The sequence below is a fragment of the Mercenaria mercenaria genome, chromosome 1 (assembly GCF_021730395.1).
Source record: "Mercenaria mercenaria strain notata chromosome 1, MADL_Memer_1, whole genome shotgun sequence".
Lineage (NCBI taxonomy): Eukaryota > Metazoa > Mollusca > Bivalvia > Venerida > Veneridae > Mercenaria > Mercenaria mercenaria.
Window position 1 is genome coordinate 4,954,810 of NC_069361.1, and position 121,480 is coordinate 5,076,289.

The window sequence follows — 121,480 nt, forward strand, 5'->3', positions numbered from 1 at the left end:
TTTGTAGAGGTCCACTAGGCAATGCTACATGTCAAATATCTAAGCTCTAGGCCTTCTGGTTTATTCTTTAAAAAAAATTGAAGATTTTCCTATAGAAATCTATGTAAAATCAAGTGACCCCTGGGGCGGGGTCAATTTTGACCCCGGGGTCATGATTTGAACAACTTTAGTAGAGGTCCACTAGGCAATGCTACATGTCAAATATCTAAGCTCTAGGCTTCTGGTTTTTGAGAAGAAGATTTTTTAAGATTTTCCTATGTAAAATCAAGTGACCCCTGGGGCGGGGTCAATTTTGACCCCGGGGTCATTTGAACAAACTTGGTAGAGGTCCACTAGGCAATGCTTCATACCAAATATCTAAGCTCTAGGGCTTCTGGTTTTTGAGAAGAAGATTTTTAAAGTTTTTCCTTTCGGTTGCCATGGCAACCAGAGTTCTGCATAGAATTCAATTCTTTGAACAATTTTTAAAGAAGACCATCCAAGGAACATCCCTGTGAAGTTTCATCAAAATTGGCCTTTTGGTTTAGGAGGAGATGTTGTTTAAAGGAAAGTGTGGCCGGACGCCGGACGGTGAGCGATCACAATACCTCACCCCGAGCACTTTGTGCTCAGGTGAGCTAAGAAATCATAGTACTGTCAGATAAATTATGGGCAAATTATGTCAACACTAAACAGAATTATATATTTTACTGAAAAGTGCGATATTTGAAGCCGAGAAATGCCATTAAAATGTACAGTTTACGGAGTGTTATATAATAATAAGCTATAATGACATCAAGACTGTGGTTTTCTCCCAGAGTTCTGTAATACGAACTTGCTTCTGGTCCATTCGTTTTCAAAGTAAGTCATGTAAGAAAGGCAAAACTTTTTATTGCCTGAATGTCTTAGTGAATCACAGTACTTCTAAAACTAATTCTTCTTTGTAGGACTACTATATTGATGAAGAAGGATCCTGTGGATAATGGTAGAAATGAAAACAACAACGTTTCCAAGCAATTTTTATCAATCATTTTCAGTACATCGATACATTAATCAAATAACAAATAAAGTGTACAGGATAATAACTTACAGGGTTATGACCATTTACTTACACAGAGCTTCGTAAATATACAATTCAAAATAACAAATAAATCATTAATATACAGCCTGGTAATGTAATAAAACATGAGGTGTAATGCCTATACAGTAAGGACTGAAGAAGTGAACTATAAATTCAGATATCACATGCTCAACCAAATATATAGTGGAAGCAGAAGCCAAGGTTCTTTTTCCAGTAAAATAGTTTAAAAGGTAACAGTGTCAGAGATTCAACACTACCTTAAAAATATATATACTGAACAGCAAAAGAAACTATCCAGACGTATAACTGGTATATTTTGAAATAAAATTAATTTCTCAAATTTGAATTGTTTCTTCATACCAACATTACACTTGAAGATCTTCAGGTGATAAATTTTTTAAAATCAATCAACCGTGAAGTCAGTAGTCCCACAATAGCCATTTGAAAGGCTATATCTTTTGCGCATCAGTTGCATTGTAACATCCCAATTGGGAGCTCGTGCTAAATTTGATTCAGTCGTGCGGTGCAACCAACAACATTTTTAAAAGTTTATGCTATTTTTCGAGTTAGCCAATTATCAATATTTACAATGACAATAAAATTTCACAAAGAAAATTGTAAATTACAGGTGGTGAGAATTTCGTGCAAAACGGCTATTGTTAGACTGCTGACTTCACGGTTGATTGATTTTTTAAAATTTTACACGTGAAGTTCTACAAGTGTAATGCGATATGAAAAACACAAGTGATTTATAAATTAAAATTTTTGAATAAAAAATACCCCAGTTATAAAACTGGATAGTTTCTTTTGCTCTTCAGTAAATATACAATTAGATGAAATGATTTTGCTGGTTTATTAATGTTACTGAAAACACATTTTTCATGTTTTAAACCGTTTAACTCGTAATTAACTTTTATGAATTAATTTCTATGTTTTAGTATAACAGAGGGTCATGATGACCCTGAATCGCTCACCTGAGTATATTGAACCACAAGTTTCAAATGGCAAACTGATGCTAAAATATTAGAAAGTAGATCAGTAGGTCACATTTATGGTCACTGAAAGACAGTTTAAAGATTGGTGTGCAAAACTGTACATGTCATCCAAATTTCAAGGCTGGATCTTAAACTAGAGTGGTCACAAGCAAAAGTTTACACACGGACGACGTAGACCTACTGACCTAGTTTCTGACTGCATCTGACCCAGTTTCGAACTTGACCTAGATATCATCAAGATGAATATTCAGACCAACTTTCATACAGATCCCATGAAAAATATCGCCTCTACAGAGGTCACAAGGTTCTTCTATCATTTGACCTACTGACCTAGTTTTTGAAGGCACGTGACCCAGTTTCGAACTTGAACTAGATATCATCAAGGTGAACATTATGACCAATTTTCATGAAGATCCATTGAAAAATATGGCCTCTAGGGAGGTCACAAGGTTTTTCTATTATTTGATGCACTGACCTAGTTTTTGACTGCACGTGACCCAGTTTCGAACTTGACCTAGATATCATCAAGGTGAACATTTTCACCAATTTTCATGAAGATCCATTGAAAAGTATGGTCTCTAGAGAGGTCAAAAGGTTGCTCTATTTTTAGACCTACTGACCTAGTTTTTGACCGCACATGACCCAGTTTTAAAATTAATCTAGATATCATCAAGGTGAACATTCTGACCAATTTTCATGAAGATCCATTGAAAAATGTGGCCTCTAGGAAGGTCACAAGGATTTTCTATTTTTAGACCTACTGACCTAGTTTTGGACCGCACATGGCCCAGTTTCGAACTTGACCTAGATATCATCAAGATGAACATTCTGACCAACTTTTATAAAGATCCCATGAAAAATGTGACCTCTAGAGTGGTCACAAGCAAAAGTTTACGGACGGACATATGGGCGGACGACGGACGCTGCACGATCATAAAAGCTTACCTCGTCACTTTGTGACAGGTGAGCTAAAAATGCATACCAAGTTACCAACTGTGATTTATTCATTCTCCCATATTGAGGTACAGTAATTCAAAGGTGTATATGTATTAAATAAGTTATGCACTGTTAATATTAAATACAGAAATAATTATGAAAAAGGCAGTGAAGATTATATAGAAAAAGATGTTTATAAAGACCACCCTCTGAAGAGTAAAAAAAAGTGGTGTGCATAGGGTCTTTACTCACTGGTAAAAATATACTGCAAATGCTTAAATTAGAACTGAAACAAAGGGTATCTACAGCCAAATGTCTTCTGTTCGTAGCAGTCTTTAAGCAAAGGTTTGACAGTACATCCCTAGGTGTTCTGTCTAATAGAGATAATACAGTGAGCTCTAACAACTAAGCTTCTCCTTGATTTTCAGGTAGCCGATGTAGGCAGTAACCACACAGAAATGCTGCTTCAAATATGTAACAGAAAATATCACTTATTTACTGGACTTTGTTAATTATAAAGTTCAGAAACATGGCTAACTTTATAACAGCACTTCTGTAGCAGGGAAAGGTAATATAGCCAAAGGCTTTGTTCTTACAATACTTAAATAAATGACACCATGAGAAATACATTCATCTAACTTATCACCTAGTAAACAGACACATCCTAAATGAGAGAGAACATGAGAGTACAGCACAAAGTTCAACTATAAATAACAATCCTTGATAAAACAGAACAGGTCATTTCTAAGGATGATTTCATTTCATTATTTACAAGCGGTAAGCTAAAGACTACCTAATTTACAAACAGTCCATTAAGGTACATCTATGCTAACATGGGAAACAAACAGAAAAAGTAGTAAACTGTTAAAATCAAACAAGCTTTTACCTGAAATCCATTTTGATTTTGCATGACATGTTTGCATACAAAGCTGTTCAGTCTACCACAATTACTTGAATTCATTTCTTAAGAAAATCTTACTAAACAAATACTTCTTAAACCAACCTCAGTCTAATCAGCCTGTGACTACCATACATACTTTAACCCATCCCCTGCTAAATGTAAAATGAACTTGTCCATCTTTCAATTTGGACAGTACCATTAACTGTTAAAAGACAACCACCCTATGAAGTCTGACAGCCAGTGTTCCTTTATAACTGAGTGGAAACCGTTTTCAGTTCGGAAATCACTATGACCTTGACCTACCAACCATCGACAGCAATTGTCCTACACATTTAGGTAAAATAAAGACAATAAATGAAAAAAAATAATCTTAATACAAAACTTCTCAGTAACAAAAATATATGAACTATCTGGGCTAATGTAATATGCTTAATATCAAAGGTCAACTGCATATTATTAATTCATAAGATTTGCAATTAATGTGCAGTGTCACAAAAACATCATAGGAACGCATTTACTAGCAGGCTTGTATAACACTGAATGTCAGCTGATACTACTTATGTAATACACAGGATGTTTTAATATCAAACTGGTAAAAGATGCTTCAAAGCTGTAACAACCCCAACAAAATATTCCATTAAATACAATTCAAACTCAACTTTTATTTCATTTTTTCAAGACTTCGTATCATTTTCACTTCTGTATCAAGTTTATTGTTCATCTTTGATAGCTTTCCACCACCTTTAAATAGATCATACATAATTCATTATCAATCTGCCTAACAATCATAGCAATCATATCTGACCTTTTTTTTTTTACATCACTTATATCACACACTCGCCTGTATCGCACACTCGCCTGTATCACACACTCGCCTGTATCACACACACTCGCCTGTATCACACACTCACCTGTATCACACACTCGCCTGTATCACACACTCGCCTGTATCACACTCGCCTGTATCGCACACTCGCCTGTATCACACACACTCGCCTGTATCGCACACTCACCTGTATCACACTCGCCTGTATCACACACACTCGCCTGTATCACACACACTCGCCTGTATCACACACTCGCCTGTATCACACACTCGCCTGTATCACACACTCGCCTGTATCACACACACTCGCCTGTATCACACACTCGCCTGTATCACACACACTCGCCTGTATCACACACTCGCCTGTATCACACACTCGCCTGTATCACACACACTCGCCTGTATCACACACTCGCCTGTATCACACACACTCGCCTGTATCACACACACTCGCCTGTATCACACACACTCGCCTGTATCACACACACTCGCCTGTATCACACACTCGCCTGTATCACACACACTCGCCTGTATCACACACACTCGCCTGTATCACACACACTCGCCTGTATCACACACACTCGCCTGTATCACACACACTCGCCTGTATCACACACACTCGCCTGTATCACACACACTCGCCTGTATCACACACACTCGCCTGTATCACACACACTCGCCTGTAATCACACACTCGCCTGTATCACACACACTCGCCTGTATCACACACACTCGCACTCGCCTGTATCACACACACTCGCCTGTATCACACACACTCGCCTGTATCACACACACTCGCCTGTATCACACACACTCGCCTGTATCACACACACTCGCCTGTATCACACACACTCGCCTGTATCACACACTCGCCTGTATCACACACTCGCCTGTATCACACACACTCGCCTGTATCACACACACTCGCCTGTATCACACACACTCGCCTGTATCACACACACTCGCCTGTATCACACACACTCGCCTGTATCACACACACTCGCCTGTATCACACACACTCGCCTGTATCACACACACTCGCCTGTATCACACACTCGCCTGTATCACACACACTCGCCTGTATCACACACACTCGCCTGTATCACACACACTCGCCTGTATCACACACACTCGCCTGTATCACACACACTCGCCTGTATCACACACACTCGCCTGTATCACACACACTCGCCTGTATCACACACACTCGCCTGTATCACACACACTCGCCTGTATCACACACACTCGCCTGTATCACACACTCACCTGTATCACACACACTCGCCTGTATCACACACACTCGCCTGTATCACACACTCGCCTGTATCACACACACTCGCCTGTATCACACACACTCGCCTGTATCACACACACACTAATATGCTCTTATTCTTCAATTACTACACTTAACAACTTTTACCTTTAATCCTTACTGCTACTGTCACTTCTCAATGGCTATGACAGAATGTAACAGTTTTATTTATCTAAATAAAACGACCACTGAATAACGTGTCAAACTTCAATTGAAATATACCACTATTTGACAATGGTAACAGCTGAGTTGTTAAATACTGGTTTCAAAGCTAGGTCAGCTTCACTTTAAAGAGTCCTGCCTCCTGATGTCTATACACGTTACAACATCAAATTTTTGTAAACCGATAGCAGTCAAAAAATATGTTTATGATAAACAATACATGTACTGCTAATTTTGTTCTTTTTTAACATCAAATCAGCTGCAAGTCTAATTGGTAGAGTACTTTTCAACTTACTTCACATACTTAATGAGTGATATTATGCAAAATTGGATAAAAATTCACTGAATAACTTGATATTTTCCTTCTACTTACAAACCAATAAACTGACATACTTCTGGAGGGATGCCACTTTAATTATGACAGGAATTGTCTGATCATACAGCAAAGGTGAGGGAACATCCTTAATCACAACTTAGGAAATATTCTTCCCTCTATAAATAACAGTTACAGCATTTTTTCCAACCCTACATGCATCTAGCATGAAAATCAAACTGGAGTGTCTATTTCAAGTTGAGCCTGCAAACTGTTGAAGAAGCTGTTCTAGATGCTACAGTATCATAGATGTTGCCAGTCAATGGTGAGTAAAGTTGCATTGGATTCGAGATTGTGAGCAATAGTCTCTGGTATAGCATGTGACATCCATAACTTCTGTAGGTGATCATAACTCTCCTTACACAGGTGTAGTGGATTACCTCGTCTGTAACAACATGTACATGTATGTATATTTTTATGTATATAATTTTATGCACTCAATGCAAAGTTGGTAATGTGCAATGCCAACACTCCCTTTACTACTGGTTTCTCATTATGTCAGGTAAGACAGCCAACTTGCCTATGTTGGCTGGCTCTTTTTTAATATTCAACAAAGTACTGAATATAATTCTCAACAAGCGCTGTCGGAGGACAGCAACGCTTGACTATTCAACAGCCTTCTCAATAGTCGAAAAAGGGGCATAATTTTGTAAAAATGCAAAACAGGGTTATGGAACCTGCACAGTGCTTATCAGCTCATGACAGTGGACAAGGTGTAAAGTTTTAATCCCTTCTCATTAGTGGGTACTGAGATACCAGCTTACATATAAGAATTTAACCATAAACTGCTAAGTCGAAAAAGGGGCATAATTTAAAAAACAAGAAGCTGCGTTCCGTAAACGCTTGATGCCCCCGGTGGCATCCTTGTAGTTACAAAGCGTCCAAAACGAGGTCAAGGTCAAACTGAGGTCAGGTGATGTTGAAAGACGAGGAATGGTCACTGGTTACATCTGCATTAGTATCAAGTCATTATAGTAAGGGTTATTGATGCTAGACGAAACGGTCCCATTTGGTTAACCAAGAGATGGCCCATACAGAGCAACCTAAGTCCAAAGCGAGGTCAAGGTCAAATTGAGGTCAGGTGATGTTTGAAGATAAGGAATGGTCACAGGTTACATCTGCATTAGTATCAAGTCATTCTAGTAAGGGTTATTGATGCTAGACGAAACGGTCCCATTTGGTTAACCAAGAGATGGCCCATACAAAGCAACCTAAGTCCAAAACGAGGTCAAGGTCAAGGTCAAACTGAGGTCAGGTGATGTCTGAAGATGAGGAATGGTCACAGGTTACATCTGCATTAGTATCAAGTCATTCTAGTAAGGGGTATTGATGCTAGACGAAACGGTCCCATTTGGTTAACCTCATACGGACAGCCGGACAGGGCAATCACTATATGCCTCCCGCATCAGTAGATGCCGGGGGCATAAAAAAGAAAGTAGAGTTATGGGACCTGCTTAGTGCATGTCAGATCATGACAGTGAACAAGTGTCTGAAGTTTCAATCCATTCCCATTAGTGGATACTGAGATACCAGCTTACATACAAAAACTTAACCAAAAACTGCTAAGTCAAAACTGGGGCATAATTTAAAAAACAAAAAAAAACAAAGTAGAGTTATGGGACCTGCTTAGTGCATGTCAGATCATGACAGTGAACAAGTGTCTGAAGTTTCAATCCATTCCCATTAGTGGATACTGAGATACCAGCTTACATACAAAAACTTAACCAAAAACTGCTAAGGAAAAAGGGGCATAATTTTGAAAAAAAAAGTAGAGTTATGGGACCTGCTTAGTGCATGTCAGATCATGACAGTGAACAAGTGTGTGAAGTTTCAATCCATTCCCATTAGTGAGTACTGAGATACCAGCTTACATACAAAACCTTAACCAAAAATTTCTAAGTCGAAAAAAGGGGCATAATTTTGTAAAATAGCAAAATAGAGTTATGGAACCTGTGCTATGTAAGTCAGTTTATCACAGTGAATAAGTGTGTGAAGTTTCAATTCATTCCCATTAAGTGGTCACTGAGATACCAGCTTACATACAAAACCTTAACCAAAACTTTCTAAGTCGAAAAAGGGGCATAATTTTGTAAAAAAGCAAAACAGAGTTATGGAAACTGTGCAATGTAAGTCAGTTTATCACAGTGAATAAGTGTGTGAAGTTTCAATCCATTCCCACAAGTGGTTACTGAGATACTAGCTTACATACAAAAACTTAACAAAATCGGGACGCCTATGCCGACGCATGGGCGAGTCCAATAGCTCTACTATTCTATGAATAGTCGAGCTAAAAATATGTTACAACTTTCCAAATTTTATAACAAAGATTTTCCCAACAGTTTAACATTTTGTCACATCAGTCCTAGTGTTGTTTAACTGCATGACTATCAATAGGAAACAATACCCCAAGGTTGAATATTTGAAATGCTTGTTTCATGCATCAACTTAAAATGCAGTCAGATAAAACTTTTCTGCAGTGTAGACAATTATTACTATAATTTACTGGAAGTGTCTACATACCGAAGTCCCTGATCTGTTTCACCATAAGCATCAATATATGGTGGTGGTACGAAACATCCCTTAGTTCTACCTGCCAGCAACAGTATCTGACATTCACGTACTCTGTAAAACAACAATGATAAAAACAAAATAACATAAACATTCAAAGAAACATCTTCCAAATTTCTGAAATAAACAAGTGAATGAAGTATTGCCATGCAATACATAGTCCCTACTGGAAGGCACCTAATTTTCTCTACTGCAGTATAACATAATGAACTGATATCTGTCAATGATGTATAAACAATATTGTACTACATATACAATATGTTATAACAACACACTTGGATTAAAATATGCATATATAAAAACCCACAGTTGTTTTCATATTGAATTTTTTTGGCTGATTATAAAAATATTATCATGTAAGTTATTTACAGTAACAACAAAGGGAAATTAATCTTTAAAAAAAAAAAAAAAAAAAAAAAAAAAATAATAATAATATAAGTCCACAAGAAACTCTTTACCAGGTAGAGATAGGTCAAAATACACCTAAAAATTGGATGTAACATGCATGCTGTACCATATAAAAGTGGTCTCGATTTTTCTCTACCGCCAGTAATAAAAAAGTTACAATAAAATCTATTTATAGTAAAACAAAGGGACGTAATTCTAAAAACAAGGGTGCCTCATGGTGGTGAACATTTGGTCCAAGTTACATCAAAATCCCTCCATGCATGAAGAAGAAATGTTACGTACAAAGTCATTCTTGAATTTGACCTTTGACCTCTAAATATGACCTTGACCTTAGACCTAGGGACCTGGTTCTTGCGCATGACATGTTGTCTCATCCAGGGGAATATTTGTGCCAACTGATATCTGAATCCTGCTTTGCATGACAAAGTTATAGACCGGACAGGAAAAAAATCCTCTTGACCTTTGATCTCAAAGTGTGACCTTGTCCTTTAAGCTAGGGTACTTGGTGTCGTCTCATCATGGGAAACATTTGTGCCAAGTAATGTTATAATCCCTTCATGGATGGCAGAGTTATGGACAGGACAGGAAAAAAACTCTGTTGACCTTTGACCCCCCATTGTGACCTTGACCTTTGAGCTAGGGGTCCGGGATTTGCGCATGACACGTCGTCTCATCATGGGGAACACTGTGCTAAGTGATATTAAAATCCCTTAATGAATGTCAGAGTTATGGACCGGACACGAAACAGACCCTGTTCATGCTATGTTAACCTTTGACTGCTAAGTGTGACCTTGACCTTTGAGCTAGGGGTCTGAAAGTTGTGCATGACACATCGTCTTATTATGAGGTACATTTGTGCCAAGTAATATTAAAATCCCTTCATAGATGGGAGAGTTATGGACCGGACAGGAAAAAAGCCTTGTTGACCTTTGACCTCCAATTGTGACCTTGACCTTTAAGCTAGGGGTCCAGGTTTTGCGCATGACACGTCGTCTCCTCATGGGGAATATTTGTGCCAAGTAATATTAAAATCTCTTCATGGATGGGAGAGTTATGGACCGGACAGGAAAAAAGCCCTGTTGACCTTTGACCTCCAATTGTGACCTTGACCTTTGAGCTAGGGGTCCGGGATTTGCGCATGACACATCATCTCATCATGGGGAACATTTGTGCCAAGTAATACTAAAATTCCTTCAAGGATGGGAGAGTTGTGGACCGGACAGGAAAAAAGCCCTGTTGACCTTTGACCTCCAATTGTGACCTTGACCTTTGAGCTAGGGGTCCGGGTTTTGTGCATGACACGTCGTCTCATCATGGGGAACATTTGTGCCAAGTAATATTAAAATCCCTTCATGGATGACAGAGTTATGGACCGGACACGAAATTGCGGACAGACGGAATGACGGAAAAGTGCATTCCTACAGTCCCCGAAACTGGTTTTCAACCAGTAGGGGAGTAATAATCTAATCATATTTTACTCTAATCATACCATAGTCCACATTAGGCATAACATTTTGAAGTAGAGTCTGTCAAGTTTAAACTAGGCAGTCTGAAAGACAGCTATATCCCCCATCACTGTAAGTTATGAATAGTAAAAGGGTTGGTGGTACTGGGTGGAAGCACTGACGTTGTTAAGTATATTTATTTTGCATTCTATGCTTCCAAAGGATCTCTTTACAGATTTTATTATTTATAGTGACCCTGAATAAAAACAAGAGCACCGCCTTGCGGGTGCTGACACTCATCTGATTTTTTTGTATAACAGAAATATTGTCCTACCCATGATTTTCTAAGTCTAAAAAGTGCCATCATTCTTGCAAAATGCAGGATAGAGCTATGTTTCTTGATGCATAACGTCCGCTTATGATGGTGATAAACTGTTGCAAGTTTTAAAGCAATAGCTTTGATAGTTTATGAAAAAAGTTGACTTAAACATAATACTCAACCAAGAAAATGATTTTCTAAGTCCAAAAGGGGCAAAAATTATTGCAAAATGCAGGATGGAGTTATGTTGCTTGCTGTACAGGGTCAGCTTATGATGGTGAACAAGTGATGCAAGTTTTAAGGCAATAGCTTTGATAGTTTAGGAGAAAAGCTGACCTAAACATAAAACTTAACCAAGAAAACTGATTTTCTAAGTCCAAAAGGGGCAATAATTCTTGCAAAAAGCAGGATGGAGTTATGTTTCTTGCTATACAGGGTCAGCTTATGATGGTGAACAAGTATTCCAAGTTTCAAAGCAATAGCTTTGATAGTTTAGGAGAAAAGCTGACCTAAACATAAAACTTAACCAGGCAATGCCGACGCAGACAACCGCTCAAGTGATGACAATAACTCATCATTTTTTTTCAAAAAATCAGATGAGCTAAAAATCCTTCAAGTGGTTTAGCAGAAAAGGAGGGGACAGGAAACTTAAGGCTCAAACATTTGAGTTGTGACTTTGACCTTGAGCTGGCATGGGTGAATTTTGAGTTCTGCAAATCGTCTTGATAAGGGAATATTACAGCCAAGTCATATTAAAATCCTTCAAGGGATTCAGGAGATACAGAGCGGACACAAAATGGAAGGCTCAAACCTTTGGCCTTGAGTTGTGGCCTTGACCTTGAGCCAACATAGCTGACTCATGAGTTCTGCATATCATCTTGATGAGGTGATCATTTGACCCAAGTTTCATGAAAATACTTCAAGGGGTTTAGGAGATACAGAGCGGACACAAACTTTGACCTGGATTTGTGAGCTTGACCTTGAGTCTACATGGCTAATTCAGGAGTTCTGCATATCGTCTTGATGAGGTAATAATTTGATCCAAGTTTCTTGGAAATCCTTCAAGGGATTTAGGAGATACAGAGCGGACACAAACTTTGACCTGGAGTTGTGAGCTTGACCTTGAGTCTACATGGCTAATTCACGAGTTCTGCATATCGTCTTGATCAGGTAATACTTTGACCCAAGTTTATTGGAAAGCCTTCAAGGGATTTAGGAGATACATCGTGGACAGAAAATGGAAGGCTCAAACTTTTGACCTTGAGTTATAACCTTGACCTTAAACCGACATGGCTGACTCAGGAGTTCTGCACATCACCTTGATGAGGTGATCATTTGACCCAAGTTTTATGAAAATCCTTCAAGGTGTTTAAGTTACATGCAGCGGACACAACTGTTACTGATGGATGGACAGAAGGACAGACGGAGACCATACCTATAACTTCCCACCACTCGTGACATGGGATTTAATAAACACATGTGACTAAGATGATATTCAATCTATTCCAAGCAATAATCAATTATACATAAGAATATCATGTAATCTTCTAGTCAACGGCAGATTCTAATTAATGAATTTTCCATTAGGAATATTATAACAGCTATCCCATAAAACTATATGGTGACAAGTGTCAATAGTAAAATCATTACAAAAACTTATAACATTATTATAATGTGTACTGCTGAAAACATTGTTTGATTATCCAACAATATCTGATTTCGCCAGTTTATTGCAGTCATAGTATTAATTCATTCCTAGCAGTAATAAATAAACATTTAACAATCACAAATAAGTTATAGATCAGTCAATGACTTATCATGATAGAAAACAAGAGGGCCAAGATGGCCCTAGGACGCTCACCTGAGAAACACACCATAACAGTGTAAACATGTTTGACCTAGTGATTTCATGGAAACAAATATTCTGGCCAATTTTCATTAAGATTGAACCAAAAATATGGTCTCTTGAGGTTAAACAAGTATTTTCTTTGATATAACCTAGTGACCCAGTTTTTGAACCCAGATGACCCATATTCAAACTTGACCTAGATTTCATCAAGGCAATCATTCTGACCTAATTTCAGGAAGATCAATAAAAAAAATACAGCCTCTATCGTATACACAAGGTTTTTCTTTGATTTGACCTAGTGGCCTACTTTTTAACCCCAGATGACCCCAATTCAAACTCGACCTAGATTTCATCAAGGCAATCATTCTGACCAAATTTCATGAAGATCAATTGAAAAATGCAGGCTATATCGCATACACAAGGTTTTTCTTTGATTTGACCTTGTGACCTAGTTTTTGATCCCAGATGACCCATTTTCAAACTTGACCTAGATTTTATCAAGGCAAACATTCTGACCAAATCTCATGAAGATCAGTTGAAAAATACAGCCTCTATTGCATACACAAGCTAAATGTTGACAGACGCCAGACGCCGGACATTGAGTGATCACAATAACTCATGAGCTAAAAACATCAGGAAAAAAATTATACACCTTGTAGTAACAGTTGAAATATTTGTCATTAAATGACCACTCATTATCATGTCCTAGACTGTTGCTGACCTGTCTCTAAACTTCCCAATTGTTAATATATAGCTCTTACATGTTCAATATATATGTAATTTTACTGCTATATAGTTTTTTTTTTTCAGGATTCATTCCGTTCATTAATCATCAAGAGTTAAACAAGAGGACCATGATGGTCCTGAATCGCTCACCTGTCTCCACATGATCCAATTTTCATGAAGATCCATTGAAAAATATGGCTTCTAGAGAGGTCACAAGGATTTTCTATTATCTGACCTAATGACCTAGTTTTTGAAGGCACATGACCCAGTTCTGATCTTGACCTAGATATTATCAAGGTGAACATTCTCATAAATTTTCATGAAGATCTCATGAAGAGTATGGCCTCTAGAGAGGTCACAAGGTTTTTCTATTTTTATACCTACTGACCTAATTTTGGCAACATGTGACCCAGTTTCAAATTTTATCTAGATATCATCAAGGTGAACATTCAAATTTTCATGAAGATCCATTGAAAAATATGGCCTCTAGAGTGGTCAAAAGGTTTTTCTATTTTTAGACCTACTGACCTAGTTTTTGACCACAGTTGACCCAGTTTCGAACTTGACCTAGATATCATCAAGATGAATATTCAGACCAATTTCCATACAGATCCCATGAAAAATATGGCCTCTAGAGAGGTCACAAGGTTTTTTTTATTATTTGACCTACTGACCTAGTTTTTGATGGCATGTGACCCAGTTTTGAACTTGACCTAGATATCATCAAGGTGAACATTCTGACCAACTTTCATACAGATCCCATGAAAAATATGGCCTCTAGAGAGGTCACAAGGTTTTTTCATTATTTGACCTACTGACCTATTTTTTGAAAACACGTGACCCACTTTAGAACTTGACCTAGATATAATCAAGGTGAACATTCTGACCAATTTTCATGAAGATCCATTGGAAAGTATGGTCTCTAGAGAGGTCACAAGATTTTTCTATTTTTAGACCTACTAACCTAGTTTTTGACCGCAGTTGACCCAGTTTCAAACCTGACCTAGATATCATCAAGATGATCATTCAAACCAACTTTCATACAGATCCTATGAAAAATATGGCCTCTAGAGAGGTCACAAGGTTTTTTCATTATCTGACCTACTGACCTATTTTTTGAAAACACATGACCCACTTTCGAACTTGACCTAGATATAATCAAGGTGAACATTCTGACCAATTTTTATGAAGATCTATTCATTAGTATGGCCTCTAGAGAGGTCACAAGGTTTTTCTATTTTTAGACCTACTGACCTAGTTTTTGACAGCACGTGACCCAGTTTCGAACTTGACCTAGATATCATCAAGATGAATATTCAGATTAACTTTCATACAGATCCCATGAAAAATATGGCCTTTAGAGAGGTCACAAGGTTTTTCTATTATTTGACCTACTGACCTAGTTTTTGATGGCATGTGACCCACTTTCGAACTTGACCTAGATATCATCAAGGTGAACATTCTGACCAATTTTCATGAAGATCTTATGAAATATATGGCCTCTAGAGAGGTCACAAGGTTTTTCTATTTTTAGACCTACTGACCTAGTTTTTGACTGCACGTGACCCAGTTTCGAACTTGACCTAGAAATCATCAAGCTGAACATTCTGACCCATTTTCATAAAGATCCCATGAAAAATGTGACCTCTAGAGTGGTCACAAGCAAAAGTTTACGCACGCACGCACGACAGACGCTGCGCGATCACAAAAGCTCACCTTGTCACTTTGTGACAGGTGAGCTAAAAAAACAGTTCATAGTGGCACAAGCAAAACCCTTCAAATCTGAAATTGTAAGTTGTTTTCTTTTGGAATTTTGACATTTTTATTCTGGTTTAAAACATTAACACACCAAAATATTAATAAGACATTTTTTTCTACAAATTTCAACTAATAGTATGCTCGAAAATTGTGAACTTGTAGGTACTAGTTCTATTCAGTTTTTCCCCCATGCAAGAAACATTAAAATGTATAAAGCTGCATTTATCAGAACCAGATGGAACAAGATAGTGTAAGCTACCAGCAGTTGCGTATGTGTCACACAATCAATAGAACAAGAGGGTCATGATGACCCTGGATCGCTCACCAGAGTAATATGTTTCAAATGTCAAACTGATGATTTTTAGAAATTTTTTGGAAAATTTTCCAATGTACAATCAAGTAACCCCTGGGGCGGGGCCAATTTTACCCCGGGGGTCATGATTTGAATAAAGTTTGTAGAAGTCGACTAGGCAATATTACACATCGAATATCTAAGATCTAGGCCTTCTGGTTTATTTTAAGCAAATTTATGAAGATTTCCCAATGTACAATAAAGTAAACCTGGGGCTGGGTCAATTTGACCCTGGGGGGTCAAGATTTGAACAAATTTTGTAGAGGTCCACTAGGCAATGCTACATGTCGAATATCTAAGCTCTAGGCCTTCTGGTTTATTTTTAGAAAATATTGAAGATTTTTCTATGTACAATCAAGTAACCCCATGGGGCGGGGCCAATTTGACCCTGGGGGTCATGATTTGAAGAAATTTTGTAGAGGTCCACTAGGCAATGCTACATGTCAAATATCTAAGACCTAGGCCTTTTGGTTTATTTTTAGAAATTTTTTGAAGATTTTCCTATGTAAAATCAAGTGACCCCTGGGGCGGGGTCAATTTTGACCCTGGGGTCATGATTTGAATAAATGTTGTAGAGGTCCACTAGGCAATGCTACATGTGAAATATCTAAGCTCTAGGCCTTCTGGTTTATTTTAAGAAAATTTTTGAAGATTTTCATATGTAAAATCAAGCGACCCCTAGGGCGGGGTCAATTTTGACCCCGGGGGTCATGATTTGAACAACTTTAGTAGAGGTCCACTAGGCAATGCTACATGTCAAATATCTAAGCTCTTGGGCTTCTACTTTTTGAGAAGAAGATTTTTTAAGGTTTTCCTATGTAAAATCAAGTGACCCCTGGGGCGGGGTCAATTTTGACCCCGGGGGTCTGATCTGAACAAATTTTGTAGAGGTCCACTAGGCAATGCTACATGTGAAATATCTAAGACCTAGGCCTTCTGCTTTATTTTTAGAAATTTTTTGAAGATTTTCCTATGTAAAATCAAGTGACCCCTGGGGCGGGGTCAATTTTGACCCCGGGGTCATGATTTGAACAACTTTAGTAGAGGTCCATTAGGCAATGCTACATGTCAAATATCTAAGGTCTAGGGCTTCTGGTTTTCGAGAAGAAGATTTTTTAAGATTTTTCTATGTAAAATCAAGTGACCCCTGGGGCGGGGTCAATTTTGACCCCGGGGTCATGATTTGAACAAACTTGGTAGAGGTCCACTAGGCAATGCTTCACACCAAATATCTAAGCTCTAGGGCTTCTGGTTTTTGAGAAGAAGATTTTTAAAGTTTTTCCTTTCGGTTGCCATGGCAACCAGAGTTCTGCATGGAATTCAATTCTTTGAACAATTTTTAGAGAAGATCATCCAAGGAACATCCCTGTGAAGTTTCATCAAAATTGGCCTGTTGGTTTAGGAGGAGATGTTGTTTAAAGGAAAGTGTGGACGGACGGACGGACGACGGACGGACGGACGACGGACGGACGGACGGACGCCGGACGGTGAGCGATCACAATAGCTCACCCTGAGCACTTTGTGCTCTGGTGAGCTAAAAACAAGGTAATCTGAAATCCCCGTCGCTGTTGTGGATAGTGAAAGGGTTGATGGTATTGGGTGGAAGCATTGAGTTAAGTATATTTTATAGTCCATGTATGAGAGATCACAGGAATAAGTTTGATATAAAAAGAGTCATGAGTATACAATTCATAAATGAAACTCTGGCAAGTAGATTGGTTATTGAATATGACTCAGGGGTTTTGCAAACCATCTTTGTGAACACAAAGTCTCGAGAAAATCCTTCAAGTGGTTTAGCAGAAAAGTAGGGGACAGAAAATTGAAGGCTCAAACATTTGAGTTATGACCTTGACCTTGATCTGGCATGAGTGAATTTTGAGTTCTGCACATCATCTTGATAAAAGGGATATTATAGCCAAGTCATATCAAAATCCTCCAAGGGGTTAAGGAGACACAGAGTGAACAACAAGAGCTGTCTGATGACAGCGCGCTCGACTATTCGAGGAAATTGATTGAAGAATGGTGTCAAAATATTTCCACAGATATTCAGACAAAAGAAATAAATAGATTAGACAAACAATGTTCCTGTATTACTTTGATTTCCATAAGTCTTGCACTAAATGGCAATATATGAGCCAATTTCAAAGTCCAAAAAGGGCCATAATTCAGTCAAAATAGTTATGTACTCTTGCCTACAGATGGAAATCATAATGATAAACAAGTGTTCAAAGTTTAAAAGTCACATGTCAAATAGTTTTGACAAAACATGGACTTGTATGGAAACAGAACCAATTTCAAAGTCCAAAATGGACCATAATTCAGCCAAAATAGATGACAGAGTTATGTTCTCTTTCCTACAGATAGAGACTATTATACTAAACAAGTGATAAAAGTTTCAAAGCCATATGTCAAACACTTTACAAAAAATATGAACTGGTACGAAAAACTTAACCAAGATTTCTCAGTCAAAAAGGGCCATAATTCAGCCAAAATCCTTGATGGAGTTATGTACTCTTGCCTATAACTGGACATGGTGATGGTAAACAGATGTTGAAAGTTTCAAAGCTTTATCTCAAAAGACTTTGTCAAAATATGAACTGGTACGAAATATTAACCCAGATTTCTAAGTCAAAAAGGGCCATAATTCAGCCAAAATCCTTGATGGAGTTATGTACTCTTGCCTTTAACTGGACATGGTGATGGTAACCAAGTGTTGAAAGTTTCAAAGCTTTATCTCAAAAGACTTTGTCAAAATATGAACTGGTACGAAAAACTTAACCATGATTTCTAAGTCAAAAGGGGCCATAATTCAGTCAAAATCCTTGATGGAGTTATGTGCTCTTGCCTATAACTGGACATGGTGATGGTAAACAAGTGTTGAAAGTTTCAAAGCTTTATCTCAAAAGACTTTGTCAAGATGTGGACTGGTACGAAATATTAACCCAGATTTCTAAGTCAAAAAGGGCCATAATTCAGCCAAAATCCTTGATGGAGTTATGTGCTCTTGCCTATAACTGGACATGGTGATGGTAAACAAGTGTTGAAAGTTTCAAAGCTTTATCTCAAAAGACTTTGTCAAAATATGAACTGGTACGAAAAACTTAACCAAGATTTCTAAGTCAAAAGGGGCCATAATTCAGCCAAAATCCTTGATGGAGTTATGTGCTCTTGCCTATAACTGGCCATGATGATGGTAAACAAGTGTTGAAAGTTTCAAAGCTTTATCTCTAAAGACTTTGTCAAAATGTGGACTGGTACGAAAAACTTAACCCAAGGTGTGACGCCGACGCCGTGGTGAGTAGGATAGCTCTACTTATTCTTCGAAAAGTCGAGCTAAAAAATGGAAGGCTCAAAACCTTTGACCTTGCATTGTGACCTTGACCTTGAGCCAACATGGCTGACTCGTCTGCACACCCTCTATCAGGTGATCATTTGACCAAAGTTTCATGAAAATCCTTCAAGAGGTTTAGGAGATATAGAGCAGACACAAAATGGAAGGCTCAAACCTTTGACCTGGAGCTGTGACCTAGACCTTGAACCAACGTCACATGGCTGACTTATGAGTTCTGCATATCATCTTGATAAGGGGACCATTTGACCCAAGTTTCATGTAAAGCCTTCAAGGGGTTCAGGAGAAACAGAGCGGACACAAAATGGAAGGCTCAAACTTTTGACCTTGAGTTGTGACCTTGACCTTGAGACAAAAGGGCTGACTCATGAGTTCTGCACATCATCTTGATGAGGTGATCACTTGACCCAAGTTTCATGAAAATCCTTTAACGGGTTGAAGTTATGTGGAGCGAACACAATTGTTACAGACAGATGGACAGACGGAGACCATTCCTATAACCACCACCATTCGTGGCAGGGGATTACAAAATGAATCTTGAAGCAGTTCTGCATATTTGAAAAACTTAAAAGATGTTGTATCTTCATTTTCCCAGAAAACCTAGGAAAATGCCAATATTTTCAAACTCGTCAAAGAAAAACAATCAAGCAAATGGCTGAATTTTCTTTGGATGCAGTTTAAAAAACTATTGTTGAATAAAATTCTACACTGTCAAACAAAATTTTGTTTCAAACCTGCAGAAATACCTTAAATGATTTACATAATGGTATACTTACATACATATACCAAATATTTCTGAAATGCTTTTATCAGTTTCATTTAGATCTGCCTTAACTCAGTAAGCAGACCACCAGTTTATAAATCGAGATGTCATGACTTAGATTCCAAAGCGAGGCGCATCTTCTATATGAGAATCTGACATGATGTGTCGGAAGGCATTTGTCCTTCACCTCAGTTTCATGTCAGGAAGCTGTCAGTTACTTGTGAACAAAATTCAGCATGATACTGGTTATGCTTATGGACAACTATTACATAAATTAGATTTAAGTATTTTTTAAGTTTCAGCACTTCTCATACCTGAGGAAAATGCCTGCCCCTGACCCACATTTATAAGCATGTTCTGTCGCAGCTCCTACAGTGACTCCTTCAAACTCAGTCTGACAGCAGTAACTCTGTGAACACAACATCTGACCACATACTAGACACATGGTTGGTGCTCGACTATCATCTCCATCAGATTTTGGACATCTGAAATATACATAGTATCCCCAACTGTAGTTATATCTAAAATATAAATATAAGAGGGGACCTTGCCAGGATGCTACAGATAAAGTCTGGCATAAATCTGACCAGTAATTTCAGAAAGAAGATGTTTAAGTAAAATGCTGAAAGTGGATGCAGGACGACAGATGCAAGACAATTCACCTATACTAATAGCTAACCCTGAACCCTTGGTTAAGGTGAGCTAAAAATAAGCACAAAGGCCAATATATTTTATTTTACCATATAATAGACAAAATGTTAATTTACAACAGTGAAAAGTTTCATTAAATCTACAGTGTAACAAAAATCTATTTCGACAAATGTCATCAAAATTATGTTTTACCACATGTGAAATACTTAAGCAAGGTCAATCTTTTTCACATCAACCTAACACAAAACTGTTTTGTTTTTATATATTCTGAAGTTTTGAAAAACTTCAGGTTTTACCAAATTCTAAAAAATAGAAAAAAAATTTGAGCCTAACATGCAGAACTAGCTTTAGTACTTACGTGAAAGCAGACACCCGATTAATGAGTTCACTGTAATCTTCAGGTAGAGATATCAGTTTGTTGATCCTCAGTGGGTACTGAACCAATGGCTGACTAGAGGCAGATAATGTATCCTTCAGTACAGTATTCTTACACCACCTGGAACATTAGAAACAACTTGTGTACAGTATGATCAAAGTCAACAAAATAAAGGTATGCCAAATACATTGTCCCTAAAATAAAGAAGGCCCAAATTAACTTGCTAAGTTTCTATAACCAACAAGCTACTTCAAATGAGCATTATCAATCATCAAGTATGTACCAACTTTATAAAACATTTTGGCAATATTTGTCCACAAAATCTCAACATTTTCAAAATTCATTTATATTTCTAAAAACTTCAAAGTAGTTTCCATTTCAACTTAACATCGTTTTGTTGGGTATCTAAGTCACTCCTATGCAATTAATGTCATATGGCAACTTTCCAGCTACATTATGGACATACACCCAAGGTACCTTTCTAGACTTTATTTTAGGTACAATCAACTAACCTTGTTATCAGACTGTCCATAAGTTCCCCATGGTTATCCACCAATCTTGACATGTGGAAATTAAGTCCAAGATATCTACAGAGAAGGTCAAACTCTTTGTTAAGATACTCTTCAGTTGTCTCTGGAAAAAGAAAACACAACATTTTATTATAACTTCAATGCTGGGCCGCCGCCGTCGATCGCCAATGTCGCCATTTGCGATAATTTTAAGAATTGGGCGCTAAATTTTGCGAAAATTAGTGGCGTATAGTTTTTTTGGGGTCATTCATGATTTTTTCCGTAATGATATTTTAGGTCAAGAATTGGTTCTCGATACACGTGTTTACCTAGGCGCTGGTAGTGAATAAAATCGAAAACCAGTCTAGGCAGTGTATTTGTCAAATCGGCTATTGATGTTGGGTGACACTTTGAGAAAATAATTGCGTAAGTATGTGTGAATTGATAATTAATCAGTTATAAAAACATCTGCCAACTTGTATATTTGAAGTGTGCCAAGGATTCACCAAAATTAACGACAATTACGGCGTACTTATGTGTTTAGATTTTTACAAAAAGACCGACATGTATGTTTGTGACATGCAGTTGTATGACAAATTTTTAATTAGTACGAAAGATATATTAAGTCTACGCACACTATGACAGCCAACTGAGAGAAATAAAAGTGGCTCAGAACTTTGGCTCAAAAGTGGCTCCAACTTTTTTAAATTGGCAAAAAAGATTGGCGACAAGTATAAAAACCTAGAGGAGGCCCTGCAATGTATCTCAGTCTTGCTCTTCACACATTAGTGACTTTAATATGGGACTGAATCCTGGTTCCATCCTCGAGATGACCAAACCATGACACCCAGTTCCCCTTCATTCACTTAGAATGTGGGCCCCATTTGAAACCAAACAGAACGTACTACGAAATTAAGTTGCAGAGCTCAAATATGTTTTAAAGTAGTACCCTTTTCTTAACAGATACAAGACGGGCAAAAAAATGCAAAAACTATATATTATTAAATATATGAAAAGTCAAATTAAGAACTTCATCCTATACCCAGCTCAAGAGAGATTCACTAAGAAAGTCTCTAAATAAGCTACAAAGTATATATTTTCCACTGTAGATGAAAACACTTCAACAATTTAAATGTGTACATGACTATTATGGTGTCATTTCATGACTACTCATAACCAATGTACTGTGTAGTAAAATTTAATACCTGAAAGTTCAGCAGGGGCAGCAACTCCTGTGAGATTATGGTAAAGTAAGGCTGAACATCGTAAAAACGGTAGCATGGCTTTTCTCACATGTACTGACAGTTGCCATGGTAATGGTGGATTTTCCTTCTGAATGCTTTAAATAGAAAATATACATAAAAAGAATGTCACTTTATACTGGCATGAAAAACAGAAAATGAAAAGAGGTGCCAAGCTCGATTTTATCATCCTCACATAGTCTGAATTTTTCAGAAAAAACTGGACTGCACAACCGAAGTAAAAGCCATTACTATTTTATCTAAAATATCAATGTCGCCATAAGAGGGCTTTTATTTAATATTCTTATTTCAAACTCTTTCTGATCCCAAACCTTGCAATCTTCTCATTACAAGTAATCGATAACTTCAACCAGATTTTCCCAGTTTTAAAATATGAAGACTTTTTATCATACTAACTTTGCCAGTGAATGTATTTTATTATAGATGATAAGAAGAGCCTCTCCTTCATAATCTCCATCCACTTCCATACCTGAAATATAAAAGTCTTCCATACAGACTGTGGGGAGACAGGGAAATATTATACTTCTCTTCTCTATCAATTTATTTATTTTGTTGGGTTTAACGTCGCATCAACAAGATTATAGGTCATATGGCAACTTTCAAGCTTTGATAGTGGAGGAAGACCCCAGGTGCCCCTCCGTGCATTATTTCATCACAAGCGGGCACCTGGGTAGATCCAACAACCTTCCGTAAGCCAGCTGGATGGCTTCCTCACATGAAGAATTCAATGCCCTGAGTGAAGCTCGAACCCACATCGATGAGGGGCAAGTGATTTGAAGTCAGCGACCTTAACCACTCTGCCATGGAGGCCCCTGATAAATTTCAAAGTAACACAAAGATCCTTCTAGTATATTCTTGCAATGAGTGTTAACATACCAGAGCTTTCCTGATCAAACAGCAGCAGTATCTGTATAAGGTGTACAGCCATCACTAGGTGTAGGGTATGCAGGTCATTATCACCACCAGAGGGCAGTTGTAGGTAGTTAGTGGGAGCCACAGATGTATCCAGGTGCAGACTGGGTAATGACATCACCAAGGCAACAAGGTAGTGAAACATGTCAACATCTAGGACACACTGCTCTGTCTTCTTATTTTTACATGCATCTGGGAACAGGACTGAAAAATAAATTAAAGCATGTTCATGATTATGAAATTTTGTAATTGGAAACTGGTTAAAGTTTTACCTCTCTTTTAATTATATCCACTATGAACATTTAAATTCCAAGCTGTTGACAACAGCAGTGCATACATACACAGATTACAAATGCCCTTTTCAATTACAGCTTTGCTTATTAACTGTATTTATTTGGCTGTAAGACAAATAAACTTAAAAAATATTTCATGTCTGAAATCATTATTCGTCTAATAAGCAGATCAAGAATATATACCAGTATAAGTCTTACAAAACAATTATTTACAGGACAGTTTTAATACCTGGCATGTTAAAAATTTACAACTTTTCCTTCAGCTGAGTATAAGTTTGAGCTATGTAATTTAAAGCACTCATATAACATACTCATTTAAAACATGTTGATACCAGCACTGTAAAGATTGCTGTGCCAATATCTGCATAATATTTAGCCCAGGATCAAATGTATTTCGATAGTTTATAGATAGATGTAAATTCCAGTTTTTTTCTTCACCCATTTTATAAACTGGCCTTGAAATAAACCAATCATTTTACATGTAAAATTAGATGCAGTAAAAAAACATCTACATAATAGGTGAGTGAACATGATACCACAAAATATTTCCCTTGACAACATGAGATTCATTATTATTGTTGCCTGTCTCTAAGAGCACTTCCAAAAACATATTTCTATCAGATCTCCAACAAAAGTTTCCAAGGATGATTATGACTAGTGTTTACCGAGAGCATTCATCTTCACTCAGTTTTTAATAAACAAAACCACTTACATGACAGAAGTCTTATACAATGTTGTTTGACAATGTCTGTATTAATGGCTGGACTGTAGGCAGCAGCTACCTTGACCAATGACCGCAGGCAGTCACTCTGTCTACTGGACATCTGACCAAACAATGGTTTACACTCATCTCTCAGGATTTGTTCTGTAATAGAAAATCAAAATCATGTCATTAAAACATTACACTACATGCACATTTATGTACAAAAAAAAAATTCTATGAGTCATCACTGCTTCAATTAATTTAAAAGTTGTTCATGTCTATTAATGTTTTAAGTCTAAAAATTTAACTTATATTGCTTTAATATATTTTCTATTGGAGCATGGTAATAGAGAATTGGTTTCTCTCTTTATCCAGATCTATGAGCCAGAGTCATGTCAAAGAAATCTACACATAGCCTGCACATGTTATGTCCTTTAGAATAATAAATTATTTTGTAATGATTATAAATTCACTACCTCTGGACTAAACATGAAGACTTCACAACTAAATCTATGGAATGAAAATTTACTAGTATATTAACAAGAGCTGTCCGTAAGACAGCGCGCTCGACTTTTCTCAGTGCTTGACTCTGAATTAGAGCTTTGCCAGTAAAAGAAATTCCAAGTTAAAAAGGGACATAATTCTGTCAAAATTCAAATCAGAGTTATGGGAATTGTGTCTCCTGATGTAGACTTTGATAGAAAATAACTATTTTGAGTCTCAAGTCAAAAGTTTTAATAGTAACTGAGATATTTGACTTTATCAAAAATTTTAACAAAAAATTCTAAGTTAAAAAGGGGCATAATTCTGTCAAAATTCAAATCAGAGTTATGGGGATTGTTTCTCCTGGTGTAGACTTTGATGGTAAATAAGAATTTTAAGTTTCAAGTCAAAAGCTTTGATAGTAACAGAGATATTTGACTTTATCAAAAATTTTAACAAAAAATTCTAAGTTAAAAAGGGGCATAATTCCGTCAAAATTCAATCAGAGTTGTGGGGCTTGTTTCTTCTGGTGTAGATTTTGATGGTAAATAAGCATTTTAAGTTTCAAGTCAATAGCTTTGACAGTAACAGAGATATTTGACTTTATCAAAAACTTTAACCAAAATTCTTAGTTAAAAAGGGGCATAATTCTGTCAAAATTCAAATCAGAGTTATGGGGATTGTTTCTCCTGGTGTAGACTTTGATAGTAAATAACTGTTTTAAGTTTCAAGTCAATAGCTTTGATAGTAACAGAGATATCTGACTTTATCAAAAACTTTAACCAACGGCGACGCCGACGCTGATGCCAACGCCGGGGCGAGTGCAATAGCTCTACATTTTCTTCGAAAAGTCGAGCTAAAAATAAAAATAAAATTCCATTAAATTATAACTTGAAGGGATATGAATCTATAGTCTCATAATTTAAACTAATTCTTTTTGTCTGACTAGACATGTACAATTGATGAAACAGACAATTAAGATGTCCACTTGTCATATTTCAGACAGTAAAATGCTGTTTTTTTTTCCAAAATATAAATCCCTAGGCGTGTAAGTAATAGAAAGAGCAGTGAAACTAGAGGGTAAACGATTTGTACGAGGGGGCGTAGCCCCCGAGTATAAATTGTTTACCCGAGAGTTTTAATGTTCTTTCTGTTTTGTACCATAGCCATCCATATATGGAAGTTTTAGGCGGTCCACACTGCCATATACAGCAGTTCAGTGAGTACTTAAAATCCTTGCTTTACAAATGTGTAAAGCCCAGGTAAAATAAACCAATACTAGAGCAGAAAATCAATAAAATACACCTTGCTGTCTACTGTTCCAGACACTCTGGCATACTTTCCTATCTAACAGTGCGGTAACTAGCGTGCGGGTGCGGTAACTACCTGCACACTTTTAGTTACCGCACCCTGTACTCAAGTGTATAGAAATTATCTGCACCAAATTTATTAAGAAAAAACACCGAGCTATGATACAATGTCTACATATATATCTCACAATACAGTTTAAACTAGCACCATGTCATTAATTATGAAGACTACAATGAAAGAGATTACCAATGCTCTGTATGGAGAAGGCACAAGTATTCCAAACCATGATAGAGACTCGAGAGTTGTCATCATCTGGATCTACTCCTAGACCAAACTGTAGGTAGAAATAAGTGTGTCAAATTGTAAGCTGACAACTAAAAACTCTGATATAGTGATTTACATTTCTAAAACATTATTTGTAAATTATATATTATACCAGATTTTTATAGTGCCCATTTGATAATAAACACGTTCAAAGGAGTTTTATACATAGCACAAAGGCATCAACTCAGGACGTCAAATTCATCCTCTACTACTACAGACACAGAGCAATTTGACCAGAGGGACAGAGTGAGACAAAGCCCCCAGAACAGAGAGAGTGAGAGCAGTCCTTTTAGTCCTGTCTAGCTAATTTAGCCTTGCTCTATGTGAATAGACAGTCTATTCTTTAACATTCCTGGTGCACCAATATACGCAAAGCCATCTTTCCTGGAAGGCCTCTTAGAAATTTTTCGTGACTGGACCAGGATTCAAACCCCGGACCTCTGGATTAACAGTCAAGCGCTTTACCACTAGACCACTAGGCAACCTACAATACCATGATCTTAAAACTCACTCTCTATTCTTTATTCCTTAAAGAAGGCATGTAGCCCAAACATTGGAATATTAGTAAATTGTAAATTTACTGTGTGTTTGGTTTTTATCTACTACATGACTTACATGTAGTCTCTCTTCACAAGTAATTTATGAAGTTTCATTTAATACACTGTCAATGTATTCCAAACTGTATTAAAGGTGTCAATGGTTCATAAAATTGCTTCACTGAGAAGTAAATACATATTAAAAACAGTAATGAGTAAAAGGTCTGGGTTTATGAATTACAAGAGGGTCATGATGACCCTGGATCGCTCACCTGAGTAATATGAGCTACATGTTTCAAATGTCAAACTGATGATAAAATATTAAGAAAGTCAGCAGGTCACATTCATGGTCAATGAAATTCAGTTTTACGATTTGTATGCAAAACTGTGTATGTCATCAAAATTTCAAGGCTGTATCTTAAAAAACAAGAACGTAGGTCAGCAGGTCAAGGCCACAGTCAAGTGACATCATATTACTTGGGATCATCAGGTAATTATAATTAAACAGTCTTGGAAATAGGGTCAGATGATTTTTAAGTATTTTGTCCTATATAACTCATATAATAACTAAGTGACCCCAGGGCGGGGCCTCTTTCAACCCCAGGGGCATAATTTGAACAATTTTGGTAGAGGACTATTAGACAATGCATCACACCAAATATCTAAAGCCTAGGTCGTATGGTTTCAGACAAGAAAATTTTTAAAGCTTTTTCCTATATAAGTCTATATAAAACTTGGGACCCCCAGGGCAGGGCCTCTTTTCACCCCAAGGGTACAATTTGAACAATTTTGGTTGAGGACCATAAGACAATGCTACAAACCAAATATCAAAGGTCTAAGTGTTGTGGTTTCAGACAAGAAGATTTTTAAACTTTTTTTCCTATATAAGTCTATGTAAAACTTGGGACCCCCGGGGCGGGGCCATATTTGACCGTAGGGGAATAATTTGAACAATCTTGATAGAGGACCACTAGATAATGCTACATACCAAATATCAAAGCCCTAGGCCATGTGGTTTTGTACAAGAAGATTTTCAAAGTTTTCCCTATATAAGTCTATATAAACCATGTGACCCCCGGGGCGGGGCCATATTTGACCCTAGGGGGATAATTTGAACAAATTTGATAGAGGACCACTAGATGATGCTACACACCAGATATCAAAGCCCTAGGCCCTGTGGTTTTGGACAAGAAGATTTTTAAAAAATTTCCTTTGGGTTGCCATGGCAACCAGAGTTCTGCAAGGAATTCAATTCTTTGAACAATTTTGAAAGGGGGCCACCCAAGGATCATTCTTGTGAAGTTTGGTGTAATTCTGCCCAGTGGTTTTCAAGAATAAGATTTTTTTAGAAATTGTTGATGGACAACGCACAACGGACTTCATCCATACAAATAGGTTATAAACCAAGTCTTTCCTTTCAACAGTTTCAGACTTTTTAGACATTGATAGGGCTGTCATTGATTGGGTCTTAGAACGACGATACGATTATCAGAAGACAAATATCGATGATACATCGATATATCATTTAAGTTAGATTACAACTGTTTGTCATAGCATACTAGACCTTCCTGGAAATGCTATTTTTAGTTTTATTGCCTACTTTTCGTATTACTGTTTGATTGTGTTGCATTTGTATTTATGGTAATAAAAGAAACAAATAAAAATTAATAAAATCTTTCATTTTTATTTTGCCTTCACTTCTCTTTTGCATTTATCTAGATTTACAACTTTGTAAGCTTAATTGTTTTTGGGGTCTGAGTGTTTATCTGGATAGTTTTTTCTCTCTGTAAAATATCGATTTTTGAAAATTGGAATCGATAATCGATCGACAAAAAAATATCGTTGATACATCGATATCGTTTCTATTGATGACAGCCCTAGACATTGATGAATGATGACCATGAATACTAATGAAAAAAGTTAGAACAGATAATACCTTTAATCTGACAACAAATATATAACTTACAGAATATGCATCCCTTGAAAACTTCCTTAGCATTTCTCTATGTTCTGATGAAAGCCCCGCACTGGCCCCAGCATCCTGTATGCAGGACCACAGGGCCTGGAATTTCTGTGCTACATTCTCTGCCATCTGTTTGGTGACTGTTGTCAATGGACAGGTCTGATACTCTGTCAAATGGGAATTACAACATCTATAATAAGAGTATTGCCAAACAACAGAAATGCCCTACTTAAAGAGGCTTTTGTCATATTTGCTGCCATAGGAACTACAGCCTTAAGTCATCACAGGATCTTAATTTGCCACTTTTCTGTCATACTTTTGGACTATTTTTGGAACAGCAACCGTGTTTTGCCACAGCAACAAAATAAATTGATGTGAATATCCACCCTACTGTATATTTTATTCAAATATTAAGTTACGTAAGAGAAAAAAATGTACTTTTAATCACAGATCCCAATATGTGTAACGAACAAAGAGACAGGGCAAAATGAATGTCCTGGCTTGTAAAACACCAGTAAGGCACAAACAAAGAAGCCATTACTGGCTTGTTTGACCTGGGTTGAACCCCACCTAACACTATTTCTGTATTAATATGTAAAAGATGTCAGTAAAGATGAACTGTGTGCGTGGATTCTAGAAGCAAACATTGTTGAACTTCCAGGATTCCAGTACTAATTATCCACAGGTAACTGACAACTTCCCCACATGAATCTGAAGTGGACGACACATCCAACTTGCTGCTTTCTGTCTATTATCGAAGAAAATTGTCCTTCATTCAAGGATCCCGCAAATTAGTTACATCTAAAGATACAAAAATGCAAAACAACAGCATTGTTATATCTATTTAGATGACAACACATTCACTCTTATCAAATGTAGATTATATTGGTTTTCTTTTATCCTAAGGCTTAGTGTAAATATAATATTTCACAAAAACTCCCAGTTTCACATGAAGGCTACTTTCTGCAACATACCTGCATCATCAAAGTCTTCTGACTCTTTGACACTGTTGATAACTGTTTTATGTATGCCATCCAACCAGTCATGGAAATGTAGATGATTAGAACTGTCGGGGCTACAGAAAATATAGGTAACAAGTTACAATAACAAAGTAATTGCCTCAAATCCTTTCAACATATTCCTACAAAGTAATTTTAAATTTAAAATTATGAATAATGCAGTCAATAATATGATGTTTATACCAAGTTTAAAGGTAAATTACTTCTATTACCACTGCTGCATGCTCACCTTGGTTGAGTTGAAGGGAATATTGCAGGAAGAACAGGTATCACAGAATTGCTTATACATTCACACAGTGGACATAGAAACTCCATCTTCTCTATATCATAGCTAAAATTATGCCGAAATCTCAGTGGACGTCTTCTCTCACGCGCCAATATTGCATCAAAAAACCTGAAAGAAGACAAAATCATGTTACTGCTGGCTTAGGCTGTAGATTTCTTTTCCACATATAACAAATATCTTTAAACAGAAGTAACTGAATCACTTTAATCATGCTTTTAAAAAGAGTCACAAATATCAACATAAACTTTGACCCTCTTCAACATGATTAAATGAATCATAAGTGGACTAAGCAATAGCTTTTATTACATAATGTTATCGCCAAGTGTTTTAGTAAAAGCATTGGTGAATTCTTTGAGATTTTTTAAATTAAAAACACTTTAAAGCAAAGAATTTTGGCCTTTAATGATATACAGACTGTACAGCTGGTTTGTAACACTGAAATACAGAACTTACGTTTGCCAGCAATCTGCATGCATCATGTGACCACAAGAACTTGTATGTGACCCAGTCCTTAAATCTGATCTCATCAATAATGGATCATGTTCTTCACCATGTAGAAGAGCATTGCCACGAGTCAGTGCAAGAACTGTAGACCTGCAAACAGTAAAGTACATTTTACCAACAGTTAAAGGAATGTCAGCTAAGTCATACAAGAAGATAGTGCTGCAGGTTCAACAAAATTTAAAAATACAAAAAGAAACTTAAAAAAATATTTCTCTAACAACATTTTGCAATGCAAAGGTGCCACTTAGGCAAAGCTGAAAGAGATCCATACAAGTAGAGTGGACAAATTCTAGTGAAAATACATAATTCAGTTCAATTGTGCTTTTCCAGCTATGTTAATTACCTTCAGCTCTAGGGCAGAATTGGCAAGACTTGTCACTAGGGTGACAGGGGTACTACACCATTTTTGAACAAAACATTGGTTATGTACCTGTTTCTCTGCAAGTAATTGACAAAATCAGCAAATAAATCTGTAGTAGAGAACAGAAGACAAATTAATCAACTTATCTTACTTTTGAATGAATGCAGTAAGAACCATTGCTCTATTAGAGAGTGTAAGTTCCTGTTCTTCCTGGCACAGTATACACATGCCACACAGTGACGCTGTCTGTCCAGGGGGAGTCCTGTGCGGACCTACAGCTATTGGGAATGAACTAGTATCTGCCTCACTGGAAAATACACATGCAAAATTTGTATCATAAGAATCTAAATGTTACACAGAAATATAACTAATACACTATCAAATTTTTTTGTATGTAAAGGCTTGCTAATAAGATATTAACAATACTACTCATGGTACAATTCATGATAAGGTGACTGATCTTAATTCTGTGATATAAACTGTGTCACAGGAAATAATGATCATATCTGTCCATCAAAGACAATGATCTCTTTCAACCACTTATCAAATGTCTCAAGTTGGACTACTTGCACAATGATTTTCACAATACACTGTTTCACTGTATACCTAACGAAACAGCACTACAAATATTTATACTAAATCTGTTCTATATCAAAGAAAATCCAAATCATACCTGAGATCCATATCTGAGTCAATCCTGGGGAACAGTTCTGTGCTTGTGTTTTCAAACAGCTCAGCATTGTCTTTTATAAAGTTTTTCTGCATTTGTGACATCTGAGCCATGATTTTTTGCCGTCTTTTTTCAGCTGCAACTCTCTTTTTCTCTCTAGCAGCTTTAGCTTTCTCATCCCTCGGTGAAGACACATTCTCTACTGTTTCCATGGAAACTGGTTCATTCTTCATTTGTCTTACCTCGGATAACGTCTGAAATGTTAAGAGTAAGTATTTTACTCCAAATATTCTTTTTCAGCTAAACCATTTGCATAAAGTATGAAACTTTGACTATAGTATCAGTCTTGCATATTAGAACAGTTTTATATCTATTTTGCTGACTCAAATGTATCAAGTCACAGTGAAAGATAGGGGTTTTCAGTTTGGTGAAGGAACATTCATGTACCTTGCATTTTAGATGTGGAAATTAACTTGTTGGAGTCAATAACCTATGACAAGTTGTACAAATGAAAGTATGGAACTATTATACCTTTGTTAGACCTTCAGTGAGGCCTGAAATATGCCATTACAATCATTGTGACAACAATATAGACAATTCTTACTTTGTTTTGTTAAGCTACTTCAACTGTATTACAGTGATCAGACGAGCTATTCAAAAGTTTGGAGCAACATGTCTGATATCATACCTTGATTGTCCAGGTGACTAAATCTCTAATGCTGTCATGTGTGAAGTTATGACTGTTCACTATACCATCTAGAAGTGACTGTATACACTTGCCATCTGAAACATTTATTACTAATAAGTTAATATATGGTTGTGATTTGGCTTCTGACTGTAATGGCACAATTAGTGCAATAATGGCTACCAAGGGCCATTGTAAAACTATGTGTGCCATTAAGACCAGAAGGAACACGAAAGCTGTTTATTTTATCTGGCACACTATAACAAACTGCTGCAATTCAATTTGTATCTGTATAATGTAAAAGTGTATCTATTAGGTATAAAATAATTTAATTTAACATGCATGTGCAAGACAAAAAATCTTGAACTCTTTTATGCAAACATTTTTTTACCTGAAAAAGCTTCTACTGATTATGATAGGAAATGGAGGCAGGGTAATTATATAAAACTTTGATAACAAAGACTCAACTATGACATATTGCATAAATTAATTCTTCAAAAATAAGTAATTGTATAATGCCATTTGATAATAATATGATAATATCAATGTTTAACCTTTTCTGGCATGTCCACCATCCTTAAGTTGGCCACAGGCCTTGGAAAGGAAGTCGAAACTATTATTTCCATCAGTGATTGCACGTCTCTGTTCATGTAGGGCTAACCCAATCAAGTGCAGAATCTGAAATATAGAGCAAGAGAAAAACTTGTAAGTATATAAAGAAATCACCATTAACAACTGTCCCCTTTTTGCTAAGAATGTTAGGTTAATTTTGTTATACTTTCATTGTATCTTTTTTTGAGAAGGAATACCTATTTGACATCATCACCCGCATTGTATGACACAAGGGCTATAATACTGGCACAAATATAATGAATTGTCCCACTTTTTACTTAAAATTTCCCGTTAATGTTCTGATGCACTTTCCCTTTGTCTCTGTTTTTACCACATAAATTTGAAACAGTCGTTCCACATAGTCACCCACATCATACTGCACGAAAGCCATAAATCTGGAACAAATAGGTCATGAATTATGCCCCCTTTTTACTTAAAATGTTAGGTTGATGATGATGTATTTTCACTATATCTTTGTTGTCAAATCTAAACAGTGCTTAAAGTTGTGTTGCATATATCTTCAAAAACATGTCACTTAGAGTCATGAAACAATGTACAGTGACAGGAAGTGGGGGTACCTGTGTCCTATGAACACTCATCTAGTTTCAGATTAAGAAATCCTAGCTTTGACGCAGAAATTAAAAGAAAAAAGATTTTTCTTAAGAAAATTTTGGTCCCCTCAATCAAGATGATTAAAATGGTTATGTACCATCAGTCAAGATCAAAACTAGATCATATTTATTCAAAATCTTGGTCACTACGTCAAAATATAGATCTTTGTTAACACTCTATAGAGGTCATATTTTGTACCTTTCGGATATGAAACTTTGTCTTTTTGAACTGTAGACTAAATATGAAAAATTTACAGCTACTACACAAGGCCAAGTGATAGAAAATCCATGTTCACACTGTTAAAACTGCAATTTCTATTAGATCTTCTTGAAACTTTCAGAATATTTGTCTATATGACATTTAAATCATGTTTACAACTAGGTTATCTGAAGTAAAAAACTGTGCCACTAGGTTAAAACATAGAAAAATCTTCTGAACTTTCTAAGAGATTATATTAGTAAAACACAGACACAGTGAAAATGCACCAAAACTTTAACTTGAAATTCTAAGTAAAAAGAAGGATAACTCATGAAATATTGGTGTGAGAGATATGGCCATTGTATATAAAGATGTGGGTGTTAAGGTATTAGATCACTAACAGTAATGTTTACAAAATGGCCTTTGCTTGGTATATTCTGAAAGGTAACCGTGTTTTGCACTATTTTGCAATTTTTAAACAACTTTCACCGTGCTGTTTTTTATAAATTTTGTATAACTTATGGTATCTCCTCAAGCTCAAGTAGAGACAAATTTCAAAGTGATAGCCACTATCCAAAACGTTTGCAGAGAACTCATTTTACCATTAATTTTAATAAAAGACACATCAAACTATTGATAAACAACTATAAAACACAAAATAAAAATGTCAATATCATTTTTTCTATGGTGCCTCAAGTAAACAGATTTAATGAGACAGAATTCATACTTCAAGATTGAAAAAATAAGGTCGAATGCTGTGACTCTGTTTTGAATTTTACTTACTCCATTTAAAAATAACCTTAGGGCAGACGTAAAACCTACCTAAATTTCTTCCACAATATATAATCTAAGAGTGAAAGCAAAATAGAGAACTTTCACCGTGTGTAACTCAATATTTTTAAAGATGTGTAACTCTTCCCCTTCTGATTAAATAGTAAATTCACTTTGAACACCAAGAAATCGCTTATAAGATTCATCTTTTTCCATTTTTGTACAAGAAATCAATAATAAGACTTGAAAGAAGTAAAAGCTTACTAGAAAAAAAACAAGAGCACCGCCTTGCGGGTGCTGACGCTCATCTGATTTTTTTTGTATAATAGAAATATTGTCCTACCCATGATTTTCTAAGTCTAAAAAGGGCCATCACTCTTGCAAAAAGCAGGATATAGAACATAAAACTTAACCAAGAAAACTGATTTTCTAAGTCCAAAAGGGGCAATAATTCTTGCAAAAAGCAAGATGGAGTTATGTTTCTTGATGTACAGGGTCTGCTTATGATGGTGAACAAGAGTTGCAAGTTTTAAAGCAATAGCTTTGATAGTTTAAGAGAAAAAGTTGACCTAAACATAAAACTTAACCAAGAAATCTGATATTTTCTAAGTCCGAAAGGGGCCATAAATCTTGCAAAAAGCAGGATGGAGTTATGTTTCTTGCTGTACAGGGTCAGCTAATGATGGTGAACAAGTGTTGCAAGTTTTAAAGGAATAGCTTTGATAGTTTAGGATAAAAGCTGACCTAAACATAAAACTTAACCAAGAAAACTGATTTTCTAAGTCCAAAAGGGGCAATAATTCTTGCAAAAAGCAAGATGGAGTTATGTTTCTTGATGTACAGGGTCTGCTTATGATGGTGAACAAGTATTCCAAGTTTCAAAGCAAAAGCTTTGATAGTTTAGGAGAAAAGTTGACCTAAACATAAAACTTAACCAAGAAATCTGATATTTTCTAAGTACAAAAGGGGCCATAAATCTTGCAAAAAGCAAGATGGGGTTATGTTTCTTGCTATACAGGGTCAGCTTATGATGGTGAACAAGTATTCCAAGTTTCAAAGCAATAGCTTTGATAGTTTAGGAGAAAAGCTGACCTAAACATAAAACTTAACCAGGCAACGCCGACGCAGACGCCGACGCCGACGCCCGCTCAAGTGATGACAATAACTCATCATTTTTTTTCAAAAAATCAGATGAGCTAAAAAAGGAAAATAAGGGGGAAAAAATATGGTCCCAGTAGGGCTTGAACCTACGCCCTCCTAAGAATTGCAGTAAAAGTAGGTTTATGGTAGGAATTGAATACTCTTCAAAAAGGAGGTTCTCTATTAGTGATATAATACCTTAATAAGAAATTTCTATCATAAGTTTGAAGCAAATCCATCTCATATTAAGAGAGATAAAGTGAAACTGCATCAAACTTTCAACAAATGTGTAGACACAGACACAAACACTTTGGTGAGTAGGAAAGCTTTCCATTTACTTAGTTTAGTCAGTCTAAAAAGCATAATCTGTAAATGTTGCATCTACCAGTTACTCACCCTCTCAAGCTGTGTTTCTGACAGTGACCTTGACCTTGAAGCCGCTGCACGGGACAGAATCAATTCCATGAGGTAGATCATGACATCACACTGTAGGAGGTTCACTATGGGGGCAAACTGAGGTTGAAATTTTGGAGGCACTGGAGGGGGTAAAGCCTGGCTCTCATTGTTCTCTTTCTTTCTCTTTACCTGTGCTTCCTCAGACTGTAAAACAAGGACCAAAATACATATACATTTTCAACTGCCCTCTCCTAAGATGAGTATTGGCCTGCTGTAAAAGAAAAACATCAGATAATCTTGACACTTCAATCTTTTATTAGAAAACAAATCTACAGAAACTTGAACACAAATCTAGATGCCCCTAAATTGAAATACTATAAAGCACAACAACAACACATAAATACCTTTGATTTGTCTGTTTTGGTATAATGGTAGAAGTAAGGATTATAGCTGGACAGGAACTCTGGTTTCAACTCGTACTTTCCTTTTCCACCTTGAGATCCCTTTCCTACTGTGACTTTCCTGTATTAACAATTATACAAACTGTTACTGTATACCTGACACAATTCAATATCAATATGAACAGGAGCTCTCCATAAGACAGCCAATCCGTGACTGTTCAAATTGTTGTCCCAGAAGCAGGAATATTACCCTAAATGTTAAAATTTTATCTACAGAGCTTAATCCAGTATCTGCATCAGTTTTGGAGGTAATAACTTGCATGAAAACTTTAACCAGAATTGTCTGAGTCCAAAAGGGGGCATAATTTGGCCAAAATGCAAGTCAAGACTTGACGCTATCACATAGTTTCATAACTCCAAAGACACATGAAGTTTTAATTCAAAATCTGCAATATCTGCATTAGTTTTGGAGATAGTAACTTGCTTGCAAAACTTTAACCAAGATTTTCTAAATCCGAAAGGGGGCATGATTTGCCCAAAATACATGTCAGAGTTATGGGACTTGATCCTGTGAGGTTGGTTATTGACCTAGAAAAAGAAAAAAATAAGTTTCAAAGCTATATGCCTTTAGATGATCTGTTTCTACTGCTTCAAACTATGAAATAATTTCACTTATTTATTAAATGTAAAATGTATGTGTTCAAATTACTAACTTGAAGTTGGCAACATCTTTCACAACATCTTCTAGCCCAGTTTCATGATTGGTCTGAAAGGTAAAACTAACATTAATACACAGCTAAAGATAATCACTACAATATTCACAACTACAGCCAGTAGGGAACTAATAACTATATTTCTTGCCAATCTAGGACAAACACTGAATTAATATATCACACACATCCATATTTCTCACACCACGAAGATTTTGCAATCTATCAACCAGAAATTTATCAACAAACCAACTGGATGATCACTCCTACAACCCCTTCCAAATCTTCATTTTAACAGATATAGAAAATAACACTAACTTTTGGCAAGAAAGCCTCGATACTGGTACAACAGATATTTAATCAGTATGCCAGACAGAGTACAGTTCTAAACTAACATTTTCACAAAGAAAGCCAACAAACATAAACTAGAGCAATCACTAAAGGTGATGAATGTACCCCCCGCATGCACTGACACAGTACATTGCAACTTGACGCACACAAGACTGCATAATTATGTGGACTGTATGTATATAGACTGTATGTATACAGTATAGTAACAAAAAACATAGTCCCATAACTATGCAGAATATTTATCTAAAAAAATATAACATGCACCATGCACAACTAGGGTTGGTACTGATCACTTGTGTGAAATTTCATTAAATTGTGTGCAAGGGTTTGGTAGATTAGGCACGCACAAGATTGCATATGCAGACTGTATGTACATAGTATGTTAACAAGAAACAAAGCCCCATAACTGTGCAATTTTTGTTGCTGAAAGAACCTAACATGCCCAATGCACAACTACTGTTGTTACTGATCACTTGTGTGAAGTTTCATTAAATTGTGTGAAGGGGATGAGGAGAGATGGTGCGCACAAGATTGTGTCTATGTATATAGTATAGTAACAAAAAAACAAAGTCCCATAACTCTGCAATTTTTTTTTCTAAAAGAACCTAACATGCCCCATGCACAACTACTGTTGGTACTGATCACTTGTGTGAAGTTTCATTAAATTCTGTCAAGGGGATAAGGAGAGATGGTGTGCACAAGATTGCGTCTACGGACAGACAGACAGACAGACAAACCTGAAACCAGTATACACCCCCTTACAACTTTGTTGTCGGGGGTACAATAAAATACTTGATTCAACATCACTTTACCAGTTTACCTGGACAGCTAAGTGGTTGGAGTTCAACAAACAACATCTGACTGTAACTGTTTTTAACAACTTTATAATATCTGCATGTCATTTTCTGCATTAGTAGAATAAACTGTTTTACAATAAAAAAAAATATCATATTCACTGTACAGAAGAGTATGAGAAAGATATTTCTATTATAAACAGAGACTGAAAAAAAGTCAACATCAGGACAACTTACATCTTCAGGCAGAGCCTTTGCTAGCTCACTGTGAGCTAGAGGAGATATACATAGCTGATGAATTACCTCCCTTCTAACAATATCTGCACGAGTAACATCCCCAACTCCGATCATATACCGCTCACCTGTAACAAACAAGTGAATGAAGTATTGCCATGCAATACAAAGTCCCCTACTGGAAGGCACCTAATTTTCTCTACTGCAGTATAACATAATGAACTGATATCTGTCAATGATGTATAAACAATATTGTACTATATATACAATATGTTATAACAAAACACTTGGATTAAAATTTATATATATAAAAACCTACAGTTGTTTTCATATTGAATTTTTTTGGCTGATTATAAAAATGTTATCATGTAAATTATTTATAGTAACAACAAAGGGAAATTAATCTTTAAAAAAAAAAAAAAAAAAAAAAAAAAAAAATCTATATAATACAAGTCCACAAGAAACTCTTTACCAGGTAGAGATAGGTCAAAATACACCTAAAAATTGGATGTAACATGCATGCTGTACCACAGAAAAGTGGTCTCGATTTTTCTCTACCGCCAGTAATAAAAAAGTTACAATAAAATCTATTTATAGTAAAACAAAGGGACGTAATTCTAAAAACAAGGGTGCCTCATGGTGGTGAACATTTGGTCCAAGTTACATCAAAATCCCTCCATGCATGAAGAAGAAATGTCCCGTACAAAGTCATTCTTGAATTTGACCTTTGACCTCTAAATATGACCTTGACCTTAGACCTAGGGACCTGGTTCTTGCGCATGACATGTTGTCTCATCCAGGGCAATATTTGTGCCAACTGATATCTAAATCCTGCTTTGCATGACAAAGTTATAGACCGGACAGGAAAAAATCCTCTTGACCTTTGATCTCAAAGTGTGACCTTGACATTTAAGCTAGGGTATTGGGTGTTGCGCATGACATGTCGTCTCATCATGGGAAACATTTATGCCAAGTAATATTGTAATCCCTTGATGGATGACAGAGTTCTGGATCGGACAGGGCAAAAACCTTATTGACCTTTGACCTCCAATTGTGACCTTGACCTTTGAGCTAAGGGTCTGGGCTTTGCGCATGACATGTTGTCTCATCATGGGGAACATTTGTGCCAAGTAATATTAAAATCCCTTCATGGATGGCAGAGTTATGGACGGGACAGGAAAAAAAACTCTGTTGACCTTTGACCCCCAATTGTGACCTTGACCTTTGAGCTAGGGGTCTGGGATTTGTGCATGACACGTCGTCTCATCATGGGGAACACTTGTGCTAAGTGATATTAAAATTCCTTAATGAATGTCAGAGTTATGGACCGGACAGGAAACAGACCCTTTTCATGCTATGTTAACATTTGACTGCTAAGTGTGACCTTGACCTTTGAGCTAGGGGTCTGAAAGTTGTGCATGACACATCGTCTTATTATGAGGTACATTTGTGCCAAGTAATATTAAAATCCCTTCATAGATGGGAAAGTTATGGACCGGACAGGAAAAAAGCCTTGTTGACCTTTGACCTCCAATTGTGACCTTGACCTTTAAGCTAGGGGTCCAGGTTTTGCGCATGACACGTCGTCTCCTCATGGGGAACATTTGTGCCAAGTAATATTAAAATCTCTTCATGGATGGGAGAGTTATGGACCGGACAGGAAAAAAGCCCTGTTGACCTTTGACCTCCAATTGTGACCTTGACCTTTGAGCTAGGGGTCCGGGATTTGCGCATGACACATCATCTCATCATGGGGAACATTTGTGCCAAGTATTACTAAAATCCCTTCAAGGATGGGAGAGTTGTGGACCGGACAGGAAAAAAGCCCTGTTGACCTTTGACCTCCAATTGTGACCTTGACCTTTGAGCTAGAGGTCCGGGTTTTGCGCATGACACGTCGTCTCATCATGGGGAACATTTGTGCCAAGTAATATTAAAATCCCTTCATGGATGGCAGAGTTATGGACCGGACACGAAATTGCGGACGGACAGACGGACGGACGGACGGACGGACGGACGGAATGACGGAAAAGTGCATTCCTATAGTCCCCGAAACTGGTTTTCAACCAGTAGGGGACTAATAAATACATGGTCAGAACAAGAGTGCAAGAATGTCACAATATACGCCCGTCACAGCAAATTTCTTTACTCTAGCACCTGTATTTGCAAATGGAATTTTAATTTTGTGGTTGTTTAGTAATAACTAAGTGTTTTGTTTTTCTAAGTCCACAAAAAAACTCCTTACCAGGTAGAGATACCTTAAAATACACCTAAAATTGGAAAGTAACATCTATGTTGTACCACAGAAAAGTGGTCTTGGTTTTTCCCTACGGTCAATTATAAAAAAGTTACAATATAAGTTATTTATAGTAACAACTAAGGGAAGTTAATCTTAAAAAAAAAAAAAAAAAAAAAAAAAAAAAAAAAAAAATCAAAAAAAAAAATTGTAAGTCCTCACAAAAATCTTTACCAGGTAGAGACTGGTCAAAATACACCTCAAAATTGGATGTAGCATGCATGTTGTACTACAGAAAAGTGGTCTCGATTTTTCCCTATGACTAGTAATGAAAAAGTTACAATATAAGCTATTTATAGTAACAACAAAGGGAAGTAATTCGAAAGAAGGGAACTGCGCATGACACTTCGTCTCATGATGGTGTATAATTGTGTCAAGTTACATCAAAATCCCTCCATGCATGAAGAAGAAATGCTTCGGACAAAGTCATTCTTGTATCTGACCTTTGGCCTCTAAGTGTGACCTTGACCTTAGACCTAGGGACCTGGTTCTTGCGCATGACACTACGTCTCGTGGTGGTGAACATTTGTGCCAAGTTATATCAAAATCCCTCTATGCATGAAGAAGAAATGCTCCGGACAAAGTTTTCATTCATGTATCCTTTGACCTCTAAGTGTGACCTTGACCTTAGACCTAGGGATCTGGTTCTTGCGCATGACACTCCTTCTCATGATGATGAACAATTGTGCCAACTTTCATCAAAATCCCTCTATGCATGAAGAAGATATGGTCCGGACAAAGTCATTCTTGAATTTGACCTTTGACCTCTAAGTGTGACCTTGACCTTAGACCTAGGGACCTGGTTCTTGCGCATGACACTCCGCCTCATGGTGGTGAACATTTGTGCCAAGTTATATCAAAATCCCTCTATGCATGAAGAAGAAATGCTCCGGACAAAGTTTTCATTCTTGTATCCTTTGACCTCTAAGTGTGACCTTGACCTTAGACCTAGGGATCTGGTTCTTGCGCATGACACTCCTTCTCATGATGATGAACAATTGTGCCAACTTTCATCAAAATCCCTCTATGCATGAAGAAGATATGGTCCGGACAAAGTCATTCTTGAATTTGACCTTTGACCTCTAAGTGTGACCTTGACCTTAGACCTAGGGACCTGGTTCTTGCGCATGACACTCCGTCTCATGATGGTGAACAACTGTGCCAAGTTTCATCAAAATCCCTTCATGCATGTAGAAGATATGCTCCGGACAAGGTCTGTGGACGCCGCCCGCCCGCCCGCCCGCCAGGGGCGTTCCCATAATACGTCCCGTTTTTCAAACAAGCGTATAAAAAATGTCTTTACTGTCATATAAATAATCAATTTAGAAACATTTCTGAAGTTATTAACATTACTGACAGGCAGTTATTTTGCACAAAACTAGTCTTTAAACACCTACAAAACATGAAAAAAAATTGCCCTGCCCCCCTGGCAGTCATGCTTTCTTTTTTTATCAAAACATCTCCACTTGAATGAATCTGGTAGATGGTCTCGCATATTACTGTGAGCAAGGTCAATTTTTCCAGAGATGTTCTTCAAAGGAATTGTGAACAACAGACAGACTGACAACATAGATTCAACAACCCTAAAAACACCATAAGCTCTTCATGCCCAGGTCAGCTGAACACCAGTATTGCTGACTCTTGAGAAGGTATGCAGATGTGACCGAAATGTTGTACAAACTAGACCATTCAACCATTACATCAGCCAATCACTAAACATTCTTACAGATGCAAAGATTTTTATTATCTTATATAGAAGCATTTAAACACATACTTAGAACTATCACAACGAGATTAAGGAATTCCTCTGCCAGTAAAACAGTCTGTCTTAGAGAATCATCTTGTCCACTCGGTATATCATACTGCTCTCTGTAACAAACAGATATATTGTTTAGTTTAACCCTTACCCTGCTAAATTTCTATAATGAACTTGTCCATCTCTCAATCTGGACAGTACCATTAACTGTTAATAGGGGTGCTTACCTAAAAGACACTGACTGAATGGTGAACAGTGCAGACTATGGTCAGACTGCATGGATGTGGTCTTGGTCTTCACTGGTCGCAAATCACTTGCCACCAGCAGGCTAAAGATTAAACAGATTTCATTGCCTTTCATCACCAGAATTAGACAAGAGGGTTGACCAACAAGTTCTCACATTAGAAACAGATCTTCCTCAAAATGTGTTTAAATTTTAATGCATAAATATTAAAAATCGGCCCAAATATATAACATAATTATGGAGTCAGAGGGGCTGTCTAGCTTTGCAGCTGGATAATTGTAGGTGCCCAGCTTGTTTACTCTATCAGACACAGTCACACATATGGGTAGAAGTCTCAACATTTCGTAAGCCAGATAGATTTCTTGCTCTCATGATCCAGAGAGACTTGAACCAAGAGCAGACTACTGTAGTCAGTGACCTTATTCACACAGCAGAACTATACTACAATGATAACTTACTTTGCCCAGGCAGTCAGACCAAACTTGTAGAGCAAATGTATCAAAAACTCATTTCCATCTGCCATAGAAGCTCCAATCTAGAACAGATACATAATGCAGGTGAATTGTTATATTTTACAGTTTTCTGAGTCATTAATGAAATATCCTTGAGGGACATATTTTTGAGGACTCATGGTTGTGACCCGCAAGATTATAGCTAAAGAAACAAATAAAATTTCACACATTTTTTTTTTTCAAATTTGAAATATATGAATTTGTATCTCCATGAAACAGCCTTTCAGGCCAAAGCCAGGAATTCTGTCCATGAAATTAAATGATTTCATTATTTATACAGATAAGTTTTAAAAGAAGAACAGTTACTGTTGAAAACTTCTATTTTTACATAAACCCCTCTGTAAGAAGATTAAACCTTACCTGTAGCATGAGAATATCTCTGTCATACATTTCTGTTCTACACTTCACATTATGGTAGAAAAATATCTGAAATTATCAATTCAAAATTATAAGTCACTGGGCTACTATAATACTTGAAAAGGTAGACAAGTTCATGTAAATTCCATGAAGTTACCTGTATGGCAAAAGTGTCTGTCACATTTTTTTTTTAAATCACTTCTGTTAAAGTTAAACTGAAATGACAGACCACATGGTTACATGCAGAGAACACTTTCTGATTCTGAACTAACACATTCGAATACAACATAGTGTGCTATAAGATTACCTGGTTTATTAGAGCGTAGCCGTTTCTTCTCCACATATTGGCATTAGACTGTGCTACCATCACCTCAACTCTCAGAGGTAGTTCTATCAACTCTGCAGGGTCAGGTCTCTGTAATATAAAACACTTTGTTAAGCTCCAACAAAGTCATGCAAGTATACCAAATATCTGACCTGAATGATAGAAACCAGCACCATGAATTAATATCTCAGCAAAAATGAATAATTAATACTATCTTTTCTTTACGCTAATATATGATTAATCCTATCTGTTGTATCCCATGCTAACAGCAGACAGGGCAATTATGTTTCAAGTGAATTAATGAAATATTAAAGAGAAATATATCTGGTAATTTGACACTGAAAACAGAAGAACCTCCAAACTAGCCAGAACATGCCCACACAAGAGGACCATGATGGTCCTGAATCGCTAGCCTGCCCCCACATGAACTGAGTATGACGTCGTTTTTTCTATTATTTGACATAGTGACCTAGTTTTTGAGCTCATGTGACCTACTTCTGAACTTGACCTAGATATCATCAAGATAAAAATTCTGACCAATTTTCATGAAGATCCATTGAAAAATATGGCCTTTACAGAGGTCAAAAGGTCTTTCTATGTTGAGACCTAGTGACCTAGTTTTTGACCGCAGTTGACCTTGTTTCAAACTTGACCTAGATATCATTAAGATGAACATTCAGACCAACTTTCATACAGATCCCATGAAAACTATGGCCTCTAGAGTGGTCACAAGGTTTTTCTATTATTTGACCTACTAACCTTGTTTTTGACATGTGACCTAGTTTCAAACTTGACCTAGATATTATCAAGATGAACATTCTGACCAATTTTCATGCAGATCCCATGAAAAATATGGCCTCTACAGAGGTCACAAGGTTTTTCTATTATTTGACTTACTGACCTAGTTTTTGACCGCACGTGACCCAGTTTTCAACTTGACCTACATATCATCAAGATGAACATTCTGACCAACTTTCATACAGATCCCATGAAAAATATGACCTCCAGAGAGGTCACAAGGCTTTTCTATTATTTGACCTAATGAACTAGTTTTGGACTGCACGTGACCCAGTTTCCAACTTGACTTAGATATCATCAAGGTAAACATTCTGACCAATTTTCATCAAGATCCCATGAAAAATATGGCCTCTAGGGAGGTCACAAGAATTTTCTATTTTTAGACCTACTGACCAAGTTTTGGATCGCAGTTGACCCAATTTCGAACTTGACCTAGATATCATCAAGATGAACATTCTGACCAATTTTCATGCAGATCCCATGAAAAATATGGCCTCTACAGAGGTCACAAGGCTTTTCTATTATTTGACCTACTCACCTAGTTTTGGATCGGACGTTACCCAGTTTCGAACTTGACCTAAATATCATCAAGATGAACATTCTGACCAATTTTCATGCAGATCCCATGAAAAATATGACCTCCAGAGAGGTCACAAGGATTTTCTATTATCTGACCTACTGACCTAGTTTTTGACTGCAGTTGACCCGATTTCGAACCTGAACTAGATATCATCAAGATGAACATTCTGACCAATTTTCATGCAGATCCCATGAAAAATATGGCCTCTACAGAGGTCACAAGGTTTTTCTATTATTTGACCTACTGACCTTGTTTTGGATCGGACGTGACCCAGTTTCGAACTTGACCTAGATATCATCAAGATGAACATTTTGACCAATTTTCATGCAGATCCCATAAAAAATATGACCTCCAGAGAGGTCACAAGGATTTTCTATTATTTGACCTAATGACCTAGTTTTTGATGGCACATGACCCAGTTTCGAACTTGACCTAGATATCATCAAGGTGAACATTCAGACCAACTTTCATGAAGATCTTTGAAAAATATGGCCTCTAGAGAGGTCAAAAGGTTTTTCTATTTTTAGACCTACTGACCTAGTTTTTGGCGGTACGTGACCCACTTTCGAACTTGACCTAGATATCATCAAGGTGAACATTCTGACTAACTTTCATAAAGATCCCATTAAAAATGTGACCTCTAGAGTGGTCACAAGCAAAAGTTTACGGATGGACGACGGACGCAGCGCGATCACAAAAGCTCACCTTGTCACTTTGTGACAGGTGAGCTAAAAACAGCATCTTGTATTCACTCCTTGAAAGATATGTTTATATTAGGTTACAACAAACATCTTCAATGTATGTTTTCCTTTCAAACTTTTAAATCACTCTTTCTAAAACAGACAAAATATAGACATACACCATCTATCACACTGTATATAAATAGACAGACAATGTACATCACTAGACAGATGCTGTATATCACTAAACATACACTGGATATCACTAGAAAGACACTGCATATCACTAGACAGATGCTGTATATCACTAGACAGGCACTACATATCACTAGACAGAAATTGCACATCAATAGATAGATGCTGTATATCACTAGACAGCCACTGCTTATCACTCGATAGGCACTTTATATCACTCGACAGACATTGTGTATCACTAGACAGCCACTGCTTATCACTCGATAGGCACTTTATATCACTCCACAGACACTGTATATCACTAGACAGACACTACATATCACTGGTCAGACATTGTATATCACTAGACAGACACTGTTTATCGCTCCATAGGCACTTTTTATCACTCGACAGACACTGTGTATCTCTAGACAGACACTACTTATCACTGGACAGACACTGTTTATCACCAGACAGAGGCCGTATATCACTAGACAGACACCTTATATCTATAGACACTCGCCATATATTGCTAGACAGACACACTGTATATCGCTAGACATACACTACATATCACTAGATAGACAATGTATATCACTAGACAGACACTGTATATCACAAGATAGACACTGCAGATCACTAGACAGACATTGCATATCACAAGACAGACACTGTGTATCACTAGACAGACGCCGTATATCACTAGACAGAAGCCTTATATCTGCAGTCACTTGCCGTATATAGCTAGACAGACAAATTGTATATCGTTTGACATGCTCTACATAACACTAGACAGATGCTGTATATTACTAGACAGTCACAGACACTGTATATCACTAGACAGACACTGTTTATCACCAGACAGACACTGTTTATTACTAGAAAGATACTGTTTATCACTAGACAGACACCGTTTATCATGAGTCAGCCACTGTTTATCATGATACAGGTATTTGTCAACTGTACCTGTTCAACATTTCATTCTTTCTATATATTTATTTATTTGGGTTTTATGGCGCACCAACACAGTATCGGTTATATGGTGCCAAACATGACTACAAATTTTGGTTTCACATCTCATTTACATCGAAATAATGTCATTATGTTTAATGTTTACATCAAGATGAAGGCGAGTACTTACAACAAGAGAACAGTCAGGAGATTCAAAATACAACCCATGTTGACCAAGAAAGGAATGGAGACCTGAAAGGAACAAAGGATTGTCTCAAATCTTTTTTCTCACAAAAATAACTCCTTAAAAAGTCTTATTAATCACAAGCAAGAATCAACAGAATAAAAGAAACAAGAGTGCAGTTTAAATGCCAAGTAACATCAAAATAAATTCAAAAAATATGGAGCAGACACAAAACATTTGAAGAGGCTATTTCTCTAAGCACAATTATCTTAAGAAATTGAAAAACTGCCTGACATGTGATTTGTGAACAAACAAAACTATCACCGTCTCTAATTATTATGAAAGCAACACATTCAATATCACTAGTTTTTTACCTTTTAACAGATAAACAAATCAACTAACATGTAAATATCCTTTAGAATAACAATGTGTGATAGAGTATACATGTATACTAACCAGCCAATAACCTGGTGACAGGAAGATGTATGGAGATAGGCTGACTGCTTACATCATATTTTATACAACTTGCATTCCATTCACTCACTGAAACATAGATCAAATCAACAGATACATACACCGAGTCCAGTTACCTTTAACATATGAGCCATGCCATGAGAAAACCAACATAGTGGGTTTGCGACCAGCATGGATCCAGACCAGCCTGCGCATCCGCGCAGTCTGATCAGGATCCATGCTGTTCACTTTTAAAGCCTATTAGAATTGGAGAAACTGTTAGCGAACAGCATGGATCCTGACCAGACTGTGCGGATGCGCAGGCTGGTCTGGATCCATGCTGGTCGCAAACCCACTATGTTGGTTTTCTCATGGCACGGCTCATATAATCAATTTATTTAAACTCTAAATACAAGAATAATATAATTCTGACACATTTACTAAGAACTACCGGTCCCACAAGCTGACAGCTTAGGTTAATAAATCTGATACCCGACCCCGGACTGCAAGAGAAATATTCAAGATCAGTTTACAAATCTCGTAAAAATTAGCTACATGTTACCTGAAACTTGACATTTCTTTGATCTGTCAATATCCTTACAGCTATTGAACACCTCAACAGTTCTGTTATAAGCTTCTATTAATACCTGCCTCTGAAATCAAAAGTCAACATTATAAAACATAAATTTCTTGCAGAATTTTATTTTCTCAAGGTGTTTTGAACTGGTCTTTCAGCCAGAATGCAAATATAAATATTACATTTGATTCATTTCATAGTTTTCATCTAGCATAATCCTAAAGTCGTCCTAAATAATCCTTTCAAACAGATATTTTTCATATTTTATTATGCAATTCATCAGAGTTATAGTAAACACTGTCAAATTAGCATTATTCCTGGATATCTTCACAAGTACTCAATTCAACTTCTCCAGATAAGACAAAAGTGGGTGACAAGGATAATAAACTGACCAGAATTTAATCAATCTATCAGGTTTTAACTGCATCTAAATTTGTTTGTTGCTTCTTTTTTTTTTTTTAACGCTGTTTTTCAACAGTATTTCAGTTTAATATGTATTGGCAGGCAGATAACCTAACAAACGTTCCTCGATTCTGTACCAATACAAACTTGTTCTCCACAAGTAACTGCCAACTTCCCCACATGACTCAGAGGTCGAGGACAAATGATTTCAGACTTGGAAAATTGTCAAGGAAAACATGCCCCTTACCCTGAGATCAAACTCACGACCAAGAGATCTGTAGTTCGCTCTCCCTATTGAGCTAATTGGGCTGGCTTGCATGTAAATTTGACAAGACTGGAGTTGATACTTACATCACTACCACACCACTCTAGAAACAACACTATATTATCTTCTAATTTCAGCTGTAAGTTAAATGCCCCTTCCCATTCTGGTTCAAACTCCAGATGTTGTCCTGTCTGTCTCTTGACATGATCCATGCCCTGTAACACATTATATACAGCATTTGTCAACAACTGTAAAAACATGTTTTGATAACATAAAAATTTGTGGTTTACTCTCTTCAACAGATCAATTTCAGAAAAAGAATTTATAGTAAAAAGTAATCAACTATTCTACATAAATGTTAATAAATTTAATGAAGCAAATTTTAACAGAACATTTGTGAAAAAAACAAACAAATAAAACGATAGAAAATTTATGTTTAAGAGCTCAATTAAGATAACAATAAAACATTTTTTGGTCTGTTTTGGGTTTAGCACTTACTTTTAAACAGTACATCAGTAATGTAACAGCAGGGACTTATCCTAATCTGTTTTCTTGTGTATATCTGTTCTCTGAAAGTAACTGCTAACTTCTGATGGATCAGAGGATGAGGACCAATGATTACAGACACAATTAAATCATCATGGAGAACATGTGCTATGCCCATAGACCTGCATTCAACCTATCGAGCCAAGTGGGCAGGCTAACCAAAGATCACGGCAGTTAACTTGGTTTGACAATTAGGTACATACTAACCAGGTATGTTTAAAGTCTAGAAAGAAGGAAAGAACATGATTTCTATTAAAACTTTAACTAAATCACTGACACAGCTCTTACCTCAATCAACTTTAGGAGGTCTAGAAAGCATGCAAAACCTTCTATAAAACTCTTCCGTAAATCATCAGTCCATTCTCCAGGCCCTGGTTTACATATCAATGCATATCTAAAACAAAACAGCAAGAATAAATGTACTACATTTTAGTTTTGCCAGCTTACATCTTTCTGCAAGATGACCAGATTTCATATTGTATCTATAAATAGTGTTATCACAAAAATGTTTTGAAAAATGGTGAAATGCTAAGCTAGGTGTAGAATCTTTAAAAGCTATAACTTATCTGACCACTTCAACTTAAAACCAGAAAATTAAAAACAATCTATTAATCTAAAACTGTTCCACAAGACACATGCAAAACACATATGCCACCAACGATGAAATGGCAAGTGTGTATATAACTTTCTATGCTGTGACCTTGAACTTTGACAGAATGACTACTGGCAATCATTTTATGAAGAATCTTCTTTGATTATTGAGCAGAATCAGTTATTTAGTCTAGCCATCACTTTGACTTTGACCAACTATTTTGTATGTTGTTGCCCTGAGCTTTGACCAATGATCTCAAAAACCATCCTCTACTAACTACAGAAAACCATCCTACTAAGAAGCCTGACAGCTGAAGCTTTTTTCAGATGACTCAGCAGAAACCATTTTCAGTCTAGATGGCACTGTCAATTGGCCTTTGACATATCAACGCTGAAACAATCTAATAAAGCTTGAGGACTGTAGGTTGAATCGGTCTTTAGTTATTGACTGGAAACTGTTTTTCAGTCCCAGGCCCTCTATGACATTGACCTATTGATCCTAAAAATTGACATGGTTCATCTACTGACCACAAGTAATCATAGCATAAAAGCTGATGTCTGTAACCAATATTGTTCTTTAAATACCAAGCAGAAACTGCTTTCAGTGCCAAGGTCACTGTAACCTTGACCTTTGACCTACCAACCTAAATAAACAATAGGAGTCATTTACTGACACCAGGCAAACATCCTATGAAGATTCACGTTTGCAAGCCATGGGCTTTATTTTATCTATTGAGTGGAAACCATTTTCACTCACAAGATCAGTGTGACCTTAACCTTTAACTACTGATCCCTTAAAACACAGGGGTCATCTACTGACCACAGCAATCATCCTATGAAGCTAGACCAATGTCTGACCACACATTCTCGTTACTGATCGTAAACCAACACAGACTAACAGACCTACAATGAGCAAAACAAGAGCACCGCCTTGCGGGTGCTGACGCTCATCTGATTTTTTTTGTGTAATAGAAATATTGTCCTACCCATGATTTTCTAAGTCTAAAAAGGGCCATCATTCTTGCAAAAAGCAGGATAGAGTTATGTTTCTTGATGTACAGTGTCCACTTATGATGGTGAAAAACTGTTGCAAGTTTTAAAGCAATAGCTTTGATAGTTTATGAGAAAAGTTGACTTAAACATAATACTCAACCAAGAAAATGATTTTCTAAGTCCAAAAGGGACAATAATTATTGCAAAAAGCAGGATGGAGTTATGTTGCTTGCTGTACAGGGTCAGCTTATGATGGTGAACAAGTGTTGCAAGTTTCAAAGCAATAGCTTTGATAGTTTAAGAGAAAAAGTTGACCTAAACATAAAACTTAACCAAGAAATCTGATATTTTCTAAGTCCAAAAGGGGCCATAAATCTTGCAAAAAGCAGGACAGAGTTATGTTTCTTGCTGTACAGGGTCAACTTATGATGGTGAACAAGTGTTGCAAGTTTTAAAGCAATAGCTTTGATAGTTTAGGATAAAAGCTGACCTAAACATAAAACTTAACCAAGAAAACTGATTTTCTAAGTCCAAAAGGGGCAATAAATCTTGCAAAAAGGAAGATGGAGTTATGTTTCTTGATGTACAGGGTCTGCTTATGATGGTGAACAAGTATTCCAAGTTTCAAAGCAATAGCTTTGATAGTTTAGGAGAAAAGTTGACCTAAACATAAAACTTAACCAAGAAATCTGATATTTTCTAAGTACAAAAGGGGCCATAAATCTTGCAAAAAGCAAGATGGAGTTATGTTTCTTGCTATACAGGGTCAGCTTATGATGGTGAACAAGTATTCCAAGTTTCAAAGCAATAGCTTTGATAGTTTAGGAGAAAAGCTGACCTAAACATAAAACTTAACCAGGCAACGCCGACGCAGACGCCGACGCCGACGCCGACAACCGCTCAAGTGATGACAATAACTCATCATTTTTTTTCAAAAAATCAGATGAGCTAATAATATACCCCTCTTCTTTGAAATATAAGTAAGAATATTTCCATCTTAATTTTTTGTTAAAGTCTGCAGATAAAACAATGTAATCTTACTTGAGATCATGTAGTGAGAAACAAGCTCGTTTAAATGTCTGTGTCCCTGCACGCTCAAATGTTAGTTTACCATCCTCTGAAAGTAACATTTAATTTAATTCATCATCAAATATGAGAAAATGTCTATTTACAAATGGAAGTAAAGGGAGATATGATCCAGATTAACCGAGTTCATTAAATAATGTTTACAAAATGTTAGGAAATGCAAAGCTTTGTTCCCTTAAAAAGATTTGATGTCATCCCAGAATTTTCTTCTTTACTAATAAAACAACATACAATACCTTACCTGCCTCTTACTTGTGTACACATCAAGTCATAAATTAGAGATATTCATATTTTGCACTAATTTACTGCTATATTACCAGTACCTATGTCTTGCCTATCAAAACTTATATTGTAACAAAATCAACTTTATAACATGACAACTTACTGTTCTTCTTCTCTTCACAAGCCTGTAAGAATGTTTGTAATATCACAGCAAGAAGGTTATGTTCTGCTACCAATAGTCGAGCCTGAAAAAAAAAGTTTCAAAAATTCAGGCAGGCATAAGTTTGCATCACATGACTCGCTTCCACAAAAGCTGGTGCTAGTGGGTAAGAGAGGTGTTGCACATTTTATTATCTCTCCTGAACAGACAAACTAGAACTGTCATAGGAGTGACGAATAATACCCCCACAATACGGCCTTGTCACAGAAGTATGGCAACCATAGTTTGACAAATTTTAAGTTGGAAAGGGCCAAAACTGCATTAAAAAAAATGGTGGTTAGTAGGCAAAGTTGAAACTGACCTGTATTTTATGATGTTACACCTGTGTACCAAATTTATTTAAATCTGTCAAGCCTTTCATGAGTTATTGTCCGGGAACCATGAAAACCAACGGACAGACTGACCGACAAGCTCACTTCCTATATATTTTGCTTGATTGTGGTCTGTGCTTCCAAAGGGTCTTCATATACATTTTATTTCTGAGTCTTATTTTTGTACTGGTTTGGTTCACTGGCTTTTCAAACTTGATTATACTAAAAATCAAAAATGTTTGACTGTCAACCACTGATAAACCCTGCACAGGAGAAGTATCATGCTTAGTGAATGTTTTATTCTGAAATCATCAATGCTATATGCTGCACCGTGAAATAAAAGTTTCGTGAATTTTCTACTTTGAATTTATCCAAGCTACAATACACCCTGCACCCAGATGTAGCATGCTTCAGCTTAGTGAATGTTTTATTTTGAAATTATCCATGCTATATTCTGCACCATGAGGTAAAACACCTAGTGAATTTTCTATTCTGAAGTAATCCAAGATATACTCTGCGCCCAGAAGTACTGGTAGCAGTGATGCTTAGTAAATTTTCTACTCTAACATTATCTATACTCTGCTCTTCACCAAGAAATAGTGCATTTGGTGAATTTTCTGCTCTGACATCCTTGCAGTACTGTGCACCAAGAGATAGCATGTCTTGTAAAATACTATGCTTAGGCAACTTCCTACTCTGAAATTTTCCATCCTAAACACTCAGTAAAATACAGCCTAGCTCTGAGTGATAGCTAAAGCAAGCATGCAGGCCAAGCACAGATGACTCTTGCTATCTAACAGAACTCAGTGAAAAAAAATGTTCCATTTAGTGATGTCTTACTTACCCATAAACACTCATGAAATGTTTACAAGTTCTGTAAAACTTATTTCAACATCTCACAAGAATATAAATGGATACATATTTTTGATTCAGCAGAAATGAAATTATTCAATGTATCAAGATATGTCAGGTGTAAAATAAAAGATTATACCTGAACAAGACAAAAAGATTTATATCTCACTTAAAACTTTTTTTCTATCTTACTGGGCCTTTTGTTTCAATAACTGCTTTATCATGCAGATCAAGAGGCAGTCTCTATTAATCATTAATTTACCTATAATACACATGCCTTAGCCTGATATTCTGTGTCATGGTTGCAGATAATTGTAATATAGTTCCACTTAAAATTCAGCTTCACTAAGAAACAAACATTTTCAAGAACTCACACAGTTACATAAATGGCACTAATATCATCATGAAAATTTACAAATACGAAGCAGTACACAATAAAAATATTACTGAAATGTTCTCCTAATGAATCAAAGGCTGTGATTTTTTTTCTCAAAATCAGCTAAAAAATAATCCTTACTTCTGTAAAATAATTTATCTCCTTTATCCACCTAGTACCAAAAGAAATTCATAAAATCTTGAAACTTGAGATATTAACCTGTTTTAAAGGTATTTGCTGAGTAAATAATTGTGCAGTGTGTAACTGAGGTCATATATAAACACATTACACTGGCTGTCTCCAAGCCATTTTCTTGAACTTAAAAATGACAATTTTTTTAAACACTGGCCCAACTTTCTCCAGTGCTATGAATAGTTGGCCAACAGTTTTAATATAAAATCAACTAACTGTTAGGCATTCCTTACCCTTTAAACAAACTTCCAGTCCATAATGAGACAGCAAATATTTTTACAATAAAAAAATTTCCAACTACTGTCATGAGAATAATCAAAAAAGTCTCTTTTGAGTCTAGAAAGGATTCCAAGAAATCAAAATATAAATTATAATACTTCTTTTGAAATTATAAGTAAAACAATAGATCTGCATGACATGGGATTCAACAAAGAAATAACTGTGAGCAGTTCACAAGTCATTAAGCAAGATATATCTTCCAGGTATAGCTTGCAATCTATGCCATGTTAGTTATTCAAATGTGCTCAAAAAGTGATACACATCTTTTTTTGTTTTTGTTTTTCTAGGATTTATCATCACACTGACACAATTATAGGCCATAGGGCGACTTTCCAGCTTTTCAAGGTGGAGGAGGACTCTAGGTGCCCCTCAATGCATTACTTCATCACAGGCAGTCACCCAGGTAGAACCAATGACCTTCTGTAAGCCAGCTGGATGCAGTGTTCTGCTAAGGATCAAAAATGTAGGTGACACTTGTGCCCTTGATAAGAACAAGAAGACCATGATGGTCCTGAATCGCTCACCTGTTACCACATGACCCAGTTTTGAGTATAACATCGTTTTTCTATTATTTCACATAGTGACCTAGTTTTTGAGCTCATGTGACCCAGTTTTAAACTTGACCTAGATATCATCAAGATAAAAATTCTGACCAATTTTCATGAAGATCTCATGAATAATATGGCCTCTAGAGAGGTCACAAGGTTTTTTTATTATTTGACCTACTGACCTAGTTTTTGAAGGCACGGGACCCATTTTTCAACTTGACCTAGATATCATCAAGATGAACATTCTGACCAATTTTCATGAAGATCCATTCGAAAGTATGGCCTCTAGAGAGGTCACAAGGTTGTTTCATTATTTGACCTACTGACCTAGTTTTTGAAGGCACGTTACCCAGTTTCGAATATGACCTAGATATCATCAAGATGAACATTCAGACCAACTTTCATACAGATCCCATGAAAAATATGGCCTCCAGAGAGGTCACAAGGTTTTTTCATTATTTGACCTACTAGGGCGTTTGACAAAGTCTGGACTGATGGACTCTTTGTCAAGCTGATGAGGACTGGAGTAGGAGGTCACATGCTGAGGTGGATTAAGTCATACCTCCACAACAGGAGAGCAAGAGTCGGTTTAGAACATGCCAGCAGTAGGAAGTTCCTGTTGCGTCATGGTGTCCCACAAGGCTGAGTCTTATCCCCTACACTCTTCTTGCTTTTCATCAATGATCTGGTGTCTGAACTACCGAAAGGAGTTAAAGCTGCTCTCTACGCTGACGATCTGGTGTTATGGTGTAAGGAAGAACATGCCACTACAGCCACATACAGGATGCAAGAAGCCATCAACAAGCTTTCAGCTTGGGCTGAAGATTGGTGTGTATCGATCAATACAGAGAAATCGTCCACCACACTATTTTCCCTGTCGTCAAAGCAGAGGGCGAGTAAAATCAAGATGGGAAATACTTCGCTGATTGAAGCAGACGAGGCAAAATACCTTGGAGTGACCTTTGACAAACGGCTAACCTGGAAGCCCCACATTAGTCAAGCAGAAGGGAAGGCCCGTAAAAAGCTTGCCATGATGCGCAAACTTGCGGGAACAACGTGGGGAGCAAATGAGCAAATACTCAAGACAGTATATCAGGGAACAGTGAGACCCCATTTAGAGTATAGCTCAACTGCCTGGTCCACTACTGCCAAAACTAACCAACAGGCTTTAGACAAGGTTCAGAACCAAGCATTGCGGATCATGACAGGTGCTACAAAGTCTACACCAATCTCCTTCATGGAGAAGCTAATAGGCACACAGCCGTTACAAGACAGAAGACATGCAAAGGTTCTGCTTCAAGCAGAGAAGTTCAGGTCTTTTCAAGACCATCCCATGAAAGCCAAGCTAGATGGCTATACAAAAAATTGCCTCAAACGTAGCAGCTTCATACATGAGGCAAAGAAACTCAACCGAGAGTTCAAAACTGAGCTGAGCATTCCAACGACTCCCTTTGGTAGTGAAGACATCATAAACCCACTAGCGAATGATCTGTCCTCAGTGACTGTGAGACTTGCTGTTCCTCGTCTTGACCGCGGGAAGCAAGAGGATGAAGGCATTCGGAAGAGCCTCACACTTGCTATGATCAATGAAGACTATCCTCCGGAATTATGGACTCATGTCTATACAGACGGATCAGCCACATGCGCCGTCAAAGATGGAGGAGCAGGAGTTTTCATTCAATACCCATCTGGCAAGAGAGAAACACTACATGCAGCCACAGGAAAACACTGCAGCAACTATAAGGCAGAGACTGAAGCACTCATGAAGGCCGTCTCAATGGTTGAAGACTCAGCAGAAGAAAGCTCCTCAGTGGTCTTTTTCACAGATGCACTGTCTGTCATGGAAGCTCTGATCAACAATAAAGCTCCGCAGCTAGCCAGGAGAATGCAGAGCCTGAATTTAGCCTGCAAAGTAGCACTTCAGTGGATTCCATCCCATTGTGGACTTGCAGGCAATGAAGAGGCAGACAAACTGGCTAAGCTAGGAGCTCAGTCAGAACAACAAACAGCACCTGTGAGTTACAAGGAGAAAGTCATCATCATCAAGGCACTAACGAGACCAAGGATGGAGGAAGATGCTTTTCATCTCCTTGATCGGTCTGAACAAGTGATGATGGTCAGGCTCCGCTCAGGGCACAACAAGCTCAATGCTCACATGTACAAGAAATACAGACTGACATCATCGCCAACTTGTCCATGTGGTGAAGAAGATCAGACTGCGGAGCATATACTTCAGAGATGTAAAAGGCACGACCAGGAGCGAGCTGCGACTTGGCCAATAGATACCTCATTCCACCAGAAACTGTATGGAGGCACTGAGGATCTTAGGCAGACCACAAGTTTCATCGAGGCTACTGGTCTGAAAATGTAGATGCGAACGACAAGAAGAAGTAGTATTTGACCTACTGACCTAGTTTTTGATGACACGTGACCCAGTTTCGAACTTGACCTAGATATCATCAAGATGAACATTCTGACCAATTTTCTTGAAGATCCATTGAAAAATATGGCCTCTAGGGAGGTCACAATGATTTTCTATTTTTAGACCTACCGACCTAGTTTTGGACCGCACGTGACCCAGTTTCGAACTTGACATAGATATCATCAAGATGAACATTCTGACCAACTTTCATAAAGATCCCATGAAAAATGTGAACTCTTAGAGTGGTCACAAGCAAAAGTTTACGCACGGACGACGGACGCTGCGTGATCACAAAAGCTCACCTTGTCACTTTGTGACAGGCGAGCTAAAAAAAGTGGAAACATTTAAAAACTCTTGGAGACAGTAACTTTTGGAGCATTATATCATTGTTCTCTTTTCTTTGTTGGGTTCAACATAACACCAACACAATTATAGGTAATATGGCGACTTTCCAGCTTTGATGGTGGATAAAGACCAAAGGTGCTCCTCCGTGCTTTATTTCATCACAAGCAGATGTCTGGGTAGAACAACCGATCTTCTGTAACCATTTGGATGGCTTTTTCACATGAAGAATTCAACGCCCCGAATGAGGCTCAAACACACATCGGTGAGGGGCAAGTGATATGAATTCAGCGACCTTAACCACTAAGCAGCGGAGGCATCATTAATATTACTATGACTGGATTTTTTGTTGTAATCTAGCCATTTATTATCCTTTGACCAACTGTCCTGAAATTTGCTAAGACTTTTCTTTTTGGCTTAACAAGAGTTTTCTAAGCTCTCTGTAGATTGGACTTTGGGGCACATTTTCAGTTTTTGAGACAATGGGTGTGGAACAGTTGAGGGATTTTGAGCTGTGAAGGGACTTACTTAAGTTACTTTCAATTTCACATGCTGATGCAGTGGGTTGGGAACAGTCAACAACATCAGCATTTAAGCTGTCTATTGGCTTTTCATGGGGAACTACAGAGTCCTAGGCCAATCATCATTAGTTTGAATGTTTTGTTGCCTGTAGATGACGAAAAGTAGTTAAAAATCATTCTACTTTTCTTTACTTGACGTTTTCCTTGACGTTTTGCAGGAAAATGGAGGTGAAGGAATGAACAATTTGTACTCAGTTCTGTTAATCTTATTTGCCGATTTGTCCCATGCATTTTCTTAAAGCGACAACTGATGCTTTTAGACCAATCTAAGTGCAATATTTGTAATTTTACTCCACATTCCTGCAAAATCTCAGCCTCGGCAGAATACTGCTGGATGGCTTCTTCATATGAAGAATTCAATGCCCTGAGTTAGGCTTGAACCGAACATTGGTGAGGGGCAAGTGATTCAAAGTCAGTAACCTTAACAACTCAGCCATAGAGGCCCTAAAATATAGCTTTAAAATTACACTAAAAAAATCCTGTTGACCTGTGCTTATCAATTTGTAATCCTATACTGTATTTGACTGAGAATATAGGAATCAATGTGACAGACAGACATCTAAAATTCGTTGCAGCAGAAACATATACTTAAGAAATGAAATGATTTTTTTGATGTTCATGCGAAATGAACGACAGAATAGGATTGGCGCTTAATTTGTTTAATTTGCCGATCCTATTCTGTCATTCATTCCACATGAACACTGAAAAAAAATAGTTTCATTTCTTATATTTACATTATATTGCCTTACCATTTGTAAACTGTATAATATAATGAATTGCATATAATTTGTAGCAGTTAACATTAAAATCAGCTTCCCGGCCATTCTGTTCACCAGACGGAACAACTGCGACGTCAACTAAGGAACGTTCTCCCTGACTATACGCGGACGTCGCCAAAACAGTGGTCGGTTTTCACTAAGCAGCGATGATGTAACTTTCGCGCCTTTCCTTTTGCTGTTCATACGAAATGAACGTCAAAAGTTTCAATGGAAAAGAATAGAGCGAATGTAAATATTTGATAATATATGATAAACTGTAAACCATTAGCATCTATGAATGGATCTATTTGAATGAATCAACCTGTATGTTTCCGTATCTTTTGGAAAATGAAACAAAGAATACTATGTTTTACAATGAAACCTATAAATGACGTACCAAGGTGGGTACTGTGAAAATTTGTACAGACATTTTCGTTACAGAGACTGTCCTATAATGGTCATCCAGTATAAACTCCTTCATAAGCGAGTTATAGCACTAAAAATAAAACAAAAATAACCAGCATTACTAAAACTGTTCAGTATACACAAGCTGACTGTAACCATAGCAACCAGTACTTTGTAGATAATTCTGTTCCCTTCTAATCTAAACCATTTACAAAAAGCATTTTCTTTCAAGTACATATATATTGTTTTCAAAGCTGAGTTTAATATTGTGTTTTAGAGCCATGTGAACTTTAAAAATTACTGAGACAAACATGAAATTTCATTTAAAGATGAACTTACTTTTTTCCAAGTTCATGCAAACTGGATGACAGAATAGCTAGCAATTCATTATCAATTTGCTAACAATATTCTATTGTTCATTTTGTATGAACTTCAGAAAAATAAATTAATTTTTACAGTTACACTGCATTTCCTTTTTCATTTCTTGACAAGTTCTTTTGTTTATGTTTACTCCATGAACATCATAATCTTCAGTGGAATGAATAGGGAGAATATTTTTCCACAAAGAACAGTTCTATGGATACAGTCTTTGACCTAAAGGAATATGTATGATTCTTCCTTCTAAATGTATGGATATATAAAATTTAATAACAACCTTGGCTATATGAATTGAATAACAACTCTTTCTTGACCCCAGCAAAAGCAGAACTTTGAAACACACATATTCCTTTAAAAGCTGTGGCATTTCACACCTGCCCCCTTGTTTATAATATATATATATAACATACCAGAGATATAACAGTAAATATTTGAACGGAGAGCGAGGCGATTGAGACATCATGATCATGGTCATCCATACAAAATGCCTTCATCAGATTGGTATAGTGCTGCAGCAGAAGATAACATACACACAATTATAAATGTTGGATAATCCTTTCATAAACTCATGGCAGACTTCACACTGGTCCAAGTTTAAAAACAGCACCGCAATGCAGAGCAATATACGCCAAAAGGTATGACCTTTGACTCCTAAATGTGACCTTGACCTTGAAGTGAGCTATCCAAACCATGTGCTCTGCACGTCGTCTGGATGTGGTGAACATTTGCGTCAAGTTTCTTTGAAATCCTTCAAAGGGTTCAAGAGTTACAGGGGACACGAAACTGCTAACAGAAGGATGGACCGACTGTCAGACGGACACCGGCATCATACCATAATATGTCCCTTTGGGTGTATATCAAAGCTGTGTGCGAAATGGTTTAATTATTGCCCTCAGTTTCAGAAAGTCATAACTTCAACAGGTATGAAAATCATTATTTTCTTTCACTGCACATAATGCATTGTTTTAAGAATGCACCACTTTACATACATGTACATCAGTATCTACTAATTCTTATTTCTTATTCAAAAAGTTGAAAGGTATGTAGTGTATTGCACCTGTTTTACTTTTCACTACATTTCATTAGCATCAGTCAATAAGTCACTTTGAGTCAGTCTCTAGCTAAACTGCATATGTCAAATTCCAGGTTTCTTATGCTATGTAAGTTCTGTACCTTTTGTGTTTCCTCCTTTTATTCCAATATATCAAATTAAAGCTCAACAATATATTTTGCTTTGGACCTTAAAAACAATTTTCTCAACACATAAGCAATAAATCCATCATTTTACATAAATTTACCTTACAAATCAGACTGTCAGTTTTTTGAGGAACCTATTTCATCAAGTATCCATTGAATTCCATTAATTACTGTAAAAAGCATTGAAACATGACTCACCTTTGTAAAAATTATAGAAAATTTCTTTTTACATTCCTGATCCATCAAAACCCTATAAAATGTACAAAAATGTATAAGAAAACATGTAATCATGTTTTTAAAAACTATCTTTTAACAATATTATACCCTTAAGTGTCATCTGACACTGCAGCACAAAGGGCTGAACAATAAATGATCATCATTACAGCAAAATTTCTACTTTCTATTGCTCAAAGTACAGGTATAACAAAATCATGATCTATGTAGTAAGACCTTCCAATTAAGTGTACCCATGCATTACTGCACATATACTGTTCATCTTTCTTAGTACAATTAAAAGGCCTTTTCTCATTTATACGCCAACAAAGTACACTGGGAAGTAAATTATCTGGCATTTACTAGGACACCAGACTTACCCTGCCATCATCAGTTGGTGACTCTGTACTCTTGCAGCTGAAAACAAACACAGCAAGATAACAAAGCAAGTCCTACTGTAACAACATATAAATATGCAGCAAAAATATACTACTGTCAGTTTCAATACCAGGTTTTACTTTCATCTACAAGTCAAAAAAAGTAAACTGAACCGGACACTTAAATATGATAAAGTAAAAACATGTATGGCTCACCAAGCCATGCACGATCCATCGTATGTCAAGACAATGTGCACAGGTTCACTTCTTACGGATATATTTCTATGAGTTTTGGCCAAATCCACTGAGAACTGTGGGAGAAATTATCCAGGCAAAGACTTCAGAAAGGACAGACAGACAGATGGATGGACATGATGTCAGCTGTATGTATTAATAAGGTGTGTCTAGTTTGCTGTTGTCTCCCTTTTTTCAAAACTTGAAGAAGTGTTCTTGATTATGTACCTAGCCTGGAAATGGCACAATGACAAAAACTTCATATTTTAATATCTCAATACTTTACATACTTTTCCACAGTTGTGTATCAGCTAACAACAGTATCTCCATCAATGACTGTTCATTCTCTTGTTGCTGCATACTTAGCAGACAGAACAGGCGACGTAATCCATCTGTAATACGAAGTCATGAACTAATACAGCAAAACTATACCCATGTTATCTTCCTTTTGTTTTTGTTGGGTTAATCACCAACATTCTGCAAGCTAGCTGGATGGCTTCTTAACATGAAGATTTCTATGCCCCAAGCGAGGCACAAACCCACATTGGTAAGGTGCAAGTGATTCAGTCAGCGACTTTAACCATTTGGCCATGGTCTCCCATGTTATTATCTAACAGTTCAAAAGTATTGTTATAATAAATACTAAATAAGGAAAAGGAAGAAGATTATTAGCTACACTAGCTACATAAGGTGCACTTACCATGTTCAGGATGGTTCAAGTCAGGCCATATATTTCAGTAATATCCAAAGAAGACCACTGAAAAATCTGTTTAAAGGAATCAGACTTCATAGTCCTCATTTCAGAGCCGAAAGTGAAAAACAGCTTCTTTACATCAATGTGCTTATCCCCTTTTTTGCACTGAGAAAACTAGAGATGCTTTTGAGAAAAGCCCATGTCTCCCACAACTGCCTAATCATCTAAATAGTAAGCCAGTCTTTATATACTGTTTACTTAATTCACATGTGCATGCGCTTTCTTGACACCAAAAGGATCTCTATACTTCTAGTAGTATAGGCGCCAGTTTAGGGGTAAAACTACGCAAGAAATCTGAGTGTTTTTGGTAAATCAAGGGCCATAATTCCGAAGTGCCTAGGCCGATTTGGCTAGTTATCGAACTTGGGCGAGCACTTATTGGCAGACACATTTTGATGAAGTTTGGTGAAGATCGGATGAGAAATGTTCGATTTAGAGTGCGGACAAGCTTTGTGACAGACAGACATACAGACAGACACACAGACTGGAGTAAATCAATATGTCTCCCACACCACTGTGTGGTGGGAGACATAATTAACTATTATGTTATTAGATCTATTTCGTAGACTTAAAAAACAACAAAAACCATATTTACAAACCTGACTGAGCTATAATATTCTGGAGCCACTGTATCATACGGAGGGCAAACTGTTGATGTGCAACCACTGCTGTATGCATCACCTGTACCTTCAATGCCTTTGCATTGTGACGAGATGTGTACCTCTGAAATATCATCAGATCATACACAAATACATGTATACACAAGCATAAAAATAAATTACATAACTACTATTAATTATTTTCTCTGCAAAATCATCTGATTGGATTTACATTTGTCTTTAAACAGTATTGTCTCGAAGTTTTTTTAACTTAATTATTGCAATACTTAACAAACAACGGGGTATGATGTCCCTGAATCGCTCACCTGAGTAATTTGAGCCACACGTAAAAATGACAAACTGACGCTAAAATATTAGAAAGTAGGTCAGTAGGTCAGATTTATGGTCACTGAAAGTCAGTTTTAAGATTGGTGTGAAAAACTGTACATGTCATCCAAATTTCAAGGCTCTATTTTAAACTAGAATGTGTCTGTAGAACACAGGGTGTGCCCCCACTGGTACATTTGTCACAAATAAGGGGAAATAATTAAAATGTTTGCAGTCTTAATGGGGTATAGCCTCAAAATAAAAATTTATGAAAAGGGCTATACCTTATACTTTTTGAGCTATGAGCATCACAAGCAAAAAATTGGCAATTTCAAGGGCCATAACTCTGTAATAAACGCTAAGATTCTCAACAAGTATGCCAAGTGTGCAAGGTCACATTATGATAAAGACTCAAGCAAGGTTTCATGAATTTACATTAAATACATTTTGAGTTAGGCACATAATTAGGTGAAAATGTACATTTTTGGACTATTTCAGGGGCCATAACTTTAAAAATAGGGGGAGGAGCCAGCAAATATATAAGAGGTGTGCAAGTTCATATCATGATAAAGACACACGTAAGTTTTCATCCATTTATATCATATACTTTTTCAGCTAGGTGCGTCACAAGGATACAATGTGCAATTTTTACTATTTCAGGGGCCATAACTCTGAAAATAGGGGTTGGGGGCAGATAAAAATTAGGAGGTGCGCAAGTTCATATAATGATAAAGACTCATGCAAGGTTTAATCAATTTATATGTAATACTTTTTGAGTTAGGTGCGTCGCAAGGTGAAAATGTGCATTTCTGACTATTTCAGGGGCCATAACTCTGGATATAGGGGGCGGACCGAGATGAAAAAAGGAGGTACACAAGTTCATATAATGATAAAGACTCATGCAAGGCTTAATAAATTTATATTAAATACTTTTTGAGCTAGGCGCGTCACCAGGTGAAAATGTGCATTTTCTTACTATTTAAGGGGCCATAACTCTGGAAATAGGGGCGGACCCAGATGAAAAATAGGAGGTGGGCAAGTTCATCTCATGATTAAGACTCGTGCAAGGTTTCATGAATTTAATACATTAAATACTTTTTGAGCTAGGCACGTCACGAACTTCGGACGGACACACAGACGCATGGACGGATGCACAGACAAAAGCAAATCTATATGCCCCCACCACTCATGGGGGCCACAAAAACAAGAAAGTAGGTCAGTAGTTAAGTCACAGTCAAGTGACCTAGCAACCAAAGCTGATTTTTCAAAGTAGCTTAACCAGTGTTTTAGTAACATCTTCATATTCTGTTTAAATAATCAAACAAAGAACTTTTTAAATTTTTGAAATATCTTAAAAAATAAAAAAAGTTATGAAGATTTGAAATTTCTTAAAATCTCATTTTTTCAGGAATTTTTCCTCTATATAAATAATAAGGAACCGATTCACAGTCGCGGACTGTTAAAACTCTAAAGTTTACATTAATGTTTGGTCTTCCACTCATTTTAAATGATAAGTAGCTGAAATTTGGCATACTAATGGTTTTTTTCCTGTAGAATACATTTCTGGTGTCTGTTTTGGCATAGGGTGTATAGTTGCCTTTATATTTCACTTGCAATGAGACATGGTTATGATTTTTTTTCTTATTTTCTTGTTATATCTCGAATCCAACGTTGTCCAATTTCAAATATCAAATATGTTACCATATTCTCACTGTTTTTTCACAAGACATACAAGACAAAATGTATAGGACTAGGATTTTAAACAAAGCATATAAAAATTAAATCTATCATTTTAATAAAGAAATTTAATGTATCAGATATTCCAGCGGACTGGCAAAATGGCTAAGACCGGTCATGACTCCAGATATAATTCTGAAATACATAGTGTAAACTGTATCAGTATATGACTATACATTTTAAATTATTATACATTATATTTTTCAAATGATTTCCTAAACAAAAATAATATATAACTAGATATTGCTTTTGTAAAAATGCGCATGTCTCCCCCAATGCAAATTCCTATAGGCAAGAAGTCAATAGGGGTCAGGAGCAAAAGTCAAAGAGACACTGATGGTTTGCTGCAATAGGGATCATCTATTTGGCATGTCCAGTCATCCCGCTAAATTTCAACACCCTTGGCCTAGTGGTTCTCAAGTCATTGTTCAGGCTCCTGTGACCTTGACCTTTGATCAAGTGACCTCAAAATAAATAGGGGTCATCTACCCTGCATGTCCAATCATCCTATTAAGTTTCAACATTCTAGGTCAAGGCGTTCTCAAGTTATTTTCCAGAAATGATTTTACATGACCAGGCCCTTGTGACCTTGACCTTTAATAGACTGACCCCAAAATCAATAGGGGTCATCTACTCTGCATGTTCAATCATCCTATAAAGTTTAAACATTCTGGGTCAAGTGGTTCTCAAGTTATTGATCGGAAATTGTTTTCAATGTTCAGACTCCTGTGACCTTGACCTTTAACAGAGTGACCCCAAAATTGAAAGGGGTCATCTACTCTGCATGTTCAATCATCCTATGAAGTTTCAACATTCTGGATCAAGAGGTTCTCAAGTTATTGATCGGAAACGGTAATCAATGTTCAGGCCACTGTGACCTTGACCTTTAACGGAGTGACCCCAAAAACAATAGGGGTCATTTACTCTGCATGAACAATCAATGCTATAAAGTTTCAACATTCTGGGTCGAGAGGTTCGCAAGTTATTGATTGGAAACGGTTTTCCATGTTCAGGCCCCTGTGACTGTGACCTTTAATAGAGTGACCCCAAAATCGATAGGGTTCATCTACTCTGCATGATCAATCATCCTATTAAGTTTCAACATTCTGGGTCAAGTGGTTCTCAAGTTACTGACCGGAAAGGGTTTTCAATGTTCAGGCCCCTGTGACCTTGACCTTTGATGGAGTGACCCCCAAAATCAATAGGGGTCACCTACTCTACATGACCAATCATCCTATGAAGTTTCAACATTCTGGGTCAAGTGGTTCTCAAGTTATTGATTGGAAATGGTTTTCAATGTTCAGGCCCGTGACCTTGACCTTTGACGGAGTGACCCCAAAATCAATAGGGGTCATCTACTCTTCATGACCAATCATCCTATGAAGTTTCAACATTCTGGGTCAAGTGGTTCTATAGTTATTGATCGGAAATGGTTTTCAATGTTCAGGCCCGTGACCTTGACCTTTGATGGAGTGACCCCAAAAACAATAGGGGTCGTCTACTCCAGCAGCCCTACAATCCTAAGTATGAAATTTGAAGGTTCTAGGTCAAATGGTTCTCAAGTTATTTCTCGTAACTGAAGTGTGACGTACGGACGGACGGACGGACAGGGCAAAAACAATACGTCTCCCCCAGAGGGGGGAAGACATAATAATCATTAGACACGTGCTATCTATGAACAATTACTACTGAATTGATATTTTCATTTTTTTGTATAGTTAGGTACGAACAGGATGAGTACGAAACGCGTAAGAAAAATCGTCCTTTTATGCATTGATACTGCGTAAGTAATAACAATTATTAACAGACTTTAATTGGAAATAAAAACACTTTCTTGGAACATTCATTTCTGGGGGCAAATTGTGACTCTTCTTAAATAAGAAAATAATTCATAATGAAAGTGAAATTCCGGTCAGCTGTTCGTCAGCATAGTTCCGACATTGAATTTTCTCAATAAATATTACTTCCGCTTCGTAGTTTCAGTCAAATATTAATACTTTTTACAGATATACGTACTTTCTAAATAAAAACCGCTGGAAATGGGTCTTTTTACATGATTTTCGAGCCGAATCAATCGATTTATCACACTGACCTTATTGATTTATTTTCCAAAATGGCGGACCGACGAGTGAAAAAAAATGGAAGCGGGGAGTTTGAATTTAAAATGAAAATGCGGCATACTTGTAATAGGTTCCGAAACATAATTTTGGTATCAAATTAATTGTAAGGGTTTATATTTATTAAAAATAAATGTTAATTTAGCAAATATGGTATATTTGGGCGTATTTTTCATGTCAACTTTACGGAACGATTTCTTCAGTTTGTGGGGTCATATGCAAATTTAAGACACACCTACGTGTAGGTCGTCCAATCGGCTGTCTTCTGATACAAGTCATATGAATATTAATGAGCACTACGCGACCCGCTTTTGTATTTGAAAGGAGTACATATTGCCCGCGGCGAGTAATAAAGCAATTAACAACAAAAGTCTGTCAATAAACAGTGGCCACATTAACTAATTACTGGGGCATCTGGTATGACTGTAAATCAGATTTATGAATGTTTTATACTGTTAGAAAGATAATTTTATCACCTTTTAAATGGTAGTTTTTATGTTTGTGTAGCATGACAAAAAAAGATTTTATGGGGAAAAAAGTAAACTAACCCCTAGAAATCACCAGAATTCCAGCTGATAAGCCATTGATTTCTTTATCAGCTGTGGTTGCTAAGTGACCCCTAAATGCTTGGGGACATCAGGTAATTATAATTAAATAGTCAAAGAAATATGATCTGATAATTTTTAAAGTTTTAATATTCTTATATACTTTGTATAACAAGTGACCCCAAGGTGGGGCCTCTTTTCACCCCAGGGGCATAATTTGAATAATCTTGTAAGGAGATCCACTTGGCAATACTACATACCAAATATCAAAGGCCTAGGCCTTGAACATTCAGACAACAAGATTTTTATTTTTTTCCCTAGGTAAGTCTATGTGAAATTTGGGACCCCCAGGGCAGGGCATCTTTTCACCCCAGGGACATTATTTGAACAATTTTGGTAGAGGACCACAAGGCAATGCAACATATCAAATATCAAAAGCCTAGGCCTTGCAGTTTCAGGCAAGAAATATTTTTTTTCCTATATCAGTATGTAAAACTAAAGACCACCCAGGGCAGGTCCTCTTTTCACCCCAAGGTTATAATCTGAACAATTTTGGTAGAGGACCACAAGGCAATGCTACAAACCAAATATCATAAGTCTATGTAAAACTTGTAACGCCCCTGGCAGGGCCTCTTTTCACCCCAGGGGCACAATTTGAACAATTTTCATAGAGGACCATTCAATGATGTCACATGCCAAATATCAAGGCTCTACGCCTTGCTGTTTTTCTTTTTGGCTGCCATGGCAACCAGAGTTCTGCATGGAAATCAATTCTTAGAACAATTTTGAAAGGCGGCCACCCAAGCATCATTCCTGTGAAGTTTGGTGTAATTCTGCCCAGTGGGTTTCAAGAAGAAGATATTTTCAGAAAATGTTGACAGACACACGACGGACATTGAGCAGTCACAAAAGCTCACCATGAGCCTTTGGCTCAGGTGAGCTAAAAAAAAAAAAACAACAACAAAAAAAGATACATGAAACAATATAATGATCAATGCTAGCATGGCACTTCTTGCAAGCGAATGAATATATCTGCAAATCTGAAGAGGACTGAAAGCTATACAGTAAGGTGTTCTTCTGTATTATTGAAGATACTAGAAAGCATCAAACATGTTAAAGTTTTGATTAAATGAGCAATGTAGAACAATGTCAACAGAAAAACTTTGATATTCAACTGATTACTGTGAAATCATTAATGTTTGTGGGAGACTAATTTTTGTGGATTTCGTGGTAGAGTCAATCCACGAAATTTTATCCCAATGAACAAGTAAAATTCCCATTCATGTTATGTTCTGAAGTAAAAATCCAGGAATTCATATCCCCATGAAATTGCCGTTTTGACCAAAACCACGAAATTTCATACCCACGAAATTAAATGATTTGACAGTAAACAAATTTAAAGCAGGAAAATGTGCCTATCGTTGGTCGGTGTAATTTGAATCAATTTTTTCCTGGTTACTCTGCTTACAACGAGTAGCAGCTGAATGTGTGTGTTTCAGGGAGTGGGGAGAGAAGGGGCAGAGAGAAAGGCTCTTGACAGGTACCAAGAATGAACAAGACGCTCTCCACTATTCGGCATAATTTGAATAATCTTGTAAGGAGATCCACTTGGCAATACTACATACCAAATATCAAAGGCCTAGGCCTTGAACATTCAGACAACAAGATTTTTATTTTTTTCCCTAGGTAAGTCTATGTGAAATTTGGGACCCCCAGGGCAGGGCATCTTTTCACCCCAGGGACATTATTTGAACAATTTTGGTAGAGGACCACAAGGCAATGCAACATATCAAATATCAAAAGCCTAGGCCTTGCAGTTTCAGGCAAGAAATATTTTTTTTCCTATATCAGTATGTAAAACTAAAGACCACCCAGGGCAGGTCCTCTTTTCACCCCAAGGTTATAATCTGAACAATTTTGGTAGAGGACCACAAGGCAATGCTACAAACCAAATATCATAAGTCTATGTAAAACTTGTAACGCCCCTGGCAGGGCCTCTTTTCACCCCAGGGGCACAATTTGAACAATTTTCATAGAGGACCATTCAATGATGTCACATGCCAAATATCAAGGCTCTACGCCTTGCTGTTTTTCTTTTTGGCTGCCATGGCAACCAGAGTTCTGCATGGAAATCAATTCTTAGAACAATTTTGAAAGGCGGCCACCCAAGCATCATTCCTGTGAAGTTTGGTGTAATTCTGCCCAGTGGGTTTCAAGAAGAAGATATTTTCAGAAAATGTTGACAGACACACGACGGACATTGAGCAGTCACAAAAGCTCACCATGAGCCTTTGGCTCAGGTGAGCTAAAAAAAAAAAAACAACAACAAAAAAAGATACATGAAACAATATAATGATCAATGCTAGCATGGCACTTCTTGCAAGCGAATGAATATATCTGCAAATCTGAAGAGGACTGAAAGCTATACAGTAAGGTGTTCTTCTGTATTATTGAAGATACTAGAAAGCATCAAACATGTTAAAGTTTTGATTAAATGAGCAATGTAGAACAATGTCAACAGAAAAACTTTGATATTCAACTGATTACTGTGAAATCATTAATGTTTGTGGGAGACTAATTTTTGTGGATTTCGTGGTAGAGTCAATCCACGAAATTTTATCCCAATGAACAAGTAAAATTCCCATTCATGTTATGTTCTGAAGTTAAAATCCAGGAATTCATATCCCCATGAAATTGCCGTTTTGACCAAAACCACGAAATTTCATACCCACGAAATTAAATGATTTGACAGTAAACAAATTTAAAGCAGGAAAATGTGCCTATCGTTGGTCGGTGTAATTTGAATCAATTTTTTCCTGGTTACTCTGCTTACAACGAGTAGCAGCTGAATGTGTGTGTTTCAGGGAGTGGGGAGAGAAGGGGCAGAGAGAAAGGCTCTTGACAGGTACCAAGAATGAACAAGACGCTCTCCACTATTCGGCAATTTGAAAGTAAAATGAATATATGTCTCAATAAGAGACCTCTTCTTTAAAAGGAAGATACACCAAGGGGCATAATTCTGTCAAGGACACAAACTAGAGTTATTGGGATTGTTACCACACATGCAGATGATGATAGTAAAAATATATATTTAGAGTTTCAAGACATAACCTTAAATAGTATCAAAGTTATGTCCAGAAAACGAAGATTGTCAAAACATTTAAGTATGGAAGGGGCATAACTTGGTAAAAAATACAAATCAGAGTTATGGGGATTGTTACCCCTCATGCAGATGATGATAATAAAGAAACATTTCAAGTTTCAAGTCTTTATCTTATATTGTACTAAAGTAACATCAAGAAAGCCAAGATTGCCAAAAAAAATAAGTATGAAAGGGGCATAATTCTGTCAAAAATACAATTAGAGTTATGGGGATTGTAACACACATTATAAAGAAATAGTTTTAATTTCAAGTCATTATCTTTTAAAGAACCAAAGATATGTCTATAAACAAAGCTTTAAAAAAAATTTAACATGAAAGTAATTCCAAGTATCACAACTTTGTGACTTTGACCTTGGGTATAATGGGCCCAGCCCCAGCACATACTTTGTTTGTATGCTGGACAATGTTTATGTGAACTTACAATAAGATATATGCAATAGTAACAAAGATTTGACAGAAAAACAAAGTTACCAAAAAACTTTAACCTTAAAATTAACCTAAGTATAACACCTTGGTGACCTTGACCTTTTGTATAATGGGCCCAGCCCCTGCATATACTTTGTTTGTATGCTGGACAGTGTTTATGTGAACTTACAGTAAGATATAAGCAATAGCAACAAAGATATGACACAAAAACAAAGTTACCAAAAAACTTTAACCTTAAAAATAACCCGAGTATAACACCTTGGTGACCTTGACCTTGGGTATAATGGGCCCAGCCCCGGCATATACTTTGTTTGTATGCTGGACAATGTATGTGAAGTTATAGTAAGATATAAGCAAAAGTAACAAAGATATGACATAAAAACAAAATTTGCCGAAAAACTTTAACCAAGATGGCTCACGCCAACGCCGGGGCAAGTAGAATAGCCCATCTATTCTTCGAATAGTGGAGCTAAAATACAGACTTTTAAAAATGAAACTACAGCTATTTAGTTTTTCTTTTAATTTCTCATTCAACACAACTCTCAACAATGACAGCACTAAACTCTTGCTAACAATATATTGTAATTTACATAAGCAAGAGTATTCTACCAGACCCCTAAACAGGCTATTTTCTGGCTAGGATATTTGTGTTGTTTGTTTTTTTTTTTTCAAAGGGAAAAACTGAAGTGAACAGTTTGTCTTCAATACAGGATCAAGAAAGATGTATTTTTCTAGCTAAAAATGACTGTATAATTGAGCTGCACCATGAGAAAACCAACATAGTGCATTTGCGACTAGCATGGATCCAGACCAGCCTGCGCATCCGCGCAGTCTGGTCAGGATCCATGCTGTTCGCTTACAGTTTCTCTAACTGCAATAGGCTTGTAAGCGAACAGCATTGATACTGACCATGCTGGTCGCAAACGCACTACGTTGGTTTTCTCATGGTGCGACCCATATAATTTCTATCAAGAATTGTTAGCACCAAAGATACCAACTATACAGCCTACATAAACTTCTTTACCATATATATTCTATAACTAAGCAAAATAAATCAGACCATGTCTAATGCATACATTATCACTGTTCTATATTTAAAGTAGTGGTTTTAGACCAAATACATTAGAAAGCTGTATTAACTGGTTAAATCTATTAAAATGAAAGAAATAAAATAACAGTAAAAAGCAGTATAACAGTCCAGTTTTACCCTATGTATTTCTGAGTTGTCCCTCTGAAAAGGTACATTGTAAAATTCTTTCGTCTGTTATTGTGACACAAAACCCTATGATAAACTACGTAGCAAAAATGCACGTGTGTCTTTGAATATTGATATGGTTACAATGGCCTGCAGTTGAAAGGTAAAGGGCTGAGTTTACTCAAGATACATCTGTTACATGATGTTAACAAGACATGAAATCTTAAGTCTTGAACAAGTTCTGTGTTCCACAAAAAGCTCCTTCCTTGTTTAAAACCAAACTAGTTTACTAAACCCAAGTCCTCAGATGTTCACCAGTAAAAGGTTCCAAATAATAATGTAAGGTAAAATCAAACATAGAAAAAGTGGATAAATTTAAGCAATAACTGACTTGTTTATACAAATTAGTAACAATTAAGTTATTGTATCGTATCAGAATTCTGCATATAGCCTGTCACATAAGTCAATGACATTAATGACTCATTAATAACAAATTAATAATAGTGAAATGACATCATATGATAACAAAATGGCAGTTAGACATGAAAATGGTTAGATGAGACTTCTAACATGTCACCAGATATTCTATTTCATAAAAAAACCTTAAAATCTTTACCTCAATCAGATTCCTAGCTTTTTCACAGTCGGAGAAGGAACCTGTTGTAACTGTGCTTCTACCCTGAAATAATTATAGCAATTATAATTACAGTGCTCAGCTTATAAAAGCAGACTGTGTTCCTGTATAATGCCTTCCTTCAGTTTATTACAATAATCAGTTAACCAAACCAGTCTTTCTTATCTTCAATATCCCAGTACGTCTATGGAAGATAGAAAATTCATGGACTGCCTGTTCTACTGATCATTATATGTAAACATTTTGAGTGTTATTATTGGTCCACCATTACTGCACTAGAAATGCTACATGTATGTATTACATGTGTATCAGAAAATTAATGTTATACAGTCGACTTCGTACATGCAATCACTTGTATTGAGCAACTCTTTTTAAACTACAACAACCACTTCAAATACTGCCATGTTTTTACTACATAAATGCATTCTATTAAATTTTTCTACTGAAAAGTACAATCAAGCTCTTACAGTAATTCATCACAGAATACGACCAGATGTGGTCTTTATGTAATTAAGTTAAGTGAATGCAAATCAACAAGTATGCCAACGGGCACTGCAGAATGTCGAGCCCACCAGCTGTCAAGTGTGACCTTGACCCTTACACTTAGGGACCTGGTTCTTGTGCATGACACTCAGTCTCATAGTGGTGAACATTCATGCCAAGTTACAACAAAATCCCACAATGCATGAAGAAGAAATGTTCCGAACAAACTTCATTTGACCTTTGACCTCCAACTGTAACCTTGACCTTTGAGATAGGAACATGGGGTTTGCGCATGACACTCCTTCTCATTGAGGTTAACATTCAATCATTCATGCCAAATATAAACAAGATTGGTCCATGCATGTCAAAGTTATGGTCCTGACAAAATCGGACGGAGGGACGCACGCACGAGTGCACATACACTGACCCGCCAAAAGTGACGACTAAGTCGAGCTCGACAACAAGAGCTGTCAGTGGACAGCGTGCTCGACTATTCTCAGTGCTTGATAGTATAATATAAGCTATGAGTAAAACTTTAACATTACAATAAGCATATTCTAAATCGAAAAGGGGCCATAATTCAGTCAAAATGCTTGTAGAGTTGCCTCCTTCTTTTTACAGACTGGGGTCATGATGGTAAACAAGTATGCAAAATATGAAAGCAATATCTCAATGGACTTTGAAAATATTTGGGGTGGTACGCAAACTTTAACATTTATTCTAAGTCGAAAAGGGGCCGTAATTCAGTCAAAATGCTTGATAGAGTTGCCTCCTTCTTTTTACAGACTGGGGTCATGATGGTTAACAAGTATAAAAAATATGAAAGCAATATCTCAATGGACTTTGAAAATATTTGGGGTGGTATGCAAACATTTGTGTGACGCTCACGCCGACGCTGGGGCGAGTAGGATAGCTCCCCTATTCTTCGAATAATCAAGCTAAAAATGACTTGGTACCTGGTCTTAATATTCACATTGACATTTTTTGGACACTTGATAGATTTCAATGAAATAAACATGTTCAATATTTTTAAAATAACTATTTTTGAAACTGAGCACAAAGTGACATTCTTGATCTGGTATTTCAGTATATTTTATTAAGAGACATTTCTATTCAACAACCACCTTTTGGCAGTCCCTTGAGGGGTCGTTTAACACAATGTCTACTGTATTAGAGATAAATGTAATTGGTATAAAACCACTTACAAGCATGAAATAAAATCTGTTTGTTTTACATCTTTCACTTCTGAACACTAGATCTTTACATTTTCACTCTTAGCTACACAACTCATGTTACATCTTGTGTTCAAATGGCGAAAGGTACTCTTAATATTAGACTGAAAACAAGGGCAACATTAAGTGTCCCCATCCCCCACAAAGTTCGATGAGGGCACAAAAAAATTATGTGTATAGTTATTTTCAATTAAATTCAGTTAAAGGTAAAGGAAACAAAACAGTTACAAACTAGAGTTGTCACAGGAGTGACGAATTATACCCCCACAATATGGCCTTGTCACAGAACTAAGCCAATTTCAAAGCCGAACTTGCTTGACCTTTGGCCTACTGACCTCAAAAACAATAGAGGTCATCTGCTAGTCATGATCAACCTCCATATGAAGTTTCATGATCCTCGACCCAAAAGTTCTCAAGTTATTATCCGTAAAAGGTTTAAATGACCTTTGACCTTTAGAACTCAAAATCAATACAGGTCATCTGCTTGACATGACCAACCTCCCAATTAAGTTTCCAGATCCTAGTTCCACACGTTCAGAAGTTATTGTCCGAAAACTGTTACAATGTTCCGGGTCACTGTGACCTTGACCTATGACCTACTGAACTCAAAATCATAAGGGGTCATCTGCTGGTCATAACCAACCACATTATCAATTTTCATGATCCTAAGCCCAAGCATTCTCAAGTTATCATCTGGAAAACGTATAACTGTTCCGAGTCACTGTGACCTTGACCTTTGATCTACTGACCTCAATGTAGAATCTGACCTGTATTTCATGATGTTACACCTGTGTACCAAAATTTATGATCCTATGCCCAAGCGTTCTCAAGTTATCACCCGGAAACCATTTAACTGTTCCGAGTCACTGTGACCTTGACCTTTGACCTACAGACCTCAAAGTCGAACTTGACCTGTATTTCACGATGTTACATCTGTGTACCAAAATTTATGATCCTAGGTCCAAGTGTTTTCTAGTTAACATCCGGAAACTGTTTAACTGTTTCGTGTCACTGTGACCTTGACCTTTGACCTAAAGACCTCAATGTCGAACTTGACCTGCATTTCATGATGTTACATCTGTGTACCAAAATTTATTATCCTAGGCCCAAGTGTTCTCAAGTTATCATCCGAAAACCGTTTAACTGTTCAGGGTCACTGTGACCTTGACCTTTGGCCATCCCAAATTCGAACTTTACCTGTATTTTCTAATGTTGCACAGGTGTACCAAAAATTATTTAAATTGGTCAAGCCTTTCATGAGTTATCATCCGAAAACCATGAAAACCAACGGACCAACCAACCGACCGACCAACCACCAAGCTCACTCCTATATATCCCCCCAAACTTCGTTTTGTAGGGGTATAATGATCACAGCAGAGCAATCTTCCAGGCATAACTGACTTGGGTAATTTACTGACATACATTGTAATTCACTGCTCTGTCACAATGTTAGGTAAGCCGAAGCAGTTGAAACAATGCCCCACACTGTTAAATCATTACGGATCCTTAATGCCTCTAGTTGTGGGAAATATAACTCTCTTGGAATAAAACAGAGAAAACAAAGTATTCTCACCTCTCTGTCAACTGTAGTAGCAAAGTCTACAGCTTCCTTGTGTGTACAGCTCACTGCACGCTGTAGGGTATTTATCACCTGAAATAGACAATATAAACATGTAAAAACATTAAGATTTGTTTTCAAATACAACACTCAACAACAAGCAACATACTTAAACAAAAGGGTCATGATGACCCTGGATCGCTCACCTGAGTAATATGAGCTACATGTTTCAAATGTCGAACTGATGATTTTTTAGAATTTTTTTGGAAGATTTTCTGATGTACAATCAAGTAACCCCTGGGGCGGGGCCAATTTTACCCCGGGGGTCATGATTTGAACAAAGTTTGTAGAAGTCTACTAGGCAATGTTGCATATAAAATATCTAAGATCTAGGCCTTCTGGTTTATTTTTAGCAAATTTATGAAGATTTTCCTATGTACAATCAAGTAACCCCTGGGGCTGGGTCAATATGACCCTGGGGGGTGTGAGGGGGGTTCAAGATTTTAACAAATTTTGTAGAGGTCCACTAGGCAATGCTATATGTCAAATATCTAAGCTCTAGGCCTTCTGGTTTATTTTTAGAAAAATTTTGAAGATTTTTCTATATACAATCAAGTAACCCCATGGAGTGGGGTCAATCTGATCCCGGGGGTCATGATTTGAAGAAATTTTGTAGAAGTCTACTAGGCAATGCCATATGTGAAATATCTAAGATCTAGGCCTTCTGGTTTGATTTTTAGAAATTTTTTGAAGATTTTCCTATGTAATATCAAGTGACCCCTGGGGCGGGGTCAGTTTTGACCACGGGGGTCATTATTTGAACAAATTTTGTAGAGGTCCACTAGGCAATGCTACATGTTTAATATCTAAGCTCTAGGCCTTCTGGTTTATTTTTAGAAAATTTTTGAAGATTTTCCTATGTAAAATCAAGCGACCCCTGGGGCAGGGTCAATTTTGACCCTGGGGGTCATGATTTGAACAATTTTGTAGAGGTCCACTAGGCAATGCTACAGGTCAAATATCTAAGATCTAGGCCTTCTGGTTTATTTTTTTAAAAATTTTGAAGATTTTCCTAGATATAAATCTTTGTAAAATCAAGTGACCCCTGGGGCGGGGTCAATTTTGACCCCAGGGTCATGATTTGAACAACTTTAGTAGAGGTCCACTAGTCAATGCTACAGGTCAAATATCTAAGCTCTAGTTCTTCTGGTTTTGAGAAGAAGATTTTTTAAGATTTTCCTATGTAAAATCAAGTGACCCCTGGGGCGGGGTCAATTTTGACCCCTGGGTCATGACTTGAACCAACTTGGTAGAGGTTCACTAGGCAATGCTTCACACCAAATATCTAAGCTCTAGGACTTCTGGTTTTTGAGAAGAAGATTTTTAAAGTTTTTCCTTTCGGTTGCCATGGCACGACAGACGACACACGATGGACATCAAGCGGTCACAATAGATCGCCTTGTCACTTCGTCACTTCGTGACAGGTGAGCTAAAAATAATTAAAAAGAGTTGCTGAAAGGACAGCAAATTCAACTATTTGAAAATTTTTAACAGGATATTTGTATTAAACAAGAACTGTCTCCATAGGATGACACATGCCCCCGATGGCACTTTGAATGAATAGTTATGGCCGATGTTAGAGTTTAGGACCTTTGACCTACGGAGCTGGGTCTTGCGCGCGACACGTCGTCTTACTGTGTCACACATTCATGCGTAGTTATTTTAAAAATCCATGCATGAATGACAAAGATATGGACCGGACACGCCCATCTATGCACTATCATGAAAAATGACCTTTAACGTCTAAGTGTGACCTTGACCTTTGAGCTACGGACCTGGGTCTTGCGCACGACACGTCGTCTTACTGTGGTACACATTCATGCCAAGTTATTTGAAAATCCATCCATGGATGACAAAAATATGGACCGGACACGCCCATCAATGCACTATCCTTTAACGTCTAAGTGTGACCTTGACCTTTGAGCTACAGACCTGGGTCTTGCGCGCGACACGTCGTCTTACTGTGGTACACATTCATGCCAAGTTATTTGAAAATCCATCCATGGATGACAAAGATATGGACCGGACACGCCCATCAATGCACTATCCTTTAAAGTCTAAGTGTGACCTTGACCTTTGAGCTACGGACCTGGGTCTTGCGCGCGACACGTCGTCTTACTGTGGTAAACATTCATGCCAAGTTATTTGAAAATCCATCCATCCATGACAAAGATATGGACCGGACACGCCCATCAATGCACTATCCTTTAATGTCAAAGTGTGACCTTGACCTTTGAGCTACGGACCTGGGTCTTGCGCGCGACACGTCGTCTTACTGTGGTACATATTCATGCCAAGTTATTTGAAAATCCATCCATCGATGACAAAGATATGGACCGGACACGAAAATTGCGGACAGACTGACAGACCGACAGACCGACGGACTGACAGACGGTTCAAAAACTATATGCCTCCCTTCGGGGGCATAAAAACAAGCAAATTCGATGAATTGGTATCTCCCGCCGAAAGGGTTTGTGGTGAGGAATGGCAAAAAGATATATCTGGCAAAAAGTTAAGGATGTTAATAAGAAGCAAATAATTTCATTAGTCAAAATCAATTTAACAGAAAACAAATGTTTAATTAAAGAGTACATAATAAATGTATGATACTTTGATCCTGACTTAAGAATTTATTTTGAATTGGATATGCTTACTGTAATAAGCTTAGCTTTTAAAACTAAATGCAGTTAATTGAAATGTGAGCTTGAAGTTTAACTGGAATGAAATATTGTCTTTGAGTGGTCTGGCACCAGGTGTTGCTGTTTTACATGTACATTTGAACTTAAAAGATCAGATGTCCTTAAGAGAACACAGGTAAGATATCTTGAACATGGCTGAGGGCAAGGTTTGTGCAGTCACAACTTAACACGTTGAAGGTTTGAACATTTAAAAAAAAAAAAAAAAAAGGAATTGAAATATATATATATCTATATATAGATATATGTATATATTTATTTTTTTAGGGGGTGGGGGTGCAGGGGAATGGGAGAGGAAACAAAATTTCACATGTTGATTATAAATATTGATTGAAAATTAAAAATGAAAAAAAAAAAAAAAAAAGGTAAAAGGGTGAATTTGGAGTTGGGGGGTGGGGGGCAGAGGATGCATGATCAGTGGTGCGCATGACTGGATGGGGAAGTGAGGTGGGGGAATGGTACAACTTGGAAGGCTTGAAAAAATCTAAAATAAGAAATGAAAAAAACAAAAATTTGGGGGGGGGGGGGGGGGGGTTGGGAGGGGGTGTGACCTAGGCAAGTGGGTGACCAGGTGTGGGTGTGCAACTTCACATGTTTATAATAAATGTTCACAGAAAAGAATGAAAGAAATAGAATTCTGCCAAATGGTAAGTTTGTAATGTACAAATATGTGGATTTTTAGACAATTAAAGGGCAATAACTCTGAAGTTACAAAAAGAAATCCTTACAAAATTGTCTGTGCACAACCACATTATAGTGCTCTAAATTCTGTTAAAGTTTCATAGTTCTAGGTCAAATATGTCAAAAGTTATGATGCAGAAATTGGCATATCTATAGATCTATAGTACCCTATATAGTTAACACTAGAAACTTCTAAGGGCCATAACTCTGGTGTTACTTGGGCAATCTGTCTGAAACTTGATGGGCCCCATAACCTCATAGTGATGAACATGTATATGAAGTTTGTTTGAAAAAAATCTAAAATAAGGAATGAATTTTTTTTTTTTTTTGGGGGGGGGGGTCAGGGGATAAGGGGGGAGGTGTGTAATCAAGGTAAGGGGGTGACCAGGTGTGGGTACACAACTTCACATGTTTACAATAAATGTTCATGGAAAAGAATGAAAGAAATTTTATGAAATTCTACCAAATGGTAAGTTTGTTATGTACAAATATGTGGATTTTTATACAATTAAAGGGCAATAACTCTTAATTTACAAATAAATCCAAACGAAATTGTGTGTACACAACCACATTATGGTGATCTAAATTCTGTTTAAGTTTCATAGATCTAGGTCAAATATATCAAAAGTTATGATGCAGAAATTGCCATATTTATAGTACCCTATATAGTTAACAATAGAAACTTCTAAGGGCCATAACTCTGGTGTTACTTGGGCAATCTGACTGAAACTTGACGGGCCGCAAGAACTCATTGTGGTGAACATGTATATGAAGTTTTAAATAAATATTCCCAACCATTTCCTAGATATGGCTCCAGACGGGCGGACGGACGGACGGACGGACGGACGGACGGACGGAAGGACGGACGGACGGACAACGCCAAAACTATATCCCTCCGACTTTCGTCGGGGGATAACAAGGCAGTCTGAAGGACAGCTAAATCCCCCGCCACTGCTATGGATAGTGAAAGGGTAAAGCTTTGGTTTTAGCTGTGACCTTGACCTTGAACAGACATGGCTGACTCATGAATTCTGCACAACGTCTTGATGTGGTGATCATTTGACCAAAGTTTCATGAAAATCCTTCAAGGGGTTTAGGAGATACAGAGCTGAAACCTTTGACCTTCAGTTGTGACCTTGCCCTTGAGTTGACATGGCTGACTCGTGAATTCTTGATAAGGTGATCATTTGACCCAAGTTTGATGAAAATCCTTCAAGGGGTTAAGGAGATACAGAGTGGACACCAAATGGAAGGCTCAAACCTTCGACCCTTAGTTGTGACCTTGACTTTGAGCTGGCATGGTTGACTCATAATTTCTGCACATCATTCTGATAAGGTAATCATTTGACCCAAGTTTTATAAAATTCCTTCAAGGGGTTTAGGAGATATAGAGCGGACACCAAATGGAAGGCTCAAACCTTTGACCTTAAGTTGTGACCTTGACCTTGAGCCGACATGGCTGACTCATAAGTTCTGCACATCGTTTTGATGAGGTGATCATTTGACCCAAGTTTGATGAAAATCCTGCAAGGGGTTTAGGAGATATAGAGTGGACACAAAATGGAAGGCTCAAACCTTTGACCCTAAGTTGTGACCTTGACCTTGAGCCGGCATGACTGACTCATGGGTTCTGCACATCGTCTTGATGAGGTGATCATTTGACCAAAGTTTTATAAAATTCCTTCCAGGGGTTTAAGAGATATAGAGCGGACACAAAATGGAAGGCTCAAACCTTTGACCCTAAGTTGTGACCTTGACCTTGAGCCAGCACTGCTGACTCATGGGTTCTGCACATCGTCTTGATGAGGTGATCATTTGACCCAAGTTTTATAAAATTCCTTCAAGGGGTTTAGGAGATATAGAGCGGACACAAAATGGCAGGCTCAAACCTTTGACCTTGAGTTGTGACCTTGACCTTGAACCGACAAGGTTGACTCATGGGTTCTGCACATCGTCTTGATGAGGTGATCATTTGACCCAAGTTTCATGAAAATCCTTCAAGGGGTTTAGGAGATATGGACCGGACACGATTTTGTTACGGACAGAAGGACAGACAGACGGACGGAAGGACGGACGCAGACCATTCCTATAATCCCTCCGCCACGGCGGGGAATTAAAAAATTTGGAGAGAGAGGGGTATAGGGAGTGAAATGAGCGCAACAAGGGTGAAGAGTGAGAGTATGCAGGAATCTAAGAAATAACATGTGATGTTAGAAACTGCAAGATGTAACAAGAGCTGTCGGAGGACAGCAACACTCGACTATTCAACAGCCTTGTCAATTGAATGAATACAAAAGTTGAAAAAGGGGCATAATTTTGTAAAAATGCAAAACAGGGTTATGGAACCTGCACAGTGCTTATCAGGTCATGACAGTGGACAAGTGTGTGAAGTTTCAATCCATTCCCATTAGTGGGTACTGAGATACCAGCTTACATACAAACCAAAAATTTCTAAGTCAAAAAAGGGGCATAATTTTGTAAAAAAGCAAAATAGAGTTATGGAACCTGTGCAACGTAAGTCAGTTTATCACAGTAAATAAGTGTGTGAAGTTTCAATCCATTCCCACAAGTGGTTACTGAGATACTAGCTTATATACAAGAACTTAACCGAATAGGGACGCCGATGCGGACGCAGATGCACGGGCGAGTCCAATAGCTCTACTTTTCAAAGAATAGTAGAGCTAAAAATCATTTTGGTGAACAGGGGGAATTGGGGGATGAGGTGGGGGGGGACGAGGAGGGGTAAATAAAGTGGAGTTGGGGTTAAAAGTGGGTGTATGAGGGATACCAGTACAAGTGGGGCCTTTCGTTGCCGACCCAACAAGACAGGGAACCTTTTCAACATAGAAAAGTTGCAGTATGTACCTTAGATATATACAGTACAGGCTTGAATAGCAAACTAGATTTATTATAACAGTGTGTGTAAAGAACTAATTGCATGTTATCCCCTTACTTCAACTGCCTTTCATCATGGAACACCAGTTCAACCAAAACGCACTTTAATGGTCTAGTTTCATTTGTAAAGGATATATTTTGGTAGCTGTGAAAGTTCAGTAAGGAGTTTAAGATACACTTCTGTTGTTTTTTCTTCTTCACATTTTCTGTAACATTAGCCTTGTGTAAAATACCTGTTCATATGTGTGGACTTCATCATTGAACAGCATGCATACGTAGTTGTCAGTGAGCTCTCCGTCAGGCTGAAGGTTGTCAGGAAGTCGGTCACTGTGTTCCCATGTCAACATCTCCACTGTATAACGTAAGGTTGCCATAAACAATGCTGATGCTCTATCTGTCAGATCATCTGGTAACAGTTCCATGGGATTCTGGGATTAAGCAACAAAAAAAATGAAAAAACGTTGTGCGATTTTCTTTCCCTTTTTCTTATTTACATTTACTGTAATGTGGTGAACTTCCAAGTATCAAAATCAATACTTTAACATGTTTAACAGGTGAGAGAAATATATCAAGACAGAATGAAACAGGTGAGAGAAATATATCAAGATAGAATGAAACCAAAGTCATGGCCTTATGTAACAAAAGGACCCATAATTCTAAATGTCCATGCAGCTTGCTTGCTCCCACCCAGAAAATGAATGGACATTGTTAATGATATGGAGATTAACATTCTTTCATTACCCAATGATCCAGTGCTTTAAACTCTTCAAAATCGAATATTCCCTAGTTACTTAACAGAAGAACATCGATTCTTGTGTGTGTTTACCATTCAATGTAGTAACTTACAATAAGTGTAATATCACAGGAAATTGCCTACATCAGCATACCTTACTCTCTTCCATCTCTCCTGACTGAGGTTGATGTTTGCCACAGAATACCCCAGCCTTCCATGCCTCAGCATCTCCACAGTCACAGTATCCCCCACCACCAGAGGTACTCATCTGAAAAACAGGTAAAGGAGCCTGGATATACAGAAGTTTCCAAAACAATTTTTTATGCTGGATGTGCAAGTCTATAGAAAGCATTGTCAACTACATTTTAATGGTTTAAACTAGAAGCAAACATTTAAAAAAAATTCTTCTAGGCTTGGAAGCTTTCCTTAAAATAAAGACAGATTTTAAGACTAAATCAGCCAAAGGAATATTCTGATACCAATGTCTTACTGACTATCTTGGGTATATACTTCTGTCAAAATAATGGGACTGTGTCATTCTAATGGAGACCACATCTTGTCTGTTCTTCCTGGTTGAGCTTAAAGTCACATCAACACTATTTAGGTCATATGGCAACTTTCCACCTTTGAATGATAGACCCGAGGTCCCCCTCTGTGCATTATTTCAGGCACAGACTGGCATCTAGATAGAGGACTCAAAAAATTATGTTAAAGCCTCTATTCTCTTGTCAAGAAGTGATCTACACAAACTCTAATTCTTACCCTGTATCTGTGTTGTTTGTGTGCAAAGTCTGGACAAACTCTAATTCTTACCCTGTATCTGTGTTGTTTGTGTACAGAATGTCTGGACAAACTCTAGCTCTTACCCTGTATCTGTGTTGTTTGTGTACAGAAGTCTGGACAAACTCTAATTCTTACCCTGTATCTGTGTTGTTTGTGTACAGAATGTCTGGACAAACTCTAATTCTTACCCTGTATCTGTGTTGTTCGTGTACAGAAGTCTGAACAAACTCTAATTCTTACCCTGTATTTGTGTTGTTTGTGTACAGAATGTCTGGACAAACTCTAATTCTTACCCTGTATCTGTGTTGTTTGTGTGCAAAAGTCTGGACAAGCTTGGTCTGGACAAACTCTAATTCTTACCCTGTATCTGTGTTGTTTGTGTACAGAAGTCTGGACAAGCTTGGTCTGGACAAACTCTAATTCTTACCCTGTATTTGTGTTGTTTGTGTACAGAATGTCTGGACAAACTCTAATTCTTACCCTGTATCTGTCTTGTTTGTGTGCAAAAGTCTGGACAAGCTTGGTCTGGACAAACTCTAATTCTTACACTGTATCTGTGTTGTTTGTGTACAGAAGTCTGGACAAACTCTAATTCTTACCCTGTATCTGTGTTGTTTGTGTACAGAATGTCTGGACAAACTCTAATTCTTACCCTGTATCTGTGTTGTTTGTGTACAGAAGTCTGAACAAACTCTAATTCTTACCCTGTATTTGTGTTGTTTGTGTACAGACTCTAATTCTTACCCTGTATCTGTGTTGTTTGTGTACAGAATGTCTGGACAAACTCTAATTCTTACCCTGTATCTGTGTTTTTTGTGTACAGAAGTCTGAACAAACTCTAATTCTTACCCTGTATCTGTGTTGTGTACAGAATGTCTGGACAAACTCTAATTCTTACCCTGTATCTGTGTTGTTTGTGTACAGTAGTCTGAACAAACTCTAATTCTTACCCTGTATCTGTGTTGTTTGTGTACAGAAGTCTGAACAAACTCTAATTCTTACCCTGTATCTGTGTTGTTTGTGTACAGAAGTCTGGAAACACTCCATACACAACACACATGTAGGATCCGTTGCACATTCCCTGTAACAGATAAACACATTTTCAAAAGGGAAAAAAACTGGGTATTATAATATAACAAAGGTAAATCTAATAATTTGCTTGGATTGCTTGCTGCTGAAATAAAATCTCTTTGCTACTGTACTGAGACTCCTCTGTGCATGGTCCAATTATAATTACTGTTTATCACTCTCTATCATATTTACCCAAGTATCAGTTTCTGTTTCTGCAAATTATTACACTTCAGGAATTAAACTTTCCTTTTACTATAATTAATGAACATTTTATTTCATGAAATGAATGCAAGAGTTTTCTTTCTAACCTTTCCTAGCTATTGCTTCATTTTCAAACAATTAGAGCAGAAAATAATAGAACATATTTAAATTGATTTTAGCCATCGGTTAGTACCTCGGTCTTAAAATAGATATCACAGTTTTGTTTCTTCTCACATTTATCTAGGACACACTGTGTTTACCATGGAAAATTCAGAACAATTAAGCATTCTAAAATACATTTTCATTACTTTCCAAGTTCTAGATAATAACTGTTTATCATGAGTGATATCTATCAATCATTTATATCAGACATTTTGCCTCATTTTTATGATTTCTGTGGCTTGAAGTTCAAGAAAGAATGCCTTGAAGGCAGTCAAATTACTATTTCAAAATGATGCATTACCTACAATGTATACTGTGCATTTTTAATATCATATCATTTGCACATCAACATTAATTAGACATTAATAACTTTCGTGTGTTCACTAAATACTGCATAATCTGTTCCATGACTCTAGGTTGAAAGTAACTTTGGATATATAAAAAATTATGCAAGAAAAAATAATTAACCTCCTGTCAAATTGAATAATGAAATTTTTTCTGACTGGGTATTTGCCAACATTTTCCTGATGTTATTTCTTTTTATACTGAAGCATTTGCCATCATATAAAGTAGGTGACCATCATAAGAAATAAGTCTGAATTTTCAACACCTTTGTCACATTTTGCCTTATGATTTTGAAAACCATCCGTACGTGTGACACAAATTTGACAGGAAAAGGCAAATCTAAGTGCCCCGACCCCCTACAAATATTGCTAGTGGGGCAACGGGCACACAAACTGACTGTCTGGCTATAATAAAATTGCAAACAAAATGAAACTTAGTCAACATTTCAATATACAATTGATAGCCATGTTTTAAAAAAAAAGTGGTAATCACAATGTGTAAACTTAAATGAATAAAAAGAATGCAATAGAAAATTTCAAATATTTGTCCCAAAGTTGCAACTGAACATCATATTAAAATTATTTGAATAAACCTTCAAAAAAGTTACATGTAACATACCTGCATGAATATGTTGGCTCTCCATTTTTAAATACATGACCACAGAGCTGAGATGGCTGGTCTTTCTCTTTCAACTGCTGGAACACAGCCTCTGGTTCCCCATTACAAAGGAAGTGTTCAAGAGGGCTGAACAGGTATTTGCTTGTTAACCTTTCCTCACGAGCTGGATCGTCAAACGACTGGAATGCAACTAAGACATACTCTCTCCAGTGTTGTTTAAGAAGGGACAGAAAGTCGCCTGTCCGGTAATTCGAGTGCCATTGCTGAAAGAAAATATATTGATGTTACTTCCGTTTTAAAAGCTGATATTGTTTATACTGTCCCAATAAACTGGGACACTTCTGCAAATGAAAAAACAGCTATTCTGTCAGGGTTCAAAACTAAATGTAGTCTGTTAGTCGACCACTTGCATTAGTAAAGTCAGCAAAATACTTGTGCTGTGCACTGCGCTAGATATATTTTTATTTTTTAACCCTACTTTTGAAAGAGTTAAGATGAAAAAGTGAAATTTCAAACAGTGTTGAAACATAGATGTGAACTTTTAATAAAACGATATAAATCGATGTCAGCTTCTAAAAGAAATTCTCATTATCAAACAATCATGACATACTGTTAGGATTAAAAATACTCATTTAGCTTTAAAACAATTTGATTTAGTATGACACCGGAGCATACATCTTTAAAAATCAGTATGCACAAAATGCCGTTGATTTATAAGGCAACAAACACTGTACAAAAAAAGGTTATCTACATCCCCAACGAGAGAAGGCCATATTGGTCAAACAAAACTCTGATACCAACTTCGTTATATATAGGCCCATGTTATATTATGTCAAAGCCAAGTCATTTGCACAAAAGTCTGGTAGAAAATCATGCCAGAAACAAAATGATAGTACTTGCTTTAAGAATAGCAATGGACTGGAGAAAGATATATGTCAGCACTTTTAATATTAGTGTATTGTTTAATGTCAGATTTGCACAAGATAATATATTATGTAAAAGTCAAACCTAACTGTGTAATATTGTGTTACCCTTTTTTTACAATATAAAAATAACTTTAAATACCAAATAACTAGAAGATGTTTTTGTAGAAAAGCCCATGTCTCCCCCAAAGCATAGTAGTATAGGCAAGAAGTCAATAAGGGACTGGAGCGAAAATCAATAGCAGGGCTCCAGAAATTTTGATAACTCAATCGGTCCGAAACGAAAATCCTGACATCGGCGCTACCCCACCCACCGCATTCCCAATATTACATATTTTGTAAAACATGACAGAGTAAAGAAATAAGCATGTCATGCATTAAAACTGAGTTACCGGTCACCGCATGTTTCCATACAATGAAGACAGTTATTCAGTGTTATGTGTGATCATTACTTTGTTTAAATTTCGATGTTTTTCCGAGAAAATACTTGTAAGGCATTGACACCATGTGCGTAACTAGTCTAAAAGGCAACGCACGTGACCGGTACCGTATACACAGCAGATACTTTGTGATGTTTCCTCATTCTTTGACAAAATTCTATAAAATACAATGCGTCAAAGTGAATTACACGACACATATTCTCTGCTAAACAGTCTCAGTATTTTAAGAATACTCTGCCGCGGACCGAATGTGTACGTTAAATGAACGCTGAGATCAAATTTCCCGCATGTATAGTACCAAAAGGTCACGCGTGTTGGCCACGGATATTTCATTTCACTTATGTTGTACTTCAATAAGCAAGTTATATGTTCTCTTCTGATGTAAACAAAATTTCATTTTGAAACGTTTTTTAAAAGACCAATTTGATAAACAGCGCTACTCCGGTTTTCTTTATCATTCGTGTTTGCCGGTCCATTTTTTTTTTCGTCAGGTTGCAAAGACGATTTTCTGCACTTGTTTCAACTGGAGCCCCAACAAATGAATCATGTAATTTTTTCAAATCAAGTAATTATAAAAAATATTTTGATCGGTTTTCCGTGTGATGTCTCATTAAATCAAAGACCTATAATGTACAATTATAGCTCTTTGATTAAATGCAGTGACCATTTGTTTTTTTTTTACCATGATCAAACATAGCCTTTTGAAATAAACCATCCGTCGGATTCTAAATAAAAGAAGTGGATCCCCGTCGAAATGATTTGGATCCAGTCAGACATATTTGGAAACCAGTCAAAAATGTTTAATACATTGCAGTCGGCGGTCTGCAAACATTAAAGGATGTGCCGCTGGAGCACTGATTGCGTCACATGCTAATTACGGACCGATTATCAAAGTGACAATCAGACCGTTTCACATGTTTATTGATTATCTGAGGGTGCGACCAACAATTTCCTGCTTGGCAGTAGATGGTGTATTGAGATATCAGACCGAAATTTATACTTTTCTCCATTTTTACGGGACCGATTTTTTTCGTTTTTTCACTTCATGAATCGGTCTGAAAAGTCAAAAATCGGTCCAAAACCGACAAACCGGCAAATTTCCGAAGCCCTGATCAATAGGGGTTATCTGCTCTGCATGTCCATCCTATGAAGTATCAACAAAAAGTTTTGTCAAAATGTAGACTATGATATGAAAAACAAAACCACGGTGTGACGCCAATGCTGACACCAACACAGCGACAGTGGGAAGTAGGATAGCTCTCATTATTCTTTGAATAGTCGAGCTAAAAACCAACCAGAGGTATTTCAAACAAACATGACCGCATGTCTGCATGCAATTTATCAGCACTTCAAGAAATATTTTAACACTTTTGACAATAATGACAAGTAACAAAGTGAATTTTGCAATTACTACTCGAATGTAGAAATATTTAACTTAGATTAGAGGAAAAAAAATTTTTTACAGGATCTTGAAATAAATATTTTGGGTTGCTGCAATTTTTTTTGAGAACCGTCATGGGAGAGGAAACAAACAATAACCCTAATTATATTGCTTTACTTATTTTACAACGATACTGATCACTCAAGAGCTAGGGAGATTCTATAACATATTTATTTCGGTAAAGGTGACTCCTCAGTAGATTCTGATCCCTTCGTGGCCCTGCACTGGCAGGGGTTTTTTTTGGCTGTTTTTATAGCCGTTATTGGGCTATATTCCCAATGCTAAAAAGTATGTATTTTTCCCAAAATCAGTGCAAAAATTCCCAATCTACATTCTGAAAAACATTTCATCAAAATTGCACAAACATTGAACAAATTATGGACAATTTTATAATGGCAGTATGTTAAAGAGGCTGTACAATGTGAAACAAGTGTATGAGAAAGTGCTTAAACACATTCTTACTATATACTATGGGACTAAATACTTCTCAATTCGGAACATCTACGCGTCAAAATTCCCAATTTTTGGGGTATAGGCTATGTTCCCAAAACAGCAAGAAAAAACCCTGCCTGGTATTAATTATATTCAATTCAACTGATTATAAATGACAAAATGATGCTTCTAAGTACAATGATAAACAAGAGCTCGTCAAACACGAAATGCTCCCCTTGATGCATTCAGTAATTGCACAAGGAACAGAAATTATATGCTCACTGTAAACAAAAGTTCTACCATTCTGGTTTAATCTGACCTTGACCTTTAACCTAACAAGAGATTACAGAGTGATCTTGGCTCCATCCACTGAGCCATTTTTGAATGTTCCAAATTTCAAGACTAGCTCAAGGTCAAAATCAATGTCAAATTTCATTTCGGTACAAAACAATGTGTATGTGGTCCAGATTTGAAAGCTGTGGCTTGAGAAATGTGAAAGCAGGTCACTAGATTAATTTCAAGGTCAAAGTTCATTTCGGTAGACAGAACTATGCATGTGCTTCAAATTTGAAGGCTGTACGTAGCTTGAGAAATGTGAAAGTAGGTAATAGGTGAAAATCGATGTCAAATTTCAATTCAGAACACAAAATTATGCATGCGGTCCAAATTTGAAGCCTGTAGCTTCAGAAATGTGAAAGTAGGTCACTATGTCAATCTCAAGATCAAAGTTCATTTCGGTACACAAAACTATGCATGTGGTTCAGATTTGAAGGCTGTAGCTTGAGAAATGTGAAAGTAGGTCACTAGGTCAAAATCAAGGTCAAATTTTATTTCGGAACACAGAAGTATGCAAGTGGTCCAAATTTGAAGCCTGTACCTTCAGAAATGTGAAAGTAGGTCACTAGGTCAATCTCAAGATCAAAGTTCATTACAGTACACAAAACTATGCTTGTGGTTCAAACTTGAAGGCTGTAGCTTGAGAAATGTGTAAGTAGGTCACTAGGTCAAAATCAAGGTCAAATTTTATTTTGTAACAAAAAACTGTGCATGTGGTCCAAAAGTGAAGCCTGTACCTTCAAACATGTGAAAGTAGGTCACTAGGTCAATAACAAGGTCAAAGTTTTTTTCGGTACACAAACCTATGCATGTGGTCCAAATTTGAAGGCTGTAGCTACAGAAATGTGAAAGTAGGTCACTAGGTCAAGATCAAGGTCACCTCATGTCAAGGTTCATCTTGCCACTCAAAACTATACATGTGGTCCAAATTTGAATGATGTAAGTTATGGACATGAAGGTTCTAAGTTTTTCCCTATATAAGTCTATATGAACCATATGACCCCTGGGGTGGGGCCATATTTGACCCTAGAGGGATAATTTGAACAAACATGGTAAAGAACCACTAAATGATGCTACATACAAAATATCAAAGCCATAATCTTTGTGGTTTGGACAAGAAGATTTTCAAAGTTTTTCCCTATATAAGTCTATGTAAACCATGTGACCCCCAGGGCGGAGCCATATTTGACCCTATGGGAATAATTTGAACAATCTTAGTAGAGGACCACTAGATGATGTCATATACAAAATATCAAAGCCCTACGCACTGTGGTTTTGGACAAGAGGTTTTTCAAAGTTTTTTCCTATATAAGTCTATATAAACCATGTGACCCCGGGATGGGGCCATATTTGACCCCAGGGAAATAATCTGAACAATCTTGGTAGAGGACCATTAGATTTTGCTACATACCAAATATCAAAGCCCTAGGCTCTATGGGTTTGAACAAGAAGATCAGAAACCGTTTTAACTGTTCCTGGCCAATGTGACCTTGACCTTTGACCTAATGACCTCAAAATCAATAGGGGTCATCTGCTGGTCATGGCCAACCTAACTATTAATTTTCCTGACACTAGGCCCAAGAGTTCTAGAGTTATTGCCTGGAAACCATTTTACTGTTCCTGGTCACTGACCTTGACCTTTGACATACCGACCTCAAAATCAATAGGGCTCATCTGCTGGTCATTACCAACCTCCCTATTAACTTTCGTGACCCTAGGCCTAAGCGTTCTTGAGTTATCATCCGGAAACTGTTTTACTGTTCAGGGTCACTGTGACCTTGACCTTTAACATACTGATCTCAAAATCAATAGGGGTCATCTGCTGGTCATTACCAACCTCCCTATCAACTTTCATGATCCTAGGCCCAAGTGTTCTTGAGTTATCATCCGGAAACCGTTTTACTATTCAGGGTCACTGTGACCTTGACCTTTGACATACAGACTTCAAAATCAATAGGGGTCATCTGCTGGTGATGACCAATCTCCCTATCAACTTTCATGATCCTAGGCCCAAGCGTTCTTGAGTTATCATCCGGAAACGGATTGGTCTACATTCCGACCGACCGACCGACCGACAGACCTACCGACCGACATCTGCAAAACAATATACCCCTCCTATGAAGGGGGGCATAATAAAATGCATAATTCCTACTTACTAGTATTTTGTCTGTATACTTAAACAGTTAGATAAAACTTTCTCTTCTGTGGCTTTTTGAGTATTTATCAATATATATTTTAACAATACAATTCAAATTTGCCTCGTGATTAAGTCAATTAAGTGCAATTCTGGATACAATGTCAAAATAACTTAATGATGAATATTTTGAGTAAGAATATTACAAGGTATGCAGCCATTAAATTATATCAACACAGGGGTAATAGTACTACTAGTAGCAGTGATTTTTTTCTCCAAATTGTGCATTTTTTTAATACTTTGTGAATCAAAATTTTTAATGATTGAATATGAATATACGGGTGTAAAAAGATAGGTATCTAAAACTTACATTCATATATTTTTTCCAAAACGAATGAGGTCACCATTTAAATGATTCATACCAGATTTGTAACGAAATGCACTATGAATTAACGTTACATACACAAACACACTATGAATTAAGGTAGGGTCGATAATATAGGGTGACGTAAGTAACAAATCTTGATTTTTTTTCCGCAAAAGTTCATAGCAAACTTCTTCAGCTCATACCGTACTATCTGCCTTCAAGATTTTAGCCCTATCTCGCGAGCGTTGGAAAATTTTGCCCTCTTGAGTACCCCATTACATCATATTCTAATCTTAGTATTAAACGGCGTTTCCCAATGCACATGCATGGTACGATTACTACCAGCAGGCCTTGCAAACATGACAGCCTCCATGGATTAATGCCTCTTTTACGCTTTTTGATGTTTTCTTCTACTATTTTTAAAGGTTTTCACACCAATTGTGAATTGGTCCGGTGGACCCAATTTGAAAATTGTGAAGGACCGTTTGCAATTGTGAATGGGTCTGATATTCGGTACCACTTTAATAAGGAACAAGAGGGCCATGATGGCCCTATATCGCTCACCAGAGTTGATCTGGCCTACTGACCTAGTTTTTGACCCAAATAACCCAGATTCGAACTTGACCTAGAGGTCATCAAGACAAACATTCTGACCAATTGTCATCAGTTTCAACTTTAACTATGGACTCTAGAGTGTTAACAAGATTTTTCTTTGATTTGCCCTAGTGACCTAATTTTTGACCACACATGACCCAGTTTCAAACTTGACCTAGAGATCATCAAGAAAAACCTTCTAACCAAGTTTCATAAAGATTTGGTCACAAATGTGGTCTCTAGAGTGTTAACAAGCTTTTCCTTTGATTTGACTGGGTGACCTAGTTTTTGACCCCATATGACCAAGATTCAAACTTGACCTAGAGATCATCAAGAAAAACATTCTGATCAAGTTTCATAAAGATTGGGTCAAAAATGTGGCCTCTAGAGTGTTAACAAGCTTTTCCTTTGATTTGACTGGGTGACCTAATTTTTGACCCACATGACCCAGATTCAAACCTGACCTAGAGGTCATCAAGACAAACATTCTGACCAAATCTCATCAGTTTCAAACTTAAACTGTGGACTCTAGTGTTAACAAGATTTTCCTTTGATTTGCCCTAGTGACCTAATTTTTGACCAAGCATGACCCAGTTTCAAACTTGACCTTGAGACCAACAAGACAAACATTCTGACCAAGTTTCATAAGGATTGGGTCACTTACAGTGTTCACAAGCTTTTCCTTTGATTTGACTGGGTGACCTAGTTTTTGACCCCACATGACCCAGATTCGAACTTGACCTAGAGGTCATAAAGACAAACATTCTGACCAATTCTCATCAGTTTCAAACTTAAACTGTGGACTCTAAGAGTGTTAACAAGAGTTTCCTTTGATCTGGCCTAGTGACCTAATTTTTGATCCCACATGATCCAGTTTCGAACTTGACCTAGAATTCATCAAGACAGACATTCTGACTGAGTTTCATAAAGACTGGATCACAAATGTGGCTTCTAGAGTGTTAACAAGGCAAATGTTGACGCACGCACACCGCACGCCAGCGGACAATGACCGGTCACAATAGCTCACCTTGAACTGACACTGTTTTTGTATTCTGATGGTCATGTCCATCAAGTTATGGCGTAATCTCATTTCTTTACTGCTAGATTTTTTTCAATATGAAGAGTACCTCGATCATGCGACAACTCACTGCAATGGTGGGCAAAATATTGTAGACAGCAGTACTCATTTGAAACTTTTGTGTATAACTTGTTTCAAATGGTATCGTTTGGTTCATTTTATGCCAATTGGCAGGAACAAATTTCATGAATATACAAGGTACTCAAGGCATTTCACTGATCTGACCTGGTGACCTAGTTTTTGACCCTTTATGACCCATATCTGAACCTGACATAGATTTGGCCCAGACAAACAGCCTGATAAAATTTAATGAATATCTGGTCTAAAGTGCAGCCCCTAATGCTTACACAAGGTATTTCTTTGATTTGACCCAGTGACCTAGTTTTTGACCCTTTATGACCCATATCTGAACCTGACATAGATTTGGCCAATACAAACAGCCTGATAAAATTTAACGAATATCCAGTCTAAAATGCAGCCCTTAATGCATACACAAGGTATTTCTTTAATTTGATCAGGGAACCTAGTTTTTGATCCATGAAGATCCATATTTGAACCTGCCCTAGATTACATCAAAAGGAACATTTTGATCAAATTTAAAGAATATCCAGCTTAAAATACGACCCCTTTTGCATAGGCATTTTTCTTCTTGACCAGGTGACCTAGTTTTTGACCTAACATGACCCATATCTGAATTCGACCTAGCTTTCATCAAGACAAACATTCTGATCAAATTTCATGAAGATCCACTGAAAAATGCAGCTCCTATTGCATACACAAAGTTATTCTTTGATTTGACCAGGTGACCTAGTTTTGACCCAACATGACCTATATCTGAACCTGGCCTAAATTTCATCAAATTTCATGAACATCCTGCCTAAAATTTTGACAGATGACTGATGGACAGTTCGTTTAGAAATACTTAATTAATGGTCAAAGGGGCGGTGCTAAAAGGGCAAAGGGGCGCTGAAGAAAGGCAAAAGGGACGCGATTTCGGGGCAGAAGGGCGGCGCTAAAAATGGTTAGGGCGCTGCGCCCTGCTATTCCGCTTTAGAAAAATCCCTATTCTTTTTCAAACATACTTTTTCTCATAGTTTATTTTTGCTGTGTGTCTTTCATACTTATCTAGGTACTCCAGGAAATGAAAAATAGTTTACTTTTATATTTGTTGAAATACAGCAGTTTTTTGTCAATTTGACAGCTCTACTTTCACTTTCATTTTGCAATGTTTGCATTTTTTTTAAATGTACCTGGTTTGTAACACTTTCAACCCCCGGAGTACCTGGACAAACATGTTAGACACACAATGATAACAAAAGTAATGACAAAATACTTTTGAAAAAGAAGTTTGATATCTTCTACAAAATAGAACATGAACAGTCAAAGCACATATGATATAAACAAAATGTGTTGTCCAAAAGGGAATAACCTGTCTTAATCAGTCAGGGGTGTAACTGTTTCAAGATATCGCAGTTTATAACCCATTTGAGTTACTGCTTATACTTTCATAACTTGTTTCAGTTATCATAAAATATTACAAAGCCCTCCTGTGCCAATTCCTCATTTTGAATGAGACTAATGCAATTATTTCCTGAATCCTTGAACTTTTATCTTTCCAGCTATGCAGCAGAATTTTTTATGCAAGGCTGATAAAGTTTTACGCTATAGTTTCAAACAGGGTTCTCACTAGCAATTTCAAGTTGCAGTCCTGGGACTCCCAAAGCTGAAAAAGTTGCAGTCCCAACTACTGACTAGACTGACAGACTTAAACTTTCGTCAAAACACAGGCCTCTATTGTACTGTCAAATTAAGTAAATTAATTGTAGACCGACAGACATTTTGTAATATTCACAATTCTTCACCCAAATATTGTTAAGGTAAATGTAAAATAGGTAAAATGTAGTCAAAAATTAATGTAGGACAAATTCACCCCTGGACAACCCCCATCCCTGCTGTTTCTGGTCTTCCTGGACGAAGTCCTCATGTGAAATTATCAAGGTGGACAAAATCTCTCTTGTGAAAATACCAAGATGGACAAAATCCCACATGATAATTTTTTTCTTTACCTTTCTATTTCAGAATGGAAACATATATAAACATACAGTGAAAAGAAAATATATCAACAATTATACTTTTATTTTAATACTTACAACGTTAAAACATTCGGTCTAAAATACATTAAGAATGCACAGTATGTCTATGATCAACATATTAATAAATGCTTCTTCAGTAACATCTGCAATTTTGCAGAAAAATAATCACGTTACTAAGACCGACATCGACAGCATCTTAAAATTACTCGGACATTCATAATTAAGCCTAATTATTACTTTTTCTTGAAAACTGCCTGGTAATTAGTACGCGAGAAAACATTTCCAAGTTACTTCAAACACCACATAATCCGTCGATAACAATTAGAAATTGTCAACTATGCAATCACGTCGACACTCACATGTATTCGAGTTGATCATACATATGCCGCCTGTCTCACGGTGTAGTGGAAACGGGCAACGCTGATTGGCTATACGCGGCTATCAGTGACAAGCGATTAACTCCGCTCATATGTTTTGCTCTCGAGTCAAACTTTGTGTATTTGCAGGTTTACGTAATCAATTAATTTTCATTGAGTGTTACTGCAAAAACGTGGGTCTGGTGACTCCCAAGCTGCAATAAACACGCGTATACCGGGACCAATTATGCGTACAGGGACGCCAATTTCGGCGTTTCGGAGAACCCTGGCTATAAAACTCTTAACATCCCATTATGCTTATCAGGTCATGATCAAACTAAAAGTGAATTTGATTAACCACAGTTTGCTACTAATTACTCTTTAAACGTCACTTTGTGAGGACAGCAAAAAGACTTTTTTGAATAACTTACCTGAGTTAACTACATTTTTATAACTAAATATAGGTTACAAAATGCTTGGAAAAGTAACTGAAATAGGTTACATAACTTAAAACAATTACATCCCTGACTGTTAATAGTTTCTTCTATTTATTATGAACAATTTTGTGTATTCTTTACGATAGACCAAGGCCTTTGCGGCATAAAAAAATAAAACAAAAAATTTACCCGAGGGCCCGCAGTGGAGTGGTGGTTTCAAAAGACTTTACTTGAACCTTAATTACTAAATCAGATGTCTTATCCAGTAACCATGGTTTCGATTCGAAATTTGAGAGAGAGAAAATGTTTCGGAAGTTTTTTTACTGGGAAAAGATCTGGTCTGGACACATTTGAAGAAATGATTACGTTCATTCCTTTTACCTTTTGTTGACGGGAATTTTCAACGCTCTGGTATGGCGTTTTTTCCCCATTCAATTTCTGTTCTTTCACCAAACACACATTTTAAAGATTGCCAATTTTCATAACAAGAGCAAAACTGTCAGGCTTACTGAAAATATCATAAAGAACAATTTATCCAGTCTAATTCATGTAATTTCATATGCTAGAACTGCGGAGTTACATCGTGACATGTAATAAATTATTGCCGACAGAAGCAACAAAAAATAAAGAATTTCCTTCACAGATGTGTATCGTACCTGAACTAGATTATTTTGACTGAACTCAGTAGCTTGCAAAGAACTTCTTAGAGCCATTTTTATCCAGATAGAAAGAAATTACGCTCTGTTGCCATTTTTCTTGGAAATCGCAATGGTTATTTTCGAATTTTTATGTAAGAAGATTTTAAATTGTACACATATAAAAATACAGTCTTAATGTCTTTCGATTAATTATTTTATTTACAGCAAACAAATAATCAACACTTAGTAAAACCAACATTAGTTTCTTATAATTCGAAACTACGAATGCCAAGACCAGTGTTTGTCTATCTACACGGAGAGCGTGTATGTTAGTTAGGAATGTTTCTCATTGCAGAATTAGTGCAGCCGTTCTGCGCATGCGTGGAATTATTATCAAATGGATACACATTTTTCGCATGTCCGCACGCATTTAGTGTATAATGTGCATAATATACTGACTAAAGGTTAGGGTTAGAATCACCATGGTTACAAAATATATATGTTACGCGCATATAGCCAATCTGCGCATTTGGTAAATCGCGCAGCACAAATAACCAATTTGTTATCTGCGCAACGATTTGTAAAGGTAGCAAGGTACACTTAGATGCGAAAATTTTGGGCACGGACGGTCTTACATGTAGCGAATCGCAATATTGCACTTCCCCTATGAGCAAAATTAGGGTGGCCATTTTATAAATTGCGTGCATGTTTTGTGCTTTTAATTAATGGCAAGATCAGGATTCTCATACAAGAATAAAGAAAGTTATCGAAACGGAAGGTTTACACCATCCATGAAAAATAGCATGCCAAAATCATCAATTTCGCACCTTTTGAACAGCGTACAATGATCCCGCTGCAAGAACAATGTCCAATTTTATTGCATTTCTCAGTTTAATGGTCCTTACTGAACGTCAGGACATAAACGGAATGGGGGCCCATCCAGCTCGTTTTTTCACAAAATAACGAAAATGTTCCTGAGTATCAATCAACAAGCACAGAACCCTTCCGTGATTTGAAAATTACCCGCGAAAAGGTGTCTCATTGATCATACAAAGCTACCAGCAGTTAGTTTTCCAACTGACATCAGAATTTTACATGTGTCGGCTGTATAAATTTTCTAAAGAATTAATAATCATTATCTCTCACCTTAATTTACAGACATCCAAAATCACGATGTTCTATTTATAACAAATATTGACGAGGGCCAAAATTCGAATGTGTACCCTGATACCAAATCGGGCAACCTTATATATTTCTTATATGCGCAAGGTAACTGTCTTGCGCGTTTGGTAAATGAGTCTGCGCTTTTAACATATGGATGATATCTCCCGATAAAATTGAATATCATTAGAGGGTAAGAATTAAACATGAAGTCATTGGGCAAACGACGGAAAACCGTCAAAGGATAATCGTTGTTGGGCCACCGTTGGCCCAACAATGATTAATAAGTATTTAAATACAGATGTTGGGCCAACGTTGAACCAACTTTGAATTTCAGTCACAGATATCTCTGCATTGGCCCAATTTTGATTTTCAGAGAAAGACTTATACAGAGAAAACATCGTTGGCCCAACGTTGGCCCAACGTTGGCCCATTAGAAGTAATAATATAATAATTATATATTTTACAGGTGACTGTTTTATCACAAGCCCCTACAGGTATACATGTTGTGTATGTGTAACATGCAATATTTAATTAATAATTAACTACTTTTCTGCACCAATTCGTAATCAGTTAAATTTGGGCTAATTAAACCTCCCAGATAGCAGACATGCGTTGGCCTAACGTTGGGCCAACGGCAGACTCTTCGTTGGCCCAACGAAGATTTCCGACGTTGGCCCAACGCCATTTTGCTAATTGGCGCAACGTTGGCCCAACGGTTGGTACACCGTTGGCCCAACGACTGGTATCCTACACTCATCGTTGGCCCTCCATTGGGCCAACTACTGATATCCTACACTCATCGTTGGCCCTCCATTGGGCCAACAACTGATATCCTACACTCATCGTTGGCCCTCCATTGGGCCAACAGCATTTTTTCGTCTATCACGGTTGGTCCAACGTTGGGCCAACTCTGTTTCTTTGTTGGCCAAAGATGGATGCCAACGCTATCCCAACGATTACGAAATTGAAAAAAGACTAAATCTAGCATTGTTTAATACATGTTTTATTTTCAAATAGTTGTGATTTTGTTAACATTTAACAAAAAGAAATCTAACATTTATTTAAAGTTTGTTTGCAATTTTCCTGAAGAAATATAACAGAATATTTCAACACTACAACATGTAAAATATTGTTTCCAGTCTTTTATAAATCTAAATATTTTTCTTATTGCAGTCACCAATTAAATCCTACTAAAGTGAATTACTGTCTGTATATCAACTCATTATATATCTAAGTTCTGTTTGTTTGTTTTCTTTTCTCACTGAAGTTGCAGCTTTTTAATTTTTATTTTTTCCTGTGCACCACAGTGCTAGGCACTCCATTATTACTCCCTTGAACAGCACCCTGTTAAAAACAAAAATCATAATATTGATTAAGCCATCTACGTCAAATTGATAACAATAACTAATGTATGAAATTAATTTTTGCCTGTATTTAACCGAGAAAAATATGTTAGAATTAACAAGAAAATGAGTTATTTTATTAACAGAATTTAATACTCAACACAAGTACCATTCGCCAGCTTTAGATATTAGTATTTAACATATGTTCAAGTCATATGGATATAACATGCATACAGGACATAAAAAGAAATTCTGTATAAGATTCCATAACTAAACTTCTACTTACAGTTTATAGCTGGAAGACCGGGTTTTTGTTAAACCTAGACCTATCACATGTATAATAGTTTCCTTTACTTCACATGTCTAAAAAGCTAGAAATCTGGCCTAGAGAGTAAAATTAACCACATTTTCTGAGATTTCTTACATAACTCGGGTTAACGAGAGTTCATACTCTGGAATATTCAACAGATTTATTGTAAACATTTTATGATTGTATAAAATTAGATATTTGTTATAGAGTTAGTAAGGGTTTTTTTTTTTCAATACTTTTTTCACAAATTTTTCAAGGTAGTAGATTTGAAATAGTTCAAAATATCATTACGGCTGCAGAAAAGTTTTTAGTTTAATTAGCCCAAATTTAACTGATTACGAATTGGTGCAGAAAAGTGTTTAATAATTAATTAAATATTGCATGTTACAGCTACACAACCTGTGTATACCTGTGGAGGTTTGTGATAAAACAGTGACCTGTAGAATATACAATTATTATATTATTACTTCTAATGGACCAACGTTGGCCCAACGTTGGGCCAACGATGTTTTCTCTGTAAAAGTCTTTCCCTGAAAATCAATATCGGGCCAATGCAGAGATATCTGTATCTGAAATTTAAAGTTGGTTCAACGTTGGCCCAACAGCTGTATTTACAATACTTATTAATCATTGTTGGGCCAACAGTGGCCCAACAACGATTCTCCTTTGACGGTTTTCCGTCGTTGGCCCAATGACTTCATGTTTACATGGCTAAAACGTATCTGCAGCCATAATGACATTTTGAACTATTTCAAATCTACTACCTTGGAAAAAGAAATTGTGAAAAAAAGAAAAAAAAATGAAAAAAAAAAACACTACTAACTCTATAACAAATATCTAATTTCATACAGTCATAAAATGTTTACAATAAATCTGTTGAGTATTCCAGAACATGAACTCTCGTTAACCTGGGTTATTTAAGAAATCCCAGAAAATGTGGTTAATTTTACTCTCTAGGCTAGATTTCTAGCTGCATATATGTGAAGTAAAGGAAAATATTATACATGTGATAGATCTAGAGTTAACAAAAACCCGGTCTACCAGCTATAAACTGTAAGTAGAAGTTTTTGAATATTATTGATAAAGTTGTGGAGTCTTGTAAACAGAGAATTTCTTAATTTTATCCTGTATGCAAGTAATATCCATGTGACTTGAACATATGTTAAATACTTTTATCTAAAGCTGGCGGATGGCACTTGTGTTGAGTATTAAAGAATGTTCTCGTTAATTCTAACATTTTTTTCTCTGTTAAATAGAGACAAAAATAAATTTCATACATTTTACGCAAGTTTATGTCTAGAGGTTTATGTGCATTTCTTTAGTTATATTGTTATCAATTTGACGAAGATGGTTTAATCAACATTATGATTTTTTTTTTACAGGGTGTTGTTCAAGAGAGTAATAATGGAATGCCTAGCACTGTGGTGCACAAGAAAAAAACAAGAAGAAAAAAAAAGAAAGCAGCAACTTCAGTGAGAAAAGAAAACAATCAAACAGAACTTGGATATATAACATGTATAATGAGTTAATATACAGACAGTAATTCACTTTAGTAGAATTTAATCAGTGACTGAAAAAAAGAAAAATATTTAGATTTATAAAAGGCTGGAATCAATATTTGACATGTTGTAGTGATGAAATATTCTGTTATATTTCTTCAGGAAAACTGCAAACAAACTTTAAATAAATGTTAGATTTCTTTTTGTTAAACTATAACAAAATCACAACTATTTGAAAATAAAATACGTACTAAATAATAGTTTTAGTCTTTTTTTCAGTTTCGTAATCGTTGGGATAGCGTAGGCCCAAGGCTGGACAAACCATGATAGACGAAAAAATGCTGTTGGCCCAATGTAGGGCCAACGATAAGTGCTGGATACCAGTTGTTGGCCCAATGGAGGGCCAATGATAAGTGTAGGATTCCAGCCGTTGGGCCAACGGTGTACCAACCGTTGGACCAACGTTGCGCCAATTAGCAAAATGGCGTTGGGCCAACGATGGAAATCTTCGTTGGGCCAACGACGAGTCTGCCGTTGGCCCAACGTTAGGCCAACGCATGTCTGCTATCTGGGGACTTGTAGGCCTACATAAAACTGTTTAATTTTAAAACTAACAATGATCAGGCACGCGTAGAGGTGTGAACTGACTGTGCTTAATTTGTAAAGAACAAGAAAAACATTTTTTAAAGTAAATGAGAGTATTTATGCGGTAATTTCAATGAGATGCTCACGTCCCTGGTAGTTTATGGACTGAAAATTTCTGTTGACGACGGTATTAAGAGTCATTTGTCATAGGTGTTAAAAAACTTTAAAATGATACAAAATGTCCAAAGTATATTTAATAACACAAGTTTTTTGTTTAATTTTTTTTTTTTAAACTTTTAAACGCCGTAGCCTGTGCGGGATGTCGATCCAGCGCTAATATCAAATCCTGAGATGACACCGATTTTTCAAATATATATTGATAATTTCTTACAGATCTTATTGATATTTTTAATGTTTTGTACTACTAAAGAGTAATTTTCGCCAGAACGTGAACGAATTTTAGTTGCTGCGCCAGATGTGTCCTGCGCTAATAGAAAATCTGGAAATTACTCTGATAATATGAATAATTGCCATAAACCATGCTAACTTTTACATTGTTACAGACTGATATTGCAAATCTCGGTTTTAAAAATGTGTCATAAATTTATTTCAACATCAGTAAATTAATGGGAGTCGGTCACCAGGTTTCAATATCTGCAGTATGATACAATATGCAATAAAACTCAAACATGCGTGAAGGTGTGATTTCCTTCGGATAGGCACATCGTCCTCGATCTCTATTCTTTTTATAACTAAAGTATTTTTACTTCATTCGATCACACGCAGTCATTTTATACCGGATATAGAACATAAAGGAGACTTACATAAAAGACTGAATTGCCACACTCTTACCACAATTCACCCTATCGCTTTTTTTCATCATATTGAAAAAGCGCAATTCTTTTTTACCAACGTGAGCATATCTCTTGACATGGCCAAGATTAAAAATAAAACAAAAATAAACAGAATTAAAAGACGATTCTTACAGATCTTTTACACTAATATCATTTTTTAAATGTTTTATAGTGAGACAGATATAATAACTAATAAGTTTCGTCAAAATGTGAACGAAATTTTACATTTTATAGGTGCGCAAGATGTGTGTCCTGCATTAATAGAACTCTGAAAATTACTCCAATAACTTGAATATTTTTTATAAACCATTTTAACTTTTTCTTCGTTTTTCGATTACAATCTAAAAATGTAGCTGTTGAGCGCAAATAACCAATCTGCGCTATTTACCAAACGCGCAGCGCATATAACAAATTTTTGTACGTTGGTTATATGCGCAACGATTTACCAATCGTTGCGCAGGATAAATTTAATCTGCGCGATTTACCAAATGCGCAGCGCAAATAACAAATGTAACTTTATATATCAGAAATTTGCATTTCGTGTTGAATAAATCATGTAGTTGGTCAATTTATTAATAAATATAGATGTCAAATGCTGAATATCTTGGTATTTGAATTATGTGTCATAAATTTGTTTCTACATCAGTAAATTCACGGCAGTCGGTCACCAGGTTTCAATACCTCGATCTTATACAAGATGCAATAAAACCCAAACATGCGTGAAGGTGTGATTTCCTCCAGCTTGCACACGTCGTCCTCTGCTATTTTTATAATTTTCTACTTCACCCGAGCACACGCTTAGCAAAATATCGTTTTTATTATATTGAAATATCTTGAAATTTCACAATAATATTCTTTTTACCAACGGGAGCATATCTCTCAACATGTCTAAGATAAAAGATGAAATAAAAAAAGTCACAGAATTAAAAGAAAATTCTTACAGATCTTATCTATATTATTATTTTATAGTATAAAATCGATAGAATAAAGAGTAGGCCTAATTTTCATCAAAACGTAAACGAAATTTTACATTTTGTAGCTGCACAAGATATGTGTTTGGTGCCCTGCGCTAAATGAAAATCTGGAAATTACTTAGATAATTTAAATATCTTTTATAAATCATATTAACTTTTACTTAGATTTGCGATTACAGACTAAAACTAAAGTTTTTTTACAAATCTAAATGGATCTATAATGTTACACCTGTAACTTGCGTGGGAGGTCGGTCCTGCGCTAATAGCAAAGTTTGAAATTACACTGTATTTCAAATATATTTCATTCATAAAACATACTATTTATATAACTTTTAAATGAATACTGTAAAAGAATAATTAGAAAAAGAGTGATTTCTGTCATAACGAGAACGAGATATTACATTTTTTATCCGCGCAAGATATGTGTCTGCGCTAATAATAAATCTGGAAATTACTCTGATAACTTGAATATCTTTTATTAATCATATTAACTTTTACTTTGATTTACGATTACAGACTAAAACTATAGTTTTTTTTACAATTCTTAATGGATCTATAATGTTACACATGTAACACGCGTGGGAGGTCGGTTCTGCGCTAATAGCAAAGTTTGAAATTACACTGTATTTCAAATATATTTCATTCATAAAAGATACTATTTATGTAACTTTCAAATGAATACTGTAAAAAAATTATTAGAAAAAGAGTGATTTCTGTCATAACGAGAACGAAATATTACATTTTTTATCTGCGCAAGATGTGTGTCTGCGCTAATAATAAATCTGGAAATTACTCTGATAACTTGAATATCTTTTATAAATCATATTAACTTTTACTTTGATTTACGATTACAAACTTAAACTATAATTTTTCTAAATGGATCTATAATATTACGCCTGTAACTTGCGTGGGAGGTCGGTCCTGCGCTAATAGCCAAGTTTGAAATTACACTGTATTTCAAATATATTTCATTCATAAAACATACCATTTATGTAACTTTCAAATGAATACGGTAAAAAAAAGAATAGAAAAAGAGTGATTTCTGTCATAACCGCGCGGGTTACAGAATTAAAATTACATTTGTCTTTGCAAAAGCTACAACTTTAGTCTGTAACCATAAAACAAAATTAAATTTAGCATGGTTTATGAAAGATATCCAAGTTATCAGGATTATTTCCAGATTTTTTATTAGCGCAGGGCCGATATCCCGCGCAGGATACAGATGTAACAAAATATTCATTTGGCAAAAGCTACAATTTCAGCCCTTTAATCACAAAACAATGATAAAGTTAGCATGGTTTATGAAAGATACCCAAGTTATCAGGATTATTTCCAGATTTTTTATTAGCGCAGGGCAAACACATCTTGTGCAGATAACAAATGTAATATTTCGTTCTCGTTATGACGGAAATCACGCTTCTTTCTATTTTTTTCTACTCCCAAAAGATTTTTATGAAGTTACATAAATAGTATCTTTTAGAATTAAAATATGTTTGAAATATCGGCGTCAGTTCATAATTTGCTATTAGCGCAGGAACAACTTCCCGCGCAGGCTACGGATGAAACATTATATTCAGATTTTCAAAAGCTACATTTTTAGATTGTAATCGAAAAACGAAGTAAAGTTAAAATGGTTTATAAAAGATATTCAAGTTATTGGAGTAATTTTCAGAGTTCTATTAACGCAGGACACACACCTTGCGCACCTACAAAATGTAAAATTTCGTTCACATTTTGTCGAAACTTATTAGTTATTCTACCTGTCTCACTATAAAACATTAATAAATGATATAAGTATAAAAGATCTGTAAGAATCGTCTTTTAATTCTACTTATTTTTGTTTTGTTTTTAATCTTGGCCATGTCAAGAGATACGCTCACGTTGGTAAAAAAGAATTGCGCTTTTTCAATATGATGAAAAAAAAAAGCGACATGGTGAATTGTGGTAAGTGTGTGGCAATTCGGTCTTTTATGTAAGTCTCCTTTATGTTCTATATCCGGTATAAAATGACTGCGTGTGATCGAATGAAATAAAATACTTTAGTTATAAAAAGAATAGAGAGGACGATGTGGCTATCTGAAGGAAATCACACCTTCACGCATGTTTAAGCTTTATTGCATATTGTATCATACTGCAGATATTGAAACCTGGTGACCGACTCCCATGAATTTACTGATGTTGAAATAAATTTATGACACATTTTTAAAACCTAGATTTGCAGTATCAGTCTGTAATTGTTAAACAATGTAAAAGTTAGCATGGTTTATGGCAGTTATTCATATTATCAGAGTAATTTCCAGATTTTCTATTAGCGCAGGACACATCTTGCGCAGCAACAAAATTTCGTTCACGTTCTGGCGAAAATTACTCTTTTGTACTACAAAACATTAAAAAATATTAATACGATCTGTAAGAAATGATCAATATATATTTGAAATATCGGTGTCATTTCAGGATTTGATATTAGCGCGGGATCGACATCCCGCACAGGCTACGGCGTTTAAAAGTTAAAAAAAATAAATAAAAAAATAAATGAAAAAACTTGTGTTATTAAATATACTTTGGATATTTTGTATCGTTTTAAAGTTTTTTAACACCTATTACAAATGACTCTTAATACCGTCGTCAACAGAAATTTTTAGTCCATAAACTACCAGGGACGTGAGCATCTCATTGAAATTACCCCATAAATACGCATATTTACTTTAAAAAAATGTTTTTCTTGTTCTTTACAAATTAAGCACAGTCAATTCACACATTTACGCGTGCTTGATCACCGTCAGTTTTAAAATCAAACTGTTTTATGTAGGCCTACAGGTCTAACCCTCTAATGATATTCAATTTTACCGGGAGATATCATCCATATGTTCAAAGCGCAGACTCATTTACCAAACGCGCAAGACAGTTACCCTGCGCATATAAGAAATATATAAGGTTGCCCGATTTACAAATCGTTGCGCAGATAACAAATTGGTTATTTGCGCTGCGCGATTTACCAAATGCGCAGATTGGCTATATGCGCGTAACATAGCTTTTGAAAATCTGAATATAATGTTTCATCCGTAGCCTGCGCGGGATGTTGTTCCTGCGCTAATAGCAAATTCTGAACTGACGCCGATATTTCAAACATATTTCAATTCTTAAAGATACTATTTATGTAACTTCATAAAAAAATGTTAACGGAATGGAAAAAAAAATAGAAAGAAGCGTGATTTTCGTCATAACGGGAACGAAATATTACATTTGTTATCTGCGCAAGATGTGTTTGCCCTGCGTTAATAAAAAAATCTGGAAATAATCTTGATAACTTGGATATCTTTCATAAACCATGCTAACTTTATCATTGTTTTGTGATTACAGGCTGTAATTGTAGCTTTTGCCACATGAATACTTTGTTACATCTGTATCTTGCGCGGGATGTCGGCCCTGTGCTAATAAAAAATCTGGAAATGATCCTGATTACTTGAATATCTTTCATAAACCATGCTAAATTTAACTTTGTTTTATGGTTACAGACTAAAGTTGTAGCTTTTGCAAAGACAAATGCAATTTTAATACTGTAACCCGCGCGGGATGTCAGTTCTGCGCTAATAGCAAATTCTGAATTCAAATATATTTAATCTATAAAACATATCATTTATATACCTTTTAAAAATGCTCTAATAAAAAAATCTGAAAATTACTCTGTTTACTAGAATATCTTTCATAAACCATGTAAATTTTACCATTGTTTTACGGGCTGAAAGTCCAGCTTTTGCCAAAATGAATATCTTGTTACATCTGTAACCGGTGCGGGATATCGGTCCTGCGCTAATAGCAAATCCTGAAATGATGCCGAAATTTCAAATATATAATTTTTTACAGTATTCATTTGAAAGTTACATAAATAGTATGTTTTATGAATGAAATATATTTGAAATACAGTGTAATTTCAAACTTTGCTATTAGCACAGAACCGACCTCCAACGCAAGTTACAGGTGTAATATTATAGATCCATTTAGACTTGTAAAAAAAACTATAGTTTTAGTCTGTAATCGTAAATCAAAGTAAAAGTTAATATGATTTATAAAAGATATCAAGTTATCAGAGTAATTTCCAGATTTATTATTAGCGCAGACACACATCTTGCGCAGATAAAAAATATAATATTTCGTTCTCGTTATGATAGAAATCACTCTTTTTCTATTCATTTTTTTACAGTATTCATTGTAAATGTACATAAATAGTATGTTTTATGAATGAATTATATTTGAAATACAGTGTAATTTCAAACTTTGCTATTAGCGCAGGACCGACCTCCCACGCAAGTTACAGGTGTAACATTATAGATCCAGTTAGATTTGTAAAAAAACTATAGTTTTAGTCCGTAATCGTAAATCAAAGTAAAAGTTAATATGATTTATAAAAGATATTCAAGTTATCAGAGTAATTTCCAGATGTATTATAAGCGCAGACACACATCTTGCGCAGATCAAAAAAAAAAAAAAAAAAAAAAATTCGTTCTCGTTATGACAGAAATCACTCTTTTTCTAATCATTTTTTACAGTATTCATTTGATAGTTACATAAATAGTATGTTTTATGAATGAAATATATTTGAAATACAGTGTAATTTCAAACTTTGCTATTAGCGCAGGACCGACCTCCCACGCAAGTTACAGGTGTAACATTATAGATCCATTTAGATTTGTAAAAAAAAACTATAGTTTTAGTCTGTAATCGTAAACCAAAGTAAAAATTACTATGATTTATAACAGATATTCAAGTTATCAGAGTAATTTCCAGATGTATTATTAGCGCAGACGCACATCTTGCGCAGATAAAAAATGTAATATTTCGTTCTCGTTATGACAGAAATCACATTTTTTTTCTATTCATTTTTTTACAGTATTCATTGTAAAGTTACATAAACAGTATGTTTTATGAATGAAATATATTTGAAATACAGTGTAATTTCAAATTTTACTATTAGCGCAGGACCGACCTCTCACGCAAGTTACAGGTGTAACATTACAGATCCATTTTGATTTGTAAAAAAAAACTACAGTTTTAGTCCGTAATCGTAAATCAAAGTAAAAGTTAATATGATTTATAAAAGATATTCAAGTTATCAGAGTAATTTCCAGATTTATTATTAGCGCAGACACACATCTTGCGCAGATAAAAAATGTAATATTTCGTTCTCGTTATGACAGAAGTCACTCTTTTCCTATTCATTTTTTTACAGTATTCATTGTAAAGTTACATAAATAGTATGTTTTATGAATGAAATATATTTGAAATACAATGTAATTTCAAACTTTGCTATTAGCGCAGGACCGACCTCCCACGCAAGTTACAGGTGTAACATTATAGATCCATTTAGATTTGTAAAAAAAAACAATAGTTTTAGTCCGTTATCGTAAATCAAAGTAAAAGTTAATATGATTTATAAAAGATATTCAAGTTATCAGAGTAATTTCCAGATGTATTATTAGCGCAGACGCACATCTTGCGCAGATAAAAATATAATATTTCGTTCTCGTTATGACAGAAATCACTCTTTTTCTGATCATTCTTTTACAGTATTCATTTGATAGTTACATAAATACAAAAAAAAATGTAGTATGTTTTATGAATGAAATATATTTGAAATACAGTGTAATTTCAAACTTTGCTATTAGCGCAGGACCGACCTCCCACGCAAGTTACAGGTGTAACATTATAGATCCATTTAGATTGGTAAAAAAAAAAACAACTATAGTTTTAGCCTGTAATCGTAAACCAAAGTAAAAATTACTATGATTTATAAAAGATATTCAAGTTATCAGAGTAATTTCCAGATGTATTATTAGCGCAGACGCACATCTTGCGCAGATAAAAAATGTAATATTTCGTTCTCGTTATGACAGAAATCACTCTTTTTCTATTCATTTTTTACAGTATTCATTGTAAAGTTACATAAACAGTATGTTTTATGAATGAAATATATATGAAATACAGTGTAATTTCAAACTTTGCTATTAGCGTAGGACCGACCTCCCACGCAAGTTACAGGTGTAACATTATAGATCCATTTAGATTTGTAAAAAACACTATAGTTTTAGTCTGTAATCGTAAATCTATTTAAAAGTTAATACAATTATAAAAGATATTCAAGTTATCAGAGTAATTTCCAGATTCATTATTAGCGCAGACGCACATCTTGCGCAGATAAAAAATGTAATATTTCGTTCTCGTTATGACAGAAATCACTTTTTTTTCTATTCATTTTTTACAGTATTCATTGTAAAGTTACATATACCTATGTTTTATGAATGAAATATATATATATGAAATACAGTGTAATTTCAAACTTTGCTATTAGCGCAGGACCGACCTCCCACGCAAGTTACAGGAGTAACATTATAGATCCATTTAGATTTGTAAAAAGCACTATAGTTTTAGTCTGTAATTGTAAATCTATTTAAAAGTTAATACGATTTATAAAAGATATTCAAGTTATCAGAGTAATTTCCAGATTTTCATTTAGCGCAGGGCACCGAACACATATCTTGTGCAGCTACAAAATATAAAATTTCGTTTACGTTTTGATGAAAATTTGGCCTACTCTTTATTCAACAGATTCTGTAAGAATGTTCTTTTAATTTTGTGACTTTTTTATTTCATCTTTTATCTTAGACATGTTGAGAGATATGCTCCCGTTGGTAAAAAGAATATTATTGTGAAATTTCAATATAATTAAAACGATATTTTGCTAAGTGTGTGCTCGGGTGAAGTAGAAAATTATAAAAATAGCCTAAAACATATCAGAGGACGACCTGTGCAAGCCGGAGGAAATCACACCTTCACGCATGTTTGGATTTTATTGCATCTTGTATAAGATCGGAGGTATTAAAACCTGGTGACCGACTGCCGTGAATTTACTGATGTAGAAACAAATTTATGACACATAATTTAAGTACCAAGATATTCAGCATTTGACATCTATATTTATTAATAAATTGACCAACTGCATGATTTATCAAACACGAAATGCAAATTTCTGATATATAAAGTTACATTTGTTATATGCGCTGCGCGTTTGATAAATAGCGCAGATTGGTTATTTGCGCTCAACATATACATTTAAGGTATTTTTGTTCAAATTTAGTTAATCCGGTATATACCGGAGTCTGCAATATATCACGGGCGCACCAACTCTGTATTTAGTCACAGCCGTTAGTTAGCAAACTCCCCGAAGCGATCACCTCCCCTTACAGTACATAAATATAATGAACGCAAGGGAAGATAACCGCTGCGAGGAGCTTGGTTAGTTAGACTCTTCCACGCGTTTATACTTTATTATACTTTTTACTTTATAGTCTTCAATGATACTCATTACATCTACATCTACATAATACTCCCAACAGTCAATAACTGACTATGACTGGGAGGCGACTGTCTGGGGGACACTTTGTTGATTGAGCCGCTATTGAAAACACAAAATTAGTGTGCAATATTAAAGTCAGTACTACTACTATATTACAAGTTTAAGGTTAAAAGATGATAAAAAAACATTAATTTCAGGTTACAACATCATTACTTCAACAGAAATCCAGTTACAGTTTCGCAGTCAAAAAACATTACTGTAATGGTTCATGCATAGTATTTATGGTCATCTTATTTGCTTTTTATTTTTTTGTTCGGCAGTCAAATCTCTATCAAATGATACCAAAAAAAAACAATTGGTCACAAGGCATCAAAATGTTACCTATTTGTGGATCGGATATCTTAATACAGTAACGCATATTTTTGTAAGTAATTATGCATATATATAGAGAGAGAGATAGTCCATAGATAGAAAAGATATAGTGCACCAAGACAAAGAATATATGAGTATGATAATTATAGAGGATCAAAACCCTACTATCAAACCAAGAGAAAGGAAAGTACACAAAATGCCACATCCATACCAAGCTTTGAAACACCAAACAGGTTTGGAACACTGTCATTCACAAATGATAGTGAATGGCCGCCAATAAATGTTAATAGAGAAAAGAAGAAGGCTACATCACCATTAGACAGAGAAATCTTAACAAAAAAGCAAAAAGAAAATAGTGAAAAGTCAAATTCAGATAGTGAAAGTGAAAAGAGTGTTATAGATGTTGATTCACTATAAGATAAAAATGTACCTGATCATGCATCAGGTTTTCTAGATCATGACAGTCAAGGAAGCAAAGATGAACACAATACCAATAGAAACAGCACAAGAACAGAAGAAATAGATACCAGAGAGACTCGGCAAAGAGACAGCAGTGATACAACAGAATCTTTACAGAATATAAATGGCAATCATGGCATGTAACAGAGAACAATTTAGAATATCAAATAAATGGTGAACTGAACATATTAAGTGTAAATGTTTGTGGTTTGAAATCAAAGTTAAACTGTCCAGAATTTATTGACTTTATCAATAGATATGACATAATTGGGCTACAAGAGACAAAGCTAGATGATATTGACAATATAAACATAGATGGTTACTCAGTATTTACTTCAAACAGAAAGTCAATTGCTAGGTATAGATCATGAGGAATTGCATTACTTTTTAAAAATGTGTTATCAAATCAAATAGAGATTTTAGACAGTGACAGTAAATTGATACTTTTGTTCAGATTTAAAAATGAAAATGTACAAAATAATATAGAAATAACTTGTGGTATTATATATATATATATATATATATTCCACCTGTAAGAACAAGATATGCACATGATGATCCATTTCTAGAATTGCAGTTAGAAATAGACAAATATAATGGCAAAAAATTGTTGTTGTTTGGAGACTTTAATTCCAGAATTAGTGATGGAAAAGACTATACTGAGATAGACAATTTTATTTATGACCTACATGGCAATAATGAAGCTGTAGAATAAAACAAAGCAATGTTTGAGAAATCTGAACAATTCAATGTTCCTCTTGACAGACATAATATTGATAGTGTAAGTAATGAATATGGTACACAACTGTTGGAATTTTGTAAAAGTAATGACCTATTTATTCTAAATGGCAGGCTCAGTCCTAACTATGTAAGATGTAAAACAACATGTAAAGGAAAGGGTGTTGTAGATTACTTTATAGCAAATGTGGAATGCTTTGAATTTTTGAAATCACTGATTGTTCAAGATTTTTGTTCATTATATTCTGATGTACACAGCCCTGTTTCACTGTGCTTGAATCTGCAACATATAATTGAAACTGAACAATTAAATTTAGAGTATAGTGAACCTGTATTAAATACATGGAAAGAGGGTGCAAATGATATATTCTTTGAAAATATGAATATGAGAGATGTTGCTAGAATTTACAATAGATTATGTACAGTATGTGAAACTGATGAACCTACACAACTTGATGTTGATACTGTTGTAAATGATATTAACTTTGTATTTGAAAATTGTTGTAAAGAAACATTTGGGTATAAGGTACCTAATTTTGCATCAATCAACAGTAAAAGGAAAAAAATGGTTTAATGCAAACTGTAGAAACATGAGAAATAAATATCCTAATGCAAGAAAATTGTATTATAGATATAAAACTGAGGAAACAAAAAACAAGTTTTGAAACAAGTCAGTAAAGAATATAAAACAACAATCTCAAAAAGTGTAAGTCTTTACAAACAAAACAAAATAAAGTCACTGAGAGATAGTAAATATAAAAATAGTAGAGAGTTTTGGAAGATAATTAATTCAGTTGATAAGAAAATACCTGAAACTACTTCCCTAGATAAATTGTACAACTTTTTAAAAAATGTAAATGGTAACACATTTGACAGTGAGGAAGATATAGATGTTGACCCGCCAGATAGTACAAATGAGGATATTAATTTACCCATTACAGAAAATGAAATTTTAAATGCTATAAAAACTTTAAAAAACAACAAAAGTCCAGGTATTGATAATATTGTAAATGAGCATATAAAAAGTACCATTGACTGTATGTTGCCTATATATGTCAAGTTATTTAATCTGATTTTTGATACATCTGTCATACCTGAATGTTGGACAAGTGGAAATATCATACCAATATATAAACAAAAGGGAGATAAAACAAAACCTGAAAACTACAGACCTATTACTGTATTAAGTTGTGTTGGTAAATTATTTACTGCTATCATAAATAATAGATTGAATAAATATATAGAAGAATATAATGTTATTAATAATTGCCAGGCTGGATTTAGAAAGAATTTTTCAACTATTGATAACTTATTTGTTTTACAATGTCTGACTAATTTGTTAAAAGCCAGTAAGAAGAAATTGTGCTGTGCTTTTATAGATTTTAAACAAGCTTTTGATTCAGTATGGAGACAAGGATTATGGCATAAACTTTTAAAGTATAATATCAATGGAAAATGTTTTAATCTAATAAAAAATGTGTATGCAAATATCAAGTCAAGGGTTGTTACCAAAGGTGGTGCATTATTGTTTTTTCCATGCTTAACAGGCGTAAGACAAGGGGAGAACTTGTCCCCTCTTCTATTCTCATTATACTTAAATGATCTGGAAGGTTTTTTAAATGAAAATAGAGCAAAAAGTGTAAATAGTATTGCACAGACAGATGGGTTTTACCAATTTTTAGAAATATTCATTATATTATATGCTGATGACACAGTTATTGTTAGTGAAAATGAAACTGATCTGCAAAATAGTTTAAATGCTTTTGAAAATTACTGCAAGCAGTGGAAATTAACTGTAAACGTCAGTAAAACAAAAATATTGTTAATAGGTACAAGAAGAAGAAGTTATAATCACAGATTTGTATTCAATGGTCAAGAATTAGAGTGGTAGTAACCTAGCAGCCAAAGAACATATTGCTGAGCAAGCTAACAAAGCAATATTTTCACTTTTAAGGAAAATAAGAGTGCTTAATTTACCCATAGATTTACAAGTTGACGTTTTTAGTAAAACAATTAGACCAATATTATTATATGGGTGTGAAATATGGGGTTTTGGAAATTTGGATATAGTAGAAAGAGTACAGCTGAAATTCTTCAAACTATTTTTGAATCTCAAAAAAGCACACCATCACATATGTTATATGGAGAACTAGGAATTATGCCTTTAGAAGTAGACATAAAAAGCAGAATTGTTGCTTTTTTGAGTAGATTACATAATGTTGAATGTAACAAATTGTCTAGTAAGCTCTATCTTAATATGTTTGTTAATCAGACTCAAGTTAAATCCAAGTGGCTTGAAAATGTTAAAAATTTAATTGTATCAAATGGTTATGCATTTTTATGGAACTTATTTGCTGATGTTAATGCCAAATGGTTAGCATTGACATTTAAACAGAAAATTAAAGACCAATATATGCAAAATTGGAATGATGCTATTTCACAAATGTCTAGTGCAAATTGTTATAAGCTTGTCAAGGAAACTTTTACACAAAGTAAATATACAAAATTGTTGCCTAAGAAATATTGTAAAACAATGGTAGCCTTTTCATGTAGGAACCACAGGTTACCAAAAGAGGTAGGAAGATGGCATAGTATTCCCTTATCAGACAGAAAATGTCAGTTATGTAATCAAAATATTGGAGATGAGTTCCATTATGTCTTAGAATGCAAACATTTTGTAGATGATAGAAGGAGACTTATTAAAAGATACTATATTAGATATCCAAATGTACTGAAATATAATCAGTTGTTCAATAGTGATAATAAGTTTGAATTAAGTAAACTTTGTCAGTTCCTTGATATTATAAAGAGAAATGTAAAAGCTAGTTACAATTAGCCATACACATGAAATGTATGAAAATGTATAAATGTACATATGTACACGTAAAAGCAATATTTATGTTGCAGTTGTATAAGAAATGCTAATGATATTATTTAATTATATAATTAAATGTAAATAATATTTAAATACTGTATACGCATGCATGTACAAAGTTTTCTTATATTTCGTTTCGGTAAGATCACTTGTGAGACTACATTAACTTGCCTAATCTAATACCACAAAGTCACTTACTTAACAAAAAATATCTTATTAATAATAACTAAGAAATGTAAGAAGAAACCAGGACCCACATGTTCAATTATCCCAAATATCGAGCATTAATATCTCCAACTTAGTCCTCCACCAGAAATATGTACTACATAAAAACCTCCATCTGTAAATACATGCATGCGTATACATTTGAAATTTGGTAACCATCTATTGTACTATTGTCTAATAGCACATGACATGGTGTATATAGCCATATATTTATGCAGTATCACGTGACATGTATGGAGTGGACATGGATTTTATCTCTCTTGATTTTGTGGACATTTAAAGTGTTTTTGAAAGATGCAAGGATTTAATTTTTTACAGTGTAGATAACAAACATATGCTTACATGTCAGAAAATCAGAAACTATCTAAAAGTCAACGGAAAAAACAGAAAAGAGCTGAGAAACGTAAAGCTAGTGGTTCACCTGAGCTGGAAAATGGTGGTGGCCATTACACAGCTGGACATAGCCTGAGGGCATCAAGCGTAACGAGTGACAATTTCTTTTGTGCTAGCAGTGATTATGTACAGTCAGTTATGATGAATTCTAACACAACACCTGTATTAAATTTAAATGGGCAATACCCAACGTCGCAAACTCCGGTTTCACCTGGAGTATTTCCTACCATGATGACACCGCCCAGCTGGGCTCTACAGATGATGGAGGATATAAGACTGATTAAGGGTGCGCTTCCTAAAATAGATCACATAGAAGCTAAAACAAATCAAATCGAACAGTCAGTGAAAATGGTAAATCTGAAAGTTTCCGAAATGGAAACTAAGTTTTCAACTTTAGAACAAAAAGTCATAAATGTAGAAAAGGCAACCTCGTTTGTCAGTGATGAGTTCGAACACCAGAAATCGGAATTCAAGCGTTGCAAGGAGGATTTACGGAAAGCAGAAAAATTGTGTGTAGAAATGAGACATTCTTTAAAGGATTTTCAGGAACGAGATGAAATGCAACATGATAAACTCTTGGAACTAGAATCTAGATCAATGCGGGACAATCTCATATTTTATGGGTTAGCAGAACCGGAAACACCAAAAAAAGGAGAAACCCCACAGCCGGATAACTGCGAAAAACTAGTTCGGGACATGATAAATGATACAGTAGGAATCGATACAACAGGTATGGAATTTAACCGAATTCATAGGCTTGGCAGCGACCGTGCAAAAAAACCACGCCCAATAATAGTAAACTTCCTCCGTTCAACTGACCGAGAAAGAGTGCGCTTAAAATCTTATGATGAGGATGTTAGAAAATCCCTTAAAGATAAAAAACAAGGCATTGGGGTTCAACAACCACAGGAGTACAGAGATGCGCGGAGGGCACTGTCAGACACAGCAAAAGAGGAAGAGAGTCGTGGAAAAAATACACGAATAGTAGGAAACAAACTCTATGTCAACAATAGGTTAACAAAGAAATATGTAGACGGCAAAGTATGTGACAATCCTTAGAGAAGTCGCGAGAAAGATATTAAAGTTTTATCTTGGAACGTACATGGTCTAAGTCGAAAAATACTAGACCCGGATTTTATTAATATCATTAAAAATTATGACGTAGTTTTTCTATCAGAAACATGGATTTCTAAGACAACTCATCTTAATCTTAACATAAATGGATTTAATAGCGAACATATATTCGGAAATAAATCACGTAATGCACGTAGAGGAAGATACAGTGGTGGTATTAGTGTATACTATAAACAGACTTTAGGAAATAATGTTAAAATTGTAGAAAAAAATCAAAATGGAATTATTTGGATTGAACTGAGTAAGGATCTTTTTCCTTTTGAAGAAAATGTATATATTTGTAATACATATGTAACACCAAATAATCTAGTGCTAGTAGATAATTATGATTTTGACTTTTTTGAAACAATAGAGTCGGGTTTAGAAAAATATAAATTACAAGGTAAATGCTTTGTGACAGGTGACCTGAATAGCCGTACGTCTAGTATTTCTGATGTATTAGATTATGATAGATATATCGATGCAGACGATAATTTGTCGAACCATGTATGTATTCCTACGCGAGCCTCGAAAGATCACGTGCTCGATAGCAATGGAAGACGCTTGATTGAGCTCTGCCAATCAACGTCCTTCGTAATAGGTAATGGGCGGCTACACGCTGATTTTAACATCGGTGACTTTACGTTCCATTCAGTAAATGGGTCAAGTGTAGTAGATTACTTGTTATTAAATATTCATGACTTATATTGTATTTCTCATTTCGAAGTGTTAGAACCGAACGAATTTTCTGATCATTCGGGTATTTCGTTTAATTTATTAAGTAAAGAATCTCACCAAGTAACACGTAATGCAAATTTAAAAACAGAGATGATATTAAAATGGGATAGTGAAAAAATAAGTGATTTTAAACAAATTTTGAATAGGGAAGAAAATACATTTTCAACCCTTACTGAGCGTATGCGCAGCCACGAAGATATCGATGAGGTGACAGATTCTTTCGTCGACGCATTAAAAACGTCTGCCCAAACAGTATTTGGACAAGAACGTATATTACGCACGGAAACGCATGATTTTAATCCGGGTAGAAACAAAAAGCCATGGTTTAACGCTGATTGCTTTACTACACGAGCGAAATTTAAGAAATCTAGAAATTTATTTTTAAGAAATAAATCTGATAATATTTTGAGACAGAATTATGTAAGCGCTAAAAATGAATATAATCGAGTTTTACGTATTAACAAAAACAAATATAAATCACAAGAAGGAAAAAAGCTTACGAATTTAAGTAAATCACAGCCACGTAAATTTTGGAAGGAAATTAAGAAACAGTATGTAAAAGGCTCTGTAAATTCAAATGAACTGAATATATCGGAGTTATACAATCACTTTAATAATTTATATAACACTGACGCACGAGTTGAGAATTTAAATTTAGATACAAATATTATAGAAGACGATGATCTTGACGGAGTTATAAGCATTTCCGAAATCAAAGACGCGGTGTTTTCACAGAATAATAACAAAAGCGCGGGCATAGATACTTTAATCGCGGAAATATATAAGCACTCTTTTGATATCATCTCTCCCTTCTTAGCTGTAACCTTTAATAGGATTTTTGAAAGTGGAGAATATCCAAAAAAATGGGTGCTGGAATTATAGTCCCAATATTCAAGGGAGGAAATATCGAAGAAGCCAAAAACTATAGGGAATCACCTTGATAAATATTATCGCGAAAATATACTCGCAGATATTACTTAATCGCTTGACAAAATGGTCGGTAAAACATAATAAAATCATTGATAACCAGTTTGGATTCCAAAAGGGAAAATCGACTGTGGATTGTATCTTTTTATTACATTCTATTATCGCCAGATCACTTTCAGAAAACAAAAAGGTTTATTGCTTATTTTTGGATTTCGAAAAATGTTTTGATAAATTGGATCGATTTTCTATATTCCAGAAACTTTTGTCAGAAAGAGTTAGTTCCAAATTTGTAAAAGCTATTCAAAGTATGTATAATACTGTTAAAGCCGCTGTTAAATTCAAAAATGAAGTGTCATCTTATTTTGATTCAAATATAGGTGCAAAACAAGGGGACCCTAGTTCAACATTACTTTTTTTGTTTTTCGTAAAC

General features: G+C 36.1%; 1 protein-coding gene across 7 annotated transcripts; it reads right to left on the minus strand.

The window, feature by feature from the left end:
* Positions 1 to 985: 985 nt before the first annotated feature.
* LOC128555614 (E3 ubiquitin-protein ligase UBR2-like) lies at positions 986 to 99,299 on the minus strand. 7 transcript variants are annotated; one of them, XR_008370211.1, is made up of 48 exons: positions 99,149 to 99,299; positions 87,862 to 88,124; positions 86,467 to 86,545; positions 84,836 to 84,949; positions 84,182 to 84,376; positions 77,632 to 77,709; positions 74,326 to 74,388; positions 73,722 to 73,745; positions 64,200 to 64,323; positions 63,137 to 63,238; positions 62,616 to 62,652; positions 62,221 to 62,272; positions 61,236 to 61,334; positions 60,440 to 60,538; positions 53,325 to 53,406; positions 52,895 to 52,970; positions 50,558 to 50,663; positions 49,810 to 49,938; positions 49,042 to 49,132; positions 48,483 to 48,569; positions 48,033 to 48,094; positions 44,642 to 44,749; positions 44,338 to 44,403; positions 43,924 to 44,000; positions 43,240 to 43,334; positions 39,173 to 39,297; positions 37,794 to 37,846; positions 37,084 to 37,201; positions 36,680 to 36,883; positions 33,505 to 33,628; positions 32,954 to 33,048; positions 32,269 to 32,519; positions 31,747 to 31,902; positions 31,184 to 31,324; positions 30,674 to 30,838; positions 30,400 to 30,500; positions 29,429 to 29,592; positions 26,849 to 26,936; positions 24,818 to 24,970; positions 23,777 to 24,016; positions 23,297 to 23,369; positions 22,844 to 22,977; positions 21,642 to 21,762; positions 21,112 to 21,249; positions 20,417 to 20,587; positions 9,086 to 9,187; positions 6,095 to 6,950; positions 986 to 4,803 (listed from the first exon to the last, which is right to left on the minus strand). XR_008370211.1 is itself a non-coding variant. In XM_053538432.1 (47 exons), the coding sequence occupies exons 1-47, from the start codon at positions 99,203 to 99,205 to the stop codon at positions 6,809 to 6,811; spliced, it is 5,424 nt and encodes a 1,807-aa protein (XP_053394407.1). In that variant the 5' UTR covers positions 99,206 to 99,299; the 3' UTR covers positions 6,025 to 6,808. The 7 variants fall into 7 exon arrangements, 5 of the variants coding, with proteins under 5 accessions (XP_053394407.1, XP_053394416.1, XP_053394422.1 ...); XR_008370209.1 differs by having other exon boundaries at positions 986 to 4,975; XM_053538432.1 differs by lacking the exon at positions 986 to 4,803 and having other exon boundaries at positions 6,025 to 6,950.
* Positions 99,300 to 121,480: the final 22,181 nt, after the last annotated feature.

Bases quoted from the DNA above. Each gene is read 5' to 3' on its own strand.
- LOC128555614 (XM_053538432.1), bottom strand. From the start codon at position 99,205: ATGGCTCTAAGAAGTTCTTTGCAAGCTACTGAGTTCAGTCAAAATAAT. The intron at 64,324-73,721 runs GTAAAACTGGAC...ATGATATTTCAG, and splicing joins ACAACTCAGAAATACATAGG to AGGTACACATCTCGTCACAA. The intron at 22,978-23,296 runs GTTAGTATGATA...TTCTATTTAAAG, and splicing joins AAAATACATTCACTGGCAAA to CATTCAGAAGGAAAATCCAC.